This window comes from Podarcis raffonei, chromosome Z, assembly GCF_027172205.1.
Source record: "Podarcis raffonei isolate rPodRaf1 chromosome Z, rPodRaf1.pri, whole genome shotgun sequence".
Taxonomy (NCBI): domain Eukaryota; kingdom Metazoa; phylum Chordata; class Lepidosauria; order Squamata; family Lacertidae; genus Podarcis; species Podarcis raffonei.
This window is the reverse complement of record NC_070621.1, coordinates 48,444,534-48,588,712: the sequence shown is the minus strand read 5'-3', so window position 1 is coordinate 48,588,712 and position 144,179 is coordinate 48,444,534. Positions and strand designations below refer to the sequence as shown.

Below are 144,179 nucleotides of genomic sequence, written 5' to 3'. Positions count from 1 at the left end.
AGTCCAGAGTGAGTGAGTTTTCCCTTGCCACCGTATCCTGAAACCCAGGAAAACATGATCACTTCTTCCCAAGTTTCTGAGCACTTTCACTTCATCAATCAGTTCCTCCATATTGGTGAGGACCAGGTCCAAGATAAGTGATTCCCTTGTTGGTTCTTTCACCTTCTGAGAAATGAAATTGTCAGCGAGCAATGGAGGAATTTGTCAGATCTTACACTCTTGGCAGAGCTTGAGTCCCAACAGATATCGGTGATGTTGAAGTCCTACGTGATTATTTTTTCTTTCCTTTTTGAATGTTTGGTAATTTGCTCTAGTAAGGCATCGTCCAAGTCTTCAGTCTGGCTTGACACCCACAGTAAGGTCACTGTTGTTTCTCCCTCCTATAATTTTTACCCATATACTCCCAATCTGCTTTCCATGCTCCAGGTCATGGATTTCTTCACAAGTGTACCCGTCCTTTATATACAATGCTGCTACTCCTCCCTTCCTGTTTGGTCTATTCCTTTTGAACAGATTATACCCCTACCAGGTTGTATTTGCTATCTTGTATTAAAAGCTCCAGTTCATCTTGTTTGTTTCCCAGACTCTGTGCATTTGTGTAGAGACAACTGAAACTATGAGTCGTTCCCTGCAGCTGCTTTCTTCCTGTGGTTTCTTGCCCTTTAGCAGATTTCTGGAGCCCCCCCCCCAGGTTCCTGTGCATCAATGAAGCTATTATCTCAGTGTCAGGTGCTCTTTTGCTTTTCGTATTGTTTTCTCCCTCCCCCTGAAGATCTAAAACTCTCCTGATCAGATTCTCAAGTAACCAATGCGTGTACTACTGTTGCAAGGCCTTCCTGGTCCAGGAATGGCCAGAATCTAAAATCGTCCTCCGCGTCACAAAAGTTTTTATCTAAATTGCATGACACTAGAACTGGTAGACATCCAATGAAGTTGAATGTTGGGAGATTCAGGACAGACCAAAGAATGCACTTTTTCATGCAGCACCTCATTAAACTATGGGCCTCACTCCCACAGAAGGAGTGATGGCCACTGCAGAGGATTCCACCAACCCAATTAATAAAGTAGCTGATCCAGCCCACCAACTGCCCCCACCTCATAGTACATCAATTAAATGAATGTCTATAATTTACCACAGGCTATCTTGTGTGGGTCTTGTGTGAAGGAAAACTTAATCTTAGGCAGGAGCTGAACAAACAAAAAAAGTTTTATTTACAAAAAAAGTTTGTGAAACAAAGTTGGGTCAAGAGATGTGTTCTTTCAAACAGAAGTTAACTAATTACTTAAACTAGATATAAAGATGACACAGGCTTAAATGCAATATAATAGGCACAGTAGTTCTTAAACTTCAGTTACTAAACAATCAGTTGGTACATGCAGGCAGCGCTGTGGGTTAAACTACTGTGCTGCTTGATCTTGCCGATTGAAAGGTCGGCGGTTCGAATACCTGCGACGGGGTGAGCTCCCATTGCTCAGTCCCTGCTCCTTCCAACCTAGCAGTTCGAAAGCACACCAGCACAAGTAGATAAATAGGTACCGCTCCGGCGGGAAGGTAAACGGCGTTTCCGTGCACCGCTCTGGTTCGCCAGAAGCGGCTCAGTCCTGCTGGCCACATGACCCAGAAGTTGTACACCGGCTCCCTCGGCCAGTAAAGCGAGATGAGCGCCGCAACCCCAGAGTCGGCCATGACTGGACCTAATAGTCAGGGGTCCCTTTACTTTTACCTTTACTTTTACACTTCAGGTAGGTGTTCAGGTTTCTAGGCTAGGTGGTAAAACACTTAACTCAGTTTCAGTTATTTCCCTCTCGTTTCTTCACTTAGTTGAGATAGTTTAATACTTACAAATATATTAACTTTGGCAGCAGGAAGTGGAAGCACAGCTTCCTTCACCACTTAATACTTAGTTTCATGAGCGAGGGGTACTTTTTGCCAGTTCCCCTCTCCTAGCAACTCCCCTCCTGAGGTGTTCCAGTTAGTGTAACAGACCCAGGGGATCCCCTCACCCAGGGCCAGATTTAGGTTTGATGAGACCCTAAGCTACTGGAGGTAATGGGGCCCTTTATACGTCCAGCTGTCCTTTGTCAACAACTAATTGTCGCTGTTTTTTGTGTTGAATATATGCTATATGGTAATTTGTGGACCTAATTTACACATAGCAAATAGGAGCCTACACAACACAAAACATTGTTGCTGTATGTAGGTTTTATTTTATTTGTTTTTTATCTTATATTTTGGAAATGTACATCCAGTTTATTTTCCTTTAATTTTTTGGGGGGCCCCCAAGAGAGTGGGGCCCTAAGCCATAACTTTTTTAGCTTATACGTAAATCTGGCACTGCCCTCACCCCTTGTTTCTAGGTTCTTCTTTACCTAGAGGTACCTAGAGGTACCCTCTGTTCCTGACAGGAATGAGCCCCAGGGAGTCCCTGTCCCCCCAGCTCCTGCCTCAGACTCAGCCCTCCACTCTAACTCCTGTCTGAATCCTCTCCCAAGACGCTCCACACGGCCTCCCTCTCTAAGCCACGGCTTAGCTTCCCTCTAGCTACAGGTATTCTCCTCAGAGCCAATTCTCCCTCAGACAAACCCTCTCCTGCTCCCTGTCCCCCATCCCAAATCAAGCCCTATCCCTCAAACTGAACCCTGTCTAATACCTCAAACCAAGCCCTATCCCTCAAACTCAGGCATCGGCAAACTCGGCCCTCCAGATGTTTTTGGCCTACAACTCCCATGATCCAAAGCTAGCAGGACCAGTGGTCAGGGACGATGGGAATTGTAGTCCCAAAACATCTGGAGTGCCGAGTTTGCCTATGCCTGCTCAAACTGAACCCCATCTAACATCTCAAATCAAGCCCTATCCAACGCTCTCCCTCAGAAACGGCTCCTTTTATTTTCCCTCCAAAAGTGCTGCTCTCCCCCCTCTGGCTGGCTGTCTCTGTAGCCAATCAGAGGGAGGCTCTAGTCCTTTGGTGGAATTCTGAGGGACTGCATCACTTGGCTCTGCTGTCCATCACAGCTGCCAACTTGGATGGCTTGGAAAGAGAATTCGACGGATTCCTGGAGGAGTCTGCTATGGATGGCTACTAGCCATCATGACTGTGCTCTGCCTCTGAGGTCGGAGTAAGTAATGCTTCTGAGTACCAGGTGTTGGAAGCCGTGAAGGGGTGGAGTTGCTGTTATAGTGCTTATATCTTTCTTGTATGCCCTTCTTGGGTGCATCTGGTTAGCACTGTGAGACCAGGATGCTGAACTAGATGGACCCCTTTTGTTCTGATCCAGCAGGGCTCTTCTGATGTTCTGATGTTTAGGAGCACAAACTGCCAACATAGGGAGCACTTCAAGATACCAGGAATATACACCAGATGCAGAGGGGGCTTGGGAGCCAGTGTAACAAACCAGATCTACTGATGGAGGGCGGTATGCAAATTTAATAAAAATATTACTATTTTTTTGGTGGGAGGAATAATAAGCTTCAGCTTTGGAAGGCCATTTTTTCTGTTATTTGTTTGTTTGATTGTATGTTTGTTTACTTGTATGTACATCTGTTTTTCATAAATCTATTTATTTTAAATTAATAAAAATATTTATTTATTTTTAAAAAGGAAACACTTGGGACCCCAGGGTCTGTTGGTTGTGGAGGAGACAGAGGGGAGATTTGGTTTTCTTCCAGCTTGTTAGCTAGTTTATTTGTTATATGGCTTCTGTGAGTTTTTAACTGTAGAGTGAGTGAAATATAACACCGTGATGCAATTTTAACAAAAGATTTATTCCACAGATTTAGTCTCCCCAAATAATGAAAAGGAAGCACCTTCACTTCAGAAAGAAGGCTTGGTCAGTTGCTTGTTTTGTCTTCATATAACCTTGAGCTTCTCTTGTAAAGCTCTCAGGGACATGTGGAATAGGCAGCTGGTAAAACTGGCTCTCTATTCCTCCCCACCCCCCCACAAAGGCAACATTTGCCCTGTTTTGCATCCAGCAGAGTGCCACACGCACAGCTTTGTGATTAAACTGTGCAGCTAGCATTTGACAAACAGTGGCATAATAAGAAATGTGTGCATAGGCACACCAAAAATATGAAGAGGGGAACTGGTGTTGCCCTTTTAAAAAATGTTATTATTTGTGGCTGGTGGCTTTATATGCTGTTCAAGAGCTGCAACACGGAAGGCCGAAGACTCAGCAGCTGGAGCATTTGAGGATGGAGCTAAGTATCTCAACCCTGACTGGTCACCACCTTGGATCCACCCACTTCCCACTTCCCACCGCCCAATCCCACCCCCTCTCTTTTTAGATTTTTCTTATGGGGAATACTCCATATTAGTGTGCTGAGGAGTCCTGAAAAAACAAGAGCTGCTCTCATGTCTCCTTCCACATTTGGCCATGTTTAATGGAGGCCAAACTGCCAGAAGTTAAGCAAAATCTATAAGCCCAAAAGGAACTGAATGTCACATTTGCAAGAGCTGGTTTGAGGCTGTTGGGTGGGTTTTGATGAGTAGGAGAGGATATTTATTGATTGATTATCTTTCCTCTTCTTATTTGTGTAAGAATGCAAATACTTATTTCAGCAGAGTGAAAAATCTCCACCCATGAGCAGCTTATGAGCCTATTTGGGCTCGCCCGCAAAGGCTGATGGATCCTGATAGATTCCGTCAGGCCTTGCAGGACCCTACTTCTCCTGGCGACTCATTAGATGACCTTGTCAAGGACTGGAATAACTGGCTCTTGGCAGCCATCGATGAGATCGCGCCTAAGCTCCCTCTGTGACCCCGTCGAAACCAGGCTCCTTGGTTTACTGAGGAGCTCCGGAAAATGAAGCAGGATCTCAGATGGCTAGAGCGAATATGGCAACGGACTCGTGACAGAGCCTCAAGAACATCTTATAGGACGCTTATGAAAGCCTATGAGATGGCTATGAAAGCTGCTAAGAAATCTTACTTCGCAGCTTCCATTGCATCCGCTAGCTCTCGCCCGGCACAACTTTTTAGAATAATTAGGTCAATAACGTCCTTAGGAGGACAACCAAATTTAAGCTCAAATTCGACCCACAGCTGTGAGGCATGCGCGAGCTTTTTTGTGGAGAAAGTCCTGTTGTTCCGCCGTGACCTCTCTGCCAATTTAGATACAGTGACTGAACTGGAGGCCCCTCGACTGACTTCGGGTCCAATGTTGGACCATTTCAATCAGATACTCCCTGCTGATGTGGATAGATTCCTCCAAGCTGGTAGGCCCACCACCTGCCTCCTTGATCCGTGCCCGTCTTGGCTGATTAGGGCATGTCCAGGTGTCGCGCGGATCCCCCAGTTGAAATTATCAATTTGTCCCTTGGCACAGGGACATTCCCAGGGGAACTGAAGGAAGCAGTGGTGTGTCCGCTCTTAAAGAAAACTTCACTAGATCCTTTAGACCTATCCAATTACCGCCCAGTTTCAAATCTTCCATATCTGGGTAAGGTAACTGAGAGAGCGGTTGCCGAACAGCTTGGTAGGTTCTGGAGGAAACATCGGCTTTAGATCCATTTCAGTCCGGGTTCCGTCCTAGTTTCGGGACCGAGACAGCTCTGGTTGCCCTAACAGATGATCTCCGTAGACAACTGGATCGAGGCGGGTCAGGACTGCTGATCCTTTTAGATTTGTCAGCAGCCTTTGACATGGTCGATCATGATCTTCTGGACCACCGCCTCGCCAATGTGGGAATACAGGGCATAGCCCGTAAATTGGCTGTGCTCTTTTATCTCTGGTCGGGGAAAGAGGGTGGCACTAGGGAGGGAGATGTCATCGCGCCACTCCTTGGTGTGTGGAGTGCCGCAGGGCGCAATCCTCTCCCCAATGCTTTTTAACATCTTTATGCACCCCCTTGCCCAGATTGTCCGGCGCTTTGGGCTGGGCTGTCACCAATATGCTGATGACACTCAGCTCTATCTGCTGATGGATGACCACACCGACTCGGCCCCGGACACACTGACCAGATGCTTGGAAGCTGTGGCTGGATGGTTTCGTGGGAGCCGATTGAAACTAAATCCTTCAAAGACAGAGGTCCTATGGCTGGGTCGGGATGGCATGGGGATGAGGGACCAACTCCCTTCTCTTGCGGGGGCCCAATTAGTGCCATTGCCTTCTGTTAAGAGTTTGGGTGTAATCCTTGACGCCTCCCTTTCCATGGAGGCGCAAGTTACAGCAACAGCCAAGGCGACATTTTTCCACCTTCGCCGCATCAAGCAGTTGGTCCCTTACCTTTCCCGCCCCGACCTGGCCACAGTGATCCATGCAACGGTCACCTCCAGGCTTGACTACTGTAATTCGCTCTATGCGGGGCTGCCCTTGAAGCTGTCCCAGAAACTCCAGTTGGTGCAGAATGCTGCAGCGAGGCTCCTCACGTGGTCTCTGCCATGGGAGCATATTCACCCAGTGCTTTTCAAGCTGCACTGGCTCCCGGTGAAGTACGGGGTCAGATTTAAGGTGCTGGTTTTGACCTTTCATGGCCTAGGACCCTCATACCTACGGGACCGCCTCTCCCGGTATGTCCCACGGAGAGCCTCAAGGTCCATAAATAGCAGCACCCTAGTGGTCCCAGGCCCTAAGGAAGTTAGATTGGCTTCAACCAGAGCCAGGGCCTTTTCAACTCTGGCTCCGGCCTGTGGAACGCTCTGCTTCATGAGACCAGGGCCCTGCGGGATCTGATTTCTTTCTGCAGGGCCTGTAAGACAGAGTTGTTCCGCCTGGCCTTTGGCTTGGAGCCAATTTGATTCCCTCCCCCTCTTTCTTTTTTCTTTTTCCTTTTCTCCTCCTGTGACGAGGCTGCATTTTAATATTTTAATGTTTCAATATTTTAATGTTGTATTTTAATCTTGTTTTTAAGTTGTATTCATTCAATTTGTTTTTATTATTGCTTGTTAGCCGCCCTGAGCCCGGCCCGGCCTAATTATTATTATTATTATTGTTATCTTTAGAAGCTTTGAAGACAAGGGTGTGTAATGTTCTAAAAAGAATTATGTCATCCAAGGATGCTCAGGCAGATGTTGAATCCCATCCCATCTATGTGAAATCACTCTCAGACTGTTTAAGTAAACAATAAAATACAAGGTTTGCTCACACTGAAAGATGTGCCAGGATTCAAACAGGTACAGCGATGAAAATCAGTCACGCAATAATCCTTGAAAGTTGCAAAAGTCCATTGTCCAGATCAAAATGCTGTGCACACTCTGGAGAGAGCTTTCTGACAACCTGTCCATCCCATTGTAGGTAAGAAGAATAGGTGCAGTGACGGAAAGAATAAGGTTCCCACCACAAATTTTAGAGGATGTGACATAATACAATCCCCTGTTTGTGACTCTCTAGCAATCTGTGTTTGGGATTTTTGGCTACTGATTTTGGTTTCCCTCAATTCCGCTTGTTTAAAGGGGGCGGGTTAGAATCAGGCAAAAATGATGAGGAAGCCAGACAATGCGCTCCCCAAAGTGTTAATGCAAGACCCAGAGTCTTGACAAAGTCCATTGCTCTCTGGAGGATGGTTGGAAACAAAAAGTATGGATCTGGGTACCATAGTTCAGCATGAAAACAAATGGGTGTTCCCCCATAAAATGCCAGGTCATGGAAGTAAGTCTCAACCCCCTGCCTTGTCCCTGAGTTTTCAAACTGTGGCCTGGCTTTCATAACATTCAAGAAGAGCAGTTGACTACGTCTGCAGAGAATGTTCTATTGGAAATGGATGTCACAGTGACATGCATCTCACAACAAGGAAGTCGTTTTGAGAGAGAAATAGCTACCCATCCTTTCCCCACCTCACTTCTTCATCCAGGGACACAAGATTCTCCCTACCTAACCAATCCCTCTGCTTGGCCCAAATTCAACACCAGAAATGGCAATAGGTTCTTAGGGTTATTTGGGCACTGTGAGAACTGGATGCTGGGCTAGACAGGCCTCTCCCTTTGGCCAGAGCTAGCTATGGGCTGTTCTTGCATCCAGCAACCTCTGAGGTCCGCAGAGGTGCCTGAAAGATGTGACCACCTGGCCTCCTGCAACACAGCTGTTTCCCTTCTGCTTCCTTCTAGGACTGGAAATGTGCCTCCTTCCTGTCCCACCCCCTCCTTGAGGCTCACCATGACTGCGTGCATCAGTTCATCCGCAGCGAGGATCTGTGGGAACACCTGATCTACCCTTTGGCCCTTGTTGTAAGTAATGTTGTGGATGTATCAGGCCAGGCTGCAGCCACTGCCCGTGAGGATGGTCAGAGCCAGAAAGTAGCCCTGCCACTTGTGGGTGTCAGCTCATGGCTTGCTGTAGTGGTGGTCCACAGGGGCTCTGGATGCCTGCAGCCCGCTGAGAGCTTGGGGAAGCCAGAAGGTAGGACAGGCAGGGAGACAGTGGCTTTGCCTGGTGCTTCATGCAAGCCAAAGTCTGCCCCTCTGAGCCACCCTCCCTCCTGCCCAGAGGAAAGCTTGACTCTTGGTTTGATATCTGTATCAATCAATCAGCAGTAGATGTACCATCCTGCTTGCTAGCAGGTAAGACCTTGCCAGTTATTAAATCTGCCAATAGATGAGGACTCCAGTCCCTGCGGAGGTGATCTGACCCCATCCCCACTTCCACATAAATCAGACCCAACAGCATCAGACCCTCCAAGTTCCCCTATTTTCCAGGGAGAGTCTCAGATTTACAGAAGCCATTCCAATTTTTGATTTGATTCTGGAAAGTCCCACTTTTCCTTAAAGGTAAAGGGAACCCTGACTGTTAGGTCCAGTTGTGACCGACTCTGGGGTTGCGGCACTCATCTCGCTTTATTGGCCGAGGGAGTACAGCTTCCAGGTCATGTGGCCAGCATGACTAAGGCGCTTCTGGCGAACCAGAGCAGCGCACGGAAACACCGTTGACCTTCCCCCTGGAGCAGTACCTATTTATCTACTTGCACTTTGATGTGCTTTCGAACTGCTAGGTTGGCAGGAGCAGGGACCGAGCAACGGGAGCTCACCCCATCGCGGGGATTCGAACCGCTGACCTTCTGATCGGCAAGCCCTAGACTCGTGGTTTAGACCACAGTGCCTATTTTCATCAGAGAAACGTTGGAGGGCATGGAGTTATGTGACCCCCAATCCAAAGAGATAAGTAGTCTTTAGAAGACATCTGTATAGGGAAGTTTTTTTAATGTGTAATGTTTTATTATGTTTTTATACATGTTGGAAGCTATGATAATAAATAATAATTATTATTTATATAATTAATAATAATTATTATTAATTAATAATAATAATACATTGGTACCTCGGGTTACAGATGCTTCAGTTTACAGATGCTTCGGGTTACAGACTCTGCTAACCCAGAAATAGTACCTCAGGTTAAGAACTTTGCATCAGGATGAGAACAGAAATTGTGCTCTGGCGGCGGGAGGCCCCATTAGCTAAAGTGGTACCTCAGGTTAAGAACAGTTTCAGGTTAAGAATGGACCTCCAAAATGAATTAAGTTCTTAACCCGAGGTACCACTGTAATAATTGTAGAATAGGACGTCCCTATTTTCATTGGAGAAATGTTGGAGAAGGTATGCAGCATTGTGACTAAGATCCAGGGAACTGGGTTCAAATGTCTCCTCTCTCCATGTTTTATTCTCAATACTGCCATTTTGGGCTTGGCTTCTTCAGCGCAGAAGCCAATAAAGCTCCTTGGGGGAAATCATGGGATAGCAATGCAATAAATAAAATAAATAACAACATTTGAGTCCTCCTGGCTCCCCTTAGGCCATGTTGCTAAGCATGTCTGCCCATCTTTACTCAAGCTTTGATCTCCTGGCGCTTTCTCTTTAGACGCATGAAGCCCCACAGCACTCCCCTCTGCACCCATATGTTCCCATGTACACCCATGTACACCCCCACATAACCCATGTACATGTACACTCACGTGCACTCATGTATACCCATACACACATGCCCCTGTACACCCTGTGCACTCATGTACACCAGTGTGCACACCACCCCCTCTCCCCCCTCTTCTCCCTCAACCTTATACTGTGTACAACACTAATGTCTCACAATGAATGGAACTGACCTGTAGAAAAGACTCTGGGACCTGAAAGAAGATAAAATGCACGTACTTTTGTAAACGAAGAAAATCTTTATTGAAATGTTTTTTTTAAAGGTAAAAAATAATGGATAGAAACAAACACATTGATACAGAGGTTTTTGAATGTTAATCTCCAACTAAAAGCAGAACTTCTTACTGGGACTAATGGATATACAATTAGAAAAAGAGTATAGAAAATTATTTCAATATACGATTACAGCAGCAAGATTGTTATATGCACAAAGACAGAAGAGCTTATCATTACTATGGGAGAATGGTTATTGAAATTAATAGATTTGCATGTTTAATTAGAGTAAAATTATTGCTGACATTTTTAGGGATTTAAACTACTTATGGACTATTTGCACAAAAAGAAAAATAAGCTTGTGATATCTGGGTTTGAAGGTTGATTTATAGAAAGTAGGATATTACTACAGAGCAAGGATTTTGCATAAATCGATAAAGCTGATAGAAAAGCAGAAACATTTCTTTTCTTCTTTCTTTTGGTTTTCGTGTCAAAAGGGTTTGGAATTTGATGTTAACTGTTGTATATTGCTTTTTCTTTGCTCGTTTCAAGGTTTAATAGTAAAATACTTTTTTAAAAAAAGGCAGAAGCATATTGGAATTCTGTAATAGGCATTTAAGAGTTGCAAGATCCTCTGTCCTTTTTTTTAAGCTTATGCATAAGTTTCTACCAAAAAACTCTGCAGGCACTGCCATCATTATTCTGAATACTTTCTCTTAGATCAGCACGGGAGCGGCCTCTCCCCCATCTGAAGGCTGTGGGCCAGTCTCCCCTCTTGCTCTCTCTTCCTCTCTTTGTCATCTCTTTATTTTTGGCTTCACAACAGGAGGATCAACACTGGGGCCGGCTGCTCCCCCACCCAAAGCTTCCAGCCCAGTCTCCCCTCTTCCTCTCCCTTCCTCTTCTTGTTTTCTCTTCATTTGTGGCCTCCCAGCAGGAGGATCAGTGGCAAAGATTCCCAGCATGTAGTGGAAAACTGGAGCTCTTCTGAAGTACTTGACTGCTTCATGACGAAGTTTATTCCAAGGAATGCTAGGTAAAGCTCCACCACCAGCATTTTCTTCACGATCACGGTCTTCTCCTTCTGGTTGATTTAAGCCCATAAATGATGATACATTTTTGGCAAAATCATCTGCATCGAATTTGGTGCTCTCTGAGGGCAACTGGCTCACTTTCTCCTTTCCTGGACGTGATGCCAATGTTGGGGGCAGAATTTCCATGTCAGCCTGGGACATGCCTGCAAGCTGTTCATCTGCATCTTCATAAGATTCTTCCATTTCTTCAGGTTCTGCAAACACTGCCAGAGCTTTTTCTTCCAGAGACGAACTCTCTTCCTTATCTTGCGCTCTCTCAACAGGAGGCTCAGCACTTCGGCCAGCTGCTCCTGCATCCAAAGGCTGTGGGCCAGCCTCCCCTCTTCCTCCCTCTTCTTCTTGCCTCTCAACAGGAGGATCAGCGGCAAAGGTTCCCGACATACAGTGGGAAACTGGAGCTCTTTTGAAGTACTTCATTGCTTCCTGGCCACGTTTATTCCAAGCAGTGCTAGTTGAACATTCACCAGCAGCCTCCCCCTCTTCCCTATCATGTTCTTCATCTTCCAGTTGAGTCAAGTCCATAAATGATGATAAAGCATCAACAAATTCATCTGTGTCAAATTCGGTCTGCTCCTCTTGCTCCTCCGGATCCTCCGGATCCTCTTGCCCCTCCGGATCCTCTTGCCCCTCCGGATCCTCTTGCCCCTCCTGATCCCCTTGCCCCTCCTGATCCTCCTGATCCCCTTGCCCCTCCTGATCCTCTTGCCCCTCTGGATCCTCTTGCCCCTCCTGATCCCCCTGATCCCCTTGCCCCTCCTGATCCTCCTGATCCTCTTGCCCCTCCGGATCCTCTTGCCCCTCTTGCCCCTCCTGATCCTCTTGCCCCTCCTGATCCTCCTGATCCCCTTGCCCCTCCTGATCCTCCTGATCCTCTTGCCCCTCCGGATCCTCTTGCCCCTCTTGCCCCTCTTGATCCTCTTGCCCCTCCTGATCCTCTTGCCCCTCCTGATCCTCCTGATCCCCTTGCCCCTCCTGATCCTCCTGATCCTCTTGCCCCTCCGGATCCTCTTGCCCCTCTTGCCCCTCCTGATCCTCTTGCCCCTCCTGATCCTCTTGCCCCTCCTGATCCTCTTGCCCCTCCTGATCCTCTTGCCCCTCCTGATCCTCCTGATCGCTTTCTAGAGTTGCTGCCAACATTGGGAACAGAGCATCCATATCATCCTCCCTTGCCAGGGATACGTCTACAAACTGATCATCTCCATCTTCATACAATTCTTCAATTTCTTCAAGCACGTCAAACACTGCCAGGGCTTCTTCTTCCCCCTCAACAGGAGAGTCAATACTGGTGCCAGCTGCTCCCCCATCCGAAGGCTGTGGGCCAGTCTCTGCTTTTCCTTCCTCTTTACTGTGAAATAAAAGTAATAGCAATAATGATAATTATAATAATTAATAATAATAATTTATTATTTATACCTCGTCCATCTGGTGCATCTGGTAATTAAGATATGTTTGTAAAATAGAAGGCCCTCTAAAAGAACTGCTATAATCATGGGGAGGGGGTAATTAAAAAGCAATTAAACATTGAGAAAATTAGAACTATATACATATAGAATCTCGTGGGTGCCAGTTAAAGTATTTCATTTTAATTGCTCAAACTATATAAAAAGGGGGCTAGCTGACAATTGAGAAGTGCTGAAAAACTAATTATAGGAGAAGCCAATCTACTAAAATGACTATTTTCTATATGTTATAAAACATTAATCAACATTTTATTCACTTCTTTTAAGCAAACCCTTGTGGATGGTGGGAATCAAACTGGCAAATAAAGAAGGAAAGCTGGTCAAAGAGACCATACAAGTCTTCATTGGCTTTGACAAAGGAACGTCCTCTCAAGTCAGCCATGGCTGGTGCTTGACCCTCAGGCCGCTGTCCTTCACAAGACCAACTCCTGTATGCTAGAGGGGCTGTGCAGGCCTTGGTATGTCCAAAAACAAGTGGTGGGACTACCCCAACAAAGCAACTTTTTGGAATAGTATTTCACTTATTTGGCTCTACCTGATGTATTTACAGGAGAAACAATGCATTTAGTAAGTAAGGACTTATATATCTGTTATATATCTGTTATATATACCAGTTTGTGGGATAATTCTTCTAATAGCACTGTTTGCGAAATCTGCTATTAGAAGAATTATCCCACAAACGGAAAGTTGCAAGAGGTCAAAGTAATCATGGCAATTTCTATGCAATTTGATATTTCTTTTTGCTTATTTATTTATTATTTATTTATTTATTTTATTTTATAAAATGAATATACTACTAGAGGGTGGGGTGGGGGGACTCAAAGCAGTTTACAAAAAAACAACAACCCCACAAACCCATAAAAACATCATTAAACATTTTACAACCATAGTGTAAAACATACAGAAAGTTAATGAGGTTCAGGTAATGGGGTACATAACAAAGGAGTTATCTCAGTTTATAATATAGTTGAGCTTTCATAAATAAATACTTATTTTCAGGCTGGCATACACACTATCCAAACTCTATAGCAAAGAAAGTAAAATAATATATTTTCGAAATAAATAAATAACAGCTATTTTCAAAAAACGTGTGAATCATAACAAACCTGTTTTCATTCATCATGTTTTTGGTAATGTTAATAATTGTGATTCTTTTCTTCTTCTCCTTTCTATTTTCTGTTGAAGATTCAATAAAAATAAAAATAAAAGATAAAATTAAAACATGTCCGTTTAGGCAATCCTATCAAGATATGTAGGATATTGAAATGTTTTTGGCTCATCATTGATTTTAATGATTATTCTTTGAATGTTTAAATACTTGTTTTTAACAGTTTTCACATCTAAAGTCATTGTTGTATTCCCCCCCCCCCGTAAATCGCTTTGAAATGATATGTTTATACAGTCACGCAGTGCTTAAACTTTAAGGAAAATAAAATAAATAAAATAATTCTTGTGGAGTACCATACGGGGGTGGTTTCTTTCAATGGTATTTAATGCATTCATTGGAAATATTTCTATACCGCCACTCCTGGCATCTGGTTCCCGAATGGTTTGCACAATTTCAACAGACAGGTTCCATCAATAGGAGCCTGAGCTAAGTGGCTCTTGAGGTTCCCTCCAGCTCTGAGATTCAACCATTCACTTTTATCCTGCCTGGACGAGCCTAAGATTACAATAAGCAAAACTCTACCTCTGTTCTCGTCGCCAAACTGCACTGGTCCACCAAAACGAAACTTTTTGCCAATTTGCTGCCCGCTCCAGAGACTTTGCAGAACAACTTTCACCAGCCTCCACCTAAAACATTTGGAGAACAAATGTTTTTCAGATTTGAAAATAAGGGATCAGCAGCCTCACCTGTTCCGGGGACAGTCTACGGGATATCTAACAATCCGGGATAGCAGCGGGAAACAGCGCTGGAATAAGGGAAATTCCCGCAAAAAAAGGGAAGGTTGACAGCTATGAGGGGAATAAGGAGGCTCAACTACAGGCAAACGGCAACGGGGCAAACCACGCATAAGCGAAAGCAAACAGACTCCTATGAAGGGCAGCGGTTGCTGCCAGCTCATTTGCAGCACATTCGAGAAGCTAAGAAACTGCGAAGGACGCCCCAAGCTTGCATGTATGCACACTCACCCTCCCCACGAAAATAAATATTTTGTGGCGCTTTTTCCGAGTTTAATTTGCTTTGCTGTGGCGTGGGGAGATGATCCGTGTTCAAGTCTCCTTGCAAGGAGAGAGGGGAAGACTCAACAGAAGGTTTCTTTTAAACCTAATTGGGGACAGCTGAGGATCGGAAAGTTAAATCTTCCAACACCAAACCACCACCACCCCAAAATCACCCCTTCCTTGTTGCAAAACAGAAGTCCTCTTCCAAGTCGCCATGGAAGCGCAGAGAGCGGGTGCTACAGGGACCAGGGCAGGCGACACACAGCTAACTCGAATATTAGGGCACAAGGAAGCCCGACCCCAGCGTTTTATTCCCGGTCCCCCATGCATGCGTATCCTTTCAAGTTCTTAGGCGCATAAACTTTTGCAATTGTTTAAGTTCGAGCAGGTGCCGATTCCCACCACAGTCGCTCCACGCGCGCACGCGCACATCCCTTCGGAACAGCATCCCGGCGCATACGCATCTTTGGATGCTCATCTTTAGGACCTGAATAATTGGGGCTTCAGTTGAAATGCTATCCCTACCGCATAGAAAAACCTATGTGTTTCCATCCCGCCCGGACCGTTTGCTCCGCTTCGATGACAAATGGTCTCGGAGGCTTCCGTTTGGCGCCAAGGGGCAGTGGGAGCAGCGGGGGCGCTTTCCTGCAAGGTGGGAGCCCCCTCCAAATGCACTTCTGGAAGTCCCTGCGGAGGATTCTGAACGCGAGTCAGCCCGGGTGAACCGAGGAGGCTCCTGGAGCTCTCAGTCTTACCTTTTTCTCTCCTCAGATTCCGAATCTCCGTCCGCAGAAGCTGCTTCAGTTTGCCTCCCGCTCGCTACCGAGTCAGTTCAGCTGCTGAACTGTCCTGGGCGAGGCTCCTCAAACCACCTGAAACAAAGCCTGTCTTGTCATTGGTCCAAAGGCTCTACCAATAGAAATTCAGCAGACACCTTCAGCGTTCACCTTAAAGAAAAACTTGCGGGAAACTTTATTGTATAGCACTAGCTTCTGCCTGCAATTAAGGATACATCTTCCCAGAAGAGGGGTTTTCTTATTGCAACGTTCTTAGAATCATAGAGTTGGGCGGTACAACAAGAATCCATGACAGATAACCACCCAACCTCTGCTGAAAAACTTCCCAGGAAGTGGATTCTCTTTCTTTGGAGGTTTTTACGCAGAAGTTGGTCATCTGTCACGGATGCTTTAGTTTGGATTCCTGCATTGCGGGGGGTTGGGCTAGATGACCCTCGGGACCCTTTCCAGCTCTACAGTTCTAGGATTCTAAGGGCGTGAGAAGCCTCCCCTCTCCCAACTAGCTAAACCAGTGGTTCTCAAACTGTTTTCTCTGGGCTACACTTTCAGAATGAAAATTTGCTCATGCTAAAAAAATATACTGAAAAACAAAAAGAAACAACGCTTAGCTGTGCTTAATTTACAACACAGAACACAGCTGCTATATAATATGATCACGAAGCATCCAGAAAGTGTGAAACAATGAAGCTACATAACAACATGAATTATTCCCAAAATAAAATTAAAAACAAGCCTCTTACATATGTACCCTAAGTATATATACAAACTGAATGGGAGGTGTGAAGTTGCTTTTGTCAGGTAATGTCATTTATAAGACAAAATTTGAGACAAACTCTCATCTCCTCAACAACACAATCCCCGCTTCTGATCTTTCGTATTTGTCAGAGTTGAAAATCTCTGTTGACAACAATATGTAATGGAGAACAGTAGAATAGCCTATGTTTTTGAAGAGAGGCTTGGACACTGTTTTTGGTTATGTATATGGGGGGATGCTTTGCTATGCCATGCCATGCTGCACTGACATGTTTACATGTTACATGTTTACATGTTACTTTGAATCTTTATTTTATTATTTATTAAATTTGTATACCGCCCCATCCCGCAGGTCTCAGGGCAGTTCACAACATAAAATTACGATTTAAAAAGCACAAAATACGTAATAATAATTAAAAACCTACAAAGACAACCCAATAATCCCCTTTTCTACAACACATTTTAAAATGGCAGGGGATATCAAACAGCCAAAGACCTGGTTTTTGTCTGGCGCCCAAACCTCCCTGGGGAGAGCATTCCACAGACAGGGAGCCACTGCAGAAAAGACCCGTTCCCCTGTCGCCACCCTCCGGACCTCTCAAGGAGGAGGCACACGAAGAAGGGCCTGATGAACGCAGGGCCCAGATTGGTTCATACGAAGAGAGACGGTATTTGAGGAATTGCGGTCCTGAGCCATTTATAGCTTCATAGGTCAAAACCAGCACTTCGAATTGGCCGGGAAGGCAGCTGAGGTTTACTCGTGAGGAAACCCAACTGAAAATAGTGCGAATGAGTTCTGAGTAAGCATGGATAGGTACCTGCTGTGAATCTGAAAGACTGGCTGACGCAAGGGAGCAGAGCAACCGCAGAAAGGAAAAATTAAAAATTAGTATGAAATCAAAATGTCTATGCCGCAGTAACTCTCCCACGATTTCTCCTCTTCAAATTAAAGAAAACTGCTTGCGCCATCACCAGCATCAAGTACGAGGCACGAAAAAATAGAATAACATACATTCATAGAGCTTTAACATACATTAGCTTAGAAATCCTGATAGCAGTCGTACATAGGTTGGTATGGTGTTTATTATTCCCATACAAATTGGTGGACTGACAGCTTAGGGGTGAAAAGAGGGGAGGGAAAAGTTAGCAAGGAAAAGTTTCCTCCCTCATGCTATCGTTCCCTCCCCTCTTTCCCCCTTTAACCCCCCCCCCCCAATATGGCATTTACTTTACTTGCACACTGCAGCACGTCATTGCCAAATTCTTGGTTGTGTGTCTCTGTGTTAGAATCAAAGAATCGTAGAGTTAGAAGCGATCGGGGACCTCGAGGGTCATCTAGTCCAACCCCCTGCAATGCAGGATTCTTTCAACCAACATGGGACCCGAACCCGCTACCCTGCATCTCATGTTCTATGGAATGAGCCATGCCAGCCATGTTGCAGTGCAAGGCTATCCAGAAGTAATCGCCGCTGTGATCAGTGGGACTTAAGTGCCAGAAAACGGATCTAGGACTGCGGACAGTGCACATTTTAAAATGCATGCTTTTTACAGTACAGTGGTACCTCGGGTTAAGTACTTAATTCCTCCCAGAGGTCCGTTCTTAACCTGAAATTGTTCTTAACCTGAAGCACCACTTTAGCTAATGGGGCCTCCTGCTGCCGCCGCACCGCCGGAGCACAATTTCTGTTCTCATCCTGAAGCAAAGTTCTTAACCTGAAGCACTATTTCTGGGTTAGCGGAGTCTGTAACCGGAAGCGTATGTAACCTGAGGTACCACTGTAGTTTGTTAATTTTTTTTTTACAGTTTTTACCTTTTTTACAGTTTTGCCTTTCTAAGCTAAAGGGCCAGATCGCTCCGCCCCAACTTGCCAACCCCTTTTCTGCTCTTAGGCTGAACGGGGTTAATTCAGAGGGCTAATCGGCGGAAGACAGGGATGAGTGAGGGGCATGGAGGAACACATTTCCCCTGGAGGAAGTCCCTTTGCAGTCGGTGGGGCTTACTTCAGTGCGTGAGCCTGAGTCGTTAGCTGTGCTAGTCAGTGAGGAACGCAAGATGGGTTTTCCTTCCTCCGCCAAGGAGAGATGGGCAAAAGGTTTGCCAACTGGAAGGCACAGACAGCAGACCCGCCGGCTTCTGCTTCTGAAACTCCGGAGCAGCCCCAAGGTCAGAAGTGCCCCCTCTTCCTCCTGCAAAGCTGCAGGGTGCTCAGAGCAAAGGACGCGCAGCGGGGCTGATAGAGCGGATAGCAAGGCGAGACCTTGATGCTGATCACGGAAACGCGTTGCTAGCCAGGTGTTGATACGAAGCTTAATCGGAGTGCAGTGACGACCTAACGATGCTGCCGAAAGTACATGAAAAAAGAGAGAGAGAGAAGCAGAGCGCAGCTGTTCTCCTTATTTCTGCCAGAAACTGTAATAGAAGGGAGTGGCCGCGGTTTGACGGTCTGCTTATGAAGGGTCCATGTAGGGTTTTAAAAATGTGCAACGTGACTCTAGATCTGAAATACAAACAGGCAATCAGAAATCAGGAAGACCAAAATTTTGATAAGGAATGGGGGAAATTTCTAATTTATCTTAAAAATCATTGTAAACAGTTAAAATCGTTAGTAGGATTGGAATAACACTTGTAGTTTAATTTTGGATATAATGGAGGTGCAAAAGATTTGGATTATTATAAAAGATGTAGGAGGAAATGACTAACAATAGGGCCCACAAAGGGGAGGAGGGAAGTTCAGGAGATTCTTTGGAATCTTGTTTTTATCATGTATGTTGGATATGTGATTGCAAAACTTTAATTTGGAAAACCATATATATATATATAATATATATAAAATATAATATAATATATGAAATATAATATATATATAAAATATTGTATGAAATACAAATAGGCAGAAGCTGTATGGACACAAAGTCGGGGGGCCAACTTTAATAAAATATTGGGGGGGCTGGTAAGCTCCACCCCGAATAATTGATCACAAGATGCAATGCTTGCACACTGTTTGAATGAGGATCCCCCTCAAATATTTTGTTGGGGGGGGCGAAGGGTGTGTTTTCTTGTAAGAGCCTTTTCTACTCACTAAAACTCCATGTGTTGCATTTTTAGTTTAAAATTCTCTTTTGCCTATAGAGGGCAACCAAGTCCTTATCGTTTTAACTCTGGGAGACTGATTACAACAGGTAGAATCCATAGCTTGATAACTTTAAAGCAAACTTATAAGAAATGTACATCTGAACTATTATTATTCTGAGTGGTTATCACAAACCATTGTTTCCTTGCCTTTGCCATAAGCATACTCGTATGCATGACTCGTATGGTATCATTTACTCTGTTTGGTTCATCCACTACACTCTTTCCTGGAAACACACTTATTTTTCACCTCTGAAATACTGGGGAAATTGAATACACCACAGCATTAATGCTCCCCATGCAGTAGCATCACAGAACTAATAATGCAGAATAAATTCACCACAAATGTACTATGATTATGTCAAGTGCAGAATACACCCACAATAAAATACCAGTCTGGAGGGGCCTAAAGAATAAAACAAATACCCCTGACTAAAATTAACAACACCCCATTATTGAAACAATGAAATAAATCAAGCATAATTCAAGACTCTAAAAGTGTGTTTAAGAAAAACAAACACCAGTGCTCAGATACCCATTGAGACTAGCAATTGATGAAGCAGCAAGAGAATCAAAGTCTTGCTTTAAAAAATGAAAACCTTAAAATGTCAGAACACAGATAAAGAGGAAGATGAGCTAACTTCTTTGGGCAGGAAGCTCCCCAGGTGAGGTGATGCCACAGACAAAGCCCTCCCACACATTCCCTTGGACTGTAACCCTCCTGCATGTGAAGCAAGCGCTCTGTGCCCCTTTGTAACAACCTTCTGCAACCTGCTGCCCTTCAGATATTTTGGACTACAACTCCCATCAGACACTCCCCCCCCCCATCCTAGATGATGTTTATGATATTAATTCTTTACCCCTAGAGGAGCCACAGGAACCCACTATTTGCCACAAAACCAGAGCAAACAGCAATCCACAGAAAACCCATTGGCTCCAATTCAGTGGTAAAGGTGGAGTTTTCCTGGGGAAAGCAGGGGGGTGGGTGGGAATGCTCAGACACAGACCTGGGAAGCCAAGACCTGTGCCTAGAAAGGCAGAGCAAAGGTAAGTGTGAATGAGCCCTAAGACTCAAGGGGGAGGAATTCCAAAGAGGAGGTGTCATGACACTAACTGCTCAATTCCTCTATTGGTGACCTCCTCAAGGAATCCCCTTATAGGTTGGTACCTGCAGGTGGCCCTCACCTGCAGAGTGCAGTGGTCAATTTGGTATAGAAGGGGTGAGATGCTCTTTTAGGTTTCCTGGTCTCAACTGGTATACACAACCAAAACCAGGACATCAGCATTGACTGCTTACTCAGGTTGTCAGTTGAGGAGCATCCCAGACTGGCAGTGTTCACTGGGCTGTTTGAGGGGTGAGATGCTCCCTTTCAGTCATTTGTCTTAATAATAATTTTTAAAAAGCATCCTCTGCAAACCATCTGCAAACCTTCTGATATTGCCCCACTGGTTGTTTTTCAAAAGCAACGTGATTATCAGTCTGGTTTTGGACTACAATTCCTATCAGCCTGAGATAACTGAGTATGACATTTCAGTTCAAAACCTCTGAAGCACACCAGGTTGGCAAAGGCTCATCTTTATGATAAAAGTATACCTACAAATTGGAAGTTCTTTTTTCAGTCGCTTAATATTGCTGTGTCTATTTTACCTTTGTTTTTTTGACCCGGATTTGGTGTAAGAAGAATCCATTATGTTTGTTTGCTTTTACAAAAGAAAAGAAAGCAAGGATTCCAGCATTAACGGGGCACCCATTTCTTCCTGCATTGCAGGAGGGTTGGACTTGATGAGCCTCAGAGTGCCTTCCAACTCTACTGTTCTGATTCTGAGAGTTCCCACACTGTGCATAATTGGCTTAAATCCCCTTTTAAGCATTGCATTGTTTTGGGGTTTCAGAGATACCAGCAATATATAAAACCGCTTCTTATCTTCTTTGTCTTCTTTTTCACATGAAAGAGTAAAAAGTTTCAGAGTTTCACTAATTAATTTCTCAGACTCCCACTCACTGTGCCTTCTTCAAACTCCTCAGCAAATTTCTTGATAGCAGACTGATCAAGACCTGAGCAAAATGGAAAGTTAAGTTTAATAAGCAAGTTTGCAGCTTACCTCACCATATGAAGTGCTTTGCTTAGCCAGCTCTCTCTCTTCCTCTCTCTCTCTCTCTCTCTTTCTTTCTTGCACCAGTCTTTGAAGTGTGTTTCGAACTTTCTCTTTCTCTCCCTCTCTTCTTCGTATTTATTGTATCAACATACTGTGCTGGCAGAGTAGCAGCTAGGAAGCCAAATCATGTGCAATTCTGATTCTTTTCTTGAAATTAAAGTGATAAAATATTCAAAACGTTTTACATGCAGAACATATAGCTAAAGAAGGATATATGCAGAGTATTTACATTCACATGTTAATCCAAGCATGGGCTTAGTTTTTCCTTAGGTGAAGATTACAGCGTCTTCCTTAAACATTCAAACAAATGTGTCTTTCTCTCTTTCCAGTCCTTGCACTCCGCCTTCTGTCCATGACCCAGCCAGGCCACACATATCCTTCATGAGAGGTTTCCACTTTCTCCTTCCAGCAGGATAATACTTACCACCCCAAAGTTAACACGCACGCACGCGCGCACACACACACACACACACACACACACACACACAAACTAAACTTATTGTAAGCCATTTGTGTTCTAGTAAGCAGCATGCAATTATCGTAAATGGCTTGGATATTTTTAATGATATAGCAGTACGTAAATGTTTTCTATGACTCAATAAGGCCTTGGGAAACAGAATGGTCCAGCTGGCCGGAAAGAACCTCAAGGATGGTGCTGGGAGCTTCCCTAGCAGGATATTGCACAGCTGGATTGTCGCTGGGGAAAAGGCCCTTGCCCTGGTGGGCGCCGGCTTCCCTTCATTTCTGTGAGCACTCAGAGCAGGTATTGCAGGGGGTTGGACTAGATGGTCCTCAGAATCCCTTCCAACTCTGCAATTCTAGGATTTTGAGAGTTCCTATACTGTGCATAAATAGCTAACATCCCCTTTGTCCAAAGCGTTGCTTTGTTTTGGGTTTTCAAAGATACTGGCAATGCATAAAACCCTGTCTTATCTTCCTTTTTATACACAGGGATGAGCAAAGCACTTCAGAATGTCTCTGAATAAATTCCAAAACTCCCAGATAAGGTTTGTTGGAGAAACCACACACCGTACTCCTTCAAAGTGGGGGGTGGGGGTGGGAATCCAGAGACTATTTCCTGGTAGCACAGTTACATTGATTGTTTGCAAATGTCTTTTTGGCATCCTTTTTAAATATAAAAAATAACAACTATCCTCTTATTCCACCTATCATTGAAAGGTTTCCTCATATACAAAATCCAAAATCCTTATTAAGGAAATAAGGATTCCCTAATTCAGGGGTCGGCAACCTAAGGTCCACAGGTCACAAGCGGCCCATGGGGGTCGTTTAACCGGCCAATGGACACCCTGCGCCCACTCAGGGACCCCCAGCACCCGATTGGTTGGCTCCCATATGCTGCGCTAAGCCAGCATGGAGCAGAGTGGGGACAGCCTTCCGTGATGCTAGCCGACATCCCATTGGCTGCAGGAAACTCCTGCAGCCAATGGGAAGCTGCGCACACCTCCTTTGCGCCTGAAGGAGTGCAAGAAATAGCGTTTGCACTCCGGCCCACCGCGGTGTCTGCGAGACCGTGAACTGGCCCAAGCCACAAAAACTTTGCCAACCCCTGCTCTAATTGATTAAGCCCATGGACATGTGAAAAAGTAGATGCAACCTTTGGAACTAATGGAATATAGTGCATATTAAGCTCACATCTCCATGTTTTTTGATTCTCAAAAAGCCTTGTTTGCAGCCCCATTATCCCAAAAAGCATGTGAGTAAAGTTTTTTGTTTTTTAAATGGGGCAGTATACCAGCATACAGCTCTTTCCTACTGTTTTCACTGTCCAATAACATTATTTGATGTACCACACCACACCCACTGGGTTGAATGAGATTCATTGCATTATTATTATTATTATTATTATTATTATTATTATTATTATTATACCTGGAGGTCTATTGCTGATCAAATGCTGATCAAAAAGGCACAATTCCAAAATGTAAGAGGTACTGCAGTGTGAAAGGAACATTAGAAAATGGGACAGTAGTACTCACATTAGAATCAGGAAAAGTAGCACAATATTCTCCACATCCAAATGCACCTTTTGTTCATAGAAAATAACCTTGTTTCTCTTTATTCCAGTTTTCCACCTATAGTACCAGGAACCTGTCTGATTTGCCTATGAATGCAAAGAGACCTGGGTAAGAGACAAGTTTTTTGCTTCCAGAGACAGGATATCCACCACTGTCATGCACCTGGTTCCCAGCATGTTGGTGCAACCTGAGTCCTGCATAGCCCCTAAAAGGACCTCGTGGGAATGTCAGCTAACTCTCCTGACATTCATCTTGAGACTGGGACCAGATGCAGAATCCATGGCTTCAATATCAGGCAACAACGTGTCAAGCAAATGTTATCCCGCTTTCCAATGCATCTCCCCATCACTTTACTTATCCCGAAAAGTACAGTTCTGGTGAAGCAGGTTTCTCGTGCAAAAGTTTTGAACCAGGTTTAATTGTGCAACATGAATTTGCCAATGTGTGATTGGATCCCACCAAGAATAGAGACTGCCTGGAAGAAAAGTGCAGCCAAAAACAATCAATGGACTGGAGCATCATACCTATGAGGGGAGGGCTTTTGAGTTTTTAAAAAAGGTTAGTGTCGGTGGGTGGGGGCAGATGTGGAAGCACTTCCCTCCCTCCCTCCCTCCCTCCCTCCGTGTCTCTCTCTCTCTCTCTCTCTCTCTCTCTCTCTCTCTCTCTCTCTCCCTCCCTCCCTCCCTCCCTCTCTCTCTCTCATAATACCAGAACTCATGGACTTCAATGAAGCTGAATGCTGGAAGTTTCAGGACAGATAAAAGAAAGCACTTACTCCCACAGAGTATAGTTAAACTATTGCCCTCAGCTGTAAAAGAGGATTAGGCAAATTCATGATGAGGATGTCAATGGCAGTCTTCTCCCTCCACTTGCTGCCTCTGAATAACATTTGCTGGTAATCACAAGCGGGGAGAGTGCTTCTCTTGAACTCAGGTCCTGCTGGTGGGCTTCCCTTTGGGGCATCTGTTGAGCCAATGTGATAACAGGATGCTAGATGGGCCTTTGACCTGATTCAGCAGTAACTTCATTGGTTCTTAAGCACCCTCAGAGTTCAGATTCACTATTTTGAGTAGCAAGACTGAAGGGGGAAATCCTCATTGCAGCATCTGCCTGGGCACCATCAGGACAACTGCAACACTGCAACTCCTTTCTTCAAAGAGCAACTGCCTTCCTGGTATGAGACCTGGCTGCGGAGTCCTAAGAAGGGGCCTTGCCCAGGATCAGCTGTTTTAGGCCTGCTGTTTCCAATCCATCCTGGGATGAGCATCATTATCAGCCTTCATTATCAGGATGAAGACAAAAAAGAGAGATTCTCAAGGGATGCTCTTTCGGGACCCGAGTCCAAACATGATTCATCCCACACTGAAGACAAGACTATAAATGATTGCTTCCTTCACTCACACCCCATCAACCCCAGTTTGGACAGCTGGATGGGTAAAATTCCTGAGAAAGGCTCTACTTTTGCCATGATAAAAACAGAACAAGGGGAGCCAAAGCCCACTACAAGACCTTTAGCAATCACTAATAATGGTTCGCTGGAGCTCTGGCTTGCAGGGCAGGTTTTGCATTTTGATCTCTTGTGGCACACAGCCTCTGTAACCTTCCTAGATGCCTCAGCATCTCAAAATGTGTCTGATGGAGGAAGGGCACCTGTGACTATTTTCAGCTTAGGGAAATGGAAAAAAGGCATTGGTGTAACGTGAGCAATGGGTTAAATGACACAGTGCTGTCATGGTCCATGTCTTGAGTTAGCACATCCCCAATGCCTATAATAAGAGAGCAGGGGAATTGGTTTATCATAGCAACAGAACAGAGGGCGAGTGTATGACTTGCTGGGTCATCCCCCCTCCCATTGGTTCAGGAATGTAGATAGAGGTAGAACAGTCTCTTGGGTATGGCTTTTCTTCTGTCCTGGAGCTGTCCTGTTTGCTGTCAGGATCTGACTCTGGATCTGTGAGAGTCAGGGGAAGAGGCTGTGGGTTTTACGCAGCAGCATTAGCTAGAATGCTGATTGTGTTAGCAGTTCTTCTGTACATATGGGATGTGTTACTAGACATTTCAAGGAGTAGAGAGTGATCAGTGAAGAGGCAAAGAGAGGCAGCAGTTCCTTGTCTCCTTTCACAGGAGGACTATAGCCCTCTGTGGAGAAGACGTCTACTTGCAAGAAGTCTACTCTAACCAACATTCACTTACTAAACGCTGCTCACTCTGCATATGAAAGGGTTTCAATAGGCAATTGACCCATTTACACTTTAATGAAGATATTGCAATGCCAGTTACCAGATCTTTTTAACTGGAGAAGCCAGGGATTGAACCAGGGACCTTCTGCGTGAAGAGAGCTATAGTCCTCCAACACAGCTTCACAGAGAGGTAACTGTCTTAATCTTGTTCAGCAAAAGCAACATAGTTATTTTCTAGCACCCAATAGGTGTTATGTATCGCAGCATAAGCTTCTGTGGACCAGAGCCCACATCACCAGAAGTTTCTTGTCCACAAAAGCTCTGGCCACAATCACAGTGCAATCCTAGAATATACATCTACTCAGATGTAGGCCCCATTCCATGTTCTCCCTCCACTATCAGGAACAGTTTTGCCTTGGAATGGCAATTTCTTGTATGCAAGCAGGGAGATGTCCTGTTTGTAGGCATCCCATTAGGGTTCACCACTTTGAGAATTGGATACTGGGCTAAATAGGCCTTTGGCCTGATCCAGGTGCAGGATTCCTATTGTCTTCTTAATAGGACTTACTTCTGAGTAACCATGTTTAAGATTGTGTTGCAAATGTGTTTAGGACAGTAACCTAAGTCTTCAAAGTGCCAGCACCATCTCAGCAATTGAAATCACTGAGCTTAAGTGCATGCTGGATCATGTCCAAAGATGATGATGCTATGTGTGGCTGGTGCTAGTCCTAATGTTGCAGAAAGGCCTTTCGTAATGATCAGAAGGCTGTGTGTGTGTGTGTGTGTGTGTGTGTGTGTGTGTGTGTGTAAGCAGAGAAGAAGGAGCCAAAAGAGAGATGTGTCCAACTGGCTGGAGACATGTGGCAACAAAGCTGTGCATTCCTCTACAGATGCAGTAATAAATCACGTCTGCATGGATGAGTAGCCTGGATGGAGCCAATACTTTGCTGCTGCAATGTGTTCAGTGAGGAGGGGAGAACATGCTGTCCTCAGTGGTGTTTACTAGTTGTGCACACAGTAGATAAACAAGCAACTTTTCTGACTGTTTTAGAAAAAACAACCTCCCTCCTCTGAATGCAGCTCGTTAGACTTTCTTCTCATTAAAAGGTGCCACAGATAAAGGCAGAGGCTGACATCATAACAGCTGCTCATTATGCTCCTCAGAGCAACTTCTTGATTCTGAGTGACAAAATTAATTCTCAGGGTCCAAAGAAGACACATCATTAAACACATCTTTGCACTTAATGTGCATGCCTTTTTTAAAAAAATACACAAATGGCAACATGGGCATAGCCAGGATTTTTGTTAAGGGAGGCAGGCCTTTTGTTGGGGAGGGACAGAACCTTAGTTTGCTATGTATTTTTATCGATATTTGTTGATGGGGGGCAGCTTCCCCTCCCTGGGCCCCCTTGGCTACGCCCATGAATAGCAGGCTGCTAGTAGTAGGGGCGTAGATAAATAGGTACCGCTCCAGTGGGAAGGTAAATGGCGTTTCCGTGCACTGCTCTGGTTCGCCAGAAGCGGCTTAGTCATGCTGGCCACATGACCCAGAAGCTGTACACCAGCTCCCTTGGCCAATAAAGCGAGATGAGCGCTGCAACCCCAGAGTCGGGCACGCCTGGACCTAACGGTCAGGGGTCCCTTTACCTTTACCTAGCAGTAGGGGCAGGGAGGGGGCTGATGATAATTGGGATTGCAGCAGATGGGGTGAAGAGTTAAACTTTAGCACTTTCTTCCTCTACTGTGGTCCATGTTGGTTGCAAGGTAAAATAAAATAGTTATAAAGGAAAATCTCTGGATGCCAAAATCTAGGTTTAGGGCAAGTCCTCTTTGGTGAGAGAATCCCAGCAGAGATTTAATATCACAAAATATACAACATTAATTTCAAAGGATGGATGTGTTTCAGTTCTTGCATTTCCCTCCCCCCAGAAAGTGTGAATTAGGGAGGTTTGCTTTTAAATGAGAACTTAATTGAATTTCTCCTCCCATTCCCGGAAGGTATGTATATCTATAACTCAGGATAACACCTCAAGCATCTGATGAAGTGGACTATATTCAGGGCCAGCTCTACCATGAGGCATAGTGAGGCAGCTGCTTCAGTTGGCAGATGGGAACAGGGAGTGCAGGGGTGAGGCCTGGCATCCTCACACCCCCAACAAACTTGCTGCCCCCAGGAAATGGGGGAGACACTGCCCCATTGTCAATGTGGGTACTAAGATTCAGCAACCAGTCTAGCTGGCTTCTGTAAATGGAATGGGGTGAGATGGAGAGCCATTTTATCCCTTGCCTCAGGCAGCAAAATGTATTGAACCAGCCCTGACTGGTCCATGTAAGCTGAGGCCATAGTAGACCCAGTAGTCTTCAAGATTCCACAAGACTCTTTATTGTTTTAGCACATCCAAAGCAAGAGGTCTGTCTGTGCACTTGCTCTACACACTATAGCTGCCATACGTCCGGATTTTCCCGGACATTACCGGAATTTCAAAGGCAGAAATGACTACATACTGTGCTCTCTCTCTCTCTCTCTCTCTCTCTCTCTCTCTCGCTCTCTCTCCCTCCCTCCCTCCCTCCCTCCCTCCCTCCCTCCCTCTGGCATTTCCTGTAAGCCAGCTTTCCCCCCTGATGGCATCTAGAAGCCAGAAGTGCTGCCCTTTCGTCACAAACAGCTACTGGGTTTGTAATGTCACCCAAATGTTTACTGACGGTAAGTCAAACCCTGTCCCATCCCCCCCCATGTATAAAAACAAAACACAGAGCAAGTAAAATGCATGAAGAAGTCAAAATTAGTTCAAGAAATTGAAAACACAGTCTTTGCTGGACAGTTTGTTCCAGGAGATGTGTAAAAAGCAGGCGAGGAAACCGAGCAAGAACGCAGCCTCCTCCTCCTAAAAGTTTCCAGATGCTGCTCACTCACTCAGGGCACCCAGGGTAGGTGGGTCTGCTTTGGTCTGTCCCCCTCAGGGACTCCGTGATTTGGGGGGAGCAAGTTTTGCTGGGGCAAAGGTTTTCCCCTTGAACTGATAGAGCCTCAGCTTGAACAAATGTTGGAGTTTCTCCTGGAACTGCCTGCTGATGACATAGTACAACAAAGGATTGATGCAGCTGTTAGCGAACCCCCTGGAGAGCCCAAACGGTAGGGCTGCGTCAATGACAGAGGTGACCCAGCAATTGCTGATCACATCCATCCAGGAAAGCGCATCCAGGAAGGTGAGGATGTGGAAGGGGAGCCAGCAGACCAAGAAAGCCACCACCACAGTGGCCACCAGCTTCAGGACTCTATCCCTCATCTGCTGGTTCTTCCCAAACCCCTGAGCTCTCATCAGGTGCACCCTGATCCAAAGGTAGCATGTGATAATGATGATGAGGGGGACCAGGAACCCAAAGATGTTCTTCATCAAGGCTGTTCCAGCTGACCAGCTGGAGTATTTCTCTGATGGGTAGGCCATGATGCAGGCTGTCACACCTAGCTCTACGATGTATTTGGTGTTGCGGAAGTAGAAAGTTGGCAGGGAAGTTAGGGCCGCCAGTCCCCAGACCAGAAGCGCAGTCTTGGATGCTTGCTGCAGTGTCCCTTGCTGGGACTGGAATGGGTGGGCAACTGCCTGGTAGCGGTTCAGGCTTAGGCAGGTGATGAAGAAGATGCTGGCAAACATGGTCAGGCAAAGGACCGAGCTGGTGATTTTGCACATCACTGGGCCAAAGAGCCAGTTGTACCCATATGAATAGTATGCAGCTCAAAAAGGAGGTGTGGTCAGGGCCAGCAAGTCCGCCACAGCCAGGTTGACGATGTAAATGCTGGAGACTTTCCTCGGGCTCCGCTGCCAACGCAGCACTGCTACCACCATGCTGTTCCCCACCAGTCCGAGGATGGAGATGATGCAGTAGAGGACTGGGATGAGGACAAACTGGTAACTGGAAACAAAGATAGGGCAGTGGGAGGAGACGTTGGCTGGAGAGGAGTAAAGATCTTGCAAAGGCTGCTCAGTGGGGCTGGGGGTGGAGTCGTTGTCCCTGGAATGCATGCTGGTGCCCAGGATGGAGATTTGGGGTGCAGTGAACTCTTCTTGGGAACTGGAGTCTTGTGTGTCACATCATCCAATAGCTAGCCTATTTTTATTTTTTTTAAGAAAGAGAAAACACAACAGAATCACAAGCTGCATACGTGCAAACTACATCCTTGGCCTTCCCAGTTTACTCATGAAGGAGATGAAACCAGGAAATGGCATTCTATGGAGTTAGAGCATCGTTCCCTCTAACATGGTATGTTGTCTTCATTGACAGGCAGTGGCTTTCCAGGTTTCAGGTTGGGGACATTCTGGAGGTGCCAGGGATTGAACCTGGGACCTTCTGTGTGCAGAGCAAATGCTTTACCACTAAGCTACAGCACTCCCCCAGGATGCAGGTGCATTCGAGGTCTACTATTGCTTAAGATCTGATCTGCTGGAAGAGATCAAAAGTCAGTCGAGTCCAGCATGCTGTCCCCTGAAGCAACCAGCTTTGTGCTTCCAAGATTGGAGGGTCTGAAGGCAATGTCTGCCTTCAACTTTTGTCCCAGGACTCTAGGGTCACAGCTGTGAAGGCAAAAGCTTAATTCTCTCCCTAAACCAGGCACCATCAGCCTAGAGCCTTCATTTTAGCTCTCTGCTATCAACACTGACAGGCATCAGCTCCCCAGAGGTCCAGACCATGGTCACTTTCCCAGCTCTATGTGGAGATGTCATGGTTGAAACCTGGGACGCTCTGTATGCAAGCAGACACTGAGCCACAGCCCTTCAATTGAAAGGCTGCAGAAGGATGTTTATTTTAAAACAGAAATCTCGAAGGAACCATATTGAGCATGGATGCAAAAGTTTGTGTGTGTTAAATGCCCTTTAAATCTTCACTGTTATTATTCAGACATTTCTATACAGCAAACCTCCCCTCCATGCAAAGCAGTTTCTTCACACATTGCTAGATAACATAAAGCCTTATGGGAAACACAAAGAAGACAGGTGGTTACTTACTCTGGGAGTGCTTGAACTCAGGCTGGTTACACACCAAGTTGTGTCCACCCTCGGGCAGGAGCAAAACCTTCCAGGCAAAACCTTCCCTTCTTTCTCTGGCTGCTTTGTGAGAGTTGGTTTTACATCACTCCAAGACTGAAACATGAACACCATCGAGAAAGTCTTTGCATAGCTTCCCGCTTTGTATGAGAGGAGCATTGGGCTGGTAGAGAGCATACATGCGTCTCTCAGTCTCTACAACCAATAAGAGGCAAAAGACTGAAGGAGGGAGGGTGTTTAAGCAATCCATTCCCAGTGCAGTTGTTTGGAGAGAGAATGCTCCCCCTCCCAGCTTACCCTTCATAAAGTTTGGCTAGAAAGTGTGCAGCTATTTCTTCCTGCAATCTGAGAAGAATGTGTGCGAAAGAGGGATGGAAAATAAGCAAAATAAACTAGCATCTTCAGTAAGGTGTAGCTTCCAGGAAAGTGTGCATGGAATTGTACAGATAATGCTGAAAGAGAAAAAAGCTTCAGAGCAGAAGTTTCATCTACACTTACTGTTTGCCCTGCGCATTCTATGTGCAGCTCCACACTGAATCTCAACAAAAGGCAATTCAGGTTTTCTGAAGGTTGCTGTTTGCTCCAAATCAGCAGTAAAGAGCGCGTTTTCCTGGAGAAAGTGTATGTGGGGAAGCAGTTGGACACGGAGCTTTAAAGTGCAGACCTGTGTCTAGAAACTCAACACAAAATGAAGTTTGAATGAGCCAAGAATCTCTGAGCAATGTGCTTTCTGATAAGCAAGCAAGGACTCAGCAGGTAAATGGAACCAGCTCTGTGCCAAAGCAATTGGCTGCGGTTCCTAACTTTCCCCCTTCCCCTACCCAGCAAGAAAGATAAATGCATGGAATTTGGGCTGCATGGAATTTGGAAATGCTGTTGGAAAGGCTGGCTCCCATCAAACTCAGAGGTCCAATTAGCAACATGTTAGAGGTCAAATGGTCCATGTGCATGAGACTGTTCACCTGTTTGCATGCACAGGGTTGGCTGGATTCTGTGACTAGTACTATGCAGGGGTAGGGAGCAGCAGCATCTTTTCCTTGGCCTCAGGTAGAAAGACATCTTGAGTGAGCCCTGGTAAGCTCGATTTGCACTGAAAATTGATCCAACTGCAAGCTGAAGGAGAAGCACAGAGTGTTTATTCTCCAGGATGCCAAGTCCTGGCTGCTTAACTTTCAGTGTCAACAGAGCTTCCTCACACATTAGCTTTGCTTCTGCCCATGGGTGCCAACCTGCAATGTTTTTCCACCCGTTAGTCAGACGCTGCTCCTCCCCAGGCTCACTACAATCCAGAAAACTGTGGAGTGCAATTTTCTTTTCTACAGAATTTTATTTTCTAAATGGTGGCATTTTGTTATCTGGGATCACAACGTTATTGTATTCCTAAGCTCTCTTTCATAGTCAAAAGAATAGTCATAAGAATATCATAAAAAGAAAGAATGCTAGTAATTATGCCTATTTTTAAAATTTATCTAATTTTTATATTTTGTGATGTTTTGTGTTTTGTATTGTTGCAGACCTCCTGTTACCCTTACTATTCAACATTTTGCTGGCACAACAGTTTACAGTTCTGAAGCTGCCTTCTGCTGAGTCAGACCATTGGTCCAGCTAGCTCAGTTCTGTTGACACTGACAGGAAGCAGTTCTTCAGGAATCTTTCCTAGACCTCCCTGGAGATGCTAGGGATTGGACCTGAGAACTTCTGCATGCAATTCAGGTGCTCTGCCACTAGGCCACATCAATTCCCCTCTCTTTTCTCTACATCCATCTGAGGCTTTGCTTGCTTAAAATCCAGTGAGGTTGGTTTTCCTCATTATGTTTCAAATCATGTTTGCATGGTGTCATACACATCAAAATGGCTAGATGTGTTTCCAAATCACCTTCGGTCTGTCTGTCCACCCCAGTGGACATAGAAGGTGTGTGAATCTCTTCGTGTGGCTTATGTTTTCAGTTCAGATAATAGCTTGTTGGAGGGAATACATCAAAATGCAGTATCCAAACATAGATGAACATCTGCTCCTTGAGCTCAGGACCCATCATGTGAAATTTGGGAAAAAATCAGTGCAGTTTTAAAAGACTCAGTCCTCCATCTTGATTCAAAACAACTGTATCCAACCATAGATGAAAATCCATTTTTCAGTTTTGGGAACACACAGAGAAAAAATTGGTATGGTATCTTAAGAGGTGTGCAAATGTATAATGAACAAATAAATTTCCAAAATCGAGAGTATATTACATTGTATTTATATTCCACCATTCCTTCAATGAGCTCAATGGTTCTGCCAGTTTACCCTCACAACTCTGTGTGGTAGGTTAGGCTAAGAGATCGTGTCTAGTTCAAGGTCACCCAATGAGCTCCAGGACTGAGTGGGTCTCCTAAGGTCCAGGTCCAACACTCTAACCACTATACAACACAGACTGCTTCCTAGCTGTTCGTATTTCGTATGGGTGGGAAAATTCAGCTGCAAAAGGCAAATTCAAGTTCTGCAATTGAAATCGGTTTACTCTTAAAAAAACAAACAAACAAAAAAACCTCCAGAATTTTTGCTGTAAGGAAAGTTATGGGGAAATGCACTGGAAAGTGTGGGGTGGCAGTGTCTTAATGTGACACTACGTAACCTGCCCACAAACAAATCAAAAGGAATGTTCAGTAAATAGCAGGCATTGTAGCACCTCCTGCAAAGTCAGGCTAAATGCTCAATAACCAGTTCATCTGGAAGTATCCCCAGCTTGTTAGTCTTTTAATGAGTGTCACAAGACGCTATTGTTATAAACAAGCTCTGCTCTCCGAGAGCCATTTTAATACATGTGTCATAACATAAAGTCAGAATGAGAAAATCAAGAGGCTGAAGATGATAAAGTATGGGATAAAGCAATTTCATTCCCAGAGTAAATGAGTGGCCTGGATTTAACCCAGCCAAGACTGAAGGGACTTGCCTTCGCAATTTCAGGCACATATCCAAGCCTAGCTGTGCCTTCAGGATGTACAGACATGAAGTGTTCCAGTGACCTACATTATGTGCAGTAACTTGGAGAGGGGGCTTTTAAATGATGTCCCCTCCCAATTTCCTTTAAAACACGAAGAATAAGCTTGTAAATGCGCCTTATGTTTAGATTCCACATCGAGGACTTGGCATATCAAGGAGCTTCTGAGCTCCAGAGCATGATTTGACAGTCTCTCTAGAACATTTTGAAACACTGCATGTTTGGAATATTCCATGAAAGAGGAGATTCCTGCAGAAGCTTGGCTCTGTCTTCCCTTTTCAAGCATTTCTTGCTGATTTAGAAGCATCCAAATGAACTCCAGCATTCAGAGAAGTCCAGTTTTAGAAAGCCTCCTTGCAGTTATTATGAGTTGCAAGCGCCTTTCAAGTACAGTATGTCTTTCGTGTAAAATAAACAGCTTTCTTAATTTGACTAAAGTCATATCCAGGGTAGAGTATTCTCCAACAAATACTCCAACAAAGTATTCAGCTTCCGTTGATACATTTGAACTCCAGATGTGATTACTCTCCATCCCCTTGCTATTAACTAGTACACCGTGCCCCCTCATGGGGTGGTTTTGTGTTTTTAATCATAGAATCATAGAATCATAGAATCATGCAGTTGGAAGAGACCACAAGGGCCATCGAGTCCAACCCCCTGCCAAGCAGGAAACACCATCAGAGCACTCCTGACATATGGTTGTCAAGCCTCTGCTTAAAGACCTCCAAAGAAGGAGACTCCACCATACTCCTTGGCAGCAAATTCCACTGTCGAACAGCTCTTACCGTCAGGAAGTTCTTCCTAATGTTTAGGTGGAATCTTCTTTCCTGCAGTTTGGATCCATTGCTCCGTGTCCGCTTCTCTGGAGCAGCAGAAAACAACCTTTCTCCCTCCTCTATGTGACATCCTTTTATATTTTCCTCCATACCCTGCTTTTAGAGTTGTTAAAATTGTACCTTTGCAAACCTGGATTTCTTCCTAACCCTTCTGAAACTTTTGTCTTTTGTGTGGGACTCTGTGCCATTATCTATCTATCTATCATCTATCTATCTATCTATCTATCTATCTATCTATCTATCTATCATCTATCTATCATCTATCTATTTATTTTTAAGTCATTCCTACACCACTTAATTATTTGCATTTCTTTCTTTTTAAAAATAATTTTTATTAGTTTTTTTAACATATCATTTTCAACAATTATTAAACATACTTTTATATCTTATACATTTTTTTTTACTTCCATCAATCACATCTGACAATTTTCCAATCTTTTCACTTATTTTACATTTCTTACTTTCACTATTACATTTAAATCTCATAACTAATATCTCTCTTCTTTCTCTTCTTCGCAATGTTTCATATATTTGTCCTTACAAAACTTCTTGGAGTCCTACTAGCGTAATTTGTTGATTACAGTTGTTCTTCAAACAATTAATATACTTCTTCCAATCTTCTGTAAATCTCTGGTCCCACAGGTTTCGAATCCTTCCTGTCATTTTATCCAATTCTGCGTAGTCCATTAATTTTGTCTGCCATTTTTCTTTTGTCAGTATTTCCTCCATTTCTGGGCCAACAATACTCTTGCCACTGTTGTTGCATATAAAAACAATTTAACATCCTGTCTATTAATATCCTCACTTATAATAACAAGTAAAAATGCTTCTGTTTTTAAATATATATATATTTCAACATTTTTTTCATTTCATTATATATCATTTCCCATAAATTTTTTACTAATTATTTGCATTTCTAAGTGGTGTGCATAAAAGCAATCAGCAGAAAAACACAACAATAAAACATTTTTTAAAAACTGTCATAAAACTGAACACTACCTTAAGCAGCTTCTAGAATAAGAAAGTCTTAGCCATGTGCCTGAAATTTAGCAAGGAGGGTGCCTATGATCTCATCTGGAAGGAAATTGCTGCAGGGTTCTGTCCTGGGCCCATTAGATGAAGGAATTGAGGAGATGCTCATTAAATTTGCAGATGACACCAAACTGGGAGGGGTAACCAATGCCACAGAAGACAGAATCAGAATTCAAAATGACCTGAATAGATTGGAGAACTGGGCGCAAGCTAACAAAATGAATCTCAATAGGCCCAAATGTAAGGTTCTGCACTTAGGCAGGAAGAACCAGATGCACAAATATAGGGCAGGGGACCCCTGGCTTGCCAGTAGTACATGCGAAAAGGATCTAGGGGTCTTGGTGGAGCACAACCTTAACATGAGTCAACAGTGTGATGCAGCAGCAAAAAAAGCATTGCTATTCTAGGTTGCATCAAGAGAAGTATAGTGTCCAAATCAAGGGAAGTAATAGTACCCCTCTATTCTGCCTCAGTCAGATCATACTTGGAATACTGTACTGATTTCTGGGCACCACAATTTAAGAAGGATGTTGACAAGCTGGCGTGTGTGCAGAGGAGGGCAACCAAGATGATCAAGGGTCTGGAAACAAAGCCCTTATGAGGAACAGTTGAGGGAGCTGGGTATGTTTAGCCTGGAAAAGAGAAGATTAAGAGGAGATATGAGAGCCATCTTCAGTGATCTCAAGGGCTGTCCTATGCAAGATGGAGCAAGCTTTTCTCCTGCTCCAGAAAGTGGGACTTGAACCAATGGCTTCAAGTTACAAGAAAAGAGATTCTGGTTAAACATCAGAAAGAACTTTCTGGCAATAAGAGCTGCTTGGCAGTGTAACAGACTCCCTTGGGAGGTTGTGGACTTTCCTTCCTTGGAGGTTTTTAAGCAGAGATTGGCTGGCCACCTGTGATGGATACTTTAGCTGAGATGCCTGCATTGCAAAGGGTTGGACTAGATGATCCCTTGGGTCCCTTCCAACCCTATGATTCTGTGATTCTATTACTTGGTTCCATGTCACTGAATGCAGAGTTCCAGTAGTTATGACCTGTGCATCTGATCCATGGGGCACCACCAAGAGAGACTCGGTGATTATGCTGAAATATAATAGATTAGGTGGTCATTGAGGTATCCTGGACCCAATATGTTAAGGGCCTTGCAAATTAAGACAAGAACCCTGACACAGGCTTGGTTGCGAATGGACAGCCAGTGCAAGCTTTTAAGCACTAGCGTTGTGTGCTGGCAGTAGTCTGTCCCCATCCACAGTGCCACCACAGTGCTTTGAACCACCTGGAGCTTCTGCGCCAGGCACAAGGGCAGACCCACTTAGAACACATTGCAATGATCAAGTTTTGGAAGTTATCAGTGTATGAATCACTGCAGCCAGATCGATCCTGTCTAGGATTGGCTGTAGTTTGCACATTAGCTATAGATGGTCAAAGGCACCCATAGCCACCAAGGCTGCCTGAGCCTCAAGTGATAAGGAATAGTCCAAGAACAACCCCCACACACAAAAAAAACACCCTATGCACCTGTTCTTTCAGAGGCAGATACATAATGATTGGCACTCACAGCTTGAAAATCAGAAAGACAGGGAACTCAAGTCAAAATGAAGACTGCTGATTTCTTCATCTAGCAGTGCACCCACACAAAAATTTAGCTCCTAACATTATTGTTGTGGAAGAAATATTACCTCCCTCTCTAGGTGCAGGGAGTGGGATGTGGGACTGAACCTGAGAGAAGACGGAGGGAGAGGGAAAGCAGGCAGCCAGAGAGATTGAATCAGCCAGGAGAGAGGCTCCCTGGCCAGGGAATGAACAGAATCTTAGTTAAGGTGCTCTTGGTAGGAGAGACTGAAAAATAAACTAGAGAAATTCCACTGCAGAGGCCCATTAAAATCTGTGCAAAGGTTATGTCTGTCTAGCTCAGCATCTTAAGCCAAATGAGGGTAAGCATTTGTGCTAATCCTTAGTTTGCCAGATATCTAGTAATCCAGCCCTTGGGGCTTGTTGTGTTTTTGCCAGGGCTCAGAAAAATTACAAGATGTCTGGAGTCCAATCACAGAGCAGTCCTGCAGCGCTTGAACCTCCTTCTTGGGTCAGAAGCAAAGGGCTCTCACAGCAAGCAACATAGTGGCTTCCAGGGGTGCCAACTTTAATAAAATACTGGGGAGGCCCAGGTAAGCCCCATCCCACATAATCAACACATGGCATAGTGCACACACCATCTGAATGGCAATGCCCATCAGCTTTGGGAGGGGCAGTTCCCTTAAATATTTTATTGAGGGGCGAAGGGACCTTGGCCCTTAGAAGTTGGCTCCTACGGGGCTGCAGTCAGAAGGGGCTCAGAAGGAGATAACCCATGGAATAATTAGGCTCCTTCCCTCCAAGTTAGGCCCCATGTCCATTTAGATGAAAATTTGGCCCCCAAATTCCATCGTTTTCCAAACTCTCAAGGGTTGAATTTGACACGGGGCCAGTTTACCTGTGAGGTCATATTACCCCATCCATGCATAGGCTCAAACACACATTCAGCTGCTCCAGTCTACAGGACTGGCACCATGGCAGATGCCACAAAGCACTTGCCCTACATTCATAGGAAATCAAACTTAGTGTGTTAGCAGCCACACATCAGGCACCCTCACCCTTTATGGTGCTGCTTAAAACCTTCGGGGCTAGACAAGCCTGTCCCGGCATGTTAGCATGTATTTTAAACTGATTTTTAGCTTAGCGTGGATTTTCTGATTTTTTTTAACTGATAATTTCATTTTAAAAATTCTTTTTGTCAACTACTCTGAGGAGTGTATATACATTTCAAGAAACAAATAAATATAAATAAATCCGTAACCCAAAGGTGATTTGCACAATTCATAGAATCATAGAGATGGAATTGCAATTTGCTGATATCCTGAGAGTTAATTTTACTGTGTACTATTATATTTTAAATGGATTATTGAATATTATTGAATTATTATTGAATTGAATATTGAATTATTTTATGCATCATTTTTTTACAGTCATTTTTTTATTATGACTTATTTGTATTGGATTGTTTTGTTACTAGATGTGTGATCTTTGCAGTATATTTTGACGCTTCTTTGGCTTGTATGCTGCCTTGTGTATAGCAATCCAGGAAGGTGGCGCACAAACTAAAGGTGAAATGGAATGAAATGGAATCATATCTGACCAGACAACTTATGCATGTAGTAGCATTGGGTCCATCTGCACATGGGTGTAGCCAAGATTTATGGAGGAGCGGGGCAGAAACTCAGTTAAGGTTTTTATTTATTTACTGGGGGGGCAGTTGCCCCCCTGCGCCTCCTTGGCTACAGCCGTACATCTGCACACAAACATAGCAAGATGCATTATACAGAACCAAATCCTTGGTCCATCTGACTCAGGTCTCTGGGTTTCAGACTGGGAATGTCACCAGCCCTACTTGGAAACTCCCATGATTAAATCTCAGATCTTCTGCCTGCAAAACAGATGTTCTGCTGCCAGACCAAGGTCCATTGCTACACAGTGAACAGTGGATGCTATGTGGTCTGTCTGCAGGAGGGTGTCCAAAGAACTACCCTCTGTGCTGCCCACCAGCAAACATCAGCCACATCAGCAAAGTTCTCTGTTTATTTGCAGAGCCTGGGGATTCAGAAGGAGAGGGCAGCTAGCAGATTAGGTGGAAGGTTCCCCGTGAGGAGTGGCAGTTTGTGAGGATGGGCTGACCAATAGCTTTTAGTTGTGTTCAATCAATGGAACCTCCAGATTCAGCTGCACTATACCTCTGGATACCTGAAGGGCATCAGGAGGGCTCTCGCCTTAGGGCCTTTTCTGGGATTCTAGAATTCATTTGTTTGAGCCCTTGTGGGAAACACAATGTTTAACGGGGATCTGATCTCTCAGAGATTGACTTATGGCTTCTCCGTGTTCTGGTCTTCTGGTCAGAGTGTGTGTGCTCGTGCCCACGCACGCTAATGATGTGTAAATATGCAAATCTGAGCTGAGCCTTACAGAATTAGCATCAGATTAGAGCACGAGAAAAGCTGTTTTCTCTTGAGTGGAATGGAAGCGATTAGGCGCCTGATCGTTAAGCGAGTTGCTGCTCCGGAGGTCTTAAAGTTGCGGCAGGAATCGCCGTTTGGAAGCTCATAACGGCTGCTTCTGGGTGTTCAAAATGCGTAGCTGGGGAATCCTGTCCTTTGGCGGCCTGTATGCGTGTGACGCTTTGAGTCTTTACAATGCCTTCTAGGGAGTAATGCAGACTCGGGGTATTACGCTGTGGTGGATTCTTGGTTACCGAGGCTGTTCCGCCCAACTTATTTCATTATTTATTATTTACGGGTCCCTGACCCAAGGCAGGCTACAACAATTAAAAACACAATGTTGAAAACAGCTTAAAACAACTTTCAGAAACAATTGTGTGAGTCCTAAAAGTATACATCTCTGATATACACATCTTACAGTATGAATTTTACTTCGAATTAAAACGAACAAACAACACACACCACACCCCACCCCACTCTCGCTTGCAACACACTTTTAGAGAGACCATGGAAGCTGCTTTGTGGAGAAGATTTCAACCAAAGCTGGGTATGCATTGTGTTCAAAACATAGAATTGTAGATATGTAAGGGACCACAAGGAGGATCACATAGTCCAACTCCCTGCAGTGCAGGAACATTTTGCTCCAAGCAGAGCTCGAACCCATGACCTTGAGATTAAGAGTCTCCTGCTCCACTGACTGAGCTGTCCCTCACCCATCTGCTTCGGTTGGAATTGTGTGTGCATGGAACTTAATGAGCAAAAGGGGCCCTCTCCAAGCCCATGGTTTTCATCCCTCCAGCCCCCACTCCAGCCATATAAAAAACAAAAAACAAAACAAGGGTATCATATTAGCCTAGACTCTGTAAGAAAAAAACAGCACCCTGAAGTCCTTAGCTGGGTCCTTGGGTGGTATTGCTGCTGGATGTTGCCATGACAGGGTCTTCTCACTGGTGGCTCCTCAGTTCTGGAATACCCTCCATGGTGAGCTGTGTATGTTATTAACATTTCAGCATAATGGTTTTGTTTGTTTGTTTTGTAGAAATAGTCTGTTTCTGGCGTCTTTGAAATTTTGAGGATATTAGAGTGTTTTAAAACATTTTCAAAATCTTTGCATTGCTTTGATAGTTTTGCTGTTTGCTGCCCTGGGCCCCTTTGGATGGAAATACATGATAAAAGTTGAATAAATCAAATAACAAACACGGTATGTTTATTAAAAGTATTCATCACACAATATGTTGCACAGAGCGGGTGGTGGTTGGACATCTTACCTTTCATGCCAGATGAAGAGTGCTGCATAACTCAGAAGCCTGCCACATTCCTTATGATAAATGGCAAGTAAGAAATCTAAAGAATAAAAATAAATCCACATCCATTCAAGGAGGAGGAAGAGGAGGAAGAGGAGGAGAAACAACTCACCATACTGTCCTTGCTTAGCCAGACCCTCTTCGGGTAATGGAGTCTAGTTGGGGAGAAAAGTGTTGCATGGGAGCCCCGACCCCACTTTCTATGGGATTGCAGTAGATCCGGGCTTAACCACACAGATCCACGGCTGTTGTGTAGAATGACAAGGGATGCCCTGGTTGAGGCAGAATCCTCAAGTCACAAAAGGCATCAGAACAGATTCACATACTGAACTAGAAAGTTAAAGGGAGCAACAGCTACAACAAAATTCTCAAAAAGGCAGGTCATAGGTGAAGACCATCTAAGGATGTCGGGGGCTGGCAGACAAGCAAGCTATTAAATGCTTTCTTCACATAGCTGTCAACTTTCAGATTTGGAAATAAGGGATCAGCAGCCTCACCTGTCCCGGGGACAGTCTACGGGATATCTAACAATCCGGGATAGCAGCGGGAAACAGCGCTGGAATAAGGGAAATTCCCGCAAAAAAAGGGAAGGTTGACAGCTATGTTTCTTCATCAGTCAAAACAAGTAGACTGCAGGCATCCTTGTTGTGGTTAATGACATGCTGTTCCAGTCTGGAGCAGAAATTGGATTCAGTTCACACTTGCTTTTTGGGAATAGTTCCTAAACTGTTTTAATTTATGTGTGGTTTTTATTTTAGTGTAATATTGTTGCAAACCACTTTGATTTTTGTTATAAAATTCTAGTATTCAAATATTTTTATAAATATATACAGAAAGGCAAACCTGCCTAATTTGCTCTTTCCATGCAAACTTAAACACATATATTGGAATTTTCACTTTTCCTAATGTTTGCAATGTGGTTCTCCATCCTGGTTAATGTTTCTAAAACTGCAAATGCTAGGTTAAAGTGTGCATAAAAATGAAAACAGCATCTATATTGAGGAGACAGCTTTGCAAAACTGTCTGCATGGAGCAAAATTGCATATAAAAATTATGGGTCAGGAGGAATTATCACTAAAATGCAGATTAAATTTTATAAGGGTTGGTTTTTAAAACGGAGCTGTAAGTTGATGTGGAAATGCAGAGAACTGAACTTAAGACACATTCGTTCACTCTTTGGCCAGTCCTTCTTGTAAGCTCTCGTTTGACTAAGAACTTTATCCCTCCTTGTTCATAGGAAGCTTAATCTCCCTTGGCTTCATTTCACTTCTCAAAAGCCACCTCATTCATCTCAGTCCCCTCTGCCATTTCTCTCTGCAAGGCAGTCCGCGTTCTTTATCCTATGCTGGGACATGCACCTCCTGCTCCTTCTTTTGATCTTCACCAGTTCATTGAGGCCTGGCTTGGGCCCCTCGACTTGCCCCTCCTCGTGCAATTGCTCCCCTGGTGCCACCATTTACTGCAACAGCGCCGGACTCCGCAGCCTCCCTAGGGAAATTGCTGCTTCCACCATCTCGCTGAACCTGTCCAATAACTTTCTGCGCTTGCTGACCACCGACGCCTTCAGCAACCTCACCTACCTGAACAGCCTCTGGCTGGATCGCAACAACCTCACTTTCCTGTACCCGGGAGCTTTTAAGTCACTCTGCAACCTGCGGGTCTTATATCTCAGCAGGAACCCCAGGCTGACCTACCTCCATGCCAACACCTTCCAAGGCCTTCATAACCTCATCAGTTTGGATTTATCACACTGCAACCTCTTTGAAATCCACCCTTTTGTTTTCTCCCACCTCCCCTCTTTGGAAGCCCTCGACCTAACCTCCAACAACATGCGTTACATCCCACAAGCTTTCCGGAGCCTGACGAGCCTCACACAGCTGTCAATGGAGAGGAACCACATCGAAGCCATTGGTAGAGACTCCCTGAAGGACATGGGAGCCCTGAGAGAGCTGAACCTCCGGAAGAATCGCATCTGGACCATCCAAAAGGACGCCTTCCTCCAACTGGACAGGCTTGGCACGTTAAATTTAGGACACAACCGTCTCTCCAATTTGCCTAATCAGCTCTTCAGTGGATTGACACAGCTCAAGAGCATCCACCTAGAGGCCAATCGGCTCACCAGGATCAGCTGCCCTTTCGACAGTCTCCAGAATTTGAGGAGGCTCTACCTGAACAACAACCGGATTTTGTCCATTGCAGGTAAGAATGGACAGGTCTTGTCCATTTCAGTTCCTCTTAGTTTATCATGCCTCCCCCCCCCCATCTTAAATTCTAAAAGCTCCCACATTTCTGTAGGAATTTGTGGCTTTAAAAGCAACAACAACAGCCTTGCGAAAATTCATCAGCATTTCCATGATAATTGTACAATTGTACCTAATAAACACATTTTTGTATACATTAAGCTAAGAAACAATGGACTAATATACATATGGCTAATGTACTTTCACCACAAGTGATTTTTACTAATGTGAATTTTGCACACAAAATTTTCATCAATATTTATTAATTTATTATTTGATCTGCTGAATCTCTATTGACAGAGCATTCTGCAGGACTGTGCTGATAACACTAAAGTCTCTATTTCTTGCTGTTATCAAGTGAGCCTCACCAACTCAAAGAATGATCAATAACACTCCAGTGTTGATCTCACTGATCAAGCAAGGAGATAAGGGTTTAGGTGGTCCCTGAGCTGGCCTAGTCTAAGTTGTTCTGGGCTTTGTAAATTCATGCAAAGACCTTGAACCTTGTGTATATACAGTGGTACCTCCAGTTACGAAGTTAATTCATTCCGGAGGTCCGTTCTTAGGCCAAAACCGTTCATAACCTGAGGCACGCTTTTGCTAATGGTGCCTCCTGTTACTGCTGTGCACAACTTCCACTTGCATCCCGGGGCAAAGTTCACAACAAGGTGCATCTACTTCCGGGTTAGCAGAGCTTGTAACCTCCTAGCATTTGCAAGGAGGACGGTATGTAACACGAGGTTCCACTGTATACAATATGATCACAGCTTATGTGTGGGTTCAGTTCCAAGGCTTCTGTGTACACTCAAAAATGTGTATGCTCAAACTGCCCCCTTGGAACTGCCGCTGCACAAGCATCCCCAGCCTTCTGGAGCCAGCATGCTAAGCGGGCCTTGCCCCGCAAGTGAGGCAGAGAGCTTAAAAGCTCTTTCCACACCTGGAAAATGAAGTGCAAAAAATTATTCCAAGTTCTCCATCTTGCTTGCAGTGTTTCAACCAGACAACCTTCAACTGCACACGGTTGGAATCACGCCAGTTAAATGCATGTAAGTTGTGATTGTACTATGTATATACATATTTATGCACATTTCTGCCTAATCTGTGCTTTGGTTGTCTGTAGAACCACATCACAAAGTTCTGAGAAGGGCAGGTGTCAAAGGACCAGCTGCATTTCAGTCTGCCTATTGGTTTGAGAAGCGTGAATTTGACTGCTTGCCATCGAATGCAAATGAAATCCAGTTTCTCTCCCCTCCCTGACTGCAGGCCCTGCTTTCGCACACTTGAAGGAACTGGACTTCCTCCACTTGAACAGGAACAACCTGAGCTACCTCTCCAGCCACCTCCTGGTAGAGCTCCCCAAGCTGAGACACGTCCTCCTGTCACACAACCCTTGGCAGTGTGACTGCGGAATGTTGTGGTTCGCCACTTGGATCCTCACCTACCAAGGGATCATTGAGGGCTTGCACTGTGCCTTTCCCACCATTCACAACACATCTCAGCTTGGCCAGCATGCTCAGGGGGCCTTACCCAGCTGCCCGCCACAGTCTGGGGTCATGAAGGAAGAAGGCTGCGATGGGCCCTACCCAAGTGGGGCTTCTCACCTGGTTGTTGCTGCTGCTGCTGCTGCTGCTGAGAAATCGTTTTGCCTCCTCCTTGCCTGTTGGGCCTCGTACTCAGCTGTGTTCTCGTTACCTAAGCAACTAGGTATCCACAATCTCCTTGTCAAGGCTTTGTAACCCACCTTCATTTCAAGCTGCCTGCTATAAAGGGATAGATCATTTCTCTAATCCCTTTTTTGGAGGGGGGTTTGCTCCCTGTCCATTAATAAACTGTGCTTACAGTTTAGCCCCCGCCAAGCTATCAATTAGCAAAAGTGTGATTAATGCTGCAGGCAGTGGCATAGTGTGGGGGAGGGGCACAGGGACAGCTGCTCAGTGCGCAAAATCGTTAGGGGTGCAAAATTTCAACACCTGGTGCTGCCTCAATACAGCTGTGTGCATCTGTCACTCCATGCAAACCAGGAAGTGACCTCTTTTTTTCAGATCTCTGTGGCTGTAATCTCCTGGGTGCTGTGGGTGCTGTTGGGCAGCTGAACGTGCATGTGTACTTGGTCTGTTTCCCTCCCCTCCCCACCACTCCTTGTGGCCCTGGGCACTGGCAACCTATGCCCTGGCTGCAGACATGCTCGTGAGATGCTAATTTCATGGTGGTTTGGCTGGGCAAGGGCATATGGATACTTAAAGAGAGCCAAAAGTTCAGTAGGTCAGGTTAGCTGCCAGGGCTCTGGGCTTTTAATCTGGAATGCTGCTGCCTGTTCCAAGACAACTGCGAAAGGATGCTTTGGTGTGGGATCTGTGGGCTGCAGCTCAGCTTCCCCATACAGGTCTTATGCAGAGAAGGATCCTTCTAGGGACTTCCTATCTGAGCTTTCTGTCTGATGATGTCAGGGATTAAAGTTGAGTCTTTGTGTGCACAGTATAGGAACCACGGGTTGTAAAGTTGGCTTGTTTCAACAGACAGTAGTTAAGATTAACCAGTTTAGGGTTTGAACATGGGTCACTGTTTTTTCTTTGAATCATTGTAACAGCCTGCAGGCATAATTTCAGTGTTTCTGTTTTGGTAAAGTTCTACTGGGTTCTTATTGCATTTTGATACTCTGCTTTGTTTTCTTTTCTTTTGTTTTGTTTTTGCTTGTGGTATCATGATTGCAATCTGTCAAACTGTTTAAAGATGTTGTTATGTTAAGTGGATATTTAAGTTATTAAAATAATGATGAAGATTATAAACAAACAAACAAACAAACCCTATGTTGCCTTATGCCAAGTCAAATCTAGCCCAACAGTGTCTGCATTGACTGGCAGCAGCTCTCCAGGCTTCCCTGTCCTACTTGGAGATGCCAGGGGTTGAATCTGGGACCATCGGCAAGGAAGGACCATCCGCTTTGCTGCTGAGCTTATGGCCGCTCCCCACTAGAATCATAGAATCATAGAGTTGGAAGAGCCCACAAGGGCCATCGAGTCCAACCCCCTGCCAAGCAGGAAACACCATCAGAGCACTCCTGACATATGGTTGTCAAGCCTCTGCTTAAAGACCTCCAAAGAAGGAGACTCCACCACACTCCTTGGCAGCAAATTCCACTGTCGAACAGCTCTTTCTGTCAGGAAGTTCTTCCTAATGTTTAGGTGGAATCTTCTTTCTTGTAGTTTGGATCCATTGCTCCGTGTCCGCTTCTCTGGAGCAGCAGAAAACAACCTTTCTCCCTCCTCTATGTGACATCCTTTTATATATTTGAACATGGCTATCATATCACCCCTTAACCTCCTCTTCTCCAGGCTAAACATGCCCAGCTCCCTTAGCCGTTCCTCATAAGGCATCGTTTCCAGGCCTTTGACCATTTTGGTTGCCCTCCTCTGGACACGTTCCAGTTTGTCAGTGTCCTTCTTGAACTGTGGTGCCCAGAACTGGACACAGTACTCCAGGTGAGGTCTGACCAGAGCAGAATACAGTGGCACTATTACTTCCCTTGATCTAGATGCTATACTCCTATTGATGCAGCCCAGAATTGCATTGGCTTTTTTAGCTGCCGCGTCACACTGTTGGCTCATGTCAAGTTTGTGGTCAACCAAGACTCCTAGATCCTTTTCACATGTAGTGCTCTCAAGCCAGGTGTCACCCATCTTGTATTTGTGCCTCTCATTTTTTTTGCCCAAGTGCAATGCTTTACATTTCTCCCTGTTAAAATTCATCTTGTTTGTTTTGGCCCAGTTCTCTAATCTGTCAAGGTCGTTTTGAAGTGTGATCCTGTCCTCTGGGGTGTTAGCCACCCCTCCCAGTTTGGTGTCATCTGCAAATTTGATCAGGATGCCCTTGAGTCCATCATCCAAGTCGTTGATAAAGATGTTGAATAAGACAAACATCTTTGGCCACTAGTGGCCAAAATTATGGGAACGTTTAGGAAAAGTTGTATTTCTGAGGCTTGGTGGCTTAAACATCAGTCTTTTTTGGAATAAGATTATAATGAAGAATATAATGCAACAATCTGGGATGAATTATCTTTATTCTATAAAAAACTACTGTATAGCCAAATAAAATAAACACACAAAAAATGATAAAGGGTATTTCATAACTTCTCACCATTTCTGTTTTAATACTTTGTATGGAAACCTTTGGCCACAAACACAGCCCTACATAGGCATCCCATGGAGTGAACCAAGGAGTTTAGGCCACCAGGTATTATAATGTGAAATCAAGATTGCATGATTGCTTCTAGCAATTGTGCTTTATTCCTTGATTGCCCCTGACTAAAATAGTTTCTTTTATTTGCTTCACAGATTTTCTATTGGATTTAGGTCAGGGCTATGACACCATTTTCTAGGTGACTAGTCAACTCTTTACACTCCATTTCCCACTGGTTACTTTTGAGTTAAGGAAATCTAAACCACAGAGCCTAGGGACTTGCCGATCAGAAGGTCAGCGGTTCGAATCCCCGCGACGGAGTGAGCTCCCGTTGCTCGGTCCCTGCTCCTGCCAACCTAGCAGTTCGAAAGCATGTCAAAGTGCAAGTAGATAAATAGGTACCTCTCTGGCGGGAAGGCAAACAGCGTTTCCGTGCGCTGCTCTGTTTGCCAGAAGCGGCTTAGTCATGCTGGCCACATGACCCGGAAGCTTTACGCCGGCTCCATTGGCAATAAAGCAAGATGAGCGCTGCAATTCCAGAGTTGGCCACAACTGGACCTAATGGTCAGGAGTCCCTTTACCTTTACTTCTTGCCACACAAGGCAGTTGTGCTTTCTTTTTCTGGTTATTTGGCTATACCTTTTGATACAATAAAGATGATTCAGCAAAATTTGTTGCATTATATTCCACATTAAATCATCTTTCTATTGCTATATGTTTTTATGGCATCAGTTTCTGGTATTATTCTAAAACAAGATTTAAGTTATGAGCCACCAAACCTTAGAAATACAACTTTCCCTAAAGGTTACCACAATTCTGACCACTAGAGTATGTTCTTTGCCCCAAGTTACAGTACAGGAAGCCATCTCCCCAAGTCCTTTCAGATATTATTCAGTCCATCCTTTCTTCTTGCAGAATGTTCTGGTCCTGATGCCTTCACACACTCCACAAACTCCCTAACTTGCAACATCTTGGAAGCAGGTGGGTTTGGTCAGGGATGGAGAACCTGAGGCCCTGAAGATGTTGCTGGGACTACAACTCCCACCATTCCCTGAACATTGGCAAGGGTGGCTGGGGCAAAGGGAGTTGTAGTCTGGTAACATATGTAGGGCTACCAGTCTCCCATCCTTGGGGAAAGGGGAAGGAAAACCTAAGAACAGGCAGGGCAAACGTAACAGTGACCTCTTCTAGGTTCTGAGTTTGTCAATAGCTGCCCCCAAAAGGTTTTCATTTTGTTTCATCTAATAAGGACTAGAATCTTGGATAACCCTCCAAAGTGCAAAATGTCCTTTCATTGCAGAGAATAACTTCACTTTTTAGGATACTAGGAGCCTTCCTAAGATTTCCAGCAAGTTTGCAAGATATGGATACATATTATTTACAAGGTATGTTTTGAAAGATGCATGCTTCTCCAGCTAGTAGTAAAGAAATGCAACCGGTACAGAATGATCTATGATAGGCATGCCAGAGGGATGTAGAAGAAATGTACAAAGCAGCACCATTTGGGCTTCATTGCAACCAGTGACACAGGGCCAAACTACACATTACACCAAGTGATACATTATTGAGCTTCTGAATTCCGCACCCAAAATACAGCCATGAGGAGAGCTGCCAGTCTGTTTGCAACACGAGCACTGGGGTCATTTTTTAAAACGCCTTCCTCCGTGCTATTTCACAATCAAAATCCCAAACTGTTTGTTTGGGCTGGGAAGAGCGAACATAGCTACCTGCATTGCAAGTTTTCCGTCCCCAGAATCTCTTACATAGAATGTTGCTCAGTCCTCTGTGCATTCCTGGGTGAGTTGGTTCAGCAAGCTGTTCCTACAGGAATGGTGAACACCTCCAATGAAGGAGCCCACATCCTAATTTAGGGTCCCCTGTCCCGTCATGTGAGTGGAAAGGAGTGTTCAGGCTTTGAACTGAGAAGTAGGGTTGCACCTGCTTACTGCATGCCCCCCTCCCTGTGCCAAAACACCTCTTATGAGCCACATGTTTGATGATGCAGGAAAGGGCTATTACATGCATCGAGCTGAATTTCATTGGGCATTCAATGAATCTGAATTTAGGGCAGAAAAAAGGCAGTAACTCCTTCACACAGTGTTACAGAGTTAAATTATGGAATTTACTCCCCTGGGAAGCCATGATGGCCCTCAACTTAGGCAGAGAGGGCTGTAAAATGGGATTGGGCAAATTCATGGAGGAGAAGGCTGCAAACAGCTACCGGTCATGATGGCTATTCTCTGCCTCCATGGTCAGAGGCAGCCATGCTTCTGAATACCAGCTGCTGGGAAAGGCAGCAGGGGGAGAGCTGCTCTTGTGCTTGGATCCTGACTGTGTGCTTCCCACCGATCTCTGGTTGGCCACTGTGAGAACAGGATGCTGGACTGGCTGGGCCACTGGCCTACATGCAGCTGCAGGCTCTTCTGACATCCTTATACTGGGCTTGAACCAGGAGGTGCGAGAAACTGGCACGCTGACAGAAATCAGATTTGGTCTGTATTTTAAACAACTTTATTTCAACTTTAAACAACTTTTGCTTTGTCTCCATATTACATCATTTTGAATAGCTCAGGATAACAATATGACCTGAAGGGTAGCTAACAGCTCGCCAAAGCCAGAGTACACTTGCTCCTATGGATAGAATGCCTTCTCATTGCTGATAACATTTCCCTTTTTTATTTATATAAAAAAATAGTTTCTGAAATCTCAGCACATTCCGCAATTACTGGTCCCTGCTGTTTGTGGAATTGGCCTGGTCCCATCTGCCATGCTTTTCTACACACACACACACACACACACACACACACACGAAAAAGAGGTGCCAGAACTCATCATGAGCGTCTCCCTTGCTCTCTTATAATGGCAATGGTGCCCACCTGAGAGGGGCCAGAACTGGGGGGGAAAAAGCCCTGTATATAGATAGATAGATGGATGATAGATGGATAGGTGTGTGTGTGTGTGTGTGTGCGCGCATATTTAAAAACTTAAGATGTTTCACATACATATTCTGGGGTTAAACAACAAAGATCTCTAGCAAAATACAAACTGAACCAAGATAATATTACACACACAAAAAGGCATTCATTTGGTTCTTTTGGTTTACTGAAGCAGTTGGCAATGCAGTAGCCTTTGAAGGTGGTGCTTCTCAAAACAAAAGAATTTGTTTTATATATAAAGAGAAAACTTAGCCAAAAAAGGGGGGGGAGAACCCTGCTATGCTTGTGCCTGCGAAGGAATAAAAAGCATCGTTAGGCTGTACGGAAGAAAAATAAAGATAAGAGCAGCACCATGTTTTGAGAATACTGCTGGAAGACTCGTCTTTGGAAGTACCATTTCCCCCCTGCCCCTTCCTGTCTCCTCCCTTGAGACCAGCTGTGTGCAGATTTCCATCCCACAGGACCCCTGGGAAAAGAACTGGGTGAGGTTAATTGGGCTTTTGTTTTCAAAAAACAAGTTTTTATCTTTACAGAGAGCATGTTTGAGGAAGTGTAGGCCATGCTAGCTGAAATTTTAGAAACCAGTGGCATTTCACATTAAGATTTCCACTGTGAAAGTGATAGGGAATAAGCACCTGGCATTGCTCCTCCCTGTGACTGTCACTGCAATCCTAACCATACCCACCCAAATGTATTATTTACTTCAACGGGGCTTACCCCCTCGTAAGTCGGGTTAGGGTTGATGCCCAAATCATGCAGGACAAATTAAACCTACCAGCCTATAGTTGCTGAGAAAATGCTGCAGAATTACAGAATGTGTACAACCTCACCCAGTTCTATAATTTACAACTAGCTGCAAAATGCCAAGATGTAGAATCCTTTCTTTCATTCATTTTGTGCCTGGGGTAACACACAGTTCTGGTTACTGCCTTTGCCTCAATGAAACTGCAGCAAAAATTCAATGGAAACTCAATGCTGTCACACATTCTAAGACCACCTGAAATAAAATAAAAACTAGACTCCCCCCCCCTTTGTTAAGACAGAAGAGTGAGATGCATCACTATTAAGGACTGATGCCAGCCAGCTCTGACAGCCCACTAAAGAATGGAGCATCTAAGCATGGAAGCCTCAGCTGCCAGCCCAGCAGTCTGCTCCACAAAAATATCCAAATGCTTTCTTGCAGGCACTTGAGAAAACAAATCTTTCTTAAAAAAAAAATCTGGGGGAAGAGAGCTCTTGTGGCTGGTTAACGCTCCCCCCCATCTCTTTCTCTGAGAATTCTCATCACATTTCTGCCTTTTGCAGGACAAAATGGAGAGTTCCCCTGTAAAAACAAAACAAAACAAAAACCACACTAAGAGTTCTTTTGTTGTTGCTGCTGCTGCTGCTGCTGCTGTAGAAGCTGGCAGCCTTTCCCTCTGGAATCAGCTGCTCTCGCAAGACACAAACGGGTGGGGGTGGGGGTGGATTGGTCTGGGTGCTTTGGTTTTGGTGCTTGGACTCTTAAACTCTCTTCATTCCTCGGCCCATCAAGCAGGCAAACACTGTCATTACCATCTTGGGTTTCACCTCCACCAGGTCCTCAGGGAGAGCATACACACGGGCCCCGATTCTCCTAGCCATTGACACGGCATACCTAGGAGCAAATGAAGGGATATGAGGTGTCTTGAACCCTTTTGCCACTTGACCACAATGGAGGAGGAGGAGGAGGAGGAGGAGGAGGAGGAGGAGGAGGAGGAGATCTACACCCAAACATGTGGGGTCTGCAGTGCCGGATTTATGTATAAGCTAAACAAGCTATAGCTTAGGGCCCCACTCTCTTGGGGGCCACCCAAAAAAATTAAACAAAAAAACCCTGGATGTACATTTCCAAAATATAAGATAAAAAATGAATAAAATAAAACCTACATACAGCAACAGTGTTTTGTGTTGTGTAGGCTCCTATTTGTTATGTGCAAATGGCTTTAGATACCTATTAGGTCCATCAATTACCATATAGCATATATTCAACACAAAAAACAGTGACAATTTGTTGTTGACAAAGGACAGCTGGACATATAAGGGGCTCCATTACCTTCAGGAGCTTAGGGCCTCATAAAACCTAAATCATCAAACCTAAATCTGGCCCTGGGGGTCTGAGACTGTCAAAGAATAGTTTTCCCCATTTTACCAACTATGGGCAGATCCACAACATACATGAAAGCACATCCAGCACACATTTAAAGCACATGATTTCACCCTCCTAGGAATCCTTGGAATTGTAGTTTCCCTTCACAGAGCTACAATTCCCAGTAACCACAACAAATTACAGAAGAAGGCCCTTCTAGTCGTGCGTCCTGTTCTTACAGTGGCTAACCAGGTACCCCGTTGGGAGGAAGAACACAAACAAGACCCGATCGCAAGAGCCCCTTCCCCTCCTGCTGCTTCCAACAACTGGCATTCAGAAGCACTGCTGCCCCCAAGTGGGAGACTGAGCACCACGGCTAGTAGCCACGGACAGCTCCAAATTTCTCTGTGAATTTGCCAAATCCCCTTTTTAAAGCCACCTAGTTGGCGACCCTCACTGCCTCCTGTGGGAGTGAGTTCCGCAGTTCAACTAGGATTCTTTGCAGGGAGTCATGTGCTTTAAATGTGGAATCCTGAAAGCAAAAATTCTGGGATCAGCATATGTTTTTGGACTATGAGGTCTGCACACTAGACCTGGAGCCAGAGTTTCAAAAGAGAATACATTTGGTAGAATGATAAAAAAATAGGACACTGAAGAAGAAGGAAAGAGGCTTACTTGGCATTACTGTGTTTATCTTCCTCTGACAGATCTCCTGTCTTCACAAGATCATAATTTATACAGCCAGGTTGAATGGCATCAATTAAGTCCACAACGGCTAAGCTGCTGCTAATACTCTTGTCCTAGATGAGAGAAGGGGGGCAGTATGTTAACGTAATTTAAAATTTGAGGAAGCGGTTGACAGACAATTCATACACAGAACACACACAGTTGAATTGTATAATAATAATAATAATAATAAATTATTTATACCCCACCCATCTGGCTGGGTTTCCCCAGCCACACTGGGTGGCTTCCAACAAAATATTAAAATACAATAATCTGTTAAACATTAAAAGCTTCCCTAAACAGGGCTGCCTTCAGATGTCTTCTAAAAATCTGGTAGTTGTTTTTCTCTTTGACATCTGGTGGGAGGGCGTTCCACAGGGTGGGTGCCACTACCGAGAAGGTCCTCTGCTTGGTTCCCTGTAGCTTTGCTTCTCGCAAGGAGGGAACCGCCAGAAGGCCCTCAGTGCTGGACCTCAGTGTCTGGGCAGAACAATGGGGGTGGAGACGCTCCTTCAGGTACTGTACCGAGGCCATTTAGGGCTTTAAAGGTCAGCACGAACACTTTGAATTGTGCTCGGAAACGTACTGGGAGCCAGTGTAGATCTTTCAAGACTGGTGTTATGTGGTCTTGGTGGCCGCTCCCAGTCACCAGTCTAGCTGCCGCATTCTGGATTAGTTGTAGTTTCCGGGTCACCTTCAAAGGTAGCTCCACATAGAGCGCACTGCAGTAGTCCAAGCGAGAGATAACCAGAGCATGCACCACTCTGGCGAGACACTCTGTGGGCAGGTAGGGTCTCATCCTGCGTACCAGATGGAGCTGGTAAACAGCTGCCAGGACACAGAATTGACCTGTGCCTCCATGGACAGCTGTGAGTCCAGAATGACTCCCAGGCTGCGCACCTGGTCCTTCAGGGGCATAGTTACCCCATTCAGGCCCAGGGAGTCCTCCACACAAGGGAAAAACCAATGCAATGGAACAAACAGCAACTCTTACACTTGGGAAGAATCAATATTTCTTTCTTGAGGTCTACAAAAATCTCTTGTGGGTGTTTAATCATCTCTAAGAATCTGCCATACAACCTGATATTCAGTGCTGTTTTTCTAGAAAAAGAGGTACCAGAACTCCCCATGAATATCTCCCTTGTTCTCTTAGAATGGCAATGGCACCCACCAGAAAGGAACTGGAGCTGAGATCTGGTGAGTTCTGGCTGAAAGGAAGCACTGCTGATATTCAGTATCTACAGGCTGCATCCAGCTAACTCCAGCTACTCACTCAAGTGCAGTTCCAGTGAAATTAAACCATCTCTGTTAGCCACGCCCATTAATTTCAATCAGTTTACCCTGAGTTAGGATCAGCACTAGTGCAGCCCTGTAGCATTGAGAACCGCACGGTACTATGTCTTGGGAGAACCAGACTGCAGATGGTGGCCACTCAGTTGGTGGACTGCACCTCCATAAATAAATAAAGAGCAGTAGCATGTCACAGAGGATAGTTTGAGCGTAGCCTCCTTATCTACAAGCAGGGAGATGTTTAAATGGAGGAACAAGAACTCACGGCAGCAGCTCACACCCAGATACTAATGACAGCCTGAAGTCTCACAGATTTCAGTTAGAACAAGGCCTAAGTTATTTGTGGATGATGGAAGATTTAGAAGAAGCTAGCAAACTGCAAGCTAGCAAACTGTCAGAGAGGTGTCTGCATGGGGAAAATTATTCCACAAGAGAAGCCTCCTGTTTTTCCCTGTCAGGATGGCTACTTATGCAGGCCTCAGGCCCAGAATGTGGCTACAGACACACTCACCTAAAAATACCAGGCTGCACCATTTCAGGAATATTTATGCTAGAATAAAGGCAAGAAATCCAATACCCATTTTAAAAGAAAGAGAGAGGAATGCTTTGCACCTTAAAGCTCTGGATAGAGCTCAATTTCCCAGCTTCTGCCAAGATCTTGTTTACCCAGCTTACGATAATGTCATCATTTGCCTTCTGACCATCTCCAAGATTCTCTAGGACATTCAGAGTATATCTAGGAGCAGGAAAAGGGAGATATCATTGTTCATCACAAAAGACAGAGGAGAACTTCCAAATAAAATAACCTGCTTGGGGTTTAGCAGTGAAAAGGTGGCTAATGAGCAAGAAAAAACTTCTCAGAAGTCTTCCTAGGATAACCAGGGACAAGAGTTGCAGGTCTTGGGCTAAATCAGGAGGGGGCGCCCTCAATATGCTGTGGGGTTGTCAACTCTTGATTTGTCAATTTTTCCTAATTCAAGACATTTCCATAGTTATTCCCTTATAGCTGGGGCTTCAAATTCTTTCCAGACCCTAATTTTCCGCATGAAAAAGCAAACAATTTTTATTTCCCTTTTTATTAAAAAAAAGGGGGGGGGAAGAAGCTGCACCAGCGGACCTTCTTTGTTTTTCCGTGTGAGAACAGAAGCTGGGTTAACAACAGCAAAAGCAACCACACCAGACACAAAAGGCCACAAGCCTTTTCTGAAACGTTTGCCCACAGTGGAAGCCCTGTGGGCAGCCCACAGCAAGGCCTTCGTCCTGCAAGGAAGCATTTGCACACGTCAAAAACTAAAGCTCAATGGTACCTTCTCATCAGCTGCCACACTACAGCCAGCGTGAGAGTTGGGTTGCCGTCATTGAGGTCTTGCCCGCCAATGCCAACCAGGGAGAACTTTGCTGGATGCTTCCCTAGGTCGACGGCATAATTGCAATTTTCCAGCTGCTCATGGGGAAAGGGGGAAATTGTGGAGAGGGAGAGAGAGAGAGAAAGGTTAGATTGTGTGATGTGCCTTATGCTGATGCAATCCAGCTAGCCTACTATGGTGCAGTCCCACCTGGGCAGAAATGGAGTTGTATTGCAGTTAAGTGTGTCAGGCTAGGACCTGGGAGACCAGGGTTCTAATCCCCACTCAGCCATGAGCTCTCACATGCTGATTTTGGGGGCCAGTCACTGCCTCTCAGCCTAATCTACCACACAGGGTTGCTGTGGGGGTTAAAACAAGGAGGAGGAGAACAATGTATGACACTTTGAGCTCCTTGGAGAAAAAGGAGGGATACAGATTCCATGAATAAATAGAAAAATCTTGGGGTTACTTGGAACAATATTCCCCAGCTCCCAAATGCCTCAGTAAGAAGGAAAGTTTTTTAATTCCTCCTGAATGTTAAGAATAATGGAGACAGGTGCACCTCACTAGCGAAGGCATTCCACAAATTGGGGAACCACCACTGAAAAAGCAGATGCTCTGCTGCTGAGTTACAGCCCTTCCCTTCCCTTCCCTTCCCTTCCTCCATGGAAACAGCAATTATGGGCAAACGTTCCTGGGAAGAATCTTTGTTGTGATGCTTGCTCTACTCCTGCCGCGCACAGCTGCCAGGTGTTCTGTGTGCTGTAGAACACAATTATGCAAGCTGGGGAGGTGGGGGAGGCAGCAGGCTCTGTCCGCCTGTGATGTGATGTGAACTGAATCTGAACCCTGAATTTGTACAAAACCGTTTCTAAGCAGCAACGCCTCCAGCAGGCATCTTTACCTTTTTCATGTTTGCTCCAAGCTTTGGGTACGGGGGCTTGTTGACCTTACTCCAGTCAACAGGAACTTTTATCTTTTCATAGAGCTGCAAGATGACCAATGCGTCCTGCAGATCACTGGAAACAGAGAGCATCAATTAATAGTTGATGTATTTTTGCCACATGGGACATTTTCTTTTTAAAGCAAAACCAGCTCAATGTTTAAAATACAGACACAACCCCCACCAGAGTTACATGCATTCGACTCACACACAACTGGGCAGACACGCAGTGCCAGGAAATAATTAAATAGTTCAATTCAAACCCAGAAAAGGTGGGCAAGAGCTGGAGTCTTCGTGGCTCATGAAGAGACCCTCCCCAGAGCGCAAAAAGGACATGTGAGGAAGGAGGAAGCCCCGAAGAGACTGGAGGCACTGAGGCTTTGTTTATACTGCTCGACCTCCCCGCCTAACAACTGGTGTGTGGGGTGGGGCAGCACAGCAGCAGCAGCAGCGGCTTTCTCCCTAGAGCTTCAATTATAGTTGTGGATATTTTTGGATACAGTATTTTTGGTAAGGATTGAAGAGGAAGTGGCAGAGAGGGCGTTGAAAGGGCATTTAGAGGGTGCTCCCCATTTTACACGATTTCATGCACAGGGCCCCAGAACATAACCCCCACATGTGTAGAGTCACCTGTAGGTTCCAGCAGGGATGAAAACCCTCTGTGGCTCCCCAGATGCAGAAGGACTTCGTCACCACCAGCCAGCAAGCCCAGTGGTCAGGGACAATGGGCGCTCCCCTTCTATGTATCAGAAACCGATTGCTCCAAACAAGACAGTCAGTGAGCCTGCTACTTACCCGTAGAGATGGTTCACATGGGGGTTCACGCCAAGAGAGTTCATCCAGTTGCGAAATGTTCTTTCTTCTCGGGTCTCACCTAAGTTAAGGGGGGGGGGGAGACAGACAGGAAATTAGGTGCCCCTTTTACAAATCAACAACAACACTGAAGGCAGCTTAAAAAGTTAAATATCAGAAAACTTTTAATGCAACCACAGCGAAAATTAAAGTTATCCAAGTAAACGAGAAAAAATCCATTTAATCCTTAAAAATCTGCAAAGCTTGGGCAGAACAGGGCAGCATCTGAGAGAGGTTTCTGAGAGAGAGAGTTGTGAACACACCATGTGAGTCTCCAGGAAATGTCTGCTTCCCAGTTGCCCCCTGCATAACTTCTGAACATAAGGAAATGTGCATGGCTAATTCTTTGAGTGCAGGAGAGAGAAAAGCACCTGCAGCTGTCCACCTCTGCAACACACACACACACACACACACACACACACACACACACACACTACCCTTTTCCCTCCAACAAGAACCCTGGAGAGGAAATGCAGCCCTTCCTTACCTTCCAGCAGTGTCCAGTCAATGTCCTGGTTTTCAGGCTTGGTGAGTGCCGGGTACTTGTTGAACAAGTTGGCCACGAAAGCCAAGTTCAGTTTGGGGTTGCCACTCACAACGTCCGCTGGGGTGACAAACTGCCGGCAGCCCAGTCTGTCTGCCTGCTGAAGCATGCACTCAGCCCTCTTCAAGTCATCTTTCTCCTGGAAAAGCAGGGACAGAACCATGAACTATCAAGAGGACCTTCTTCAACCGCATCACAGGGCAGTGATGATTAGCAGACTGATTGCCCAATCCCACGTGTTCAGGGCTCACCCTCCTCACCACCCACCACCAACAAAACAAGCTGGGGTGGGGGAGGTCCACAGCTCAGTGTTAGGACACTTGCCTTGGATGAAGGTTCAGTCCCCAGCATCTCCAAGTAATGCTGCAAAGCCTAAAACTCTGGAGACTGCAAGTCAGTGTAGGCAATAGTGAGCCAGATGGACCAACAGTCTGAATCAGTAGAAGGCAGCTTTGTATGGTAGCGGAAGGGCTATAAAGCAACTGCTATGCATGGAGAAGACCTGGGTTCTACATGGGGCTGCCCATGCAAAATTCAGTGGGAAGGTGCCACTTTCAACAGCATCTGGTGTTTTAAATTAACCAAAAGCCAGGCAACTATAATGTCCCGATGCTAAAGAGATTTGTAGCAGCCCAAGAATGGGGATGACTTACACTGAAGCCAGACATGTTGATATCAATTTGCGGCTCCCCTTCCTTCTGTCCCTTGGGTGCAATTTGGTTGAGGAGATGGTAGTATGCTCTGGAGTCCTGGAGCAGACCAAAAACGAGGAAGAAGAGAGTCAGCCATTGGTTTGCCTACTGCAAGGCAGAAGACACATACAAGACCGGGCACCATTAAATTAGTTAAAACACTGAGGAGGTATACATTGCTTTGATACCTTAACAGAGTTATTGAAGTCAGTGAGCTTGCAAGAATAAAAGCGAGGGGAGGGGGAGAGAAAGGAAAGGACAGCAGAAATCCAGGAAGCATGAGAGAAAGAGAGAAGAGAAGTAAGGTGGTTAGATGGGAACAAGTGGAAAATAGTTTCAATTCCAAAAACCAGGGAATATTCCCTAGTAGATAATCCAGCTTTTTGGGAGGGGGGTGTCTCCCACTCCCAAAGCTACAGCAAGATCTGTAAGAATAATTCATTATCCTCACCCTCAGTAATATTTATATACCACTTAATGTGCAAAATCCTCAAGTGGCTTACATAAAGCACAGTAAGGTGGTTTTTAAAAATAAAAATAAAAATGTATGAACATTTAAAACCAAAATTACAAAGAAATACATTGGTAAAAGCAGAGAAGCTACTGATTTAATATTATGTTGAATATCAATAAATGCATCTGTTGAGTCTGGGAATGCCTGCTTCAATAGATGGGTCTTTAGGCAATGCTTAAATCTTGCCAATGTTTCTGCCTCATGAACAGCACACAGATGGCTGTTTGGCCATTGGCCATGTTGGTTGGGGAAGGCGAGAGCCCCATAAAAGCTAGAGCGTCACAAGTATGCTCCTCCCTAGTTGAAAAGTTAACATGATTTCAAGGGCCCCCAGACCGGGCAGTCTCGGCAAACCCCTCACCCGGAAGAGATGGGCGTGAAATTCTCCCCCACTGTTCTCTGTGCAAAGCGAGAACTATGCCTGTAGCCAGATGTTTAAGGTGGGATCATTGCAAGGCAGTCAGAACATCAGTTGTAGCCCATTTCTTTATTGCTTAGACAAGGCACCCCACTGTCTCCAGCCCCACGGATACCTTGATCTCTGAGCTGAAGTTGTTGATCTTGTGCCACCCAGCATTTTCCAGGTGGAAGTTGGCCCACCTCAAGAGCAGTTCCTCTGGAGACAACTTCATCAGGTCTTCCAAAGTCTCCCCATCTCGGAGCAAGGCAGCCAAGGCTGAAACAAAAGGACGGGGTCATGGATGCTGGAGGGCACCATTGGGAGAGGCTAGGTTTGCATTTCGTTCCTCCCAAATGAAGCTATCTTAATTTAAAAGGGGCATAATCACATTTGGCTAAGGGAGGAAGTAAGTTGTCTTAATACTGAATGAGGCCCTTGATCCATCTAGCTCAGTACTGCCTACACTGACTGGCAGAGGGTCTCCAGAGTTTCAAGCAGGGAGATGCTTGAATGGAGATGCCATTGGAGATGGAATCTGAGATCTGCTGCATGCAGGTGCTCTGCCACTGAGCTATGGCCCTTCTCTGGCACTGTTGAGCTAAGCTTTCTGTCCCCAACTACAGAATCCAGAGTTCTCCACCTGGATATGTGATAGACTGAATCTGGGACTTTCTGCAGGAAACACAACTTTGACCCTACACTTATCATAGGGAACTGCCTTATGTAGAATCGGTCTATATTAGCTCAGTCTCCCTCCAGAGGTTGTGGACTTTCCTTCTTGGAGATTGTTAAGCAGAGGTTGAATGGCCATCAGCCATGGATGCTTTAGTGGTGATCCTTGTGTTGCAGGGAGTTGGACTAGAGAACCCTTGGAGTCCCTACCAATTCTACAATGCTATGATTCTGTGAACTACAACTTCCATCAGCCTCAACAAGCACAGCCCAGGATGATGAGAACTGTCCTTCAGCAACATCTAGAGGGTGAAAGGGTCTCCACACCTAGTCTACACTGACTGACAGAGGACCTCCAGGGTTTCAAGCAGGAGGATTTCTCAGTCCCACCTGGGAAGTTTTGGGGACTGCACCTGGATAGCTTAAAACATCTTAGGGATACCCTAACCGTGGCAAAAACCCCAGCGTTCTAACCATGGCATCCTACTGGCTTGCTCACTCCCACAAATAGGGGCCAGCCACTTTCCAAAACAGCAGCAGCAATGATGACAATGAAACGCAAATCTTGGCCTGCTCAAAGGAAAATAAGAGGGTGGCTGGGTCCAGCAGTGACTTTTGCTGGGTAGTTCTTAGTCCGTCATCCGGATGGGAAGAGAGTGCAGCCTTTGGCTTACCTTCATTTCTGCTGAGTTCTATGTCTGCAAACAAGCCAATCTTGATGATCTGCCACAGAAGTCCTAGAACCAGATGTGGCTTCCCTTCCCTCAAATCTTCTGCTCCAATGTTGACCACATGACACCCAATGGCAGAGGCCGAGTTCAAGGCCAAGTTCAGGTTTTCCTGAAGACAGAAGGGGCTCAAGTCAGAAGGGATCCCTTTCATACCGTTATCTCTTGCCTAAGAGCTGTCCCCTCTATGGGTGGTCAGGTGCACTGTATCTAAATTAGTAAAGGGACCCCCTGACCACTAGGTCCAGTCGCGAATGGCTCTGGGGTTGCGGCACTCATCTCACTTTATTGGCCGAGGGAGCCGGCGTACAGCTTCCGGGTCATGTGGCCAGCATGACTAAGCTGCTTCTGGTGAACCAGAGCAGCGCACGGAAATGCCGTTTACCTTCCTGCTGGAGCAGTACCTATTTATCGACTTGCACTTTGACTTGCTTTCAAACTGCTAGGTTGGCAGGAACTGGGAATGAGCAATGGGAGCTCACCCCATCGCGGGGATTTGAACCGCCGACCTTCTGGTTGGCAAGCCCAAGGCTCTGTGGTTTAACCCACAGTGCCACCTACATCCCTTGTAGCTAAATTACTGAAGCCCCAAATTGCCTGGCTGTTCCTTTACCCACTGCCTTTCCCCACAAAGGGGCTATTTGTGCAGTGGTTCAAATGAAAATGCTAGGCCATTGTTGTTGTTGTTTTTAAAAATCCTGTCTTGTTGATCTTGAACCCTATGCTAGCAAACTGCAGGAGCACAGGAAGCTGCCTTATACAGAGTCAAGCCATTGGGTCCATTTAGTTCAGTGTTGTCTACACTGACTGGCAGAAGCTCTCTGAGGAGTCTTTCTGAGTTTTACCTTGAAGATGCTAGGGACCAAACCTGGGTAACTTCTGTGTGCAAAACAGATGTTCCAGAACTGAGCTATATAGCGTTCCTTAACATTTAATGTTGTTTCATTGAAAGCAACATTAAATACTGCAGTTAAAGCTTTTTTCTGCCTGTTGAAATAGGTTTTGGGGCCCTGATAAGGAAAAAACAGACACAAATCCAACAGGTGTTGGGTTTTTTGGGGGGGGGGTAGGGCTCAAAGCAAAAATTGCTCCCCAAATGCTGTTGCTACAATGCATTTCCATTTAATAAACTTCGAACCCAGTGGTGGTTTTTTCACCTGTTCTTTAACCTATATTAATATTTATAGGCAGCTACTTCGAACCTAGCAGTTTGAAAGCATGTCAAAGTGCAAGTAGATAAATAGGTACCGCTCCGGCGGGAAGGTCAACGGTGTTTCCGTGCGCTGCTCTGGTTCGCCAGAAGCGGCTTAGTCCTGCTGGCCACATGACCTGCAAGCTGTATGCCGGCTCCCTCGGCCAATAAAGCGAGAGGAGCGCCGCAACCTCAGAGTCGGCCACGACTGGACCTAATGGTCAGGGGTCCCTTTACCTTTTTACTTTTTGATATAAAGCAAAAGCACAGAACAAGAGGCCCCTTCAATAATTAAAAGCAAAAAAACCCCCATCCCCCTTGGGTCAATGAACAACTCCAGCATTATCTTAACCCACTGGGGAAGTGAGGGGGGAAAGAAAGCCAGTTGGAGGAGGATTCCCTACCTGAATTATGAATGGTGTTAGCTTTTTCTTGTTGATCGCTCTTTCATCAATTGTGTCAGGAACAGAAAGGTTGATCATTTTACTGGTGGAAAGAAGCAGGGGAGAACAAGATTCAAACTGAGATTAGTCAGGGTCTATGCACTCATGTGAGAGGAGGGGGGGAATTCTGTGAAAAGGTGCAGGGCATGATTAAACGGCGTTTGCAGAATAACTCCTCTAAATAATATTAGTGCAATATTAGTGCAATGTTGCTCAAAGAAGCAAGGAATTTTTAAAAATGAATTCTTCATTAATATATGTGAACTTATAAGCAGCTGTTTTTCTGCCCAAAGCAGATCAGTGCAGATGTTTAATTTTCAAAAAAAAAAAAAAAAAAAGGTTTCCCCTCCTGTGATCTAAATTATTTTTACCAAAGTTACCCTTAAAAGCAGGGGTGCAGAGACCTTTTTGCTCCATGTCCTGGATTCTTACCAGGACTGGCCTTGCAAACCAAACTGGGCAGGTGGATGGGGCCACACAACCAGCAGCCACACATCTTTATGATGCCACATGACTGACAGGTGGCTTGTCAAAATCGCTTGTATGAGGCCTGTGAAATGCGTGAGAGAGAAGCCTGGAATTTAAAATGCTGGCTTCTTTCTTGTGCTTCCCATTGATGGCTGCAGGTAGAGGCTGGACAGAGGGGAATACAGTATTAGAATTAGTATCAGTATTTATATCCTGCCTTTCTCCTAAGTTGGGATTCAAGGCTGCTTCCAACAATTGTTAAACAACTTTATAAATACTGTTATAAAACAAACCAGTTAAAAACAACATTTTTAAAAAAAAACCTCAACAGGATGAATTCAGAACCAGTGATTAAAATGCAGTTTGCCCTGACAGCATCCCAGAGATCAGAATAGTCTGCACTTCCATTTCAAAAGGTCTGTTTGAATAGGAAGGTCATATGGGCTGCCGGAGAAAGAGTACCAAGGAGGGAGCTAGGCTAGCCTCTCTTGGGAGGGAATTCCACAACATGGCAGCGACCACACAAATGGCTCTCTCGCATCACCACCAGCGGGACCCTATTCAGACATGAAGCTCCCTGGGTGACCTTAGGCCAGTCCCTGCCTCTCAGCCTAACCTACCTCACAGGGCTGTTGTGTAGATGAAAAGAAGAGCAGGGAGAACTAGGTACGCTACTTTGGGCTCTTTGGAGGAAAGGTAAGGTACAAATGTAATGAAGAAATAATGAACAAACTGCTGCTCTGAAGTTGATGGGATGAAGAGAGGGCGATCAACAAAGGATCTTGGCATCCACGTAGGTTCGTATACGAAGAAAGGATCTTTCGGGTGGACTGGACCCAAGCCATATACTTAAGGCTTAAATCATGTACTTTTAACCAGGGAGTAAGGTAAGTGTTAAGGAAACTGGAAAAAAACCATGAGGTTTGCTCTCCATGAGTTGGCAGAAATGTTATTTTGCCCATGTGCAGCTGAGGCATCTTGTGACTGTCTCTGTTGCTGGGCCAACTATCACTAGGCACAGGGCAGAAAAGGACTCAAGCTGCAGTGCTGGGGAGTGCAGGAGAATCTATGGGAAAGGTGGAGATTGTTGGAACAAGCCTGTGAAAATGTGGAAGACGTTCTGAAGGGTTCGTCTGACAGACGTCAGACAACATGCAAGACCTCTAGACTCAGAACGTCTGAGAACTCTGGAAGTTGCAGAACTTTGTTAGCAACTAGATTTTGCCTTTGGCTTGTGGACTCTGCAAGGAATTGGCAAGCAAAGAACCCCTCTGGGCTCAGAAAGAGAAAATTTACTGTAGCAGCTTTAAATAGCGTGTGCATATTTTGTGCATGTGTTTGTGTAGGCCAAGTAAAAGCAATCTCTGCTACACAGTTTTTTTCTTCCTGTGGTGAGCTTAGCCACTTGGCTGAACTTCTATAGCACATACACAATACCCAACAGGACACCCTAAACCATACACTGTGAACTTTAGACAAGAGGGAAGAGCTAACATACAGAGTTACAAGAGTTGGTTTCAACATTGCCACTGGTGCTATATGCTAAGTCAATAGGGAGCAGTCCATGCTGCAGATGTAGATGAGGGAGACTCAGGTTCAAATCCCCAATTAGCTGTGTCAATCAGTCTTTCTCAGCCTAACCTCATTTTTTAAAGAATAAAATCATGTGTGCTTTAGTATGTGAGAGTCCACACTTCCACTGGAACACTGACCTCTCCTTGACCTCTCTGAACACTGACCTCTCCTTGAGCTTTTCCATCCCAGCTGGTAACTAAGAACTTGTACCCGAGTTTCCTTATTTCCCTCTCCCTCCAAATTCACTTTCCTTTTGTGCCATTAAATTATACAGATTGATTTTTTTGGTTCATTTTGCTATTTAAAGTTGCAATTGATAAGCTGCTCTGGGGGAGTTTTTTGATTGAAGAGTGGGATAAAAAATCCTTTAAACGAATGGTTAATAATATGTACATCACCCTGAGTTCTCTGAAAACATAATGGAATAAAGACTAAAGAGCAAAAATAAAATAAAATTATTGGAGGGAAGTGTGATACCCATGTGAAGTGTGAAAATCTGAAACATCGACAGCAAAGCTAATATAGGAATGTCACTTAACTGGAGATTACAATTTTCCCCTTTCTGCACCTTTCTAATTGCATCCATAACTCCAGAGAACAAAAGCCCTCCAAAGAAAAAACTCACCACAGCACAATCCCATCTGCAACGGCTTTGAAGAGATCGTCTGTATTTGGGTTCATTGGAATGACATGCTTACAGTCCGGATCGTTTTCCAAAGCCTTGTTTATCCAGTTCACAAAGGCATATTTTTCTTCCTCTGAAGAAGAAGGAGACTGTCAAGTTCATTGTATGTTTAGGGCTCACACAGGTGGCAAGCAAAACAAGAGGACTCAGTGCATCATCAGGCACCAGAAAACCCTGGGACAGGCTCCCCCCACCCACATCTAATCACTTTAGATACTGCAGAAGGTGGGGGCTGACCCATAGGAGGTTCATGGCCTTGGTGTTTGTGTGTTCCACAATGAAACACCAAAAAAGACCTGGGGCTCAAGCAATTAACTATAGGCCTCCCACAAATCTGCACAACTTTTAACTGTGTCACATACGCAGAGACCATCTGAACTGTTCAGATAAAACTCCTCCCCAGTGCACCCTATCTTTGATAAGAGAATTATTCACAATAGCAGCTTCCAAGACCCACTAAGGCCGTGGAGATAAATTCAAAACAGTAACGCTTAATTGCACATTGACTCGGAATACAATTAAATTGATTCATTTAATTAGTTCCACGAAACTGAACTTTGATCCAGTGGTATCTGGGGTCAAATCCCCCATAGTACACCTCCAGCTGATCTTACTGCCCACCAGTGAGCGCTACCAATCACTTTGGGAACCATGACTGCAAATTGAATTCTTGAGTTTTGATCTGTTCCACCCTCTGTTTATTTATTTAGTCTTCACGTTTCTACCACAGATCACTGATGGGATGGCTCTCTCCTTCATCCTCACAAAAACAGAGGGAGGCAAGCTGGGTTAGGCCAAGAGAGCATGACTGGGTGAAGAAGGCCCAGTGAGATCCCTGGCTCCATGAGGCCTCCTTGGAATCTCACACCCAACAGGGAGGGAGTGCATTCCAGTAATAGCTTATGGCACAGCTGGGGGACCTGGTGGCCTCCAGGTGTTGTTGGACTCCAACTCCCATCAATCCCAGCCAGCTTGGCCAAGGGTCAGAAGGACAGGAGCTACAGGGCACCACATTGGTTACACCCAACACAGCTGAATGTTGGAAGATTCAGGCAGACAAAGGAAGTCCTTCTTCACACAGCGCCTTGTTAAACTATGGAACTCCCTCCCACAGGAGGCAGTGATGGCCACCAATCTAGATAGCTTTAAAAGAGGACCACTCACCATGACAGCGATGATCTGCCTCCACAGTAGGTGGCAATAGCACCCCTAAGTATCTGTTGCCGGGCAATTGTTTAATTGTTGCACTTAGATCCTAGTTTCTCCCCCCAAGGAGCTCAGGGTGGGATACATGGTTCTTCCCCTCCTTATTTAATCGCCACAACCACCCTGCGAGGTAGGTTAGGCTGAGAGGCAGGGCCTGGCCCCCAGGGTCACCCAGTGAGCTGCATGGCTGAGTGGGGATTTGAACCCTGGTCTCCAATGTACTAGTCCCAACGTGCTAACCGCTACACCACACTGCTATGGTGTGTGACTCCGTGCATCATTTCGGCCAGAGCACATGGGTCCCAGGATGCAGCTGGAGCTAGGGATTTGCATCACCGGCATGGAGGGAATTGAGGTGGTGCCTGAAAATAACTGATGGGGGTCTTCCTAGGCGTGCCGTCTCTGCACCCAAGTTACACCTCAAGGGCACAAAAAAGAGGCAGAGAAAATAAACCTCAGTAGCATAGGATGCAGGAATGTATTTCAACTTAGTCCAAAAGATTATTTCAGGGGCTACCTGAGTAGGAGTGCTGGGTGCCTTCGCTGGAGAGCTCAGATGTCCCACCGATAGCGCAAATGCCTTCTTTTCTGTTGATGGCTTTTCTAAAAGTCTTGGCAATGTCACTGCTTTTCACCTCTTGGAAGATCTGTGCAAATAAAAACACGTGCAGTCAGTGATAGGCCTGGCTCTTAGCGACATATTAAGCCTGTACCTGAGCTGCACCATGTCAGACTTGAAGCTTGGAGGCTGATTGGGTTGTGCGCTTTGCCAAACCCAACCTCAATAATAAGGAGTTTCAGCAGGTAGGAAATGGGGATCCAGGTGTATGTGGAGCAGAATGCTCAGCATGAAGGAGACCCAATCCTGGAAAACCCTTAATAGACGTTTCAAACGCTGCAACCACAACCTGGGTTTGCCACCTCAGTGAGAACCAGCTCACAAGACAAAACATTTTTGCAGTGTCTTTTCTGTTCAGGATTCCAGCTACATTGGTACCTCTGGATATGAACAGGATCTGTTCTGGAGCCCTTTTCACATCCTCAAGTAAACGTAAGACACGACTGCGTGTCTACAGGTTGTGTTTTGCCACTTCCGCACATGCGCATGATGTCACTTTGAGTGTCTGCACATGAGCGAGCGGCAAAACCCAGAAGTAACACGCTCCATCACTTCCGGGTCGCCATGGAGCGCAACCCGAAGCTTCTTCAACCCAAGGTATGACTGTACTCCATTTTAGTGCACTTGGCACATGGTTTATGATACCCCATCCATCAAACAAACAAACAGTGAGCATTTCATGACCACTGAACAAAGTGTGCATTGGGCTGTTTTTTTGAGTCTCCTCACCCCCCACCCACAAGGGTCCCACCATATTTCATGGTACTTCTACAAACTTTGGAGCTTCCACAAAGTAGCGCAGTTGGTAGAGAATGAGACTCTTAATCTGGGGTCAAGTCCCACAACAGGCAAAATATTCCTACATTGCAGGGGATAGACTAGATGACCCACACAGCCCCTTCCAACAATAATTCTATGGTTCTATACAACTTGCTGATAGTACTCTCTTATGCCTGGGTGGTGCTGTCTTGGCAGTTGGAGAACTGAGATCAGGACTGGAGAACCAGCAGCCTCCCAGATGTTGTTAGATTCTAGCTCCCATCAGCCAGGGCCAGCACAGAAAAACATCAGGGATGGGGGGTGGGAACAGTAATTCAGCAACATGTGGTGGGCTGCAAATTCACCTCTCCTGAAAGATATGATGACACAAGTCTTCTGCGCTTGTTGGTGCAGCTCCAAAGCACAGCAGGTAAGCACCTCGCATGCTATTAGATCAGAATCAACTAGAACACCTAAAGGAGTCAAAGGGCTGGAGGGAGTCTGGGGAGATTTTTGTCTTTGGATAGCAGAGCCCCCGACTGCCAAAATACCTCACCACAAACTGCTTTTGAGATTCCCTCAGGTTTTCCCAAGTGGTATTGGGGGTGGATGGCATTGTTGTTTGGGAAAGAGAAGCCCAGAGGTTTCAAGGCCTTTAAGAAGTGGAATAAAATTCTTAAACCTTGCCAAATTTCAGTCCATTCAGCTCTGCTGTGTGTGGCACAATGCCCCCTTACCATCACAGATAAAAGGCTGGCTGCCTTGCAACAGAAGCAGGCACCGAGGTTCTACGACTGGAAGAGACACGGAGGACTAGCAGGAGGGAGTTTTTTTAGATACTTACGTAAACGAACTCTTCAAAGCTGATCTTCCCATCTTTGTTCTTGTCTCCATCTATCATCAGTTTCTGGATGATCTCCCTCACTTTGTATCCAGGAAGGGGAAGGTTGGCTTCTTTGAAGAGTTCGTGCAACTCATAATCACAGATGAATCCATTGCTGTTGAGATCTTTAATGCAAAAGAAAAAAACACAAGGCTTGTGAGAAAAATTTTGTGGAGTTTTATTGTTTGATATTAGGTTGTTCTAAGCTGCTTCTAAGTCACAAAATATAGATTTATTCATTCATTCATTTGCTTGCTTGCTTACTGAATTTGTATTCTGCCCTTGCTCTCAAATGAGCCCACAACACCCACATTTATTTAATTAGGTATTTATTTAAAAAAACATTCTTAAACAGTTAAAACATTCTAAAAACAGTTATCATCCAGTGATCTTGGAGTTGCCAGGAACTGTATTTCTTAGCCATCAAATGCCTGGGTAAACAGGAAAGTTTTCAAATGATTCCTGGGAGTTCATAATGATGATGACAGGGGCACCCCACTAAGGAGTGCATCCCATACAATGGGGAAAGCAGGTGTACATACTCATATATAAGCATGCATTTGTAGCCTGTGCTTCACCATGTGGTCCCAGGGTGAGGCTACATATGGCTCAACGCAGAAAGGAAACCAAGTAATACATAAACACTATGAAATCGAATAAACAGCAAACACAAACCAAAGCAACATTGCAATAGGAGGGACAGCCTGATCTTATCTTCCATCTCCCCAAAAGGTGCTTCTTGACCTGACTTCCAAAGCACATCCCATGCTGAGGCTGCAGGCTCCTTAGAAAAGGAAGGCAATTTGCAGCTTGGGGAGTGCCGCAGAGGTGCCCCTCTCATGCCCCACCCCCATGAATCTCACAAGGGCGGCATTAAAGCAGTAGCAAGGCTTCCATTGCAGATCTCAAGACCAACCCAGGTCTACTTGGAAGGAAACACTGCTTCTGCTATGTTGGGTTAATGTTGCGGGGAAAATACAGGACGATCCTGGATCACAACCTCATGTGCTTTTAATTCTGTTGGGAGCCGCCCAGATCGGGGGGGGGGGGGGTAAATAACAAATTATTATTATTATTATTATTATTATTATTATTATTATTATTATTATACATTTTCAATAAATACATTTTCAATAAATATATCCATCTTTTTATGATCATTTAAACAGCACTGGTTCCTTTCAGTTCAGACTTTGGGCTCTGTTCTGTATATTATCTGGCTGCTTGGCTAAGATCACCCACTAGGAGGCAGCACAAACAAACCTGGCACACAGAGACACCACGCTGGAGAGAGTTTGGGATCCAGTTTGCTGCTCCCAGAGCAGAGGCACCCACTCCTGACACCCGGATGCATAATTCATGTTGCTGTAAGCCATAATAGACACTCACCGACTTTGGCAAAGGCCTCCCTGAGTTCCTCTAGCTCATCTTTGGATATCTGTGTAGTGCTGGCCATTTTCATGCATTAAAACAAGCACCTGCAAGGGAGAGGGAGAGGGGAGGTGGAAGAGAAGCAGGAACACTGAATAAAATCAGGAGCACCAGTCTAGTTTTGAAATCCCTCCTTTCCCAACAGACTGCAACAGAAAATGGGCTGCTGTGTCTGCTACTCCTCCAGTGGGATTTCTCCAGGCATGAGAGAGCAGTGTGCTAGCTAAGCCATTAATGCTATCAGTATCTAACCATCCCCCTGTTTACTTTTGAGAACAGGGCACACTGTGGCTGCCTGTTAAACCAAAGAATTCGCTCCCGCCAGAAGAAGCACCGAAGGCCATCAACTTGGATGGCTCTAAAAGACTTATAGACAAATTCTCCTGCTCTGGAAGGCAGGACTCGAACCCATGGCTTCAAGTTACAAGAAAGGAGATTCCAGGAAGAACTTTCTGACAGTAAGAGCTGTTGGACCATAGAAGAGACTCCCTCGGAGGGTGGTGGCCTCTCCTTCCTTGGAGGTTTTTAAGCAGAGGTTGGATGGCAACTTGTCATGGATGCTTTAGCTGAGATTCCAGCGCTGCAGGAAGGCTGGGCTAGAACGCTACAGTTCTGTGATTCTATAATTCTATGAGTCTCTCAACAAGGTTAGTAAGAGAGAACGTGTAAATCAAACACAATTATACAGAAGAAGAAAGTGGATATTATAGAAAACATGGAGGGGTCGAAAAATAAAAAGGCAAGATTATTATAGCTATTCCAATAAAGGACACTGAAGATATTACTTCTGTTCCCAATAATTAAATTTTACTCAACAAAGTGTTTAGATTTATGGTCTCCTATTCTTATTACAAAATAAAAGGGATTCTCAATGAACATGCTGTTCTGTTATCTGCCTTAATTAAACTCTGCCATGTTTACTGTCATTATGGTGCTGGAGGAGACTCTTGAGAGTCCCATGGACTGCAAGAAGATCAAACCTATCCATTCTGAAGGAAATCAGCCCTGAGTGCTCACTGGAAGGACAGATCCTGAAGCTGAGGCTCCAATACTTTGGCAACCTCATGAGAAGAGAAGACTCCCTGGAAAAGACCCAGATGCTGGGAAAGATGGAGGGCACAAGGAGAAGGGGACGACAGAGGACGAGATGGTGGGACAGTGTTCTCGAAGCTACGAACATGAGTTTGACCAAACTGTGGGAGGCAGTGGAAGACAGGAATGCCTGGCATGCTCTGGTCCAGGGGGTCACGAAGAGTCGGACATGACTGAACGACTAAACAACAACAACAACATGTTTTCTGTCTACAACCCCTCCCCACAACTTGGCATTCTCCAGGCATTTTGGACTACAAATCCCACCATCCTGAAACATCTGGAGGGCAACAGGTTGGGGAAGGCTGGTGTATATATCCCATCCCAGATTCTTATTATCCAAGTCAATCAACAAGCAGACCTGAAATCTCCTAATTTGGCTTGGAGAAGATCTCACAAGCTCATGGGTTTTGCAAAGGAACGATGCTGTACCCTGAATAGTATCAAGGAGGAAGCTCTTTAGGTACCTCCAAGCCTCAATGTGTTGCATTAATACTGCCAGCCAGGATGCTTCCATGTGTGATTTATTCGCAGTCTGGTTTTGGGGAGAGTGTTTCCTCTAGGCTCACGTAGAACCAAAGTTTTGGCTTATTATCACTGACTACATGCTGGGTAGCTTCTTTACTCTTAACTGGTTTAGGTGTCATGGCTTCTGGTCACCCAGGACGGAAATGTTTAAAACAAAACTTGCAAATCAATGGTTCTCAAACTTTTTTACGCCACCACATCCTTGGTTCCATAAACTCCTCCCCAAGTGCTCACTGCCCTATCTTATAAAAAGCATTATTCAAAACAGCGTTTTCCACTAAGGCCGTGATAATAACACAGTAAAATTCCAAGTGATGGCAATTAACAGTGGGGTTATAATTCTTTGATTATGGTGCAGAACAAGTTATACACAGTGTGCATATTCTTAGAAATGTAACAAATGAATAAGTAAACTGGGGTGGGGAACCCGCTTCAGCTGAAGGGCTGCATTTCCTTTGGGGCAACTTCCCAAAGGTCACAGGACAATGGTGGGAGGGGCTAGAGGGAAAATTTGGCAGATTTTACCTGTGCACAGGAGGGTACTTTCTACACAGCCAGGTGAGCAAGAGGCATGATCAGAGTTCAAGGCCATATTTCCAACCAGGCAAAAGCACTCAAGGAGAGCACATAGCAAAGGGCAATGAAGGGCTGTGGTCTGGGGAAAAATCCCAAGGGCCAAAGAGAGGGTCATATTTGTGCCCTGGCCCTCAAGCTCCCCACTCCTCAATTTAATAATAATAATAAAGGATTTCAGGTGAATATGGGCTGCCTGGTACCACTCAGAAAAGAGCGTGCTGTGAAATGAATCAAAGCAGAGTGTTTTGTTGTGTGGCTACAGGTGGCCACCTGCCAGGATCCTTTGTTTGAACTGGCACCAATGAACATTTCCCCTGCCTCTGTTTGCAGAGCGTCTCAATAGGCCCCACTTGCTGTTCCAAGCTAGAGGCTTCAGCATGTGCTTCCAGGCGATAGAGATGTCTGGAGGCCCTGTTTGTCTGGGGTTGCAAACATTTGCTGAGGTTTGGTGCTTTGTTGTTGTTTTTTTATTATTCTGTGTGCTTAAGAATCCATTTTCACAAGGGTTGTGGGGGAGAAAGCAGAAAACAAGAAAAGGTTAAATAAACATGGCACGCTCAGTGCCCCTTTCCAGCCCAATAATTATATATGCCATGTCCTGTGTCACACATGGCACCAGGTGCGACAGAGGTAAAACCCTGTCTGAGCCCCAAGGAGGTTGCCTGCCATCGCCAATCTGCTGGTCAGCGATGCCTTCAAAACCCCAAGAAAAACACTCTGTGAGCTTGAAAGCAGCTTCTGAAGACCCAAAATACTGGCTAATTGTGGGATCTGGAGAAGCAGCATCTTGAGCAGCGCTGGGTTACTGGCAGGTGGGTGGCTCCAACCACTTGCCAGACTTGGCCCACAAGTGGTGGAGGGTGGGAATGTCCTGGTCCACTGGTTAGATGCAGTTTCCCTACCTCTGATATTTGGGGCGACCTTTCTTTACTTCCTGCCCAGAGTCTGGCTGCTGCCATTGAGCGCCAGGAAGCAATTCTCTACCCCATCCAGCCCCAGATCACTGCAGGTGACCAGGGTAGGTAAAACATGGTGGGCATGGCATGAAGCTTGGCTCATGTGCTTCAGGGATCCATCACTGTGAGGCACCGTGGCCTGAATGCAGTCTGCAATCTCTCCTGCTCTCAGTTTGTGCCAAACACATGGCATGGATGAGCTGGTGATAGGGACACCTGCCTTGGTGCTGAGGTGGTGGAAGCAGCCTTGAATTTATTAACCTTCTGACCCAGGGCTTGCCCATCTTTTATGGCCAGGTGGCACATCTGCAAATCAAAAAAACTCTGAAGGGCACAGAAAACACAGGGCCCAGGCAGGGTCTCTGTTGGTGCAGGTGCACCTCTGGGTACCATGCTAGCAATCCTCATTCCAGCCCTTACTATTCTTATATATATATATTTAGAGCCTGATGCTCATTTTAGGATCTGTCAAGAAAGAAGGAGTGGAACAAAACACTCTCTCTTCCCCGTTTGCTTAACAAAAGCTTTTATTCTGCTAAGCTTTGCAGTTTTCACCTTTTGCAATCAGGACACACTGAGCTCTGCACTGGGAACGCACAGAGGTCAGCTGAATAGAGCAAGGCCAGCCTGCTTGCCTGTCCATCACTGTAATTCCATAAAAGCAATGGGGAGGGAGCATAAGGCTACTAGTGACTACTAGCCACAATGGCTGTGTTCCACTCCCGCTGCTGAAGGCACTATGCCTCTGAGTTCCAGCTGCTCAGAAACAGCTGTTGGGGAGGGGGCTGGTGCACTGGGGTCCTGCTTCCCACAGGCACCTGGGTGGCCACTGTCAGAAAGGGTGCCAGACTAGGTGATTAGGTGACTAGACGAGATATGGATATGCTCGTACCCCTTCCAATCTGTGCCTCATCCCGAGGGACAAGGGTAGGGTGAGCAAGGATTACTCACCTCCGTCACTGGTGTTGTGCAATGCCAGGTCTATAGGCAACAAAACCGCCACCCTGCAAGATTTCTTTACCTCGCAGGGGGTCGACCTGGCTTGTGTGACGGAGACCTGGGTGCGCGAAGGGGAAACAGTTACCTTACGAGAGATGGCGCCCCCGGGTTTCTCCGTCCTCCACCAGTCGCAGACTGTGGGCCGGGGGGGGAGGGGTGGCATTATTAATCTGGGAAGATTGTCCTTTCAGGGCTCTACCATCGCCATCGATCCCCGGCATTGAATGTGTTGGCCTAGTGTGGGGCTCCGAGAAGAGCTTGGCTGTCTGACTGGTGTACCGGCCACCTAGCGCACCAGCAGCCACCCTGTCAGGCCTATTGGAGGCAGTGGCCGGCTGGGCCTTGGAGTTCCCTAACCTATTGGTATTGGGGGACTTCAACATCCATGCTGATGCCACTCCCTCCTCACAGGCTCTGGACCTGGTGTCTTCCATGGCGACACTAGGGCTCTCCCAGTTTGTTTCGGGCCCCACACATCAAGGAGGCCACACGCTGGATTTGATCTTTGGCGCCGGTATAGATGTGATCATGTCTCCTTCGATGAAGGTGCCATGGTCTAATCACTACGCACTGAAAGCCAGGATTGATTTTCCACCCCCACCCTGCTTAGGTGGCGAGCCAATTTGGGCTCGCCCGCAGAGGCTGATGGACCCTGATAGATTCCGTCAGGACTTGCGGGACCTTGCTCCCCCTGGCGACTCATTGACTGAGCTTGTTGAGGGCTGGAATATCCAGCTCCTGGCAGCCATCGATGAGATCGCACCTAGGCGCCCTCTGCGACCCCGCAGAAACCGGGCTCCCTGGTTTACCGAGGAGCTCCGGAAAATGAAGCGGGACCTCAGACGGCTAGAGCGAGTATGGCGGGGTGCCCGTGACGGAGCCTCAAGAACATCTTATAGGGTTTTTATGAAAACCTACGAGATGGCGGTGAAGGCTGCTAAGAAGTCTTACTTCTCGGCCTCCATTGCATCTGCTAGCTCTCGCCTGGCGCAATTATTTAGTATAATCAGGTCTTTAATGTCCCTTGAGGGACAGCCAAATTTAAATAACAATTTGACACACAGCTGTGAGGCATTTGCGAGCTTTTTTGCGGAGAAGGTCTTGTTGCTCCGCCATGACCTCCCTGCCAATTTGGATACAATAAAGGAACTGGAGGCCCCTCGACTGTCCTCGGGTCCAGTATTGGACCACTTTGACCGGATATCCCCAGCCGATGTGGACAGACTCCTCCGAGCTGGAAAGCCCACCACCTGTCCTCTTGACCCGTGCCCGTCTTGGCTGATTAGAGCGTGTCCAGACGAGGTGCGGGCCCTCCTGGGGGATATCATCAATTTGTCCCTTGGCACCGGGACATTCCCAGGGGAACTGAAGGAGGCAGTGGTGCGCCCGCTCTTAAAGAAAACATCAATAGATCCTTTAGATCTATCCAATTACCGCCCGGTTTCGAATCTTCCGTTCCTGGGTAAGGTGATTGAGAGAGCGGTTGCTGAACAGCTTGGTGGGTTTCTGGATGAAACACCGGCTCTGGATCCATTCCAGTCCAGCTTCCGCGCTGGTCATGGGACCGAGACGGCTCTGGTTGCCCTAACAGATGATCTTCGTAGACAGCTGAATCGAGGCGGATCGGGCTGCTGATTCTTCTAGATCTGTCAGCAGCTTTCGACATGGTCGATCATGAACTCCTGGACCACCGCCTTGCCGACGTGGCGATCCAGGGCACAGTCCTTCAATGGCTGCGCTCGTTTCTCTCTGGTCGGGGACAGAGGGTGGCGCTTGGGGGGGAATTGTCATCGCGCCACTCCTTGGTGTGTGGAGTGCCTCAGGGTGCGATACTCTCCCCGATGCTTTTCAACATCTTTATGCGCCCCCTCGCCCAGCTTGTCCAGAGTTTTGGGCTGGGTTGCCATCAGTATGCCGATGACACCCAACTCTATCTGTTGATGGATGGCAATCCTGACTCGGCCCCAGACACACTGACCAGAAGTTTGGAAGCTGTGGCTGGATGGTTACGTGGGAGCCGGTTGAAGCTAAATCTTTCGAAGAAAGAGGTCCGGTGGCTGGGACGGGATGATATGGGATTGGGGGGGCAACTCCCATCTCTCTTTTTTCTTTTTATTTTATTTTAATTCGTTTTGTTACATCAAACATTAAAACAAACGAAAAGAACATACATAACACATACATACAAAAAAGGAGTACATAAAAAAAAAGAAATAATAATAAAGAAAACAAAAGAAAAAACATCTCCTAACATAAGACAACAAATTAACTTACATTAACTAAATAACTAAATAACACACAACATTAATTGACTTCCCTTCATCTCGGTTTCAGAATATATTATATGATTTTTTATCTGCAGTTTCTTTTCCTCAAAAAAACCCTCTTTACATCACAAGTGTTACGTCACACCTACTGTGATTTTTAGATTTTTTAACTCTGTTTCCATGTATGTCATAAATTTATTCCATTCTTTATTAAACTTTATGTCTTTTTGATTTCTTATTTTCTGTGTCATTTTTGCCAGTTCTAAATAATCAAATGGTTTGCCATTCCTTTATAGTTGGGATTTTTGATGTCTTCCAATTTTGCGCTATTAGAGTTCTGGCAGCCACTGTCGCGTACTGAAAGAGTGTTTGGTCTTCCTTTTTGATTTCCTCCCCAATTATCCCCAGCAAAAAGGCTTTGGGTTTTTTTTATAAAGGTATATTTGAGGAGTTTTTTTAGTTCATTGTAAATAGATTCCCAGAATTTTTTAATAGGCTCACACAACCACCACATATGGTAGAAATCGCCCTCCTTGATCTTACACTTCCAACATAATTTATCACCAGTTTTATATATTTTTTCCAATTTTACGAGCGTTACGTACCACCTGTACATCATTTTATACATATTTTCCCTGAGTGTTGTGCATGCCGAGAATCTCATACCTTTATTCCATAATGCCTGCCATTTGTCAAACTCTATGTTATGTCCGAAGTCCATTGCCCATCTCACCATTACCTCCCTTACTTCTTCATCTTTGGTGTCCCATTCAAGTAGCAGGCTATACATTTTCGATAGGAGTTTTGTTTTACTTTCTAGTATCTCAATCTGAAATCTAGATTTTTTCTCACTTATCCCCTTCTTTTTATCCTCAGTCCATATAGAATTAATTTGGTGGAATTGGATCCATCCTGTCAATTTGTTCTTTATTTCTTCATATGAAGAGGCGACTCCCATCTCTTGCGGGGGCGCAATTAGTGCCAGCACCGTCCGTTAAGAGTTTGGGTGTAATCTTCGACGCCTCCCTTTCCATGGAGGCGCAGATTGCAGCTATAACAAAGGCGGCATTTTTCCATCTCCGCCAAGCTAAGCAGTTGGCTCCTTACCTCTCTCGCCCTGACCTAGCCAGTGTGATCCACACGACGGTCACCTCCAGATTGGATTACTGTAACTCGCTCTACGTGGGGCTGCCCTCGAGACTGACCCAGAAACTCCAGCAGGTGCAGAATGCCGCGGCGAGACTCCTTATGGGGTCTTCGCTGCGAGATCATATTCACCCGGTGCTATACCAGCTGCACTGGCTCCCAGTGGAGTACAGGATCAGGTTTAAGGTTCTGGTTTTAACCTTTAAAGCCCTATACGGCCTAGGACCCTTGTACCTACGGGACCGCCTCTCCTGGTATGCCCCACAGAGAAACTTAGTCTTCAAATAAAAACATCTTGAAGGTCCCAGGCCACAGAGAAGTTAGGCTGGCCTCAACTAGAGCCAGGGCTTTTTCGGCTGTGGCTCCGATCAGGTGGAACACTCTGTCACAAGAGACTAGGGCCCTAAGGGACTTGACATCTTTCCGCAGGGCCTGCAAGACAGAGCTGTTCCGCCAGGCCTTTGGCCAGGGCACAGCCTGACTCCCTCCCTCGGCAATCTGGCCCAATAGTTCTGGCCCAAAAGTTGCCAGTGGCTTGATTTGAATTAATTTTATAATGAATGGTTTTAGAGTGTTGTTTGTGCTGTATTTTTGTACTGTTTTGTTGCTGTTAGCCGCCCTGAGCCCAGCTTCGGCTGAGGAGGGCGGGATATAAATAAAAATTATTATTATTATTATTATTATTATTATTATTATTATTATTATTATGTGGACTCTTCTTAAGTTCTCACCTCCCACCAAGCGGGCAATGGCCTTCCAAATGATCTTGGGCAGGGTTTCCCAAACTTGGGTCTTTGTTGGACTACAACTCCCATCACCCCTAGCTAGCAGGATCAGTGGTCAGGGATGATGTGAACTGTAGTCCAAAAACAGCAAGTTTGGGAGACACTGGTCTCCACTGACTGGCAGCAGATCTGCAAGGTTTCAGGCAGGGTTCTCTTCCAGCCCTACCTGGAGATGCCATTGGAGACTGAATGTGGGGCCTTCTGCACGCAAGACAGACCCTTTGCCCCTGAGCTGCAGCCCTTCCCCAGCTCCAGCTTATGTGGTTTACAAGGAAAGGCATTTGGGGTTTTTTACCTAAGAGAAAAGGCAAGTTTAAGAGGGGACGTGATAGCAGCACATAAAAATTATGCATGGAACGGAGATGTGGATAGAGAAAAGTTGTTCTCCCTCTCCCTTATACAGTGGTGCCTCGCAAGACGAAATTAATTCGTTCCGCGAGTCTTTTCGTCTTGCGATGTTTATCGTCTTGCGAAGCACGGTCAGTCGCAACTGCACCTCTTCAAGCGGTTTTAAGAAAAAGGGAAACAAACTCGCAAGACGTTTTCGTCTTGCGAAGCAAGCCCATAGGGAAAATCGTCTTGCGAAGCAACTCAAAAAATGAAAAACTCTTTCATCTTGCGAGTTTTTCGTCTTCCGAGGCATTCGTCTTGCGAGGTACCACTGTACTAGGACTTGTTGACATCCAAGGAAGCTGCATGTTTGAAGATTCAGGACAGATGTGAAAAGGGTACTTTTCCATGCTGTTCAAAGTTAGACTGTGGAACTCACAGCCACAAGAGACTGCTATGGCCACCACCTTGGATAGTTCTAAAATAGGATTAGTCCAATTCATAGAGGATAAAGCTCTCAATGGCTAATAACCCTGACCTATACAGTCCACCTCCATGCTTCTGAATACCAGTTGCTGGGAATCACAAGTGAGGAGGGCACTGTTGCACTCATGTCCTTCTTGTCAGCTTCCAAAGGCAACTGAGAACAGAGTGCTGGACAAGGCGGGCCATTGGCCTGATCCAGCAGGTTCTTCTACAGTTCCTTTCTCCTCCAATGATGACTGGAATAGACAGCTGCTTCTGTGCAATCACACACACAAAAGTTGCCTCAGTTCTTCCAGCTCAAGCCAAAACCCAGTCAGAAAGGGATTTTCCCCATGCATACAGGATCTTTGGGGATTTCCTGGCATCAATGGAGAAGTGGTTCAAAATATACACATATATATAAAATACACAGGACGCAGGTGGCGCTGTGATCTAAACCACTGAGCCTAGGGCTTGCTGATCAGAAAGTCAGCGGTTCGAATCCCCGCAACAGGGTGAGCTCCTGTTGTTCGGTCCCAGCTCCTGCCAACCTAGCAGTTCAAAAGCACGTCAAGTGCAAGTAGATAAATAGGTTCTGCTCCTGTGGGAAGGTAAAAGGCGTTTCTGTGTGCTGCTCTGGTTCGCCAGAAGCGGCTTAGTCATGCTGGCTGCATGACCCGGAAGCTGCCTGCGGACAAACGTTGGCTCCCTCGGCCAGTAAAGCGAGATGAGCACCGTGACCCCAGAGTCGTCCACGACTGGACTTAACTGTCAGGAGTCCCTTTACTTTTATATAATACACACATACACACACAGTGATGTAGTGAAGGCAAATCACTACACAATAGTTGCAAGAGGAAAAGAAAAAGGGAATGATAAAGTGTTTTCCATATTCTGCCACTCCTCACTCTCCAGCACTGTGCAAAGGCTGAGAGCACCTGCCTACATGCAACAGAATAGCCATGCAACAACAACAACCTTGGCTGGCTCTAATTCAGATGCGTAACGGTCCTGACCAAGTGTCTGCTGGTCTGGATGCATCAATTCACCTCAGGGACTGGCTGTTTTAAGTCCACACACCATTTAAACTGACTAATGGAAGTGAATGAGTCAATAGCTGAGGTTTTATTTCACCAGCTGCTAAAAGCCTGAGGAACACACCCACAGTTTAAACACAGGTTAAGGAGCAGCACCCAGGGGGAGGGACTGGAGAAGGTGGGGAGAAACTGCAGGTGAGCAGAGCACAGGAAGACTTCAGCCGCAAATGGAACCGGCGTTCCCATTTGCTGGTGTGAAGAGATTGTTGTGAGCAAGCCTCACCGGCTGATGCAGCTCTCATGTCTCAACAGGCCAACCACACAATGCTACTAGTGTGAGCTAGAGTTACTTCTGGTGCACCCTTGTTTACACCCATGTTGGGAAATGAAAGCAACCTTTATCAGGGAAAAGCAAGAGGGGGAAAACTGGAAAGGCAAGCCCCAGCACGTGGCGCAGTTAGAATGTCAAGACTAAGAAAGAAAAAAGGGCCCTGCTGGATTCAAGTCAATGGCCCATCTAGTCCAGCATCCTGTTCTCACAGGGGCCAACCAGATGCCCCAATGGGAAAAAGCCCACAAGCAGGATTGGCACACAAGAGCCCTCTCCTCACCTGGCAACTGGTGTTCAGAAGCATGGCTGCCTCCAACGGTGAAGGCAGAGCATCAGTCCTCATGCCTAATTCATAGCCCATTTTCCATGAATTTGAACCCAGCCATACAGTTTCTGAGTTTCTCTAAGCAGGATTTGTTGTGAGGATGCAGAATGTGAGGTGGGAGGAAGAAAAGCAGGCATTGCCATGGCCTCTTTCTCCTCCTTGGAGAACCGCTGTGATAAATATACAAATAAGTTAAAGCACCACATGGTTCGCCTTACCTATATATTGTCTTGCGTGGGGGGCGGTCGCCCTCTGAGCCAGGAACACAGTAAAATCACAGCAGACACCAAGTGGAAATCACTGCTGTTGGCTTTTCAAGTCCTGTTGGGGGACAGAAAGAGGGGCAGGGTGGAGAGAAAGATGCATGCAATGGTTAGTAATGCTTCGTTGACTCTATTAAACACGGAGAGACTGAGGTCAGCTCCTGTTTCTGAAAGCAGAGAGCACTAATAAAACCACTTCTGCTGTTTTAAAATGGAAGAAAAGAAGCTCTGGAGGAGTCGTCCCCCCACCCAGAGGCGCCACAGAGGCCTGCTTAGAGGATGCAGCAATTGGGATGTGGGTTCAAGGGTCAGTTTTCAGCTCTAGGCAGAGCAGAGTAGAGTTTTATGAGCCACCGAACCCCTTTCTGAAGCCTGTTTGAGAGAGAAACTCAACTTCCACATGGTAGAGGATTACTCTGCAGGAAGCAGCAGCAAAGTCAATAGGGGAGAGCCCCTAGCATCCTGTATTCATCCATCGCATGCAGACCACAGAGAGTATCATTGGTGCAACAAAGCATTGGCTCCTCTCAGTTGCAAGTCCCACAAATCTTGTGTCACAGGGAAGCTCCCAGTTGATGCAGGGGCTCTTCATTTACATGTGAGCACAGGAAAGTCCCCAAACTTTACCGGCTGTGATGGAATCATTCCAACTTCCCTTTCCACTACTTTATTGGCTTATTTCTCAAAATTTACATATACTGCTCAGTTGTAACCTCAAAACATTTTGTGAAAGGTAAAACACCATATATATATATATATATATATATATATATATATATCCATATCCATTAAGGAAACATTTTAAAACAACATTTTGCAACATTCAAAAATAATTAAAATAAAAGCTAAAAACCAGCTTAAAACAAATGTCAGATTTCTACATGCCTTGATGGGCTCGCCTAAACAATTATCAGAGTGGTTTAACAACCAACCCTTCTTCACAGGAAACTTTGGAAACCGTAGCTCTAGAAGTCTCCTAACAATTCTCAGTACCCTTCACAAACTGGACTTCCCAGGATTCTCTGGGGGCAGCCATATTAATTTAAACTAGAGTGACAGGGTGTTGCTTTAAATGTTTGGTGGGAATGCAGCTGAATATTTCCTCTCGGGAAGCAAAAGTCAATGTGTGAAGGAGACATCAGATGGGGAAGATCGTCTATTCATGGGGCTGACTCCTACCACCCATCCCAATAAGCTCAGTAAGAGGAGAGGAGGGTGTTTTCAGATTAAATATCTCCTCCTCTTTTTTTGCCATCCTCCCTTCAAAGCCTGAAGGATTAATTTACTTCCTTGTTTATCAAATTCCTTCCGTGCCAGAGGCTCTGTTTGCTGCTGAAAGATAATTCTGAAGTTAACTGGCTACAGTGTTCCTTAAAACTTATTTAAAGAGAGGAGAGATCTTGCAGGACAAGATTGCAGGGGTGGAGAGCAGATGAAAGGGTCCTTCAACCTTCTAACTTAGTGGTTCCCAAAGCAATGCCCCCCCCGGGGGGGAGAAGGAGGAATCACCTAGGAGAGTGGGCAGCAGAGGGGGGCTGGAAGAAGAAGAGGAGTTTGGATTTGATATCCCGCCTTTCACTCCCTTTAAGGAGGTCTCAAAGCGGCTAACACTTTCCCTTTCTCCCCCACAACAAACACTTGTTTGTTTCCTTTCCCTTCCTCCCCCACAACAAACACTCTGTGAGGTGAGTGGGGCTGAGAGACTTCAAAGAAGTGTGACTGGCCCAAGGTCACCCAGCAGCTGGAGGTGTCAATGACTATCAGACTTTGAAAAGCTGGTGTCACTGGATCATATCTGCTGAATTAATTAAATGAAATAGTTTTAATTGGATTCTGAATCAATGTGCAATTAATTGTTACTGTTTTGGCTTTTCTGTTTTCCTCTTGCACTTAGCAGGTTGTGCAAACTGCTATTCTGAATAATGCTTTTTACAGGGTAGGGTAGGGGGCACTCGGGATGAGTTTATGGAACCAGGTTTATGGGGAAAGGTTTGGGAATCACTGTGTTATCTGGCTGAGTTGCTATTTTCAGGGGCTCTTTGTGCACACCTGGTCCTGCAAGAGACACATATGCAGGTTTGGATTCTGCTTCTCCCTTCAGTTCCCTTCAGTTCAAAACATTTCCCAAGTGCTGCAGCACTATTACCCCCAGGTGGTACAATGGGTCAGTGTTAACCAGAAGGTTTGTGGTTCACGCCCTCCCAGGGATAGCTGTGGGAAGGATTCCTGCACTGCAGGAAACTGAACTACAAGATGACCCTCTGGGTGCCTTCCAACTTGCAATTCTGTGATTCCCATCATTTTGGATGGTGATGGACAGGCACTCTGGAAGCTGCCAATGGTCCATGTAGCTCAGTAGTGTCTGCACTGACAGACGGCAGTTCTCCAAGGATTCAGAGAGGGGTCTCCCCCAGCCTCACCCAGAGATGCTGAGCATTGAACCTGGGACCTTCTGCATGCAAGAAATGTGCTCTGCAACTGAGCTATGGCTCAGTTCCACAGCTCAAGAGCATATCTCCTTCTGCATTTTTTCATCCACACCCTCCGTGTTTTATTCCATCATCTTTGCACTTCCTTTTCCCTGTTCAACACTTCCATTCTCTGCTCTAGCCAAACTCCCTTAAATGAATAGCCACTTACACATTCTTCTTGCTTTCTAACACTTGTTAGATTAGGGCAAACGAACGGCATGCAGACTCAGCAGCACAGTCAGAGCCATAGCCAATTAATTAATCTACTGCATTTTCTACAAATAGGTCTGTGCTCAAAGTGGTACAGAGCCAGAGATCCCCCACCCCTGGGATAGCTCAGTGGGTAAAGAAAACTCTTAATCTCAGGGTCATGGATTTGAGCCCCACGTTGGGCAAAAAGATTCCTTCATTGCAGGGAGTTGGAACTAGATGACCCTTGTGGTCCCTTCCAACTCTACAGTTCTATGATTCCTTTGACCGGCAGCTGTTCTCTGGCTGGCCACTATAACATGATGCTGGACTAGATGGGCCTGTGACTGATTCTGCAGCACACTTCTTGTGTTCTGCCCGAGTCCCTGGAGAAGGCTCTTGCCCATCACCTAACAATGGAGCCTTTGAACTTTCTGCATGCAGAGTAAGTGCTCCAGCCAGGCGGCTGCAATTCCTCCCCAATACTTACATTAGAACAGACTAGAAAACATACCAGATCCTGCTGCCTTAGCGTTAAGAACCTCCATTGTGGGCTACTTTACTCTGAGTTGCCTAGAAGTTTAGCTACTGCTAACAAAACACCTTTCCAACATCCATTAAATCTGGTGCAGTCTGAGAAACTATGAAATCAGCATCCTAGCAGCTGTGGCATAACCTGCAACTATCAGATTTTTAAAAAGCCACACGATTATAAGGACTCGGAACTTGCTTCCAAGCGCGCTTACAGGGAACCCACCCAAAAGACTGCTGACATTGTCTTGATGACAATGTTGCTATTTGTTCACTCAAGGGAGGCATTAATCACAAATTAGTTAAGCGTTGGCTTTTGCTTTCTGAATGCAATCGGATGCCATGACAAGGGAGTAAACCACGAGGCCAGGGAACGCCCAGCTGGCAGGGCAATCCTGTGGGAGAAGCCGGCACAATTAGATCATGCTGACTAAGGCCAGACTCGCAGCCCTGCCTAGGAGACAAGGGAGCAGGGAAAAGGCAACAGCTGCCTGCTCTAGAGCATGATCCGCTTCACCTGATGAAAGGGCTGCCACCAGTGTTTCAGCTACTGTCAAATGCTTTTGTGTGTGTGTGTGTGTGCGCGCGCGCCATTTGCAGGTCATAGTTAAGAGCCCGGGCACTTTCATTTCCACATGAACTAGCTACTAATATTCACAGGCATGCTCCCAATGGGCGGTGCCCTATGTGCACGTCCACGTTTCACTTTGCTCCTTCACATGCTGTGGCTGACCCTCTTAAAGCCACTTCAGTTCACATCCTGCGGCAGCTATGTGGAGACGTTTTCATCCAGTGGGCCAGAGGCAGAAGCAGGCAGAGCAACAACTGTAAGACTGCCTGTATTTAATTATTGCCTTTCTATCCTCCTTCCCCCCACCCGACCAAGGAGATCATGGTGGCCTATGTGGTTCTCCTCCTCCTTGTTCCATCTCCACAACAACCCTCTGAGGCAGGCTAGACTGAAAGGCAGTTACTACCCGAAGATCACCCAGTGAGCTTCAAGGCCGAGTGAGGATTTGAACCCTAGTCTTCCAGGTTCCAGACACTCTAGCCCAGGGTCAGCAAGGTTTATCTTGCCTGGGCCAGATCACGCGTGTGCATGAGCGTGCACACCCGTGATTTTCAGTGTCTGCGCAGACGCGATTTTCGGCATCTGCGCATGCACAGACATGATTTTTGGTGCTGCAGAAGTGAGTTCCCATACCACGCCGCACCAGTTTAGCACAGGGCGTGGGCAGGCAGCTCAGCGGTGGCTCGTGGACCGGTCAAACGACCTCTGCAGGTCGCTTCCAGCCCATGGGCCTTAGGTTGCTGACCCCTGCTCTAGCCATTAGTAGGCTAGTTTCTTCCTTCTCTCTCTCTCCCCCTCAGGCAAGCAAGAGGCATTATCAGAAGTCAACAGCACATTTCCTGCAGGGCAGAAGCCCTCAAGCATCGAGTGTGGGGCAAAGCAGGGCTAGACAGTAAGTACTGGAGGGTCCAAAGTCCTGCATTCCTGTAGTACAGGAAGGGGAGAGGTGACGGGAAGTGAGATGGAGATGTGCTCAAGAGAGGGGTGTTGGGTGTTGCCCATCCTATGCTCAGTGCTTGGGGCGGGGGGACCCTCACAACATCTGGTTTAAACTCATATTTATTTTTCCTTTGGGTAGCCACCATTGGATTGTATATTAGATGACTGCTTGTAAACAAGCCAGCCCATGACCCGTGGATATTTCAAGCTGTGCCAGAGCTACAAGAAACAGCAAGCAGGGAGGAAGAGTCTGTCTACACAGGGCGAACCTCTCTCTTTAGGCCAGAACATTTGACACTAGCATACAGAATTAGGAGTATTTTACGAAGTTCTAGCTAGTTCTTAAACATTTGAGCCTGGCTCACAAAAAGGGCCCGGTGTGGCACCAAGGAATCGGAAATAATTTTCCCACCTGTGCCTGCCCAGCTGGTTTCATACAGACAATAGATATGAACCATGGAGGAATAGGCTATTAATTATGCTGTGGGTGTCCTTTCCTCTAACCAGAAGCAAAGCATACTGGAAATTCTCCTGTGTTGATCACAACAGCTAGTGCAAAAAGAGCTTCCCTTCTTTCACATTGCAAATGCACTTCAGCAGTCTTCTTGGTTCTGGACTACAGCTCCCAGAAGCCTCAGTCCGGGATGATGGGAGTTGTAGTCCAAAACATTTGGGGATGAAACTATGGAACTCAAGTCCCACAGGAGGCAGTAATGGCCACCAACTTAGATGGGGGAGACAACTATTGATGGCAACTATCCACAATGGCTATGCTCCGCCTTCACAGCTGGAGGCAGCAACGCCTCTTGAGTACCAGTTGCTGGAGGCTGCAGGAGGAAAGAGGTAATACGCTCAAGTCCCACCTGGGGGATTTCCATTACCACTGGCATCTGCTTGGCTGCTGTGAGAACAGGATGGATGCTGGACCGGGTGGGCCATTGGCCTGGTTTTATGTTCTTATCTATAAATAATAATAATAATAATAATAATAATAATAATAATAATAATAATTTATTTATACCCCGCCCATCTGGATGGGTTTCCCCAGCCACTCTTGGCGGCTTCCAACAAAATATTAAAATACAAAAATCTGTTAAACACTAAAAGTTTCCCCAAACAGGGCTGCCTTCAGATGTCTCCTAAAAGTCTGGTAGTTGTTTTTCTCTTTGACATCTGGTGGGAGGGCGTTCCACAGGGCGAGCGCCACTACCGAGAAGGCCCTCTGCCTGGCTCCCTGTAACTTGGCTTCTCGCAGCAAGGGAACCACCAGAAGGCCCTCAGAGCTGGACCTCAGTGTCCAGGCTGAACGATGAGGGTGGAGACGCTCCTTCAGGTATACTGGATCTAGAAATTAGTTCATCTAGGGTGTCATTAAACTGAAACATCCCTGGGCTTGTATCCAACAGAGTGCTAAGTAAGCATCCCGTTGTCAGTGCAAGGATTCCCTTATGCACAATGAGATTTTCCTCCTCTCCCCCCTCCATGCTCAAACATGCACCCTGTACTCTCCCCAAATATGATCTAGGAGATTGGGGGAGAGCCTCAGAACAGTTTGGGAGGGGAGAGAGGCAAGCAGGAGGAATCGTAGAGTTGGAAGGGACCCTGAGGATTATTTGGTCCAACCCCTGCAACGCAGGAATATGCAGCTGCCCCAAACAAGGATGAAACCTGCAACCTTGGCATCCTTAGTACCACACTCTAACCAACTGTGCTGGCCATGCCATGGGGGCAAGTCCCACTGCACATGAAGAAATCCTTGTGCTGACGGGATGCTTAATTAGCACTGAACTGGATGCAAGCCTTCGTTGACAGCAACTCTCAAAGATCTCAGGAACTTTTAATTTCCTTCTGCATGCCAAATATGTGCTGTGACCTCCTCCTACACTTCAGTCTGAATGCTCACTAGGCAGCTATAGGTGTTCTTTCTGAGATCTTATCTCTCCATCTCCAATACACACATCTGTAATATGGGGATATTAATGGTCAACACCTTTCTCATGAAGACTATTGAGAAGCACTTTGAACAGATAAGGCCCTATGCAAATATCAGAGTTCTACAAATTTTGGTTGGTAACCAATATCCTGCCCTCACCCTTAAACACAGCCCCATGTTGTTGAATGGTTTCTTTAAATGTAAAGGTTCATCATTGTTCCACCCGATGTGTATGTCTTTAAGGGGCCAGAGCAAGGGCCAGAGCAAGATAACGAGACCCAGCTTTACAGCTGTGAAGCATAGCAGGTGCTGCTGAGTTGTATTTGATTAAGGTGTGTCAGCATTTGGGTGTAGTATATAAGGAGCAGCACCTAGCTCTCCCATGACCCTGGGGGATGGGTTAGTGGTTGGGTCTGGTTTGGTTGTTAATGTATTTAGTGTAAAAGGAGTTTTTGTTTTTCTTATTAAAACCTTGTTTAAGTTATTTTTGAGTCCTTTTCTTTTTAATGCATGGTCTCCCCAGCAAGCTCTCTGCAGCGCTACCATACTGCTAACAGCCAACACATGTATGTCCACTTGGAAGTAAGTCCCAATGGGTTTTGGTCCCACAAAACCATGCTTGCTGCCATCCTATGAACATGGGGGCAAGCCCCATCGAGCTTTGCAGGACCAGCTTATGACTAGATATGCACAGGAATGGGGTGCTGGTCCCTGACACCAGGTTATGTCTCCCAGCGAGCACAGGGCCAATCCTGTACCCCCCTTCCCCACAACCCCAAGTCTGGAGGTGTAGATGTAATCTAGGAGTCCCCCAAAGCTGCACTTCCCTCTGGAGGTCCTTCAAAGCCCAATGCAAGTGCAGGAAGGATGACTGCCACTCCATAGTTAAAACAATGGAGGCAGTGATGGCCAGCAACCCGCCACCATCAAGGGTGATATGTCTCTGAATATTCATTGCTGGGATACAGCATTTGAAATTCAGCAAGTGAAGTTTGCACCTGGCTAGTAGCCACTTACAACCAAGTGAAGATGCCTGGATACCAGGATTGGCACCTGACGTCTCTACCATTTGGAGGTTCATGCCTGTGGATCCTGTTTTCACACACTAGCAAGACATTCTGTAGAATTCTATCTGTTATATTTTATCTGCACATTCAGAATGAATTTCAGGAACTGAAAAGTCCTATTGAAAAAATACAACTTTTGAGCCGTCTGGTCCCAAAATGGCAACTAGGCATTCTGTTTGGGCTTAAGGAGCCATCCTGGTTTAAGAAGCCATTTGGTGCCTGCCTTATATATATCTGAATTTCTAACACTGGCTGGGAATCATGAGTTGCACTTTGGTCCTGCTTGGGTGCTTCCAATTAGGGCATGCTCTTGACCACTGTCAGAACATAGTGCTGGACTAGATGAGCTATTGGTCATTGTTGTTAAAAACAATTTAAAACATTCAAAAATGATTAAAATCAATGCTAAGGTAAAAACCAGATTAAAACACATGTCAAATTCCTACATGTCTGGATAGGCTTGGTAAGACACATATTTTCACTGAAAAGAGCACAGCGAAGGTGTTTGCCTGATGCCAACAATAAAGAGTCCCAAAGAGTGAGTGCTGCTGACACTAAAATATACATTTCTAAAAATGTGAAGGCTAATACCTTTCACATCTACCCAATGTATCTTTTAAGAGACCTCTGGCCCTCCTGATGTTGCTGTATTAATACTACTACCATTATTACTACTCATAGTACTAGTACTATTACAGTGGTGCCTTGCAAGACGAAAAGAATCCGTTCCACGAGTCTCTTCGTCTTGCGGTTCTTTTGTCTTGCGAAGCAAGCCCATTAGCGGCTAGGCGGTTTAGCGGATCAGCTGATAAGCGGCTTAGCGGATCAGCTGTTAAGCGGCTTAGCGGATCAGCTGATAAGCGGCTTAGCGGATCAGCTGATAAGCGGCTTAGCGGATCAGCGGCTTAGCAGCTTAGCGGATCAGCTGATAAGCAGCTTGGGGAAAGGGGGGGAGGAAAAAAACCCCGCAGGAACTCGCAAGACATTTTCGTCTTGCGAAGCAAGCCCATAGGAAATTCGTTTTGCGAAGCACCTCCAAAACGGAAAACCCTTTCGTCTAGCGGGTTTTCCGTCTTGCGAGGCATTCGTCTTGCGGGGCACCACTGTAGTTGCTGTTGTACCCTTATAGTAGCTTTGTTTTAGGATGGTTTTGTTTCCTCTGTGTTTGCATGGGCTTTTTTCAGGGTGGGGTTTTATTTTTCTATCCCGAAGCCCTTTCCACACATGCTGTGGAAGTTATACAAACAAAAATTTGAAGAAAAGAAATCCAGTCACTTTCTGTTCCAAGTGACCTACACTCAGAAGAATCCAGGTTCAAAAAGGTTAAGCTCTCATATCATCTAACTGTTTAACAGCAGCAACAAGCAGAGATTACAAAAAAATAGAATAAAGAACTCTTGGAGCCGGCAGAGCAGAGTACTTGCTCAATCTCCTTAAAGGTATGAGGAGTGAAACCTTTCCACATTCCTCTACCTGAAAGCCAGCAGCTTTCAGCATCTTTCAACAGTTCTTTTACTGGGTCCACCATCTCCCAAGGAAACAAAACAAATAAAACTCAGCAAGGTCACCACAGCTCTCAAGCAGTCGGGCAGAGGCTGCCATTAGGCCACAAAGATTAGGACCGAGAGGGCACAAACACTGCAGATGATAAACAATACATTCTAACAGGAATGAAATAAAATAAATTTCAAACTGCCAGCGAAGGCATTCCTAGCAAGAAAAAAGAAACACGCCCATTAGTGTTTCTGCAATCAAGGATTTTCTAATGCCCCAGGCAGCGTTTCCCATGTTTGGGTCTCCAGCTGTTTTGGGACTACAGTTCACATCATCCCTGACCACTGGTCCTGCTAGCTAGGGATGCTGGTGGTCCAAAAAACAGCTGGGGGACCCAAGTTTGGGAAACACTGGACTAGAGCAAGGGGGAGGAAGCTTCTATAGACTGGGGGCCTCATTTCATCTGGGGCAAAAGTGAGCCAAGTGTCAGATTCCAGGCATGCAAAAGACCCCTACACACACACACACACACACACACACACACACACATGTTCCACACACCTCTCTCCACTCAGGCGAGCAAAAGTGGTTATCACTGATCATTATGCACCCCAGCCAGGCAAAAAAACCCCAACATCTTGAGGAAGCCCCAGGGCAGCAAGTGTGAGGTCAGTGGCTTGAGGAGGCCAGCCCAAAATGACTACATTTGGCTCCCAGGCCTCAGGTTCCCCACCCCTGCCCATAGATCAGCTGTTTTGGACTACAACTCCAATGAGCTATGCTGGCTGATAGGAGCTGTAGTCCCAAAAAACAGCACCAGGTTGGGGAACGATGGAATAAATGCTTGAACGTGAGAAGTCTTCAAAGAGAGGGGCAGGCAGGCATGCAAAGCAGTGGCGCTGGGGCTTTCTGGGCCATTAAAATTTAGTAGGAGGAGAACTCCTAAAACTAATCAGAATAATTTAAATATATATATAAACTATTTATTGACTTGGCAACAGATTAAAGCTGCCAGTCCTCAATGTGGGATGGGAGACAGAGGCAATCAGCTGTTTTCTTTGCTACTTATGTTCTGAAATGGTTTGGAACTAGAGCCATGAGCCGGCCCCTCCCTGGCCAAGCCCAACACTATCTGAACTGAGCTGCAATTCAGGCCTCACAAGCTATTCTGAAATCTTCTTTTGTCTTCAGAGAGAGTGAGTGAAATGGAATTGAGATTTCATTATCGGCAAACTTGGGAAAATCCCACATTATTATTATTATTATTATTATTATTATTATTATTATTATTATTATTGTCACTGCCAAGATGTTTGTGTGTTGTTGTTTGAAGAAAACAACAACACAGCTAACAGTTACCCTCTTTTGTTAAAATGTTTTCTAATATTGTTTTAGTGAACCTTGTTAATAATACGACAAAGAAATTACTTACAAAACTTGAAGGTTTAGAGGCTCTCATTTCACCCTGCAATTTCACATATCCTGCTTTGCAAGACAGGTTAAGTGGGAGGCAGTGAAATACTAAACCCATTTTGGCTAAGTAGCCATCACCTGAACCACACCTAACACTACCCCCCCCCCCCATCAAGCCGGCTTGGAGAGAGAATTTTTTTTAGGTTATCACATGATATAAGTAAGGAGTTGTCCAACTTTTTGTACCAATGGGCACATTTTGAATTTTGAGAGAACACAGGGGCACCAGTCCCCAAAGAACTGTTGTGCGGGGGCATAGGACAAAGTGGCTGCATTGGGAGTGCAGCAAAACACAAAATTAGAGAGACAGTCACCTCCACAAACCTTACCATGAGAAGTCATAGAATCAATAGAATTGTAGAGTTGGAAGGGACCCCAAGAGTCATCCAGTCCACCCCCTGCAATGCAGGAATCTCTGCTCAAGCATCCATGACAGATGGGTGCCCAACCTCTGCTTTGAAACCTGGAAGGAAGGAGAGTCCACCATCTCCCGAGGGAGACCGTTCCATTATGTCCTACTGGTCCCAATTGTGGAGATCACAAGGTACTGATTTCACACAGAGGGGGGGGGAGGTGCTGCTTCTGTCTGATAGCAACAGGGCGCATTCCTCAGTACCAATAAAAATATACAATGTGGCTACACCACACCCTCATTTCACAGAAATCACTCAAGGAGTACCTGCGTATTTTGTCTCATAAAGTTCTATGAGAGCTAGAGACTTGCTTTTTCTTTTGGGGGAAAAAGAAAGCTCAGAGTGTGGGGCACATGCCTAGAGGCACCAATGAAATCCTATGGCCCTGCTGACCAGGGATGATGAGAATCGTAGTCTAGAACTGGGTGATGGGCTGGGCGATGGGCTCTGCGGGGTGGTGAATGCTTCTTTCTGTGAGGGAGCCTTCCCAAGCCCACTGAAAGAGGCGGTCATTAAACCGCTTCTTAAAAAACCATCTTTAGATGCAGCCAATATGGCCAACTATCACACAGTCTCAAATCTTCCATTCTTGGGCAAGGTGATTGAGCGAGTGGTTGCTGAACAACTCCAGGCACGCCTGGAAGAAGCACACCATTTGGATCCCTTCCAATCAGGATTCAGGCCTCATCATGGGACCGAAACTGCCTTGGTCGCGCTGGTCGATGATCTCCAGCAGGCTAGGGACAAAGGTGAGAGCTGTTTTCTAGTTCTGCTAGATCTCTCAGTGGCTTTTGATACCATCGACCATAACATCCCTCTGGACCGTCTAGAGGGGCTGGGAGCTGGGGGCACTGTTATACGGTGGTTCTGCTCCTTTTTCCTGGGCCATGTTCAGAAAGTGGTGGTGGGGGATGAGTGTTCAGACCCCTGGGCTCTCACTTGTGGGGTGCCTCAGGGTTCTGTCCTCTCCCCCATACTTTTCAACATCTACATGCAGCTGCTGGGAGAGATCATCAGGGGGTTTGGGCTGGGTGTTCATTAATATGCGGTTGATACCCAGCTCTAACTCTCTTTTAAATCAGAACCAGTGAAGGCGGTGAACGTCCTGTGTGAGTGTCTGGAGGCGGTTGGAGGATGGACAGCTGCTAACAGATTGAGGTTGAATCCTGACAAGACAGAAGTACTGTTTTGGGGGGACAGGAGGTGGGCAGGTGTAGACGACTCCCTGGTCCTGAATGGGGTAACTGTGGCCCCGAAGGACCACGTGCACACCCTGGGAGTCATTCTGGACTCACAGCTGTCCATGGAGGCGCAGGTCAATTCTGTGTACAGGGCAGCTGTTTATCAGCTCCATCTGGTACGCAGGCTGAGACCCTACCTGCCCGCAGACTCTCTGGCCAGAGTGGTGCATGCTCTAGTTATCTCTTGCTTTGACTACTGCAATGCGCTCTATGCGGGACTACCTTTGAAAGTGACCTGGAAACTACAACTAATACAGAAAGGCCTTCTAGGGCCTTTTCCAACTGGCCCAGGGGGCGTGGCCCAGGCCCTCTCTCCCAGCTATAAAGGGACTCCTGCTGCGGTGAGGCCTCGGACCATCGGCTGGGTGAGGACTGCAGGGTCTGCTCCCTTCCAGGGCCTTCTCCAACTGGCCCAGGGGGCGTGGCCCAGGCCCTTATTTGGAACAAACTTTTGGGGAAGTGTGGGAAGTGTTCTGCCATTGCTTCCCTGTTCCAGGTGGTTAATGTGCTTTAAAATGTCCTCAAGCAGTCGGTGGCAATTTATATTTTTATTCCTTTTTCCCTTTTTTCCTTTGTTGGGGGTGGGTGGGTGGGATGGATTGTTGGTTGGGGATTAATTTTAGTATAATTGTTCTGTTCCTTTTTCCCCCCCTGTTGTTGTTTTATTGGTTCTGTATAGTTTGTGTTTTGTTTTTAAGGGGCGGGATCAGGGCTGCCTGGGAGTGGGGCCGCAGCCAACACAATGGCTGGGACAAGTTCCACAGGGGGGGAAGCACTGGGACATTCGATCTCGGTGATCATGGGCAGGAGGCGGAGTTACGCTAAGACCAGACCATGTCATTACCGATGAGGCAGGTTTAGTCATTGTTTGAAGACTATCCCTGCCTCCGGGTCTGGCCTTGACCAGATGGATACTGGAATCAACAGGGGAAACCCACATGACCTGAAAGTGTTGCTGTGCAATGCCAGGTCAATGATGAATAAAACCACTGCCATCCACGACTTGATTGCGGATGGAGGATTTGACCTGGCATGTGTGACAGAGACCTGGTTGGAGGAAGCAGATGGGCCTGTCCTTGCCACTGCTTGCCCACCAGGTTTCTCTTACGCACAGCAACCCAGGTCATGTGGGCGGGGAGGGGGGGTTGCAGTGATTTTTAGGAAGTCACTAGCTTGCACCAGGCGTCCTACTGGGAAGATCCAGTTCTCTGAGTGCATGTTCTGGAAGTTGGGCAATAGGGGCAGTACAGGATTCCTTTTGGTGTACCGACCTCCCCACTGCACCAAGGATTCCCTGTCCGAGCTGCTTCAGGTCGTGGCGGATTTTCTCCTGGAGACACCTAGTTTGGTTGTCCTAGGGGATTTTAACATCCATGCCGACACGACCTTACAAGGGGCTGCTCGGGACTTCGTGGAAAGCATGGCCTCCATGGGGCTGTCCCTGAATAAGTTTGGCCCAACTCATAGTCATGGACATGCCTTAGACCTGGTGTTCACCTCTAGTGACGTGGGTGATCTGACACTAAGTAAAAGTGAAACAAAAGAAGTGCCATGGTCAGATCACTTCCTGGTGCAACTGGACTTCTCCGCGACCCATCCCCTCTGCAGGGAGGTGGGACCGATTCGGATGGTCCGCCCCTGCCACTTAATGGATCCAAATGGTTTCCAGAGAGTGGTAGGGGATGCTTTATCCCATGTTGATGGCCTTTCAGCTGATTCCCTGGAGGCCCGCTGGAATGCGGAGTTAACCAGGGCTATCGACTGTCTGGCTCTGAAGCGCCCTCTCCGATTGCATGGAGCCCGGACAGCCCCGTGGTTTTCTTCAGAGATGAGGGCGATGAAACAATCGCTGAGACGGCTAGAGCGTCGGTGGCAGAAAACTCTTTCTGAATCTGACCGGACACAGGTTAGAGCTCAACGTCGAGCCTACCAAGTGGCGATAGCGACAGCGAAGAAGACTTTCTTCACCGCCTCTATTGCATCTGCAGAAAATAGTAGCAGGAGACTCTTTCAGGTGGTTCGCAATTTAACGGAACCACCTTTACCACCGGGGCCTTGTAAAGACCCCAAGATCTCCTGCAACGATTTTGCAAAGTTTTTTGCAGATAAAATCACTCATATTCAGAAGGAGCTAGACACCACCGTGGGAGCAAGGCTGGGACGGGAGAGTGCTAGAGCTCTGTCTGGTCAAGTTGCATGGAATCAATTTCAACCCGTTACCCCCGAGGATGTGGACAGGCTGCTTGGACGCGTGAAACCAACCACCTGTCTCCTTGATCCTTGCCCATCCTGGCTAATAAAAGCAAGCCGGGAAGGGCTGGGCGATGGGCTCTGCGGGGTGGTGAATGCTTCCCTCTGTGAGGGAACATTCCCAGATCCGCTGAAGGAGGCGGTCGTTAAACCGCTTCTTAAAAAACCATCTTTAGATGCATCCAATATGGCCAACTATCACACAGTCTCAAATCTTCCATTCTTGGGCAAGGTGATTGAGCGCGTGGTTGCTGAACAACTCCAGGCACGCCTGGAGGATGCGGACCATTTGGATCCCTTCCAATCGGGATTCAGGCCTCACCATGGGACTGAAACTGCCTTGGTCGCGCTGGTTGATGATCTCCGGCGAGCTAGGAACAAAGGTGAGAGTTGTTTCCTAGTTCTGCTGGATCTCTCAGCGGCCTTTGATACAATCGACCATAACATCCTTCTGGACCGTCTAGAGGGTCTGGGAGCTGGGGGCACTGTCATACAGTGGTTTCGCTCCTTCCTCCTGGGCCGTGTTCAGAAAGTGGTGGTGGGGGATGAGTGTTCAGACCCCTGGGCCCTCACTTGTGGGGTGCCTTAGGGTTCTGTCCTCTCCCCCATGCTTTTTAACATCTATATGAAGCCGCTGGGAGAGATCATCAGGGGGTTTGGACTGGGTGTCCATCAATATGCAGATGATACCCAGCTCTACCTCTCTTTTAAATCAGAACCAGTGAAGGCAGTGAAGGTCCTGTGTGAGTGCCTGGAGGCGGTTGGAGGATGAATGGCGGCTAACGGATTGAAGTTGAATCCTGACAAGACAGAAGTACTGTTTTTGGGTGACAGGGGGCGGGCTCATGTGGAGGACTCCCTGGTCCTGAATAGGGTAACTGTGCCCCTGAAGGACCAGGTGCGCAGCCTGGGAGTCATTTTGGACTCACAGCTGTCCATGGAGGCGCAGGTCAATTCTGTATCCAGGGCAGCTGTCTACCAACTCCACCTGGTACGCAGGCTGAGACCCTACCTGCCCAGAGTGGTGCATGCTCTAGTTATCTCCCGCTTGGACTACTTAAATGCACTCTACGTGGGGCTACCTTTGAAGGTGACTCGGAAACTACAACTAATCCAGAATGTGGCAGCTAGACTGGTGACTGGGGGCGGCCACCGAGACCATATAACACCGGTCTTGAAAGACCTACATTGGCTCCCAGTACGTTTCCGAGCACCATTCAAAGTGCTGGTGTTGACCTTTAAAGCCCTAAACGGCCTCGGCCCAGTATACCTGAAGGAGCGTCTCCACCCCCATCGTTCTGCCCGGACGCTGAGGTCCAGCGCCGAGGGCCTTCTGGTGGTTCCCTCATTGTGAGAAGCAAAGCTACAGGGAACCAGGCAGAGGGCCTTCTCGGTAGTGGCACCCGCCCTGTGGAACGCCCTCCCATCAGATGTCAAAGCGATAAATAACTACCTGACATTCAGAAGACATCTTAAGGCAGCTCTGTTCAGGGAAGTTTTTAATCTGTGATATTTTACTGTATCTTTGGTTTCTATGGAAGCCGCCCAGAGTGGCTGGGGAAACCCAGCCAGATGGGCGGGGTACAAATAATAAATTATTATTATTATTATTATTATTATTGATGAGGCAGCTAGACTGATGACAAGAGTGGCTGCCGAGACCACATAACATCAGTCTTGAAAGACCTACATTGACTCCCAGTACATTTCCGAGCACAATTCAAAGTGTTGGTGCTGACCTTTAAAGCCCTAAATGGCCTCGGTCCAGTATACCTGAAGGAGCGTCTCCACCCCCATCGTTCTGCCTGGACACTGAGGTCCAGCTCTGAGGGCCTTCTGGCAGTTCCCTCCCTGCGAGAAGCCAAGTTACAGGGAACCAGGCAGAGGGCCTTCTTGGTAGTGGCACCCGCCCTGTGAAACGCCCTCCCACCAGATGTCAAAGAGAAAAACAACTACCAGACTTTTAGAAGACATCTGAAGGCAGCCCTGTTTAGGGAAGCTTTTAGTGTTTAATAGACTATTTTAATATTCTGTTGGAAGTCGCCCAGAGTGGGAAACCCAGCCAGATCGGCGGGGTATAAATAAAATTAAATAAATAAATAAATAAATAAATAAATAAATAAATAAACATGTGGAAGGTCACTAAGGATGGTCTGCGTGCTGCATTCAATGCAATATGCATGTTTTGAAGGCTGAGTAGGTGCCCCTTGAGGAGGAGATAGACACAGAAATTTTCAAACTCTGCAAGAAGTGCTGAACTACAAGGGGGGAAATGCTTACAATTAATTTGGAGAAAATGTGTAGACAGCCTGTGCCTGAATTTCCACTGGTGAGATGGCTACACCCCTAAACCCCAAAACATGTGTGGCTTTGTACATCTCTACTTCTTTACACAATGCCTAGTTAAGGTGTGGAACTGCCTCCCACAGCAGGGAGTGGGACTACCAACCTAGACAGCTTCAAGAGTGAATTAGACAGGTTCATGGAGACGGCAGCTCTCAATGGCTACTAGGTAAGATGGCTCGGCTCTGCCTCCATGGTCGGAGACAGTGATGCTTCTGAATGCTGGTTCCCAGAAACTGCAAGAGGGAAGAGTGCTCTTGTGCTTGGATCCTGACTGTAGGCTTCCCATAACCATCTGGTTGGCTGCTGGAAGAACAGAATGCTGGACTAGGTGGGCCATCGGTCTGATCCAGCAGGCTCTTCTGATGCTCTTGTCAATGCTGGGTGGGGCTGGTTTGGAGTTGCAATCCAAAACAACTGGAGGTCCCTAGAGCTGTTGGGCAGCCCATTTATTCCATTTCTAAGGCTAAATGGACAAGTTAAGAAATCGTTGCAGTATTTTTGATTCTCTAATCAAAGAAGAGGTCAACCCGGCAGTATACAGGCTGCAAAATCCCATAGGTGCTTGGCATTTCTGCAGTCAAGGGATTTTAAGTGCTCTGCTCTGTGAAGGATTGCAACCACAGTGCCCTGCCTAAACAGCCCCACAACAAGGAGCCAGGGGGTTGTAGATGGCAGGAACTCCCCTTCCAGAATCCTGCTCAGCTTCTCACACACACCCCAACCCCAGTTCTCTCTAGAGCAAATGAAGTTTTACATAAAGATCCAAAGCCCATTTTGCAATTGCTTCACGGACCATGTATCACAGAATGAAGACCACAAGAAAGTTTGTTTTCAACACTGGAGCATCTCATTACTAGATAACTTAATTCTTGACTTAAAACATCAACACACTGCTGTCTACAGCAACCTAGAAAATACCTCCCATTACCTAAATTGTAGCTTCACATATCAAATCAGCAAAAAATATTTACTTAGAATGCTCTGCAAAGAAGTGTCCCACCCCACGAAAGCATCCCCCCACACAAAAAAACCATCGCTTCTCCTACTTCACAAAAATCAACTGTCAGATCTAAAAGCATAAGTGTGTGCAAAAGAATCACTGAGAGAAGTAAAAAAAAAAATCGCTATTTTGATTGGCTCTGTTATAATAGCGTACTGTGAGTTTTGGAATCATATTTAAGGGCACAGTTCCTTTGCTTATATCTAGAAAAAATGACTTGGGGTGGAGAATGACAGACCAGCATTGCTCTCATTATACTCATTGCTTTCTTGGAGAAGCAAACCAGAACTACAGAGCTATTAGTCCGCCATCGTAGCCTGTCCAAAAACATAAGACACTGCTCAAATCTGCTCTTATTTTTTCACAAGAAAAACTCTAATCTTAAGGTTTGTCTCGACTGAATTCCATCTCCTGTACGCTTCTATCAAAAGGACTGCTTAACACACCAGTGGTAAAGAGGAAGTTAAATGTAAAAAGAGAGGGGAATCTTGCAAGTCAGCTTAGCCTCAAGAATTCATTTTGCCACACTGCAGCAACACTGAGCCAAGACTTCCCGCTTTGGATCCCCGAAATTGTTTCAGTCTCCTTACCTCGCCCCGTCCAGATTTCAGAGGATAGCAGATCTGTTTCTTCACTTAGCCCCACAGCAAAATATGGAACATTCTTCCACGCCCAGAAAGTTAATTCTGGAAGCCCAGCATTCCTCTTAGAATTGTAATTCTAGGCAGCAAGTCACAACACTTCCTGCCAGCAAATGAGAGCATGCTGACAGAAGCCTGAGCTGTTTAAAAGCCCCCTCCCCACTGTCTAGAAACTTTGCATTACACAGCAAAACTCCAAGCAAGTAGCACTCCTCACCTGCCTCTAAGCTCCAGGGCAGACAGATCACAGATCCAGCCCAGCGGGTGGGGCAGCGGCTTCTCTGAAATTTGATTTGTGAATCAAACAGAAGCTTTCAGCTGCAAGCAGAGAGCAAACCAAGGATCATTCACAGCTTCCCTGCACATTGTTCCAAAACTTCAGTACAAGAAAAAGGTACATCTTCAGGCATAAACTACTTCTAAGCAATGTGTTAGAACTTCTGTTTCACAGATTAAAATTGTGGGGGTTTTCTCCATCCCAGAAAAGGAAGGCAGTTCCTTTGTTCTGCCAGTGCTGATGGCATGCAGCTTTACTAAGGAAAGATTTCACATTGCTAAAAGAGTACAGTAGTCCTGACCAAGGAGAGATTTAGCCAAAATGTTTCCCTGCTGCTTTTTTTCTCAGGAGGGAAGAAAGAGTCCTCCGTGAGCCAGGAAAGTGAGTCACTCTCCTGACTGGCCTTCCTTAGCCATGACCTAGAAATTTAGCTACTAGTAGCTAATTCTCCAGAGAGGTAAACACTTGCCAAGGTTCTAAGTGTGTCTGTGTGTTTTAAATATAAGGGCTTGGATCCAAGATTTTTGCAGAGACTGCATTACATAGATTGCATTGGGGAGTTCCTGTCTCCTTTCCTACTGCAGATCACCCCCCCCCCAAATGCCATTATTGGGATGGGAGGGTCCTGAGAACAGCAGGTGATATGGAAGGGGGCTACAGCTGGAGAAGGAGAAACTGGAGAAGGCTAATGCCATCCCAGGCCTTCTTTGTAGAAGGAGCCCCATGGGACTAAGTACAGTGGTACCTCAGGTTAAGTACTTAATTCATTCCGGAGTCCGTACTTAACCTGAAACTGTTCTTAACCTGAGGCACCACTTTAGCTAATGGGGCCTCCTGCTGCCGCCGGAGCACGATTTCTGTTCTCATCCTGAAGCAAAGTTCTTAACCTGAAGCACTATTTCTGGGTTAGCGGAGTCTGCAATACAGGGGATCAAATCAGTTGAGCTTCTCTGTTTTATATGCCTGGACACTGTTAATTTGGCTGTACTTGGCTCCACCTGTACTTGGCTCCAGCCCCGTCAGGAAGGCAGAGGTGGCAAGGAACTGTACATTTAAAACATTGTGATGTCATCTCAACACCTAACAGGCTCTTTCATGATGGGAGTTTTGGACTACTGGCTTTTGCATTTTTCCCGCCCCTTGGCATCAGGCCTAGTCCCTTCAGTGAAAAAGCACAACATATGGTAGGCTGGTTAAATAGCCTTGAGGGACTAATTCCACCCTTACAACCTGAAAGGCAGGGACGCAGGTTGCGTGTGAAAGAGACAAGCAACATGCGTACCAGGTAAGCTGAGAGGGAGCTTTCAAAGCCCATATCAGTCTCCTCACAGTGCAACATGCGCATGCAACTGTCATTTTATGGCCACCTAATAGACACAAAGGGCCTTGTTCACACATAACTTTTAGTCACGCATTTGGTCAGGCCAAACCTCAAATTAACCACGAGTTGCCCCACAGATGATCTAACAAGCCATGGTTTGTTTCTGCAAAGCTCCGTTTGCTTTTCAGAAGCTCTTGCTTTGTGCTTTTATAGCTTAGGGAGCTTCCGGACAGGGTGGCCAAAAAAACCATGGTCAAGGAAGGATGCCAGGTTCACACACCCAATACCTAACTAGGCTCAAAGCAAACCAAGGTTCATAAACCAGTGCTGCTTTTCTTTGAGGCTGAATTAAAGCATAAGAATCCAGAAATAATTCTTGTTTTTTGTTCTGAGAAAGATCAAGGTATGTAAGGAAATCAAAACCATGGCTCTTTTGCATTATGCACTGTTCAGCCCTGAGAGAGGAGCTGGGTGTGTGGGGGTGTCTTTTGCAAAAAAACACACCAGTTTTCAAATAATCCAGAGTTGTGAATGTTAGATTTGAACATTCCAGCTTTAAACTAGGAAACTTTTTTGAAATGAAATATAAGCTTAAGAGAAATGTGGGAGCCTCTTAGATTGCAAGAACCCCCTTTAGCAACGCACATTACTCCCCAATGCCTGTTTGGCTTTTCCAAATAATAAAAATAATTATTCAGAATTGTTGGGAGTCAAGCATCAACTAGGGGGCTTAGAGGAATGGAGTGTTTTATTACCTGGTGAGCAAGGCTTCATCAGCACCCTTCATAATATTCCCATGTTGAGGAACACCTGCTTTTAAAAAGTTGCGTGGTCAGGCCCATTGCAATCATGCAGTGGAAGAAAAAGGAACTGCGGATGCACATCAGCATGTTGAAACAGCACAGAAAACCTTTAGAAGCGCCTCCACAGGCAACAGAAGAGGCCCTGAAGCACAGGAAATGGCATCAGGGTTCCTAGGAAGGTGCCAGCTTCCATTTCCCTCATCATTTCCCTAGCCACACCCTGAGCAGAGAGAACTGGAAGATGATTTTCACAGGCATTTCACGTTCTGGAGCACAACAGGGCAAACTTAGCTGGGCAAACATAGAGGAAACACTCTTGCTTGCCTCCTTGCCTTCCTGAAAAATCTTGCACAATATTGCTAGGGATATCAGAGAATTCGAATGAAAGCAAAAACACGAGTGGAAACTGCCAGTGTTCAGTTATTCATCCCATGTCCAGAACGGAAATCAATTAATACAAGCGGTATTCATGGTTGTGGATCCTTTCAGCCTGCAAATGATAAATAATTGATTACATTCCTCCCCACCCCATTTTCATGGTGTTTCCTTTGCAATGAAACAAACAAAGTGGAATAACATAACAAGATCAAAATGCATGTAATGACTTTAGCGAGTTATGTAACTCTGCTGCAGCAGACAGCGAGACCAATAATGCAATATTTGGTGGAAGATGAAAAGCAGCAGAAAAGAGACAGTGTTGCATGCAATAGAGTGTGGAATGAAAAACCCCCACTGCCTTCTTAACATCCCTAGCTATTGCTAAGGGAGATAAGAGACCCATGACACTCCAGCTCTAACCAGTGTGCAGAAAACTGAATTCTGCATGCAGCAATTGGTGCCTTCATAAAGTACCCAGCATATGCTACGAGCTTTGCAAAAACAGAATGAACAGATCTCTGACTGCAGGCACAAAGGAGGATAAAGCTAAAAGAAAGCAACGAAGCGGATTAGAAGTGCAATAATTAACCTCCGAGTAGGGAAAAGATCAAAGAAACCACACAGAACATGAAGAAGAAAAAGGAAGTTTTTAATCATTTCTCAAAAGTGGGACAAAGATGCCAAAGAACATCACAAGAAGGATGCTTATTCCCACAGCCATTTTCTCATGGGCTGGGGAGCTGCAGGGAGCAAGATTTCCCTCGCAGTGACCCAGGAACCGATGATCATGCAAAGAGGACGTCTGCACCCGACAAGCCGCTCAGAGTGGGCCACGGAAGTAATTATGGCTGCCAACCTGGCATGCAATTTAGACTGCGCAAATCTCACTGAAGCCAATGCCCACCTTCATCCTGACAGATCCCTTCTCCCCCAACTGCCCAACAGTAATACAGAAGCAAAATGCTTATGAGGAGAGACTGTCCAGCAAACCTGCAACAGATGTATATTTGGCTTTCATTACAGGGAATCTGCCTATACACTTACCCAGAGTTCTGAGATGCAGGAAAGCCAGTGACTCAGAGCTAAATTTAAAACATGCCTCCTTCTTTGTTCAGCTTGTCAGCATCAGGAAATGAATGGGTAGAAGCTTATTAGAGGCTCCAAGAGAGACATTTGTCTGCATTGTGCTCAGATTATGCTTTTAGCCTACAATTCTGCATCTCTCTGTGGCAGTAAAAGCAAGGAGAATGCACACACTTCTTGTTTTTAAGTGGTGCCAGTAGCTCCTCTCTTTTGCTTCAGAGACTGCTACAGAAGACACCCACAGCAGCAGGGTGACAACAGAGAAGAGACAAAAGGACAGGTCACATAATTGGGATATTTGCATGCAAAAGGTGGCTCTGTTACTATACTCCTCATCCTTAATTGGCATGAAATCGCCTCTTAAAGAAACCTGCTAAGGACATGGGACCAAGTGACAGAGCATCTACAATTCTATGATTCTGTGATTCATCTAGGAATCATCCACATTTAAAGTCTAAGGTGTTTGGGACACGACTATTCTGATCAGGAAGTCTTCAGAGACTGACTCCACGTCAACCACTAAGATTCTGTTAAAAGCAACTGAGGAAGGTAAGAACACAGGAAGCTGCCTTGTTCAAGTCATACCATTGGTCCACCTAGCCCAAAACGGTCTATACTGACTGGCAGAGGCTCTCCAGGGTTTCAGACAGGAGGTCTCCCCCCCCCCACCCTGGAGATGCTGGGGACTGAACCAGGGTCCTTCCACATGCAAAACCAATGCTCTACCACTGAACTTTGGCCCTTTCCACAGATGTTGATTGGGGAAATAGTAGGGATCCAGATATACAAAGGGTTTAGCTCAGTGGTGAAGTGCATGCATGGTCTGAAGGCGTCCTCACAGTCTCTCACATCCACACTTTGAAACAAAGAAAAGCCAGGTGGGAGGTGATGGGAAGGCCCTCCACTGGGAAGCCACTGCCAGTCAGAGTACACAATGCTGGATTAGATGAGCAAATAGATGACCCATTACAAGACAGCTTCCCATGGAATACCTGAGTGGCGATTTCAACCCAGACTTGTCAGAGCCAATATTTTATCACATGGGGCTAGGCATGCTCTTCCCATGCACTCTTTTCATCTTACGTCTTCATTAACCTACCTCACAGAGTTTTCGGGGGGAAGGGGAGAACCTTGTTCACCACCTTGAGCTCCTTGGAGGAAAAAAGACAGGATATATATAAACAAAGGAGTGAAATACTGTGCAGAAGACTTCACCAACCGGGCAGACTTCACGTTTTGGATTGCAACTCTCATCTGCCCCAGCCAGCGCGGGGAGCTGTAGTCCAAAATGTCTGGAAGCCACAGAGTAGGCAAAGGCTTTTGCAAAGCATCCCTACAGTGGGAAGACATTGAGTAGCACCCCTCCTTTCCACTGGTCGTTGGTACACACATCTCAAGATTACATTGCAAGAGCCGGGACAGCAGCAGTGCCAACCATGGCACCAAACAGAATGAAATAATATCTCCCAACCATAACTGAAAGAGGGGACATTCTAGCTGAAATCACAGGTGGGATTAAAGCCCCCAAACTTGTTGGTTCTCCCCACCAAAGCACCAAATTGGAAAACATCTAAGTGAAGAGTCACACACAGTCAACACATCTCAATAAGGGTTTGAAGAAGGAAAATGACCTGATGGCAGAAAGCCTCATTAAGTTGCTAAGCAGAAAGCAAATTACTATAATCATCTTGAGCAAGAGAACCATGGGCAGTAGCTATGCCTTTGGATGAGTCAGGACAGTTGCCACAGGAGGGCAACTGTGCAACAAAGGAGGGAGTTGGGAAATGCATTAACAGACTCTTTCTGTAACAGGCTATGCAGAAGGCAGATTTTGTGCTCTTGCTTTGAGTGTTTACCTTTCTAAAGGCAGACAAGAGGCTACCTGCCTGAGCAGGTACCCACCACTTGCTTGCAGAAGTGTGTGTGTGTGTGTGCCTCTCTCTCTCTCTCCAAAGTAACATCTCCCAAGCAAAGAAAAACAAGGTAGAAAAATAAACAGTTGACTCTTCCAGAGTGAGCTGGCATAGGAATGACCTTTGGAGCACTACAGTATACATTTGCAGGCTGTTTCCTTCCATTCTTATATCCAGTCACAACAGTGAAACCATATCAGAAATCACATCTCCCTTATCTTTGTAGGACAAACGATGTCTGCATCTGATGCAGGAAGAAGTTTATATTGCAAAAGTTGACCAAATGCAGTTCCCACATAACATGTTTAAAAGGGGGCATTTCCTGCTTTTCAATACATCCAGTAATTTTTTATTTTTTTTTTAACCTTAAGAGTGAAATTGACAAGTTTAGACAGTTCCATCAATCAAGTGAATGATCAGGGAGAAGGAAAGCAGCTGGGACTAGGAAATCAGAAACAGTAAAACAAAAGCCCAGTTCTCATAAACATAATATGAGGTGGAAAACCTCTGTCTGGTCTGGATTGCTTCACTTTGGAGCAAATATATATACTACATGAGAGCTATTAGGGTGCTAAATCTATCCTACTCCTGACATGCTACTTTTTGACATCTAGAAATTCCCCTCTCCCAAAATATGGGAGCCAGCCTTCACCCTCAGTCTAAACTGGCAGGGTACAAAGAAGATCACCACCTCATTGGTCAGTCTCTGAGAAGCAGGTGATAAAAATGAACAGGTTTTTTATCCCTGTGGCCAGGCTTCCACTGAGACACATCCCACCAGTGGCACATGGGTAAAGACAGTAGTTCAGGGCTTGAGCACAGGTCCGACCCTTGGCATCTTCACGTTAGAAAAGGATCAGGCAGCAGTAGATGTGAAAAGATCCCTCTGCCCAAAACTCTGGAGAGAAGCTGCCAGTCAGAGCAGACAACACTGGACTCAATGGACAAATGGTATAAACAAGTTCTTATTTCCTTAACCATTATTGCAGCATCAACTTTAATAATAAGAAGCTGACTTCTTTGGAAGCAGAGGCTAACACAGAATGTATGCATCAGTTTCTGAATATATGATGGGCAGGATTCCTGCGTTCCGGGGGGGTTGGACTAGATGACCCTCGGTGTCCCTTCCAGCTCTACAATTCTATGACTCTACATGCATGCGTGGAACTTTCTCATTGGATTTCCCACCACCACCAAGTATTCAGAGTAGCCTATTCTAAGAGGAAACGGTCTGAAACATTTCCAGTTCCTTTTCCTGAAATTGTTTATAAAATGATCCACTAGCCCCTTTTAAAGCTACTGTTTGTTTTGAACCTGGTTTTCTTCTCCTGGGTATCTCCCAGAAGGAAAGCAGTGAATTCCAAGAAGTGTCTCAGCATGGTTAAGAGACTCAGCCTCCAGAAGAGAGCACTAAACATAAATTATCAGTCTGAATAGTGAGGATTCCTGCTGCACTGCTGGATTTTATTCCAGATTTTTTTCCAAGAAAAAGAACAGAAGATTTCACTCTCTACTCATCATTTTGTCTCTGCTTGGGATCTGGATGTAAGTTCCAGTTTTTAATTCTCCCATCCTCTAACACTCAGGAACAAAATCAGGGTGCCTCTGATTGCCAGATGCTGAGGGCACAGACAGAACAGGAGGATATGCCTAGCTTGCCAGCTTTCCAAACTCATCTCTGGTTGACCACAGCTGGGAAAAGAATGCAGGACTACAGTCTATCCAAGATGGCTCTTCTGGGATGTTTTGGCCATTCAGCTTCCTGGTGAATCTAATGCAAAGTCCTTAGGACCCACCTTATCAATTCAGGGATCACTTTGTTGGGGGTTAAACTTCCCATTTATACATACCCTCTTCCAAAAATATATAAAAGGAAAAATACATCAGAGCAGAGAACACCTGCTGATAACTAGCTGGCCAAAATTACCTGGAAGCTTGCAGAATGGCTTGGAAACAGCTAATGTTTAACATGGCTCCTTGAGTTACCTCAGGCCAGAAGCTCCAAATGTTATTCAGGTTTTTTTAAAAAAAGGTAAAATCCATGCTGCTCAAAATCCTCTGCAGATATGGCAGCACAGTGTAAATGGCTACTTACTTTATGGGGAAAGGGTTTTTTGCAATAACGCAAATCTGGGTGTGCCTCAGACTCTAGCAGAGGCGAAAATAACTATTATGTTCTCAGAAGACCAATGTCTGGCAACCTTTATTTATAGATCTACATCTTCTGTTATTTAGGGAAAGTGACCTCACTTCTTTGAGGTTTTTAAATATACAATAACATCTGCAGGATAATCAACTGGGAGGAAAATCCATTCGCCCTCTGTATTTGTTGGCTGAAGGAAGGTGGGCAGTGGAGGATTTCAGAATGAGCATTGTGGGTTGCTGTTTTTTCTTGGGATCCTGTACTTTCTTTTCAAACACCCACCCACACATATAGACACATACCACTCCTCCAGAAGAGAAACAAAAAGAAAAATCTGCATTTAATTTTATTTAAAACCAGGGCAAACTATGTTCCCATGCATTTATACAGGAGGCTTGCAAATAGAACTCAACTGGTCTCCTGTGGACATCAGAGTGAGCCTAAACAAAACAGCTTCTATAAATTGTTTGATTCTTTTCTCGCTCTTTTTGCCCTCCCTTCCAAGCTACTGATATGCCCAGCTAATTCACATACTCAGACAGCAGAAAAGAGCACAGCTTCCTCATACTTGTATAAAGCCCCTGCCACACGTACCAGATTTTATATACTGCATCTCTGGGATGATGCTATTTCCTCTACCGAGCTCCAAACAGTAAGAGATTGAAAGGAAACTTACTTTCATCCACAATCCAATAGTACATAGTTCTGTGCATACAATACCTGGGTGCATTAACCACCTGGCATAATTAAGGAAAGAACTTGCATGCAAACAAGTCAGACAAACAAGCAGGTTCAATTTAGGGTTTGTGTTTAACTGAATACATGGCTTAGGAGTTCAGTATTCTGCCCACCGTGCAACATATTGAAGCTGCATGTCACAAATTAACCAAATCTGACAGGTGCACCTGCAGAGTCACATTTTCCATGTGTTCACAGGAGAAATCTGTACATAAGGTTTCTCTCAGAGGCAGCAGTCACAAATGCAAATGGAATCATCCTTGTTTACTCAAGAGTCTGATGTTTCTCCGTCCTGGAGAAATGAAACACAGGGACACCCAACAGCTGATGCTAAATGGATAGGGGAAGGGAAAACTACATCCGCTTAAGAAAAGCAATCCTGACATGTGGAAAGCTTAAATTGTCACTCCTACATTGCCGTGAGAAATCACCACCCCTTTTTATTGTTATTTTAAAATGTATTTCTTGCTTGATCCCAAAAGGCTTAGCACAATTCATGTGCACAACATATGAATTAATTTTGAAAACCAATCCCCCCACTGCTCCTGAATTTCTTCAATACTGGATTGTTAACTGTGTGATTTTGTTTTATTTTTTGTTTTACTGCCATTTCTAAAATTATGACCTGCAGTTCTGTTCTTACATACTTCTTTATAACCAGTATACTAATGTTAAGTGCTATACCAGGGGCTCCCAAACTGTGGTCTGTGAGTTTCACTCAGGCAGTCCACCACATGTCTGCATTAAAAAATCATACTGATTTTTAATTGTATTTTAAATGATAGAACTGTAGGGTTGGAAGCAACCCAAATAGCCATCTACTCTAACCCCCTGCAACGCAGAAATTGCAGGTAACGAATGCAGGAGTTATAATCCAGTGGTGAATGCTCAGCTTGTAAACCAAGATGCTGCCCCACCCCCTTACCTGTTGGTGGGGTCGATCAGCCCCACCCAGTTCACAAGCAGCAGGACCTCACTGGTCAAGTATGTCCCGTGGAACATGCCAAACTTGCCCACGTGGCAGTAGTGCTGCTGGAAGAGGGCAGGAGGAAAGGAAGGCTGGGGGCAAAGGGCAGCAAAGGCTTTACCACGCAGGGTGCCGAAGCCCCCAGAACAAGACATTTCTCTCCCGATCTCACCCCCCCCCAAAAATCTTTTATTTCTTCTATCGTGTTTTATTGCATTACCATCTGAATTCTGTGGAATCATTTGGCATCTAGCAAAACATGCTGCAATTGGCAGAACAAGGAGAAAAGTGGTCCACCATGACCATCAGCAATCTTCAAGTGGTAAAGGTCGAGGATTCAACCCAGGAAGGACAGAGAATGGGAAGAGCCCAAGCCTGAAACCCTGGAAAGCCACTGCCAGTAGACAAGCCAATGGTCTGAACATGGTACACAGCAGCTTCCTCTGCTCCAATGACCTCACTATCCACACATAAGAAAGCGAGGAAGGCTATCAGGAAGCCAGGTCACCAGACAGCAATGCTCATGACTGAGACACAGCAAGTGACACATGGGATTTAATCATAGAATCATAGAGTTGGAAGAGCCCACAAGGGCCATCGAGTCCAACCCCCTGCCAAGCAGGAAACACCATCAGAGCACTCCTGACATATGGTTGTCAAGCCTCTGCTTAAAGACCTCCAAAGAAGGAGACTCCACCACACTCCTTGGCAGCAAATTCCACTGTCAAACAGCTCTTACTGTCAGGAAGTTCTTCCTAATGTGTAGGTGGAATCTTCTTTCTTGTAGTTTGGATCCATTGCTCCGTGTCCGCTTCTCTGGAGCAGCAGAAAACAACCTTTCTCCCTCCTCTATGTGACATCCTTTTATATATTTGAACATGGCTATCATATCACCCCTTAACCCCCTCTTCTCCAGGCTAAACATGCCCAGCTCCCTTAGCCGTTCCTCATAAGGCATCGTTTCCAGGCCTTTGACCATTTTGGTTGCCCTCCTCTGGACACGTTCCAGTTTGTCAGTATCCTTCTTGAACTGTGGTGCCCAGAACTGGACACAGTACTCCAGGTGAGGTCTGACCAGAGCAGAATACAGTGGCACCATTCCTTCCCTTGATCTAGATGCTATACTCCTATTGATGCAGCCCAGAATTGCATTGGCTTTTTTAGCTGCCGCGTCACACTGTTGGCTCATGTCAAGTTTGTGGTCAACCAAGACTCCTAGATCCTTTTCACATGTAGTGCTCTCAAGCCAGGTGTCACCCATCTTGTATTTGTGCCTCTCATTTTTTTTTGCCCAAGTGCAATACTTTACATTTCTCCCTGTTAAAATTCATCTTGTTTGTTTTGGCCCAGTTCTCCAATCTGTCAAGGTCGTTTTGAAGTGTGATCCTGTCCTCTGGGGTGTTAGCCACCCCTCCCAGTTTGGTGTCATCTGCAAATTTGATCAGGATGCCCTTGAGTCCATCATCCAAGTCGTTGATAAAGATGTTGAATAAGACCGGGCCCAAGACAGAACCCTGTGGCACCCCACTAGTCACTCTTCTCCAGGATGAAGAGGAACCATTCATAATCCATTTAAAGCAATTCCTGGTTATGCAAATGTGCCTTGAACAGGCGAAGTTCCTGGAGGACTGCGCACAGCAGCTATGAGTAAGCTTTTCAAAAAGCCCATAAAAGCAACTGGCCCACCAGAATTCTCATTGACTACATCCCAGACCAACTCATTTTTAAAAAGTATTCAGCAGCAGCACCTGAACAGTGTGCAAACCTTCAACAAGACAGGAACCCATAGCAAGTTGTTGCAGAGTTCTCCATTCCTGAACATTTTTCGTCTTAAGCATGTTAGGTGGAATGATTCCTGTTCTGACAGCTGAATTACTCCTGTGAAGCACATTCAAATGAAGCCTGATTCCACAGAGACAAGTAAGCACTAGGCCTGGGCGATGTATTGATACATCTTCCAGGATCAGATTGAGGGCCAGATCGTGATAGTGTTTGACCAAGATATTGCAGGTCAGCTGGCGCCTTGACTTGCTTCTCCAGCCAAGCGGGCAGATTGCCTCCTTCCTCCTGCTCTGCCCGGTGCCTTGTGGTGCCAGTGCCCCTTCTTCCTCCCTCCGCATGCTAGCAGCAGCAGCATGGTAGCAGTTTCACCCTGGTGCCTCGCAGGACGAGGACCAGTGCTTCTTCCTTTTCAACATCATCATGATGCTCAGCTGGTGATACATCACAATGTTGAGAACCTAGTATCGCCCATCCCTAAAGAATGTAAGAGTAGCCCTGCTGAATCAGACCAAAGGCCCCTCTACTGCAACACCCTGTTCTCACAGTGGCCAAGCAGATGTCCTTTATGGGAAGCCTGCAAGCAGGACCAGAGCACAAGAGCCCTCTCCCCTCTTGTGGTTTCCAGAAACTGGTATTGGGAATCATGTTACCTCGAACCATGGAGACAGAGCATAGCCGTCATGGCCAGAAGCCACTGATTTAGCTTTCACTGGTCAAGGATGTGAAGGCTAAAGGTAAAGTGAAACAAGACTACTCTACCTGCATAAAATACTCATTCGCAGGCTCAGTGGATAGGGGCCTTTACATCTTTTTAAGTCTGCCGTCTCCAATGTTCCTGGAGTTCTGCAGCATTCCGAGTTACTAATTCAAAGCCTCATGTCTTCCAGATTAATCATTTGCGAACACTACTGCAGAGATGGTGTAAGAAAGAATGCAAGCTAGCATATGCTGCTGGGTAGCGTGTGTTGCGGGTTTTTGACACATGTATATCACAAAGCAGCTGTCTGCAACATTTGCTGAGGGGAGGGGAAAGAAGATAACTTCTGGGACCATTTGCTCGAAAGGGACGCATGGGAAGAGAACTCCTCATGTAGGGTTAAGCCAGGGAGCTAGCTCACCCTGTGGAGCTGAGGATTTATGAAACATATGGGCAGACAACTGCTACGCATACTGAGCATCATCCCGCAATGTGTGCTAAGGATTTCAGAGCTGGGCAAAAGTTACATCTGAACAGGTGCCCCGCACCCTTCCAAGACCCACGGAGCAAAGCAGTTCTCAGAAGATTCATTTATTACATCTGTTCACCCTGCACCAGTGTTAGATACTCTGGTATATAATCTAATTGCCAAATAGTACAGTTGTCATAATGGAATGCGCAGGTGCTTTTCTGCAGTGGGGTATTATTATTATTACTATTATTATTATTATTATTATTGCTCATCTCACTTCTATGCCACTTTATATTTTGAAGAACAAATCTCAAAGTGGTTTGCAGCACATTTAAACATCAAATAAAACAATCCAGTACAGTGGTACCTTGGGTTACAGACGCTTCAGGTTACAGACTCCGCTAACCCAGAAATAGTAGCTCGGGTTAAAAACTTTGCTTTAGGATGAGAACAGAAATCGTGCTCTGGCGGCACAGCGGCAGCGGCAGCCCCCATTAGCTAAAGTGGTAACTCAGGTTAAGAACAGTTTCAGGTTAAGAGTGGACCTCCGGAATGAATTAAGTACATAACCAGAGGTACCACTGTATAAAACAAACTCAAGCTCAAAGGAAAATATTTCAGATCCTTCTCTAAGTGGCATTTGGCTTTCCCAGTCGCCATCCTGGCATCCAGAGAGCTCTGTGTTGTCACAACTGGACCGCACTAGTTGCAGAACGGCTATTTTCTAACACTGCCCTGGAGATCCCACTGAAATGAACATACAGTGGTACCTCGGGTTACATATGCTTCAGGTTACATACACTTCAGGTTACAGGCTCCACTTACCCAGAAATACTGCTTCAGGTTAAGAACTTTGCTTCAGGATGAGAACAGAAATTGTGCTCCAGTGGCGCGGCAGCAGCAGGAGGCCCCATTAGCTAAAGTGGTGCTTTAGGTTAAGAACAGTTTCAGGTTAAGTACGGACCTCTGGAACGAATTAAGTACTTAACCCGAGGTACCACTGTACATTGGAAAGAAAGCAGAAAACTGCAAGCTGCAACATTGTGAGAATTGCTTATTTTCCTTTAAGAACTGGTGCTTGGGGTTGCTTGCCAACCTTTCTCTCCCCATCCCTTTCCCCTTTTGTGCCATGTCTTTTGCCATGGTCAATAACATGCACCCTTAAGATGCCCTCCTTGATATTTGAAGGGCCGCCTCCCCTCTGTGAAATTAGGCTTGGAAGAAGCATTATATCATACTCAACAAAACTGGCCACGATTTGTTGACAGCTTTATAAATGTGTCCATCTGCCCAAAGGGACTCTTCTACAAAAAAAGGCTGTCTTATTTTAATTTGCTGCATTGAAGCTGCTGTATGAACAGTTTTGGCAGATGAGCAGGGTTAAAAAATGCTCTAAATAAATAAATAAGAGGCTTTGGTGCCAAGTAATTTGCTGAATTTGCACTACAACCTCGCAGTGACATTATAGCCCCACAACAACCCTTTGAAGCTGGTCAGGCCAAGTTACTGCCTTTCCCCAAAGCATGTGAGCTTTAAAGTTTGGGGCAGCAGTGGCGGTGGTAGGATTTGAACCAACATTCCTGTTAACACTACAGTATAGTCATTCTTGTGTGGCCTGAAGTTCCAGATTCTTTATACAGCTGTTTGCAATGTGAACACTCACACAAACACACATGTGCAAACGCAGACACAGAGCTTCTGGAAGCTGCCACAGTAGCAGACAGATCCTTTCAGAGGCGACAGGAAGGGAGGTTGAAAGAAATGTAGCATAACCCCCTTTCATATGAGCACCTCGGCTCCTGTAAAGGAAATTAAATGCTCAGTTGAATCAACAGCCAGAATGCAGCAAAATGAAAACTCTGCACTTCCTGCACCTTGGCTTACAGCTACATTCACAATTCCAGAGAGAGGGAGCGAGGAAGAGAGAGAGGAGGAGGAGGAGGAGGAGCAGTGGGGGGGGGGGGAGGACTGGGAGGTTCTACAGTTCTGCAACTCTAGCGCCCAACGTACCCCAGGTGCAAATGAGGTCACATCCACACCAAACATTTAAAACACATGGCTTTCCCCAAAGAATCCTGGGACCTGTAATTTGTTGGAAACTGTGGCTCTGTGGGGGTAAACTCAAGTTCCCAGCCATAAGCTCTAAAATATATGGTGTGGGTCTGAGCAGAAAACACAATATTTTTGCAAGGGGGTATTTCATGTTGAAGTCAGGTGGTTGTGTCCTCCAAAGTGAAGTCAGTGGCCCTTTTAAAGCCCGCTCATTGACAGATAACTGACTAATGGGACAATTTGACTCTTCTTTATAATTACAAGTTTTCCATAGGCTCTCTTAAAAACACCAAGACAGGAAAATGTTTTCAGCCTTAGCTGCATTTAACAGTATCCTCTGATATTCCACATCTGATTTTTGTCAATAAGGAATGAGGAACTGCATAGGACCACTATTTTTTGCCACAAGGACCATCTCTCCCAATATTAACCATCCCAGACTCTGTTCATCATCTGAGGGCCTCGTGAGCTCCAGAGGGTGGCAGCATGAGAACGGGCCTTCTCTGCGGTGGCTCCCCAGGGAAGTTCGCCTGGCATCTTTATTATATATATTTTAGGTGCCAGGCAAAAACCTTCCTCTTCAACCATGCCTTGGGCTTATTAATATTCTACAGCTTTTCAAATATGTCTGTGGGAAGTGGGGGTTATTGTTTTGCTGTTTTGCTTTTAATTATTTACTTGCTTTTATTCTCTGCTTTATTCTGTCAACCACCATGAGATCTTACGACAAAGGGTGGTATATAAATCTAATAAATAAATAAAAACTACCTGAGATGGTATATTTCAAATGCTATGTTCAGCTCCCAGTCTTCATACATGGGGCTCCCATGCAGCCTGCCTGCCCTCCAACCCATACCTCGGTTACGGATCACTGGTTAGCTGAACTTTAAAGAAGCATCCCACTTTAAACAGCCATGGCTTTTCCCCACCCAAAGAATCCTGGGAGTTGTAGTTTATTAAGTGCGCTGAGAGTTGTTAGGAGACTCCTATTCCCCTCACAAAGCTACAATTCCTTGAGTTCCCTGGGGAAAAGGATTGATCATTAAAATTATCTGGAAACTGTAGCTCTGCGAGAGGAATAGGGGCCTCAGCACCCTCAATGAACTACAGCTCCCAGAATTCTTTGTGGGACGCCATGATACTGCTTTAACGGTATAGTGCAGAGGGGGCTATAGAACTGCTGTAGGAATCTGACAAGTATCCTTGGAATTATGCACATCATTCGCTATGCACAATCATTCCTAAACCAATGCTTCAATGCAGTAATGGCTCCTCCATCTGTTAATAGCAAAGCAGTATTGGGCGGAATCCTGTCAGCGTTCATTTGCAAGTTTAATTTATACATGAGAATGGAGAACAAGATTTCAGCCTCCAGGCTTAATCTAAAAGCTTTGTTACAAGTAGCAGCATCCCTGGCTCCCTTCTAAAAGATCCATCTGAGATCCAAAAATCCCATGCTGCACCAACTAAGCCTCTCCACTGAGAGAATGGAGTAATCCCCTGAGCACAGAGAGGAAACCGGTTATGTCTTGACATACAGAGAACTATAGAAGCCCCAAGATCAGGGATAGAGGAATCTTTGGCCCTCCAGATGTTACTGGACTCCAACACCCAACTGCCTCAGACAGTATGTCCAATGGACTCAAGGATTACTGGAACTGTAATCCCAACATCTGAAGAGCCACAGGTTCCACATCCTTGCCCACGATTATAGGCTTGAGTTTCTCTGATGTTGTTTTCCTTGAGGCAAAGTCTCTGTACTGAAACTTTTAAGTTTCTCTGCACTGAATTCTCTGCAGCCCTAATATCTATGGTGACCTTTGCTTTTATACTGACAATTCTCTCGGTGTGTTATTTCAAATGCGAGAAAACAGATCTGATTCTTGCCTCCAAAATGTTAAAAACCTGTGACATCTGTTGCACTTAATAGCTTTTATCTGCAGAAAAGAGGAAGAAAAGCCCACAAAAAACAACAGGAAGCTGAGTTTGGGTTGCACATCCACATTCCACTGGGATTATGCAAGATATAACAGCAACTTGATCTTGTAATTCAGTGGTGTTTGCTTGGGGATATATAAATAATACTCTGGGGTTGGGGAGAGTAAAGAATGAAAGTTCTAAAACACAGGTAGCAAATTTCCCAGAGGACTTTTCAACCTGCTGTAAATAATGCTTAATTTCATATTTCAATGTTTTGATATACAACCCCATCAGCTCAGTACCCGAAACGAACTAGTTTTTATCTTCATCACAAGCTCAGCATCTAACCTTAAGCGTATAATGTCTCTGAAACTGTGCCAGTTTTGGCATTTGACAGGAAAGCCAGAGATGCTTTCAATGCCTTCTTAAAACTGGGGGACAGGGTGGAGAGATAGAGACGCCAGTCTGAGAAATTGTCTAGCGCACAGATCTGTCTTTGCTAATAGAACAGTCATCTTGGAGCTAGGGTGTGGCTGCGCATTCTCTCCAATAAAAAAGCACTACTACCGTTCTCAAAAGATAGTAATGAATCAATGGTGCTTCTGAGCTGCTAAGTGAAAATCAGAAGGGTCACCACCACATGGATGCCCAGGATGCTTCCCTTTGCAGCAGTAAAGGCTCAACAAAGCAAGTATCTATTGGAGTCACTGCCCCAGGGAGCCTTGAGCAGCCAGACCCATTGCAAGCCAATTCATCTTAATGAATCAGCCCATTCAGAGAAGACTTTATCTGGCAGAAGTGCAGTTATCTCCAAATGAGGGGCCCCATGGCAGGAGCAGAAACCCCCAGTTTGAGGAAGAAGTTGAGACAAAGCATGCTGGGGTGATGGCTTCTCAATTTTTATTTTTTTTTAAAGAGTGCTTTAGTTTAATAAGAGCCACATGTGCTTTGAGAGGAAAGGGATGCAAGGATGTGCATCTTCATTGCAGCCAGGCTTCAGCCTGGAGGTTAAATCTTCCTTTCCTCTCCTCCTGCTGTGTCAGTTCAGTGGGAGGTTATTTGTCAGAGTGAATATACGCCCCCTCCTCCAATTACTGGTGGAGAAAGCATGGTTGGCTTGGGGGGGGCGTCCTTCGGTTATGCCACAAACTGCCCCCCAGCAACCCCCAAAAAAGGTTGATGAGGTGTGTGGTGCCTTCCAGGAAGGAATGTGGATATCAGGGCGTGGTAGTAAAATAGGACCCTGTGAAGGAATGGATGGGGGGAAAGGAGGGGGGAAGAGCAACAAAGAAAATCAAGTTGAGGTTCGTGCAAAAGAAGTTTTCCTCCCCCACTCACAGCATTAGGACTTGTGGACATCCCATGAAGCTGAATGTTGGAAGGTTCAGGACAGGTGAAAGGAAGTCCTTCTCCATGCAGTGCGTGGCAGAACTGTGGAACTCCCTCCCACAGGAAGCAGTGAGGCCCACCAACTTGGGTGGCTTTAAAGGGGGATTTAAATAAATTCATGGAGGAGAAGGCTATTAATGGCTACTTGCTTGGTGGCTTTGTTCTCCCTCCACTGTTGTTTGAACTGCTGTTGCGCGGAGGTCCTCCATGTTTGCTTTCCATAGGGATCTGGCTGGCCACTATGAGAACAGGACGCTGGACTAGTTTGGATGGATCCAGCAATACATTTATGTTCTAATGGATTTGCTATACACACACACACACACACACACACACACAGGCAATAGATTTAAGATTTGACTTTACAAAAAACTGTTATAGTCGCAAGTATTAACACAAAAGGTTTGATGCATCCCTAGCGGAAGAGGAGAGGCATGATGTTAAAAGAGAGGTGGCAGCAGTTTCATGTCCACACTCTTGCAGGGGCAGAGGCAGCACTTTTGGAGTTGCAGGGGAGGCAAGGAAGGAGGGGGGCAAGAAGGTAGACAGAGGGTATTTCAGGTTTATGGTACAGCAACCACTAAGTCATATTGCACCACAAGTACCAGAGTTGTTTGTGTTATCTGCATGCCACCTTTTGCCCTGACTGGAACACAAGAAGGTTTACACCAATTAATTAATTAATTAAAACTTACTAGTTTTAAAAAAACCTAATCTATTAAAATCCTGATAATAAAAACAGCACGGCACTGTTAAAAGCCCTTTCCTTTTTTAAAAAAAATACAGTCAGTTCCCAAGAGCCTGACAGAATGAAACAGGCTTTACCTGTCAGCAAAAGGACAACAAGGAGGGAGCCAGTCTAGCTTCTCTAGAAAGGGAGTTGCGAAGTCTGGGAGCAGCCACCAAGAAGGCCCTCTCTCACGTCCTTACCAAGTGGGTCTCTGAGGGTGGTGGGACTGAGAGATGGTTCTTCCCTGAAGATCCCAGAGCCTGGGCAGGTTTGTATGGGAGAAAATGGTCCTTCAGACAGCCTGCACCTAATGGCTTTATAGGTATTAACCAGTAGTTAGAATTGCACTTGGAAACAGGCTGGGAGCCGGTGGATCTGCTGTAACAAGGGAGTCGTATAAGCTCCCAGTCACCAATTTGGCAGCAGCTGTTTGAGCCGGCTGGAGTTTCTAAGCTCTTTTCCAAAGGCAGCCCCATACAGAGTCCATTACAGTAATCCAAACCGGATGCAAGGAAGGCGTGTGCCACTGTGTCAAGAGTTTTTGCAAACGCTGCCAAGTTCTTTTGTCAGTGACTTGCTCCCAATAATACAAACAGCCTTTTAAAAAGAAGATGACCAGCAAACCAAACGTGGGAATCCAGATGAAATGTCTCAATCAGCATTGGTCACATCTGTTGTGACCAACACATTCAAGGCATTGTTACACCACTTTAACAGTTACAAGACTTCCTCCAAGTCTCTCAGGAACTGTAGCGTGTTAATGGTGCTAAACATAGGTAGCTGCATAAGGGGTCTCCTAACAACTCTTGGCGCCCCTCAACGTACTACAGTTCTCAGGATTCTTTCGGGAGCAGCCATGACTGTTAGTGGAATAAATGGTGTTTCTGTGTGCTCTGGCACTTGTCATGGTGTCCTGTTGCACCAGAAGCAGTTTAGTCCTGCTGGCCACATGACCCAGAAAGCTGTCTGCAGACAAACACCAGCTTCTTCAGCCTGAAGCGATATGAGTGCCACAACCCCATAGTCGCCTTTGACTGGACTTAAACATCCAGTGGTCCTTTACCTTTTACCTAAAGTGAAATATGAGTTTTTTAAAAGGTATGCTGTGGATGAGACCATTATCACAAAGAACTCAGGCGTGATGCTGAAATTAGTTCCTTAATACCACAGAAATTCAAAACACAACACAGTTAGAAAACTTGTTTGTTTTTTTCTAAAGTGAAGTCTTATATGTCCCTGAGCCCCAAAGCAAGTTTCTGTGTGCCTCCATGGCCTGCCCCCTTTGAAATCCACAACATCCCCCCCCCACAACCCAGTTCACAACAGTCATAAATGTGTGCTAACCTCAGATAACAACAGCAACAAACTTGGGGTGACACCAACAAATTAGAAACTTCAGCATAGTAAGGCTACACCTGTTTTCACACCACATTTGAGGCACATTATTTCCCCAACAGAATCCTGTGAGCTGTAGGTGGTTTTTCTTTTAAGGTAAAGGTAAAAGAACCCCTGACCGTTAGGTCCAGTCGTGACTGACTCTGGGGTTGCGGCACTCATCTTGCTTTATTGGCCGAGGGAGCCGGCGTACAGCTTCCAGGTCATGTGGCCAGCATGACTAAGCTGCTTCTGGCGAACCAGAGCAGTGCATGGAAACGCCGTTTACCTTCCCGCCAGAGCGCTACCTATTTATCTACTTGCACTTTGACGTGCTTTTGAACTGCTAGGTTGGCAGGAGCAGGGACCGAGCAACGGGAGCTCACCCCGTCGCGGGGATTCGAACCGCCAACCTTCTGATCGGCAAGTCCTAGGCTCTGTGGTTTCACCCACAGCACCACCTGCGTATCGGCAAGCACTAGGCTCTGTGATTTAACCCACAGCGCCACCCGCGTCCCTGGTTTTTCTTTTAAAGGCTGCTGCAAAATGCAGTTCCACAATGGTTAAATTGCAGTTCCCAGGATCGGGGGGAGGGGAAGTTTGCATCAAATATGCTTTAAGTCTATGGTGGGTACATGGCCAAAGCATGGAACAAGGCGTGTTGAAAATACCTGATGTCCACTTGAGGATTACACCAGCACGTGTTTTGATGCCAAGGCACACACGAGGGCAGGGCTTTCCCGTCAGAAATGATAGGTAAGTCAAGTCAAGAGAAAGTACATCCATTTCTCTGGGGGACATACCTGCCTATTCGTGAGTGGGGGCCTTTGATCAAGTGTGGCACACGAAGGGAAGCAAAGGGGAGAGCCCAAGAATCAAACCAGGCATTTGAAACTCAAAGGGTGCTCTGGCTGAAGCTGAAGAAGGGAAGAGGAAGGTGAGGAGGCTCCTGACAGACACTCTGCCTCTCTCTGCACAGCCTGGAAATGGAGCAGCTGCGAAGTGCATTGCAATACTCTTCCCCATTCAGCACTTCCCCCAGGGAATATGGAGCCACTTGCAAGTTGAGATGGGGGAAGAAGCAGAAGAAAGGCGAGTTTTGGAATGTGTCTCTCACACACAAAGATTGGTGAACATAGGAAAAGTCAATGAGTCACGCAGCTCAGTCCAGTTAGTCACTGGGACATGCGAAATGTCTGCAATTCACTCAAAAAGGTCTGCAGCTCACACCCCCTTGAATGGCAGCAGGCGGAAGGCCACATGCAGCCAGGCAGTTTAGCGTGCCCACGTGCAAACTGTTGCCAGCTGCTTTTATGTCCGTTGAACAGAGGGCCCCAAAATTAACCTTACAGCCAGCATTTGCCCTGTGCACTACATTTCTCAGTGGTAGAACCAAGCAGGTTGGAAAGGCAGAGGCACCACCTGCCTATGGCTGGAAGCAGGGCAGCTTGTAACTTTCCACTCACCTGAGAATCAGCAGCAAGCGAATCAGAAGCAAGAGTGCAGTGTGCTAAGCTATGTGATGCTACAAGAGGCTCTCTCTCCCACTCCCTCTCTGTCTAGTGTAGCCTCCACTGGGCTGCTGTAAGAGTGAGATGAGTAGCCACCCATGCAGGTCTTGCAAAGGGTGGGGCCAAGGAGCTAGCTGCAGAAGAAAGGGGGAGGGCAAGAGCAGGCGTGCTCACATCTGCACCAGTTCTTTAAAGCACATTCTTCCACCTCCCCCAAAGAACCTGCAAGGCTAAGAGCTCTGCCTGGTAGTCTGTCAAGCCTAGTGGAAATGTGTGCTGTGGGAGTGCCCATAAAGAACAGCAGATAACCTGGGGGGAAATGAGGGGCGGGGGCGAGTGAGCTCCTCTCCCAACACACTTCATGCTGCTTCACATGCACTTAGTACTGAACATGCAACCCACATGGAAGTGGTCAGGAGCAATGAGCATCCACACTAGTTTTCCATTGCATAGATGAGAACTAGGAAACAACGCCGCCCCCCTTTTCTCAAGCACGTGCGACAAGTTTGGTAGTCTGAAAGGCCCTTTTGGAAAGGGACGTACAGACACTCCCGGCATGTTCCCAGATTGCAAACGGGAGTCTTGCAGAGGAAACGCGTTAGGACACAGGAAGCGCTGACTTGGTCTACCGGCCCATCTGGTCAAAGTATCCAGAGGTAGACTGCCCCTGAACATGGAAGCCCCGCGCAGCCACCGCAAATAATTGCCGGCGACTGACCAACCACGAGCTTAGAGGCCCCGTTGCATATTGCAGGAGTCCTGGTCAGTCCGTCTCTCTCTCTCTGGAGCATTTTTCCCTTCTGGGGAAAGCATGACCGCCGCCGCCCCAACCAACCCAAGGATCAAGAGTGCTTTGGCGGCATTACCTTGGAGAATTTCTCTTTAGAGCAAGCGCGCTTGGCGCCCCAAGCCCCCTGCCCTGCAGCAGCCCCCTGGAAGAGTCCGGAGAGCACCCCACCCCCGCCTACAGCAGGCCATCCTCCCAGCTGGCCTCGCTCTTGCTGCCCAGCCCGGCCTCCTGGCCCAAAGGAAGCAGGGCAGGCGAAGCCCCTACAAGCTGAGGCAGCGCCACTAATAAAGGCACGTGCGCTTCGCTTGCGGGAGGTGGGGCGGAAAGGCTCCCCAAGTTCTGCCAGAAGCGGCCGGCGGGAAAGTTGCAGCGCCAAAGGAGCCCCCGAGCGCGACCCCACTCCCGGCCTCGCTCGCTCGCGGGGACACTCACAGTTGTGCGTTACGCTCTCCGACTGCCTCTTTCGCTCGCGCTCTGCTCTCCGACTGGCACCGCGGGCGCTTCCCAGCTCCCTAGACGCCTCCCCAGCCCAGGAGCATCGCTCGGCCCTCCCGCTCCCCCACCCGCCCTTCCAAGCGCCGGGGTCCGCCCCTCAGCCGAGGAAGGATTGGGCGGAGCGCCCGCACATCAAGGCCGATCCGGGAGGCGATTCGGTGGCAAGGAATGTCTGTTACTCTCCAGAGGCGGGGATTGGAGGCAGGCTTGCCCGCCCAGGTAGAATTAGTGGTTGCTCAACTCTTAGCGGTGACTCCGAAGCTGAGGGAGCCGAGCCCGGATGAGTTAGTTTCACGGACTGACCCCTTGGGAATCATCAGGCGCTGCAAACAATATATGCTAAATGCAATTGCATGTTAAAATGAGGCAAGTTTTTAAAATTAAACACACTTTAAGTATTTCTGTCACAAGGAAGTTTTCCCTGTATGCCTCCTGTATCTATGTTCTCATGCATATGGAGATCATGTGAGTGTGCATATTTGCCGTTTGCAGCTGTTTATAGGGGTCTGTGTGGCATGTGAAACAAACATGGGATATGTGTGCATGAGATGCACATGACTGCTAAACTGGATTTTTTATTTAATCCCACTGTACATGGGATGTCAGCACTATGGGCTTTTCTGGGGTAGTACAGGGCCTTTTACAGTCTGGCCTGAAAGAACAGAACCAACAGCAGCTCGCTGTGACTTGTTTGCAAAGCATTTTGAGGACAAAGTTATTTGCATCCCCCTGGAACTTGACCCTGCTGTTACAGCAGATGAATCTCAAGGGCATCCAGAGCACAGGACTAGTTATGTTGGATGAGTTTCCTTTAGTAAGGCTCAAGGATGTGGACAAGGTGCTCAGATCAGTCAGGGCGACCACTTGTACCCTGGAAACTACATTCCATAACCTCTCCCACACTGCCATTTCAATATTATAACATAACACCAAACCAAACAAAAGGTTGGTACCAAAGCAAGGTAGAAGCATGACGTCTTGAACTGAGGCAATTCTATTACAGTAGGCAGGTTTCATGTGGCATAGACTTGCCCATACACATAGGGTTCAGAAACTAAACCGGAAGCAAAAAATGCTTTGGTATGACATTGGACCAGCGGAGCTGGGACACCCATGAGGCAAGGTGAAGCAGCCACCTCAGGCAGTTCCTCCACAGGTGCCCTGCCTGCCACACCACAGAGTGGAACGGCATTGTTTGTTGGTCTCCCCTGTCTTGCAGAACTATCAGTAGTTTGTGGGTTAAAGCTTTAGGTTTATGCAATTAGATTAGATGAGTGGGGAGTGCCTGGTGTTGCCTGGGGAATCTGTAGAAACCAAAAAATATTGCGATTTTCAAATGGCCAGGGCAATTTGTGAGTTTGGGCCCATCATGCTGAAAGCATGAAGTCATGCCAAGGTCTCATTTTGGTTCACCATTTTGAACCAAATGGCACCTGGCACCCTAATGTCAATGGAGACTACCACCCCCACTTTGGGAACCTTCATAACAAGTTTTGTGATTATACCTTGGGAGGCAGCCAAACCTATGCCACAAAATGGGCAAAGTCACACCAAAGTGATGTTTTGGTACACCATCTTGATTCAAAATGGTGCCTGGCATCCAAATGGCAAACAAAGACCGCTACCACCACCTCAGGGACCCTCATGGCAAGTTTGGTGACAATATCTCAAGAGGCGTCCAAACCCATAAGGAACAGAGGGACAGGCAGGCAGGCAGACAGACAATCCATTTTCCAAAATATAGAATAGATTAAAGCACACTCTCACTCCTGGCACAACAAGTTGACTATGTGTGTGCTTTTTGCAGTTTGGAAAGTGTTAGAGAAATGCACTGGGAACTGTGGGATGAATGAATAATGGAAAGATGTTTAAACACCACACAAGAAAATCAGGATGAGCATAGGATGAATGCTCACTGTCATAAAACTGCCTTGTAAATGAATCAGAATAAATGACATCACATCAACTTTGTGCAAGCAAATCACAATGAATGCAGAATAAAGTTTTAATAGACTGTGGTGATGTTGTTTGCTGTTTCTGCTGCTCTTAGGCAGTACAGTGGTACCTCGGGTTACAGACGCTTCAGGTTACAGACGCTTCAGGTTACATACTCCGCTAACCCAGAAATAGTGCTTCAGGTTAAGAACTTTGCTTCAGGTTGAGAACAGAAATCGTGCTCGGCAGCAGCAGGAGGCCCCATTAGCTAAAGTGGTGCTTCAAGTTAAGAACAGTTTCAGGTTAAGAACGGACCTCCGGAACGAATTAAGTTCTTAACCTGAGGTACCACTGTAGATGGGTACTGCAAAAAGAACTGCAAGTGTTTTTGTGGGAGTGTGTTTATATTAGAATGTATTTTTTAGTTATGCTTATGATTTAAATACATTGTAACTCACTGGGATACCTTTTATGGAGCAAGTAGTTAACAAGTTTAATGAATTAGTTCATCATGGTACCATTTGTGATGACTGCCCATTAATTGCAGGACTCTTTTCCATTGCAGACATACCAACACACAGTGCTTTTTTTCTGGGGGGATGCAGGGATACGCATACCCCTAAATATTTTGTGAATCTAAGTTTGGCCTCATTGAGGGGCAGTATTTCAATATGAGTAGGGAAATGAGAGTACTCCTAAATATTTTTTCAGGAAAAAAGCACTGCCAACACATCTTATTTTGCAATGCTTATTTCAGAAAGCCAGGTTCAGAGTTTTCTGAGGGCTCAGTTTTAATATTGTAAGGGTTCCAGCTATTTTACTTTAATTAATTGGTTTCATTTTATTTTATGTGTTTACATATCAGGTTCATTCCAACCGCAGGCAAGCAGTTTCACACATCCTCAGTTTCAGTGGGAAACTAAGTGCATGCTTAACTCTTTCCCGTTGAAACCAGTGGGACTTCAATGTGTCGCATACAGTGCCTAGATTGTGACCATTTTTACCTGTATCAAAACTTTGGAATGGCAGGTGCACATCAAAGGTACCCATAACTCACTAGCTGAGGACTGAGAACGTTATTTCTCAGCTTCAAAAACTCTGATGCTTCAATGCAAGGAAATTCAAGACTCTGCTCTGGGCTCATGCCATTTTTCAACATCTTACAACTTCCTCCATTTGTTAAATATTTCACTGTTGTTTTGCAAATTGTTCCTTTCATTTCCTGTTTCTTAACGAAGCACATACTATATATCCTCTCAAAGCAATTGTTACTGGTGTTACTGGTCTGGTAGGGTGGAAGGCAGTGAGGCAGCCTAACATGGCATGCACATGCCCTGCAGTGTGCCCAACACCCTCTGCCACCCTCTTCTTAGCCCCTTAATGGGGAAATCTGTGGGTGCTTGGGCACCCAGGGCCCCAGGGAGATGTCACCTATGTATGCTGGCAATATCTTGCACTTACGAGCAATTGAGCTGCCAAATTTTGCACCAGCTGCAACTCCCAGACCAACCTCAAGGGCAGCCCCCTGTAAAGCACATTATAGTAATCCAGCCAGTGGTTATCAGTGCATGCACAACAGTGCTCAGGCTATCCTGATCGAGAAACAGCTGTAGCTGAAGCTGGTAGAAGTTAGTCCCAGCCACTGTGGCCACGTGGGCCTTTGGCGACAAAGATAGAATCCCGAAGCACCCCCAGAGCAGTTTCCCTCTCACAGAGCTAAAATTCCCAGCACACTCAACAAACTAGAGTTCCCAGTATTCTTTTGATGAATCCATGTGCTCTAAATGCAAGGTTCAGAGCCCCATTTATCAACTTGCTATTGCTATCTGTGTGGGACATCTTCAGGAGAAGAGAAGACTAAGGAGTGAACCCTACACAAGAGTGGAGACTCTAAGACAGTTGGGTGGCACCTTGTATGCCTCCTTCTCAAAACTCCTGCAGCCAAGCTGCTGCCAAATGTCTTGCTCTGCTTTCCTTTGGACCACACTAGAGAGGCTGAAAAGGGGGGTCTTGTCCTCTGGGCAGTCCAGGACCTCTAGACACACTTCCCAAGCTTGTTCCCCAGGAAGGTCACTTTGGTGCTGCTAACACAGCAAAGACAATGCAGGAGGCAGAAGTTAGGGTCTCTGCAGGCACAGCAGGCACTTTGAATCTCCAGCAGTTGACTTTGCCCCCAGAGGCACACTCCATTGTTTTGCAAGACAGACGGATGCCAACAATGGCAGTCCTGTGTGTCTACAAATGTTGCAATGCCGTGATAAGACACCTCCCACCCCCACAAGCTGCAATTGTGTGCTTTTCTGCTGTACAGGAATTGAGGACCGATCAAATCCCATCCCACCCAGCCGAGCTGAGTTGTAGACAAGACTGTGCTTTTAGCTCCTTTTACTAAAATAAAATATTCAGAGTAATTTATGGCAAAACCAGCTTGATCTGCAAAGCAAACAGAGGCCAGAGGCTGTCACAGGCAGGTTGGGGCTGGGTGATTCATATCATCCCTTTCATAGATACAAAACCTCAGATGCAAATGTTCATTCCAGCTCAAGTGTGACTTGTTTCCTTCCTGCCTAACAGTCAGTGGCTGCAACATGATTTTGAAGAGTTTTGACAGGCAGGCACAATTTTTCTCTGCTGTGACATAAAATAATTGTAACAAATGTATCGGGAGTGGGGGAAATCTTTTATAAAAATTATCCACATAAAGATCTCTATATAACAGCAGCCAGATTTATGTTACATGAGAAAAGAAAAGAAAAGAAAAGGACATGTGGCCTAGGACTCCGCTAGCATCCACCTCCGCTACTTGCTTTTTCTCACCCCATAGTACAGCCTTTCCCCTTTCTATGCACCCTTATTTCAGCAAAAATATAAGTATTGATGAACTGGAAAAATAAAAATGCACCTCCCTTCATGCTCACTACATGTGAACAAGTTGCATACAATGTAGACTTGCTATGGACAAATTCAATGACAGCTGGAATTCATTTTTATAACTACTATATTGGAATAAGATCTGGTTAACTACAATAACATTTTTTTGGTAATGTGTGCCTCCTCCTCGAGAGGTCCAGAGGGTGGCAACACAAGAACGGGGCCTTCTCTGCAGTGGCTCCCCGTCTGTGGAATGCTCTTCCCAGGGAAGTTCGCCTGGCACCTTCATTACATACCTTTAGGCGCCAGGCAAAAATGTTCCTTTTAAACCAGGCCTTTGGTTGACCTGATCAACATCCTGTACCGTTTTAAAATGCGACTCTTGGGGGGGGGTTGTTATTGGATTATTGTTTTTATTTTATATATTGTGAATTTTCTGTGACCTGCTCTGAGACCTCTGGTTATAGAGTGGTATATAAATTCAATTTTTAAAAAGTCTACAATTTTTTGTTGTTCTGGCTCCCCGCCCCCCATACACTGGTACTATTTCTTCTTCTTTTTTGTGTTTTCTTACTCTGTGCACTTGTAATTAGGTATTTTCAATCTATTATCTATCTATCTATCATCTATCCACCATCTATCTATATCAGGGTCAGCAACCTTTTTCAGCAGGGGGCCGGTCCACTGTCCCTCAGACCTTGTGGGGGGCGGACTATATTTTTTTTGGGGGGGGGGGATGAATGAATTCCTATGCCCCACAAATAACCCAGAGATGCATTTTAAATTAAAGCACACATTCTCCTCATGTAAAAGCAAGCTGATTTCCAGACTGTCCGTGGGCCGGATTGAGCAGGCAATTGGGCCAGATCCGGCCCCCGGGCCTTAGTTTGCTTACCCATGAATGAACATGGGAAGTTGCCTGATACAGAGCATAGCTGTCAACGTTTCCCTTTTTTTAAGGGAAATTTCCTTATTCCGAATAGGATTTATCGCAATAAAAGGGAAAAGTTGACAGCTATGATACAGAGTCAGACCTTTGGCCCATCTACCTCATAAGAACATAAGAAGAGTTTGTTGGATCAGGCCAATGGCCTGCCTAGTTCAGTTCTGTGTGAATAAGCACTCCCCCCACCCCAATCTGTCCTGAATCCTCCAACATTCAGCTTCATTGGGTGTTCACTAGGTCCAATGTTATGAGAGAAGGAGACAAACCTTTCACTTTCTCCATGCCACGCATAGTTCCATAAACTTCTATCATGTCGCCTCGACCTGGTCTATACCACTGTTTTCCAAAATTGGGTCTCCAGCTGTTTTTGGATTACAACTCCCATCATCCCTAGCCAGCAGGACCAGCGGTCAGGGATGATTGAACTGTAGTCCAAAAACCAAGCAGTTTGGAAAACACTGGTCTACCCTGACTGGCAGCCGATCTGCAAGCTTTCAGGCAGGCTTCTCTTCCAGCCCTGCCTGGAGATGCCATTGGAGATGGAACCTGGGACCCTCTGCCACTGAGTTGCAGCCCTTCCCCACCTTCAGCTTATGTGGTGTATAGTTGCAGCCAATCACAATTTTCAGAGGCAGCTTTTCCTTCTCTATGCATCCAGTCCATGGTCCTGCAGAGCCATTGGGCTCGCATGAGTGTTTGGACAAAAGTTGCAGCAGCCAATTACTTTTGTCAAGATTCAAGAAACAGCTTAGCAGTGTGTGCTGCTGGGGCAAGTGTTGATGCTTTGCAAAACAAGATATAGAACTCATATGTGACAAAAGTTTGTGGAGTTGGGGGAGGTAGTTGCAGTTAGGCTTTGTAGCATTGTCCCCCCGCCCCTTGCTTATCTGTGCGGTTGGCTCTGTCCAGGCACCTCTGCAGTTGCTGCAATGTGGTTGTTGCTGTTGGATGTTTGGAGTGTGTCTGGCGTTCTGCGGTGTGGCAAGGCACCTGTTCAGATTCAAAGTAGAGAAACATTCAGCCATGTGCTAAAGTCCTTCCTGAGTGTTCTGGGAACAAGCAGCTTTGTGCAAAGTTTCACTTGTGCCCCAGATATTAGCAGCTGATGATTTCACACACACCCTCCCAGATGCTGAGAGGATTGAGCTGCCTTGTCAGCAGCTGCTTTGAGAACATAAAACCTTAGCACAGAAATGGCAGAAGGGGAAGGATGCAATTAAGAGGAACAAGTGGCCGCAGCTGATCCCCCCCCCCAAGTGCTTCCAAGCCTAGGTGCAGAGCAGCAGCTGTCATAGGAACACAGGGAAAGCCCTGTTGGGTCAAGCCAAACTGCCCATCTAGAGCAGCATGCTGCTCTCATGGTGGCCAACTATGTCTAATGGGGGACGCCAGAAAGCAGGACCTGAGCCCCGTGGAGAGACAACCTGGCGATTGTGGCCAGGAACCATCGATCACCTAGTTCTCCTTGAATTTGTCTAAACCTCTTTTAAATTTCTCACACTCCAGCAGCAGCATCTAGCTGTCAAGGAAATATCTGGCAATGCCTCAGAGCCACCAGTCTAGGGCTGGCACTCGGAAAAGAAAGCTGGAGATCAAATCTGGCCTTGATCTTTCTCTGCATGTGTTTTAAAGTCCTGGGGTGGGGTCGGGAGCTGTATACTGAAGACAGTTGCTGATGGTTAGTATTAGTATTACAGTTTTAGTATTACAGTGGTACCTCGGGTTACAGATGCTTCAGGTTACAGACACTTCAGGTTACAGACTCCGCTAACCCAGAAATAGTACCTCAGGTTAAGAACTTTGCTTCAGGATGAGAACAGAAATTGTGCGGCGGCAGCACAGGAGCAGCGGGAGGCCCCATTTGCTAAAGTGGTGCTTCAGGTTAAGAACAGTTTCAGGTTAAGAACAGCCCTCCAGAATGAATTAAGTGTTTAACCCGAGGTACCACTGTAATTTTAAGCAGCCTTGCATGCAGAATATAAATATGAATGAGAAAGAAATAATCCTATCAAAAGTAGTGGCCCAACCACCTTACCCCCCTCTCCTTGTAGGACTGTCCTTGGAAAATAGGGACACCTGGAGGGTCTGCACTAGTTCAGCTACCCTTAGACCTGTTTGAGGAGATGGGGGGGGGGGTCATACAGATCCAGAAGTATCTTGTTATCTACTATGGGAAACAGAAAGCTGAACTAAGTAGGCCTGGTTAACCAGATAAACAAATCTGAGGAAATTTGGCTTTGAACCCATGGTGCTGGTATTCAGTGATACAGAGAGCAAGTGGAAAGAGGAATTACCAGAGTTCGAGAACACATTCCAGACAGGCAAAATATACTGGGGGTGGGGAGCAAAGCCACTGAGAGGTGTGGCCTGCGGAGAGTTCTGAGTGCCAGACCGGGGGGGGGGGCACAACTGTCCCTACTCCAAAGGCAGCCATCCAAAAGCATTTTTCAGAGGCTTCCCTCAAAATGTCTTAGTCCCAACATGCTTCTTTTGTTTTCGCACTCAAGGCTAGTGAAATATACTCAGAGTCACAAAGTGATTTCATGCTCTTTATTCAGCTCATAGTGGTGAGGAGGAATGAATGAATGTCCCCTCTAAGTATCTGCTTTATATACCTTATTTACACAATGGGCTGCACATGATTGGCTAATTCCGGAATTCTACTGTAAGCCAATCAGGTTGTGGATTCACTTCTATCTGGAGCATGATTGGGTAGTTCCTGCCAACCAATCATACTGCTGTATTGTTCTAGGACCAATCAGACTGCTGCATTCTGAATCCTATTGTTCTAGGACCAATCAGACTGCTGCCTTTTGGATCCTATTGTTCTAGGACCGATCAGACTGCTGCAGTTTGGATCCTATTCAACTCAGTACATAACAGCTAGCTTGCCTCCTCTTTCTCTTGCCGCAGGGGAGCAGGTAGATGGAGATGAGTAACTTTGTCACAATATTCCAGTGCGCAAGACCTCAGTCATGCTCACTCGTGGGTATGTGTTTCTGGCTCATATTAGCAGATGAAAAAACCTTTAATGCATAGTGTTGGTGCATAGTTTCCCATCGCAAACAAGCCAGCAACATTTTCTGCGAAATATAAACGCAGGAAGGAAGTGATTCTGAGAGGAGCTTGCATACAAAGTACTAGAGGGGAGATGGGAATGTGCAGAAGTTTCTTGTTGTTGCGCTTCACTGAGAGACATAGAGAAATGAGCCCACAACAGTGGGAACAGTTGGTACAGTCATACCTTGTGTCATGAGGTATGACGGCTAACAGATTGAGGTTGAATCCTGAGAAGACAGAAGCACTGTTTTTGGGGGACAGGAGGCAGGCGGGTGTGGAGGACTCCCTGGCACTGAATGGGGCAACTGTGCCCCTGAAGAACCAGGTACGCAGCCTGGGAGTCATTCTGGACTCACAGCTGCCCATGGAGGCGCAGGTCAATTCTGTGTCCAGGGCAGCTGTTTATCAGCTCCATCTGGTATGCAGGATGAGACCCTACCTACTCGCAGATTGTCTCGCCAGAGTGCTGCATGCTCTGGTTATCTTTCACTTGGACTACTGCAATGCACTCTATGTGGGACTACTTTTGAAGGTGACCCGGAAACTACAACTAATCCAGAATGCAGCAGCTAGAATGGTGACTGGGAGCGGCCACCAAGACCATATAACACCGGTCTTGAAAGACCTACATTGATTCCCTGTACATTTCAGAGCACAATTCAAAGTGTTTGAGCTGACCTTTAAAGCCCTAAACAGCCACGGTCCAGTATACCTGAAGGAGCGTCTCCACCCCAATCGTTCATTCCAGACACTGAGGTCCAGCACCGAGGGCCTTCTGGCAGTTCCCTCACTGCGAGATGTGAGGTTACAGGGAACCAGGCAGAGGTCCTTCTCAATAGTGGCGCCTGCCCTGTGGAACGCCCTCCCACCAGATGTCAAAGAGAAAAACAACTACCAGACTTTTAGGAGACATCTGAAGGCAGCCCTGTTTAGGGAAGCTTTTAATGTTTAATAGGTTATTGTATTTTAAAATTTTGTTGGAAGCCGCCCAGAATGGCTGGGGAAACCCAGCCAGATGGGCGGGGTATAAATAAATTATTATTATTATTATTATTATTATTATTATTATTATTATTATATGTTTGCTTCATGTTGTGGCTTTTCAGGTTATGAACATGGCTTACTTCTGGGTTAGCTGCGCAGAAACAATATGCGTGCTTCACACACATGCAGAAGCACTCTATCACGCTTTGCACATGCGCAGTAGTGACACTCTACTTACAGACTTTTCGGGGTGCAAATGGCACCCTGAAATGGATTGCGTTCATAAGTAGAGGTACCACTGTATTTGCATGGTGATTGCTTAAACTGGGATCCACACTACACATTTAAAGAACATTTAACACGCATCTAAAGCACATGACTTCCGCAAAAGAATCCCCATGGAAATACAATTCCCAGCACCTATAGCATGTGATTGTTTCCAGGTTTCTTTTGAGGCAGTTGGGTGCTTTAATTGTGCATTGGATTCCCTTCCACACATGCAAACAAATCTCAATGCAGTCCATCAAAGGCAAACAACAAGGCCCGGGGGCCCCCTCAACCTTCTCTCATTGCCATGTAAACCAACAAATGTATAGAAAGAGAACCTACCAAATGATGCTGACATAAAAACATCACACATATGCCAAATTGAAAAAATGAAAAAAAATATGGATACCATATTGTCTGACATTGAACATAACCAAAATTTTTGGCTGATTAACATCTGATATCCTTTTAAATGTGTTGTGGGAGGTGGGGGTTCTTGGTTTGTTTCTGTTTCTATTATGTATTCTGTGTCTGTGGGTGGGGGGTAATCTTGAATTGTTGTGTTGTGAAGCGCCCTGGGATCTATGGATGAAGGGCTGTATGCAGATTTAATAAGTAATAATGCTGGTGCATGTGCCTTTTGTGCAGGGTTGTGGAACTTCAGATCGGGGGCTGAATACACATTCATTTTTATTTATTATCTGGTCCTAGGACTCTTCTCAGGCCTCACTACTCACTGGCCCTGCTTTGAACCCCCCTTGAGTCTTTTGGCCTGGCTGGACTGGGTCCCTGAACTCAGACGATGCCTCTTGCTTCACCTGGAGGGGGGATAGAGAGCAGGTGAAAGAACGTGTGTGGAAACTTGAGTGTTGCCGGGAACGGGATGTGGCTCTCAAGTTGAAAAGGGTTCCCCACTTCTGCATTAGTGATTTCAGTACTTGAAAGCACAGCACAGGTAATAATGTTTTTCAGCATTTTTTGTTTGGGGAATGAACAAACCCTGGCTGCTCAGGAAACATGTCATTCAGGTTTTGAACTTTAAAAAGAAAAGAAAAGACAGCACTGGCTGCATTGTTCAGAAATCACAGTTAATGGTTGTCCTCAGCTGAGCACTTTCCCCATCTTTTGTTCCTGGGAAAGCCATGCTTCCTATGCAGAGGTTGATAAGACTGTTGCAGCTGTATCTGGAACTGAGGATGGATGGGTGATCCTTGAACCCATTTGATCCCTCCCACTGGATAAGAGTGACTTGTGATTAAGAGAGGCTGATAAGGCTGTGGTGACTGTCAGACCACACTCTTATACACGGCTTGCCCCTCCCTCCCTCCTTCCTGCAGGGCCTCAAGAAATGTACTTAAAAGGTGATTAAAGAGAGATGAGGAAAGGAAACTGCAGGATGTGGCTTTTGCAGCTGAGGTTGCACTGCTCTCAGACAGCATTGCTTAAGCTGAGCTTTAGATGCTCGAAAAGGAGTTGTGAAGAAAACAAAGATTAACGGCACTTTTCAGCAGACGGACACGCACACACACACACACACACACACACACACACATTTCCAGCCACAAGGGTCTTGCTAGATAAAGGAAGAAGAAACCTGTTCTGGAAATGAACTGGACCTTGCCTCTTACAATTTTCACTGGCATATGATAATTAGCCAAGCTTAGTCCCCATCTTCAAAAAGGAGGGGGGGAAAATAGGATGCAGGCAATTTCCAAATGGTCAGCTTGACTTCAATATCAGGGAACTGCAGACCCTCCAAAAGCCCCTATTTTCCAGTGATGTCCCTGATTTAGAGAAGCTGTCCCGGTTTCTGATTTGATCCCAGCATGTCCCACTTTTCCTTAGGATGTCCTGATTTTCATCAAAGAAATGTTGGAGGATACAGAGTTATGTTGGAAGCTGCCCAGAGTGGCTGTGGCAACCCAGTAAGATGTGTGGCGTATAAGCAGTAAAATTATCATTATGGAATGGGACATCCCTATTTTCATCGGAGAAATGTCGGAGGGTATGAAAGCGCTGGTGCAGGAACTGGGTTGGTAAAGGCTGACCTAGGCTGTAAGATTTCAGATATGGCTGATTTATGACATACTATATCTTTAAAGCACATTCTTCCCCTCAAAGAATTCTGGGCACTGCAGTTTGTTACAGTTTGGCACAGTGACTCTGCGAGGAGTGAAACTGCAGGTTATTACAATAATCCTGCCAAAGTTTCTATCTGTTTACAGTTTGTTTGTAAATACGCAACAAACCATTTCCATTCTTTTATAAAAAGTTTGTTATCTTTGATTTCTTATTTTTTTGGTAAGTTTTGCCATTTCTGCTTATTCCATAAGTTTTTGTTTCCATTCTTCTTTTGCTGGGACTTCTGCTTTTTTCCATTTTGGGGCAAGTAACATTATTGCCACTGTAGTTGCATACATGAATAAATTTCTGTACAGTCTGGGTAGTTCTGATCATATAATTCCCAAAAGAAAAGTTTCTGGGGTTTTTTTTACAAACATTATTTTAAACATCCTTTTCAATTCATTATAATTTCCCAGTAAGCTTTAACCTTACTACAAGACCACCACATACGATAAAAAGAACCTTCTTTCTATTTGCATTGCCAATACTTCATTGATTTTGATTTATACATTTTTGCCAGTTTACTCGGTGTTAGATACTAACGATATATCATTTTCATATAATTTTCTCTTAAACCATAACATGCTGTAAATTTTATATTCATATTCCACAATTGTTCCCATGCTTCCATGTCTATATTATGACCAATATCTATTGCCCAATGTATTATTGAGGATTTTACTTGCTCATCCTTTGCCACCCATTCCAATAATATCTTATACATTTTAGACAAGACTTTTACATTGCATTCCAACAGATCTCTCTCCTGTTGTGATATTTGTTCCCCAAACCCTCGTATCCTATCTTTCTTAAATACTTCATTCAAATGATTATATTGTATCCATGTTGTTAATTTTCCTGATAATTCATTAAATTCTTTTAATTGATACTCTCCCCCCTCTAAGGCTGAAGACAATGTTGGTTTACAGAAAGTAGTTGTACTGGGTGTTATATTGGAGTGGATGAGTTGAAGAATTTTATGTATAGTTGACAGATGAAGAATCGGAAGTTCAGTCATTTTTAACTCTATTTTTCTCTCTTAATTCCCCTTCTCTCTCTCTCTCTCCCCTCCCTTTTTCTTTCTTTTCCTCTGGATCTTTTAAATTTATTTTATCAAGATTATTTTTTCAGTCTGGACAAAAAAGATAATAATATTTGTATCTCTCTTTATAAAATCCAATAAAATATATTCCAAAAAAAGAGATCAGGGTAGGGAATAAAGATATACATTGGGATCTGCCACCCCTGTGGATCCTGCCACCTGAGCCTGTTGTCTCACTTTGCCTCATGGGTGAGCCGGCCCTGGTGTGTCCACAGCCTATATAACTGAGCAATAAAAAGAGAGAGATTTTACATTTTTAATTCTTTTTGGAGGGGGTGGAGCATATTTCTTACTGTAGAGAAATGGATTAAGGAAACCTGGTTAAGTTAACTTATTACAAAAGAATACATATAAACCAGCATAACAGATTAATGTAAAATTTGGGGCAGGGTAGGAGCTTAGTGATGTTTTGGAGCAATAAGTTTAATAATAATGTTCAATATACTCTCCAACATTTCTCTGATGAAAATAGGGACATCAATAATAGTAGTAGTAGTAGTAGTAGTAATAATAATAATAATAATAATAATAATAATAATAATGTTATTATTTATACCTTGACCATTTTACTGGATTGCCCCAGTCACTCTGGGTAGCTTCCAACATATATAAAAAGATAATAAAACATTACATATATTAGTTTTTTTCCTATACGGGGCTGCCTTCAGATGGCTTGGAGGTCAGATAACTCCATACCCTCTAACATTTCTCCAATGAAAATAGGGACACCCTAAGGAAAAGCAGGACATTCTAGGATCAAATCAGAAATGGGGACAACTTCTGTAAATCCAGTACTGTCCCTGGAAAATAGGGACACTTGGAGGGTCTGCATTCAACCTTATGCTGCTTTCAACCTGCTATAACATTGTGAGTATTTCTTTATGCTCCACCCCATATTGTGTTTATTTTATTTAATCTAAATGAAGTAATTTTAGAAAATCACACACACACACAAAAGAGAGAGCTTGTACATAATTAGCTACTCATTGTGTCTTAATAATAATAATAATTTTATTATTTGTACCCCACTCATCTGGCTGGGTTGGAGCCATCCTTCTTGCCATTAATCTTCAGAATTGCCTTGACTTTTCGCAAACCTTGCCAAGGCAAAACCGGGAAATGTTCCTTTACCTCTTGTCTATGATGTCTACACTGGGACTGCACTGTTTTCTGCCCTGGATTCATAACCAAACAGCTGCCAATGAGGATTCTTCTGGACAGTCCCCTTCCTCACCCACAGCTTCCCTGGCCTGATAAGGAAGTTGGTTGAGTCATATCAGCCCACAGGGAAGTCCCTCGAGCGTAGAGAGAACTAACCCAGGCAGCTGGGGTTGGGGGAAACTGTAAGCTTCTCCATTTTATTGATTCTCTCAAGAGACATTTAATAAATCCCATGAATCCTGATGTGCCCAATTGTGAACAAACTTGGAAATGTTTGCTTTAATGCATGATGTTGGTCAGGTAACTCCATGGATTAAAGGAAGTCACAGGGAAATGGAAGCTCTAAAATCAAAGCTTTCCACATTTTTCATGTTGGTGATACACTTTTTGGACATGCATCATTTCGTGACACAGTAATTCAGTTTTACTAGCAAACTGGAGGTTAAACTAAACCCTTTCCAGCTTCGGGAGAAGCATGGGGAGCATTTGCACAACACACCTACACACTGCAGCTGACGTGCTAACGTGTCGCGACACGCAGTTTGGAAACCTTTGCTCTCGAACAACCTTGTGTCCTCCAGATGTTTTGAACTACAACTCCCATCAGCCCCAGACAGCACAGCCATTTTGGATCATCTCTTCCATCAGTCCCCACCCTTGATGCCATTTTGGACTGCTAGTTCAATTAGCTCCAGCCAGTACAGTCATACCTCGGGATGAATACGCTTCGGGTTAGGCAAATTTGGGTTGCGCTCCGCGGCGACCCGGAAGTAACAGAGCGCGTTACTTCCGGGTTTCGCTGCGCACGCATGTGCAGACCGTCAAAATGACGTCATGCGCATGCACAGAAGCGCCGAAACATGACCCGCGCACACACAGATGCACGGTCACGGGTTACATTCGCTTCGGGATGCGAACGGGGCTCCAGAACGGATCCCGTTCGCATCCCGAGGTACCACTGTACTAGCTAATGGGAACTGTACTCCAAAATATCTGGAGGGCACCAGGTTTGTGAAGGCTGGGTTTCAGCAACTGAGAAACATGCCTGCTTCCTCCTTTTAAAATATACAAACTAGGGCTGTGCACTGGGTCCAAAATCATATCCTCCAACACAGAGGTCAGCAACCTTTTTCAGCCGTGGGCCGGTCCACCGTCCCTCAGACCATGTGGTGCACCGGACTATATTTTTTTTGGGGGGGATGAACGAATTCCTATGCCCCACAAGTAACCCAGAGATGCGTTTTAAATAAAAGGACACATTCTACTCATGTAAAAACACGCGGATTCCTGGACCATCCACGGGCCGGATTGAGAAGGTGAATGGGCCGCCTCCGGCCCACGGGCCTTAGGTTGCCTACCCCTGCTCCAACACATAGATGTCATATATACATCTGTCACCTTGAGCCAACTACAGCCTCTTAGCCTGGCCTACCACACCTCACAGGATTGTTGTAAAGAAAAAATGTGAGGGGAGGGATTGTGTGCAACACCCTCAACAGATAAATGGTATGAAATAAAATTTTAGCTGTAAGCTGCCTTGAGTCCCTGTCAGGGATAAAGGTGGAAAATAATAGTAATAATGGTAATAGTAATAGTAATGGAAACTGTGATGTTGAACAGTTACATACCAGAAAGTAAATCCTGTTATCCTGTTTAACTCAGTGGGACTCAGTTCTGAGTAAAAATGCCTAGGATTGCAGTGTAAGGCTGCAGAGTCTTTGCCCCGTTACCTGGGAGTAAGCTCCATTGAATTCAATGGGACTTACTTCTCGGCACATAGTGTAAAGCTCCATTTACAATAAAACATTTCACATATTTCCCTAAAAATGGCTGGCTTCTGAAGCATTGAAATTAAAGAATTAAAAGTGGATTGGTGGCATTTTCCTTCAAAATTATAGGAAAGGCTTCATATGCTGCCTTCACCATTTCCTTCACACCATCTCCTTCATTTGGTACGGGAATTTTATTCTCAGTATAAACAGGACTCTGTTTTTGCGTGTGTCTGTGCACACACACACACACACTACTTTTAATTGTTCTCCAAGAAGTGGAGGGGAGGGAAAAGGGAAAACAGAGACATTCTGGGATCAAATCAGAAACATGGACGGCTTCTGTAATTCCGTCCTTGGAAAATAGGGACACTTGGAGGGTATGCAAACTGAATCAAGCTGATTTTGAGGAAAACTTGGCTTTGCCCAAGCTGGGTATAAGCAGCCCCACATTGCTGCAGACCAGGCCACCCAGAGTGATCTCAGTACAGCAAAGATGCCTGTCTGATATCAAAAGGCAAGGAGTTCCAAAGTGTAAGTGCCACCACATTAAAAGATAAATTTATTGCAACTGCAGGATGAGTATTATGTGGCACTTGTAATAGTACCAGTTCTGCAGATTGAAGTGGTTGAGTGGATATATATGGGGAAAGATGATTGGTTCGAAGTCATTAATGGCTCTGTATAGTAACAGTAACAAATTGGCAGCCAAATCTCTGAGCATAGGTGTTATATATGCTGACAGTGTCTCCCTCCTGCCGGCAGCTGTGCTGCAGCATTCTGCCCTAGCAGGGCCTTAGCTTAGGAGATCCTATGCATGTTTATTTGGTGGTTTTGATTTAGTCCCCCAGTCAGTGGGCAGAATCCATGGCTGCCCAACTGGGCTTCTGCTTATGCAATGGAATTTCACTTTCCTCTCCTGCTGCCCACCCCACCCCAGCAGATTTTGAGGCTGTGCTTGCAGTGGGTGGAAGAGGAAAGTGAAGCCCTGCTGCACAAGCGGAACTCCATTCTGCCCTGTGCATTGAAGTCTGCGGCCTTTGCCAAGCTAGGAAGACTTATTTTTAGACTTGGCTGGGGGCCAAGACAGGAACTGGCTATGAGGTGGAAAACCAAAATTGGAACTCAGTATCTTAGTTCCATGTTTTAGTTCCATATTTCAGACCTGCTTCCTTATTTCTTATCCTTGATAATTCCTTGATTTAATATTCTCTTACATATCTCTGCAGTTATAGGACTAACAAGAAGAGAGGGAGAGAGAGGGAACACTGTCTTCACTGAGAAACAGAAAGCTGAACTAGTTGGATCCCTGGTTTGACCCAAGAAAGCTGTTCTTATGTTCTCTCGCTTTACAAAAAAGTTGTAAGTTTCAAGGAGGGACAGGTGCAAGTATTGTAATGAGACCACGGAGCCTTGGAAAAACATTCCCCACAGCCCCGGTTGCAATCTGTGACTGTCAGTATTTTGCAAGAGGGATTAAAACACATATTGGCATGAGCGTAGCCAGGATTTGGGGGGGGGGGCAGAACCTCAATTTGTATTGATTTTTTTATTGATTGGGGGCAGCTCCCCCCCTCCTTGGCCAAGCCCATGCATACTAGAAATTTGGGTTTCCTGTAGGAGCGTCTCTCCTATTATCCCACCCTAGAAAAACCTCCTTCATGATCAAGGTGTCTCCCCTGCTGTGCTCACTAGGCCTGGCCTCCTGTTTTCTTGAATAAAGAGTTAACTTCACTGATGATGTGTGATTTATTGCTGACCTGTTCCTGACCTGCTCCTGACATCTGACCACACTGAAAAGTATATGAAGGTGAATGTTGTAAGATTCAGGAGAGATGAAGGAAAGTGGGTGGGTGTATGTGTGATCAAAAATATTTCAAAGCATTTATCATCATATACATTTTTTTTAAAAGCATAGAAAGTTTCTTCTTGACTTCCCACCCCTTCTTTCCTGATGTTTGTTTTTTACTCCTTTTTATTAGCTGTTTTATAACAAACATATTTTTGTTATCTAAACCCCACTACCATTAAATCTTTAGTAATCCACTGCTTCTATTTCAAATCCTGCCCCCGAATTCATTTGATAGATAATCCACCAGTGGTCTCCATCCTTCCTTAATTGTCATTATGTCCTCTTAATCTGGCAGTTAATTTTGCCATTTCAGCACAGTCCATAGTTTCACAAGCCATTCCTCCTGAGTTGATAATCCTTTCTCTTTCCTCTTCTGTGCATATAAAGTTCTCGCCGCTAAAAGAAAGGACTTCTTCACACAGTGCATTGATGAACTATGGAACTCATTCCCACAGGAGGCCATGATGGCTACCAACTTGGATGGCTTTAGAAGAAGATTAGACAAAATCATGAAGGAGAGGGCTATCATTGCCTGCCAGCGATGGCGGTTATGCTCTGGCTCCACATTTGGAGGCAGTAGCTGCTTCTGAGGACCTATTGCTGGAAGACACAGGAGGGGAGGGGAGCCCCTGCTGTAATGACTCCTGTTGCCAAACAGAGGACATCTTCAAACAGAGCTCTATTCTTTCTTAGCCTTGCAGATAAATTACTGTTCCTCTGTAAAGCAGCCCCATGCTTACCCTGTTTCTGATGGATCCGTTTGCTCTTCCATATTTTAAATGCTGGTTGCCCACTGATACAAATGTTGTATTTCTTCACAGTTGTACTGCTCCAGGAACTTTGGAGTCTCAATGCTGCAGAATATGAAGCCAAAAACCGAATAGTCATTCACATTTATGGAAACACAAAAATACATCACCTTTACCACCCAGCCAAGGAAGCAAAAAAGCATTGCATGGAAGGAAGGCTGCATAGGAATTGCAGCAAAATGTATGTCATTTTGTGTGTTTGAATTCACCTACCAATTCAGAATTTAAAACCCAGAATTCTGCTACTGACATGTCCAGACACAGCTAGCTAGGGAACAAAAACATCTTCAGCTATATACAAAGTTAAAAGCCTGACCTGAACTTAGAATCATAGAGTTGGAAAGGACCACAAGGATCATCTAGTCCAACCCCCTGCAATGCAGGAATCTTTTGCCCAATGTGGGGCTCAGACCCACCACCCTGAGATTAAGAGCCTCATGCCCTATTGACTGATAAATTGACAAAATAAATTCCATCTATTTTGGATGGAATTTGTTGTTGTTGTTGTCATCTGTCTGTCTCGAGAGAAAATGGAGTGCACCTCCACTGGTGAAGTCAAACCACTGGAGAAGATTGTAAATGCTGCCTCCCACATTCTTTTAGTTGTGTTAACAGTACAATTTTTTTTTTTGCAAAACTTGAAGGGAAGGTATTTGAACAGTAATCTATGATGGTTTGGACATTTTTAACTTTAATTCAACTTCCCCACCTTCATATTTCTTTGGTTTTCATTGGCATAAGCCCCTTTAAGACTCTAATATTCTAAAGTTCTTACATCAAATCCAGCTGAAATCTTGCAGTCAAATATCACAATCGTTTGAACTTGTTTTGATGTGTGTGTGTGTGTGTGAGAGAGAGAGAGAGAGAGAGAGAGAGAGAGACTGCTTCCCTCAGAGAAGCAAAGTTACAAAATTAAGGAGGAGGAAATACTGTCTGCCATGTCATTTTTTAATTAAAAACCCTTTTACGGTTTTCAGCATCCCTCTGCTATGTCTGCCGCTCTCTGGCAGCTGCATTAAATGAAGGGATGGATGAAAATATGTGTTTGGGTCCCAGGCAGGGGCTTAATATTGCAAGTAGTCCATTCAGATATGGAGTAGCATTTAATGCTAGTCCTACTCGGGGGGGGGGGGTCACACTCCTTGTTATGCACTCACTGCATTCCCAGTGCTGGGTTTTGTAAATCCGTGTTCACATGATGTACAGTGTGTCTCCTAAACTTTGTTATAAAACACTACTGTTTGATGTGTTGTTTCTCAGACCAGCTTTGCTCCAGTTGGAGCACTTAAGGTAAAGGTAAAGGTACCCCTGCCCGTACGGGCCAGTCTTGACAGACTCTAGGGTTGTGCGCGCATCTCACTTAAGAGGCCGGGAGCCAGCGCTGTCCGCAGACCCTTCCGGGTCACGTGGCCAGCGTGACGAAGCTACCCTGGCGAGGCAGAGCCGCACACGGAAACGCCGTTTACCTTCCCGCTAGTAAGCGGTCCCTATTTATCTACTTGCACCCGGGGGTGCTTTCGAACTGCTAGGTTGGCAGGCGCTGGGACCGAGCAACGGGAGCACACCCCGCCGCGGGGATTCGAACCGCCGACCATGCGATCGGCAAGTCCTAGGAGCTGAGGTTTTACCCACAGCGCCACCGCTTAAGCTGTTCCTAATTTGTTTGTTGTGGGGGGACAACTTCATTGCACTCTAAGGCGGTGACGCAAACAAATCAAGATGAATGCTCATCAGATAGCCACTGTTAGCTAGGTACACACCATCACACTTGAAGCAACCCCTAAAAAATGAAAGAATCGTGGGAACTGTAAGTTGCCCCACACACAGAGCTACAAGTCCCAGCACCCTTAACAAACTACAGTTCCCAGGATTCAGGGTTTTTGGGGGGGTAATGGCTTTAAATGTATGGTGGGCATGCAGCTGTCACTGAATCTCTTTGCAAAGTAGTCAGGATGGATGCTTGTAAAATAGCCAACGTTAGCTGCTTGCACACCATATACTTAAAGCATCTGGCCTCAAAAGAACCCTACAAATCCCAGCCTCCTTAACAAGCTACAGTTCCCATGGTTCTTTTTTTGGGTGGGGGAGAGGTGAGTGAGCTTTAAATGTATGGTGAGTGATGTGTATCCATCACCTGATCTGTATGCAAACAAGTCAAGATTAATGCTCATTAAACAGGTTGTCTGGATGCATGCTCAGGAGGAGATTGTGCAGTGATGCTCTGCTCACAGAGGTCTTGTGGGGAGGGGGGAACATGCTTCTTCAGTTCCAGTACCCATGTAAAGCAGAAGGTTACACAGACTAAAGGACACGCAC

The 144,179-nt window shown here is 45.6% G+C and overlaps 3 protein-coding genes and 1 long non-coding RNA gene across 5 annotated transcripts; 1 reads left to right on the top strand and 3 right to left on the bottom strand.

Moving 5' to 3' along the window:
- Window positions 1-12,242: 12,242 nt before the first annotated feature.
- LOC128406685 (uncharacterized) lies at window positions 12,243-15,623 on the bottom strand. Its single transcript, XR_008328577.1, has 4 exons — window positions 15,542-15,623; window positions 14,311-14,414; window positions 13,727-13,796; window positions 12,243-12,505 (listed from the first exon to the last, which is right to left on the bottom strand). It is a non-coding gene; the product is annotated as an uncharacterized LOC128406685 (long non-coding RNA).
- Window positions 15,624-28,782: 13,159 nt separating this feature from the next.
- Window positions 28,783-31,137, bottom strand: AGTR2 (angiotensin II receptor type 2). The gene is given in 2 exon segments (XM_053373797.1): window positions 28,783-29,946; window positions 30,843-31,137. A coding segment is annotated over 1 exon segment (1,065 nt). The 5' UTR covers window positions 29,862-29,946; window positions 30,843-31,137; the 3' UTR covers window positions 28,783-28,796.
- An 11,277-nt stretch (window positions 31,138-42,414) lies between these two features.
- On the top strand, window positions 42,415-45,038 carry LOC128406321 (nyctalopin-like). The gene is made up of 2 exons (XM_053373621.1): window positions 42,415-43,261; window positions 44,566-45,038. The coding sequence occupies exons 1-2, from the start codon at window positions 42,415-42,417 to the stop codon at window positions 45,036-45,038; spliced, it is 1,320 nt and encodes a 439-aa protein (XP_053229596.1).
- A 6,254-nt stretch (window positions 45,039-51,292) lies between these two features.
- PLS3 (plastin 3) lies at window positions 51,293-123,046 on the bottom strand. 2 transcript variants are annotated; one of them, XM_053373530.1, is made up of 17 exons: window positions 122,921-123,046; window positions 81,545-81,647; window positions 70,448-70,536; window positions 69,020-69,183; window positions 67,315-67,444; window positions 65,532-65,664; window positions 62,825-62,906; window positions 61,175-61,340; window positions 59,962-60,104; window positions 58,876-58,971; window positions 58,166-58,361; window positions 57,622-57,700; window positions 56,788-56,902; window positions 55,845-55,978; window positions 55,150-55,273; window positions 53,197-53,321; window positions 51,293-52,050 (listed from the first exon to the last, which is right to left on the bottom strand). In XM_053373530.1, exons 3-17 carry the CDS (start codon window positions 70,518-70,520, stop codon window positions 51,918-51,920), a joined length of 1,893 nt encoding a protein of 630 aa, XP_053229505.1. In that variant the 5' UTR covers window positions 70,521-70,536; window positions 81,545-81,647; window positions 122,921-123,046; the 3' UTR covers window positions 51,293-51,917. The 2 variants fall into 2 exon arrangements, with proteins under 2 accessions (XP_053229505.1, XP_053229506.1); XM_053373531.1 differs by lacking the exon at window positions 122,921-123,046 and adding an exon at window positions 100,098-100,270.
- Window positions 123,047-144,179: the final 21,133 nt, after the last annotated feature.

Bases quoted from the DNA above. Each gene is read 5' to 3' on its own strand.
- LOC128406321 (XM_053373621.1), top strand. From the start codon at position 42,415: ATGCACCTCCTGCTCCTTCTTTTGATCTTCACCAGTTCATTGAGGCCT. The intron at 43,262-44,565 runs GTAAGAATGGAC...CCCTGACTGCAG, and splicing joins CCGGATTTTGTCCATTGCAG to GCCCTGCTTTCGCACACTTG.
- PLS3 (XM_053373530.1), bottom strand. From the start codon at position 70,520: ATGAAAATGGCCAGCACTACACAGATATCCAAAGATGAGCTAGAGGAA. The intron at 58,972-59,961 runs GTATCCGTGGGG...GGTCTGCTCCAG, and splicing joins ACTTCAGCTCAGAGATCAAG to GACTCCAGAGCATACTACCA. The intron at 58,362-58,875 runs GTAAGTCATCCC...CTGCTTTTCCAG, and splicing joins TCAACATGTCTGGCTTCAGT to GAGAAAGATGACTTGAAGAG.